This window comes from Colletotrichum tamarilloi (genome assembly GCF_030869305.1).
Source record: "Colletotrichum tamarilloi strain Tom-12 chromosome Unknown Scaffold_50.1, whole genome shotgun sequence".
In the NCBI taxonomy this organism is placed as follows: Eukaryota; Fungi; Ascomycota; class Sordariomycetes; order Glomerellales; family Glomerellaceae; genus Colletotrichum; species Colletotrichum tamarilloi.
The window spans coordinates 949-103,725 of record NW_026849433.1 but is presented as its reverse complement, the minus strand read 5'-3'; the positions used below and the strand labels follow the sequence as shown (position 1 = coordinate 103,725).

Below are 102,777 nucleotides of genomic sequence, written 5' to 3'. Positions count from 1 at the left end.
TTCAAATTATCTCCGGATGCTCCGAGGAGAACCGTACGGCAAGCGTTCGGCCTTTGCGTTCCCCAGAGACCCAGCTCACCACTGGCTTCGTTGATCCGAATCGTTCTTCCTTTTGGGGTCCTCCTGTCCCCCTTTTCCATGAAAGACAGACCCACACCGGACCTGCGCTGCTTCATCACCTCTAATCGCATCCCCCTTTTTCCGTCTCTCTCCTCTTCGCCGCCCAACGAGTCCCCAAAGCCTCAGCTCTGAACACATCGAAGAAATAATATGTATGCCCCCCCCCCCCCCCCCCCCCCCCCCCCCCCCCCCCCCCCCCCCCCGGGAGTGGGTGTGGCGCGCACCGGACACAAGCGTCAGACGCGGACCCGCGCCCTCTCTGTTCTCGTCCAAAAAGAAAAACCCCACCCACCCCCCCCCCCCCCCCCCCTCCCCCCCCCCCCCCGCCAACGTCATCTTCCAGGCGAGCGAGGGTTTTGACGTCGGAACTTCCGAGAAACTGGTTCGGAACCGTCCCATGTTCTTTATGGTCATGGAAAAAAGTTAACATCTCCCACCAACGTCCTTCACCCGTCATTCATCATTCGTTTGCCTAATTGACCGTGACCAAAGCCAAGGCTTCTACTCCGTGCGCCGTGCCACTATCGATGTGATGTCGTAGTGTCCCTTGGGATGAAGCTGAACATTTCGAAATCCTCGTCCTTTCCTGTAGTCAATAACTAGTACAGAGTCGGACGCGCTGAACTTGCAACTGCGCTTTGGCCATCTCGCTGTCGTCTGTGAACCTCGTCTAATGCTGTGCAAGGGAGCCACTTGCCTACTGACATCGTATGAAGCAGCAGCTCCTGGTTAGCATCGTCAAGACATGCATATTACTCACTTGCCAAGGCAATCGGCACTTGAACAGAGGATGAACGAGCATTGAGCGCGAGCTATAGTACAGGCAACAAGTAGGTATAGGAGGAAAGGAAGGCTTCAGGCAGGCGGCCACGCAAGGAAGAAAAAACAAATCTTCATCACTTCCACCCACGCCCATGCACACATGTCTTCGTTCTGTAGACGGCTTCTGTCGCACCCTGATTTCCCGTTGGGCTTCAACCCAAACCCTCCCCCGTGTCATCCAAATAAACACAACCCTCCCGGGAAAACTAGGGTTCGACCATTGTTGCCGTATGCCATCAACTCGCCGCCCCCTTTGTATACGGAAATGACAACTCGCCGCCTACAACAAACCGACCTCCCGATCGACTAGCCCTGTTTCTTTCCGCCTTCCTACGAGGCAATCCGTTTTTGTCTCTACTATACTTCGGCTTCGCATCGCCTCGGACGACATGGCGGGGCGACATGCGGTGCTTTCGTCTACCGAACCAACCCCCACGGGTGGAATCGAGGAAATAAGGAAATGCGGGATCGAACGATGCGGCGCGTTTTTTTTTTCAACGGACAACTAAGCGACAAGGGGATTATCGGACGACGACGGAAAAACTCTTTTCGATGGTATAGAAAACTCCTTGTTGAGAATTGCAGCACTTTCCCCTCCCGAGCCGCGAGAGTTTGGTCGATGTCGGAATCGCGTGCTTTGCTTGTCTATGCGTTTGTAGGGTTGGATTTCGTTGGGGTATCAAAATGCCTCGATTCCGTTCCCTCCTTGGCGGTCCTGTCGTATCCGGATCCGGTGGCAGACGTTGCAGGAGATGTGAAGCAGACATGACTCGGGAAAGGCCACATGTGGAAAACCCACTCATGTGTTACAAACCGCCTAATCTAACAACCAGGTGCTAGAATGAGGCCCAAAAACAAAAAAAAAGAGTACTATGGTGCAAAAGAATCGTTTTGACGATGAGGATGATTGGTGGTGGCTGGCGTAACAAGAGAGAAAAGGGGACCCTGTTTAGTTCCTACAGCCGCCCGTGCCGGCGAAAGGGCGGCTCCAGCTGGAGTGGTAGACGATGAGAAAAGTGAGCTTTGGTATGAGCAGGTATGTCGTGACTTCGTCCTGTGTGTGCCAGTACTCGCGGATTAGAAAAGGGCAGCACCAGGGTTTCGAAAATTAAGTTGGCCAAATAACCACTCGACAGAAGATTAAAATGGTTTCGCGCGTACTGGAACCAGTATATCCAGACAGGACTTCGTCGTTATCGGGGTCGGGGTGGTGGTTTAGTATGCCCAGATTTTCAGCTGTTACCATCGGTCAGTATGGGGAATTCCAGGAATATTGGGTGGAGGCATTTGCGTACAAGTGAATCCCATGATCCTGTGCACAAGCTGATGCCGTCGTTGCTAACGCCCAAGCAGCTAACTCTGTTCTCGTGGCCTACGAGAGAGCCGACCTTTTCTCCGCGAGTCACATCCCAGACCTGAAAGAAGGGTTAGTAATCAGTTCACCCACCCCCATTAGGCCATCGAGATTCCCAACATACCTTGCATTCAAAGTCGTCATAGCCAGCAAACAATAAGCGTCCAGAGACTGAGGTCGCTACGGAGGTGATGCCGCAGAGAATAGATTCGGACTGGATCAGAGAGCAAGTTAGCAATCAGGGGTCCAATGATTTCCCTCAAAGGTCGCGCCAGCCGACTTACGCCGTAAAGGTTCAATTCGCGGTCAGCACGAATATCAAAGAGGCGGCAGGTAGCGTCATCGGAGCCGGTGACGAAGGAGTGGCCGTCGGGGAAGAATTGGATGGCGTTGATGTCGGACTCGTGGCCGGCAAACGTCTGAACGGCCTTTCCGGCACGGATATCCCACAGCTTGGCGAAAGCGTCGCAGGCACCCGAGATGAATGTGTTGGAGTTGGTGGGGTTGAGACTGATGCTCATCACATCGCCCAAGTGGTCGGCGAACTCGATAACCTTTTGGCCTGTCTCGATATCCCACTTCATACATGTCATGTCACCAGAAGAGGTGAGGATGCTGCGGTCGTTGATGAAGCGACAGCATGAGAGATAACCGGCATGGCCAGACAACTCCCTTGCGACGCGGGTGGGACCCTCTCTCTGCTGGTTGAGGTTGTAAATGGAGCAAATATTGTCGAGACCACCGCAAGCGACGTAGTTACCGCTTGGAGCGTAGGCACAGGTCATGACCCAGGATGATCTGAGGGGAATGGCGTGGACCTTGTTCGTCGTGTAGGCATCCCAAATGATGAGCTTGCCATCCTGCGAGGCGGAGACAAGATGTCTTCTATCGGTAGACCAATGCATGGCGTAAATCTTGGCCAAGTGACCCTTGAGCGTGCGCTTAGCCTTCATCAGCTGGTTCTTTGGGATCGGCTCGTGGGCCTGCTGGGCGACGGTGCGGACTATTGATCGAACATGTGTGGTTAGCGTGACGAGGAGAGATGGGGGAATTCAATTGAGAGAGAGGCGGTGGCAATCGACGATGAATTGACGATGGAAAAACTCACGAGTAGTATCGGCGAGCTCATCCTTCTTCCGCTTGATCCTGTCCTTGAGTGTCTCAGCCTCGCGTCGCGCCTGCTGGATGCGCGCCTGCATCGCCTCGGGCGACACATCGTTCTGGCCTTGAGAGTTCATCGTCGTGGACTGTCGTTTCGGCCTCGATCAATGGGGTGGCGGAGCGAAAGAGGCGGCAGCTGATGAAAAGAGGCGGCAGCGATAGAAACGGCGATGATGGGGTGGGTGGTGGTGGTGGAAGCGGGCGAGGAGGTCGGATCGGGAGGAGGTGGTCGTCGGTCGTTGGATAAGGGTTGAGGGTTGGAATTGAAATTGAGCGGGAGTCGGTGGAGAGGGAGGAAAGAGAGGTGTGGTGGTTGTCCAGTTCCAGATGGAAGGGGAATGCAAGCTCCAGGGGGGGGTTGCTTTGCGCGGACCAGTAAAACAGCAGGGTGGAAAGGAAATGATGGTCGGCCTGGGGGGGTGGTTGAATTACTAGAGAGGAAGCGCAGGTACCTGCCTTGACTGCGATTCGTCGGTCTGTTTAGCGGTACCTGCCGGGGGGGAGGGGGCCACTGCCAACTGGGGGGAAGTCTTATGCAGAAAACCCAGTAGTCGGGTGGACAGGAGCCGGAGCAGGAGCAGCAAGAGCAAGAGCAGGAACAAGCAGGAACAGGGCAGGAGCAGGAACAGGAGAGGGAGAGAGAGTGAGAGATGAGCGGGTGCGGGAGAGGAGAGGCAAGGTATGGAGCACAATGCCACAAAATGCTAAGTGGATTGGGATGGCTGGCTGGCAGTGGACGGAGGAAGAGATGGGAGAAAAAAAAAGAGGAGAGGACTGGACGGGGAACAGGACGAGAAGGGACTGGTGACTGGACGGAGGGGGGCAAACACTGAGATGGTGAGTGAGGTGAAGGGGAGCGAGAGGAGGATCAAGGGCCGGGGCCGTCGCCGTGTAAGGTACCTACTGCGTAAGGTAGGTACGGAGTAGAGGTACCTTGGATTCTGCGCAGTACATAGAGCGAGGTGAAGTGGGTCCTCCTCTTTCGCCTCTCTTTTTTTCTTCTCTTCCTCTTCCGATGCTCTCTCTGTCTCTCTCCAGACTTCAGCTGTTTGTTTCTTTCTTTCTCACTCACACTCTCTCTTTCTGTTTTCTCCAGCCTGCTTGTTGAATTCCCTATCCGTACAGAGTACCCACGCACCTACGCTATGCATACAGCTCCCGCAATTGTCGCTGATGGCCCGTACGGATACCGCTGCACGTCTTCTCTGCTGCGCTGCGCTGCTGCCGCCGCGGAACCTAGGGCCTGAACCTGGACCAAGCTAGGATTCGGGGCTGGCAGTGGCCAGGGGTATTTCGTATGTGCAGGTTACTAGGGACAATGAAAAGTGGTCGACCGTCCGTCTGGTGGGGGCCTGGGACAGTGAATCGGTCGACCCTCTCAACCTTGAAGCAGGTACAAAGCAAGAGAGAGGGTACCTACCACTACCAAGTGCTGGCCGTCTAGGAGGCCTACTGCGTACTAGTTGGAAGTACCGGAAGCTAAGTCCTTGCGTCAAGGTCAGATGAAGTTGCCGCAGCCTGCATATTAGCAGAGTAGATGGAAATCATGTGTGCAACTACTACTGCTACTACCAAATTCAAGACCAGAGAAGCCATGTAAGATACAGCGGGAAAAGATGGAATTGGTCAAAGGAAAGAAGAGGTAGACACATCAGCCAACGATGGCTGGTGAACATTTACACACCGCGCTCGGCCACAAAAAAACGCCGACGGTAATTACTTCCCGGGCAGAAAAGTGTACAGAGTACGAAATGAGGGCGCGACGGGAGCATGATGCGAGGGAGCGAATGTCAAGTTGGCGCCAGACTGCACCACCTCTAGAACCATGGACAGTAGGCCAAATCTTCCATAGGAGCAGCAGAGCTGCCCAAGACAGCGACACTGACAGTGACACTGATAGCGGCACCTCAATGAGGCCCTAGGAAGGCTGGTGTTATGGACTGGGGTTTTCCAATCGAAATTGAGACTGTACACATACACTGACCTGGACAAGAACGCGCCACGGCAGATGACAGCAAGGGCTAAGTCCTTTGTCCCTACTACGTGACAAGAACATGGCCAAGGTACGGCAAGAAGACCGGGGAAACAACGCGAAAGGAGACGGAAAGGCCGCTGGATGACTTACGCAGTACTACTACTCTGGAGTGAGAGAGAGAGAGGGAGAGGGTGAAGAGCAGTTGTCCAAATTCTGAAAGACACGAGAATCTGGGCCAGTCTCGCCAGTCTCCAGTCTCGAGAAGCTGTCTTCGTCCTTTATTCGTTTCTCGCCTTCTTGGGTCGAACCCTCTCTGACAGGGTCGGGATTGTCGAGCTTATCGCAATGGTGTAGGTATTCGTGCAGACACTGCAGAGAGACTGGGAAACTAGCCACCAGGCAGACTGGGCCGAATTGGGCTGGGCTAGACTGGTATGGAGGCGGCGGTGGTATTGCATCGACTTCTGAAAGAAGAAGAAGAAGAAGGTGAGCCGAATCGGACTTTTATCGGCCGGGTGACACTCGTGGTCCGTTACAATGGCAGGAGGGGGCCAGCAACACCGTCCACAGGGTCGGCAGAGAAGAACAGACAACCTAAGCAAGCAGGCAACCAGGGTTCCCCGTAACGCAAGGCAGTGTGGTAGGCCCGACTGGAGCAGGAATAGAGTGGAAGTCACAGCCGCAGACAGTTAGATCGGGTCGTTTACGGTACACTGTAGCCGTAGGGGACCAAGGAAGGTACTCCGTACTCTGAACTTGAAAAAGTTGTGAGCCAAGGTGGCTGAGATGCTAGGTACTGAAAGGCGATACTCCGACAGCCAAGTCGAGTTAGAGAGAAGCGCGTGGCTGAAGAGCTGGCAGAGAGAATACAGAGTGTGCGTGAGGTATCCGGGAAATGGTCGGAAAACAGGTTGTCAGTGGAATCGGCTGGTGAGCAGATACTCGGTCGATACTAATTCGTAGTGGATTCGGCTTAGGCCACCGAGGTCACCTCTGCTGTGTACCGGTATCCGTGTGTGGGTGTGTGTCAGGTACCGGGAATGCAGCGATGAAGGGCGTAGCGGGAAGACAGGATGGATCGGTGGGGACGGCTCGCGGGTAGAGAAGAAGTCCAGACCCAGTGTTGATCTGTGTGGTGTCCGTAAGAGGCAGTCTCAGGTCTGGGAGAGGTGCGGGAAACTGGGAATACCAGTGATCGATTGGATGGGGACGTGGCAGTCGTTCGTCTTCTCCATCCGTCACTGGTGCAAGTGTCTCTCGGTGTGTTCAACAAGCCCCTCTGCCCCTGCCCTGCGTCCAGAAGGACAATCCGAGAGGGTCGAGACACGGGGGAGTCGTTGATCGGATGCGTCGAAGCTAGGTCCAGTGACTCTCTGGTGCACCAATCACAATGTTGCTAGTCGGGCTGATCCGATGTGTCGAAGGTGGTGCGATGAGAACAATGGCCAGGTGCAGGTGCAGGCGCAATCGAGTGACCATACATAGATGGCTGGCTGTTGACTGTCCGGAGACAGCAAATTGTGAGAGGCCCGAGAATTAATAGTTGATGGTTGACGATTGATGGTTCATGGTTGTTGACGCATCCAACAGAGGTGGGGTACGAACTTGTGTTATTTTATTTCTTCCCCCTTGGGGCCCTAGACAGGTGGGACGTACTCCGTAAGGTTCCTTGCTCCGTCCGCTAAGGTACGGATACCTAGGTAGGTACGTAGACTCTGATCCCGCAGACGAATGGAAATGGCCCAAGGACAAGTGGGATTCTGGAACCAGACGAGCGTGCAGATGTGGGTTGGGGAAGGAAGGGCCCAAGGGAAAGCAAGCACGACAAGCGGAAGGCAAGAAACACCCCGGTGCAGGTGCCAACCAAACAGGCCCTTTCCTCCAAAGCCCACCTCAACCTGAGCTCTTGCCGTCAATCTCGAAATCGTGTACCATTGCAGCAGGCACGCTCGTGATCAACCAACGGTCCAGTCCCTTTCCTCCATGTCCGCACATCTGATCGGGTACCTATTGCAGGTACCTACCTTACCTTATGACTGACTTCCTCCGTTTAAGGATAAATTGATTCTTGACTCTTCAACTCTAGAGTTTAAGAGTTTGACAACCGAAGACAGACGGTTGAAGACTTTGCCCTCCACGATATACTCTCTTCGGGGTTTGCCAATCCTGCCCGCTCAGGACCGAATCCGAACAGCAGCGTTGACGAAATAGTTTAATGACTTAGACTCCCGTCGTCCGTCTCATCCCGTCTCGTCCTGTGGTCCTCAACCACACCATTTAGCCGTGCATCCCTGACCGCCACTCGACTTCTGTGTAAAGGAGGGATTTGGGAAGCAAAAATGGCTTGACTTTGAGATATGCGCAACAACATTTGTCCAGTCGAAGGTAGGGTGTAGTCTCTACCTACCGTTTTCAGGGCATTTCAGAATAAATCTACCTGGCCGGAAAGAAGCGTGAGAAGTGTTGCACCCGGTGCGAAGGGAGAAGTATGAATATACTGTGTCCGTAGTCCGAGAAAAAACCTCTTGTCCGCTTTTCCTCCGCCGGCTCCATACAATGCGGATGCGCGATGCGATCGATGCCATACATACCGTACTTGCTGGTTAAGCCTCATATGGCATGCCGGCCTGTTGTTGGATATGCCCTAGTAGTTACGTGTGCTGCCGCCTGCGGCTTGCGTGCATGGGCGACCCAAGACTAAGACACCCAGGTCCCGATCGAGCAAGCAGAAGAAGCAGGGTTCAGTGCGGTAGCTTAAGGCATCTAGAGTTGTAGATTTGGGGTCCCTACCTGAACTCATGACACCTGCGTTACAGGACCCGTCAACCTTTTCGCCATCGCCATCATCTACTTACACACAACAATAACAGCCTGAAGGGACGGATCACGGATCTACGTTCAGTTGTTGTGCTCTCTTGGAATCCCAATCCCCCACACCGAATAGTCAGACCGGCACAGCGTAAGGTAGGTAGACTGATACTTCCCGCCTCACTTTTCGCTTTGACTTTTCTTGGGCAAATAATTATGCCTGGATTTCAGGTATTCACTCACGCAGTCGACAGGCAACGCAAAAGGCCAAACAAAGGTGCGGATAATACTATTGGACGTTTTCTTCCCGCCTTGAATGGCGCACGGGCACCTCGGTCAAGATTTTGACTTTTGCAGTGTTCCCTATCGCGCCATTCAATCCTTTACCTCGTCTTTTGATGCAACATCATACCTCTGGCAAGTATCCGTACCGCCTTACCATTGATGTTATTACCTGAGAATACCTATGCAACCGTATGAATACATACATGGGTTATTCCCAAAAAAGCATCTCTCCTGATGAAAGTATATCCTGTTCAGACAGAAGTAAGTAAGAAAAGGCAACAATTGATTCCCGGGCAAAAGATTGGCTGCGGAAACAGGAAAAGGCGTATCGGCTCCTGCCATCTGAGTGACATTGAAAAGAAGAAAAGCACAGTGCACCTTCATTTACTCATTTAACCCCTGTCGGGAGTGTTTCCAGATGGGAGGCTGCGGCAGACTGGGGTTGTCATTGGTCAGTCATCCCACGGTACGTACCGCCCCTCCCGCGTCAGAAAGTGGAGAAGGAGCCGCCGCACCGGCTGCGCACCCTCCCTCCCAAGGCTTCTCCTCCTCCAACCTTTCTTGGCGACATGCAACCACGACGCTTGACGCCTGGATGCTCGACGCCTTTGGTCTACTTTTGTTTCTCTCCTGCCCTGAGCAGCCAACCTTGCATCTGAACGGCAGAGCAAAACGGGATTTGCCCAAATCACCCTCATATCATTCTTTCGCAGCCGCAGAATGCACAGAGGCGGTGATTGCCTACGCCATCTCGATTACGCACAAGGGTAGGTCGGTCGGTCTCTATACTTTTGCTTGGTGCTGTATCAACGCTGATATGCTACAGAATTCATACTCGTCTTGCCTTTCTGACAACGTTGTGCTCGATCAATGGAGACAATCATGAACTACGACCAGATATTCGGCAGTCTTATCTCCTTTGGGGAACACTGCGGCTCGATACACCCATGTATTATTTGACAGAAGAATTTGATCCTCCGGTATTACGCATTCGCACAAACATCCCCCCCCCCCTTTCGCTTTCCAAGTGCAAGCTGCGGACATTGCGCTTGCGCTTCTCGGCTACCTTAACCGCACGGTATCCAGTTCGGACACAAAGAATCAAGACGACCAGCCAACCCGAAAGCCAGCGATCCCATCAGTAAGCGAAGTCGTACTATCTATCGCAAGAGACACAGACCACTCAGATGACCCGTTGTTTCTCTCACAGTGAGCTGCACTTTACCTGTAGGGTGCCTTGCAATGTGGGTCGCTCTAGCTAAGATGCATTGCATAAAAAGTAGATTGGATACAGACACTAGGCCGTATCTAGAGTCTCAGGTACCGGCTTCCCATCTAATTCTGTGCAGCACTGCAGCATGCAGTCGGGTCCAGTTATGTTGGCACATCCCTGATAGGCTGCTAATCGAGCAACTAACTATCCGTACGAAGCAGACGTACGAATATCTACCTACACTACCACCACTCTTTGCACCGGCTGTTCCGCGACCTGTGCACCACGTTTCCCAATCCACGTCCACATCACCTCACCAAGCAGACGAATATGCGTAAATCGCCGCTACCCTACGGAGTCCTGCAGTTCTGATCTGAACTCAGTCGCTGTGGTTAGGGCATTTTGGACGCTGACATATTTATTGCTCCCGAGAGCGTCTTCTCTTGACGCACTCTTTATCCTTTTCTTTCAGCGGACCACATACGACCAGGACACAGCCAATGCCAGAATACAGCCTCTGGGAGGCGGGGATACGCAAGCCGCACCGGCAGCGCTTGCCAAATAGAACCATTCCGACTACGAACATCTACCCCTCGCCTCTCGTCGCTAGTAGCTGAACCGTATTGCTCTTTCGTTTGAACCTGACAGATACCATCCACGATGCTTGCTCGAAAGGCTTAGGCCTCGCTCTGGAAGCGATCAGCGGTTGCCAGCTCAACGTAGCCAGAAATGCCCAGCAGCATTAGGGTTCAGCAAGGAAATCGATGGCAGAACTCGAAACCTAAATAGGACGGGCAACATGCGACTTGAGCACACCGAGTCTGCTGGACGTTGGCAAAGTTTTCGGCGAACCATCCGAAAACCTTATCCTCCAGAAAGGTAGCTACAGCCATCAACACAGTCTTCAACTCTTTACCGGTATACCTTTCCAGTTGGAGGGACTACCTAGGGCTGGAACGAGGATCAGGGCCAGAACAACGATGATGACGAGCCCTTGGTCCAAGTGCAGATCTAACTCAAACGTTTGTTCGAGAAATCCCCAGATGTCAGGTGGCGACAATCACGAATTGGGCAAAAGGCATACCTAGACAAGAAGACCAATCACTTCCTTGCCGGGTCGCTGCGCGGGTGGGAGCCGTCATCGTCAGTCAACCGGGGCCCTCGGATGATTGGGCGAACCACCCATCTATTCCACTTGTTACACAGCAGCCCAGCAAGCTAAGCTCGCTCCCTTCTGGCTGTTTTGCTTTTCCGGCATCACCAGTTTTGCCGTCGTCCCAATCGCTCGATCTCATCTCAAGTCAGACCTTGTCGTAACCATTACAGATCACGGCCTGACGCTTCGGTAGATCTGTCGCCGCATCGCCGACCCCAGTGCCGCCTTGTATTGACAACGGCCCTTTCCTCTCGTTGTCGAAGCTTTGAGGATGTATCCGGAACGAAGCTTTCCCATCACCCGTCAGGGTCATCTTCCGGTGGTTCCAGTAGGGTGGGCGGCCCAAGCTCTCGCTCTCAAGCCAGCCGGTGCCATCACTAGCCCCAAGCTTCCGGCGTTGCTTCTTTTTGAGGTCAGAGGAAGAGAATGCCTCGCCTTTACTCACTGTATTGGTCCATGTCGATGATCGTATATGAGCGAAGCAAGCATGCCGATATCAAAACCATCAAAAACGATGTCAGCATACACACTTCAAGCATGCCGCCCCCACTGCCATTTTTTTACTTTGCAGACGGAACACATGATTAGTAGATGATGCCGTTTGCACTTTAGTCGCGGCGACGGTATACGTACGATTCCAGACGGACACCCAACTCTGACTTCTTTTACCCTTGCGTCGTCTAACATCATTGCCGAATCCTGCGCCCCCATATCAGGCGCGGAATAGCCAACTGTCGGTACTTTTCGGGAAAGTACAGGCAGTGCCAAATCGCGTCTCATGTCTCCTCTGAAGAGCAAAAAGGCATCAAACCAAATCGATGAGCCTACATATATACTCGACACTCATACATCGTCGCTTGAGATGTAGAGAGCACGAAACCACGCATCTCCTTCTTTTTTTTTTTCTTTTTTTGGTGTTCAACAGCTATCCCTTGAGACTTCTGTAAGTCGACGCTCCTATCCTTGTGTTTGGTATGGGCGCCCATCGCTGTTGGTACCCGTGTTCTGCTTCAACCCTGCGCCACCTCTCACTAGCCTAAGAGTAACCTTGTGGAATGTCGTGTTGTTTTTGTGCCACCTTAGGCGGTTTAGGCTTCAGCTATATATTTCCTTCATGTTGAGAGACTGGAGCCCGTCAGCCCCAGCATCTAAAGAGCCTCTTATAGTGCCACCGACAAATCGTCTGACTAGGCGAATTACGGCAGTGTCATATCCGCCGGCGATGTCATTTTGCCGCCCGGATACGCTCTCCTGGTGAACAGGACTGGCCAGGCGCATAACAGGTATGGCGTACCTAGCTTACACGCTAAATACAACTACATACCTCTGCTGACGCCAGACGATGTCGAATATCAGAAAGCAACCCTCAATCTCGCTCGCACTGTGCGGTACATCGGCAGTCCAAGTTCGACCCCATACCGAATTTGGGTTGGTAAGGCCTCCATCGAAGCACAATGGCGCATGATGGCAGCTCATCTGATTCGCGAAGCATGTTACAAGATGGATCGAAAGAGACTGAATCTGACAGCCAATTGTTCGATTTTGCCCAGGTCGAAGCTTTGACAGATGTGTCGCAGTCAACGTCACCGACAAGCAGATTCACTGCCTCGCTCCCGTTCCAGCTCGGCGAGGGCTCAATATAGATTCCGCAGGAATTCGTGTATCTCCGCAAACCTACTTGATGACGGACCAGTTGGTCATTGGGTATTGATAGACACACGAGATTATAGAACGGGGTACATTGCCCAGAGTCAGGACATGTCGTCGTAAGTATCCTTATCGGCACCTTTGATATCTTCGACGGCCGCCGATCAGTCTTCTCCGCTGGGCGGGAGACGCACGGGCTCCTATTCCACCCGGGATCACGGATAGAATCCGCTTGCTACACGCTTCTAGTCACTGCCATTCCCCCTTTGTCTCTTTCACACTTGCATTGAACGTTGGTACGGATCCTCGCCCCGTGATAACCCCAATGCTCTGAGCTACCTATCCGAAGGTCGCTGCCTTTTGAAAGATGCTTTCTTGTACTTCTGGCTCCATGTTTTGCCGTTTCACATTTCGACGCCGGGATCACTTTTCCTACGGGTGGCATGACGGATCTCGTCTGGCTCCCGTCGATGATCCAGGAAATCGACGAGGTCTGTGTGTCGTCTCAACGAAATGTTAAGACGAATGAAGATCGTGCCATGGTTTATTACTCACAATTCGCAAATCTGCCTCCGGAGTATACTCCTGTAAGGCAGTCCGCGGAGTGCGCGGGCCTAGTACGACGATGTTGGACAACAAAATGCCAACCCATACTTCTGCCACTCTCCATAGGGCCGAGGCAGTGAGGGCCAAAGTGTGGCACACTTGACAAGCAGGACCACCACCAAGCCTCGAGGCTGCAGCAGACGAGACATTTTGCCGTTTCTTAGCCCTACGACTTGGGCGGTATGCTTGCCTCCCTCTCCTCAACAGCACAGGGCGAGGAGGAGGACCCTACTGGCAGCTTGACACGTCCTTGCTGCTGGCAAACGCTCGTTCGGTCTAGCGGGAACCATCTAACAGATCTTGCTTCCCAAAGACAGCCTCCCACGCCTCCATGTTCAAGGGATGCCAACGTAGCTTGCACGCTTGGACAATTATGTAAGACGCCGTCTCGACTTGGGCATTACATGCGTCTGCCTACTTGTAGCACCTACTTGCTGCACAGACCTGGTTATCAGTAATACAGTATCAACGATTCCGGATTCTGCCTTTAACACGATGGCGAACTACTGCATCGTGCTTCGAAAGCATTGACTCGGTAGAGTTGGTAGACTTAACGGAAGCCACTGTTAGAGTTTCGTAAGGCTATTTGTAGAGTCATTCCTCAATTCAGCATAGCGTATCTCCTACCATCAAAAGCTTGTTGGGATAGCCAGCCGCATTCCTAGTACTGGTGAAGTGCAGTACGTTTCTAAAGGCGTTGAACGTCTGTTACGAAGCAGCAGACAATAGCACAATCGAAATCTCTCGCTAGAATCTTTCTTCTGGTCACAATGGGAGAATTAAAAATCTGAATGAACGGAAGCTGGACCAACCCAGATTCAGGCTAGCCCAGGCCCGGTCCGGCCAGATTTCACCGAGTATCAAAACGGGACCCCGCGAACAGTGTTACTCGGTAAGTTGCAAGGTGCCGAAAGCAAAGCTAATCAAGGCGGGTCTCCGTAGATTGCTGCTTTTGATGCGAATCGGCCATATCGATTCTAAGTCATGGTGGGCAGTCGATTGGCCTGCCTACCCGGCCGCCCGCCCGTATGGCAGACAAAGTACTCGAGAGGGGGGTTGAGCCGAGGGAAATTTCATTAAACACAAGATCTACCTCTCTGCTATCGAGAAGCAACCAAGTCAACGCTTTGCCGAACTGCCCAATCATTCTCCGTCTCACGGGGGAGCCTACGGAAAACTTCGTGCTCGTACACGGCAAGACGTTCAGGCAGGCATAGCGGGCAGCATCACGAAGACTCTCGCTCGACCCCGATCCGGAAATTCGGAAGCGAACGTCCGGCCCTCGGGGTCTTGTACCGGTCCGGTGCAAGGACCGGTATAAGAACAAGTTGAATATGGGTATCCTAATAGACGCCGGGTTGGACCGAAATTTCCATCCCAGGAAATTGTTTGTTGATGAAGTTGTCGACAATCGCTATCTCGATATGGCCCTTTAGCACGTCTGCAGGTCCCTTTGCTAGATCGTTTCTCGGTCTACTCGGTTCATCGATGCGATACGGCACTTGTTTATTGTTGAGCAGCAGCTACAGTAGTGGTGACGGCAGGTTTCCACATTACTTGCCGGAGACGTTCTTTCTCGGTCTCGTCGGCAAAGATGGTCTCTATGCCCCGTCGGGCGAGGGCGCAGATTTCGTCGCGGGAGAGCTTGAAGTGCTCCGCTACCAGCCTGTACTCGTTGGACAACGGGCTGCCGAAGACGCCAACGTCGTCGGTCTGGTTTGATTTTGAGAGTTAGCTAACATGCCTTGCCCTTTGAACAACAGATGAGCGTCGCGAAAAGGTTCTCAAAAACGGAGTTGGAGGCCTCAGAGGGAAGAAGAACCATGAGAAAAAGGAACGTACGCCCAGAGATATCAAGCTCCCCTCCACACCCCACCACTCCCCGAAGTGATGGCCCTCGAACCCGCCCGTCACCATACCCGCGTGAACGTTGCAGCTGAGACACAGCTCGAGCCCGATGCCACGCTTGGCGATTTCCCGCTTCACGTCCTCGCCGAGATGGATCACGTGGCCCAGCCGGCGCGGCGACCACGACAGGATCTCGGCAAGCTCCGCCGGGTGGCCGGAGCACTCTGCCTCGCCAAAGTGGATCGTGATGCCGAGGTTGAGGGTCCGGGCTTCGGCGAAGGCGTGGCGGAAGATGGAGATGTTTTCAGAGTCATCGTCCTGGCCAGTGTGAACGCGGGCCGCCGGGTCGCCGCAGAGGTCCACGCCGACGACGCCCTTGTCGCGGAAGGAGGCTGCGAGGCGGACTGTTTCGTGGGCTTGGGATGGGGTATGGCGGCGGTCGACGGAGAGGATGAGGCGGGTGCGCATGGCGTTTGGGTTATCCCTAGAAGATGCCTCGAAAGCGTCTATCGCGGAGAGAATGGTGGCGACGTAGACGGACGGCGGCTGGGGGGTCGGCGAGGGGAGGGAGCGCGGGGTGGTGCGGAGTTCGAGGTAGGTTACGCCGTCTGCTTGGAAGTCTTGCAGGACGGAGAGGGTTGCTTTGCGGAGGGTGTCGACGTCGGTGATGAGATTGTAGATGTAGGATGAGAAGAGGGGGAAGAAGCTGTGTGCCGAGTGTGTTTGTTAGTCATCCAAGCCAGGGAGCAGAGGTTCTTGAGGGGGAAAGGCGAGGTCAGGTTTTACGTGGTGAGGTCGTAGTCGTGTTTGCCGTCCGGCATCACGACGAGGGGATCCTCGAGGTCCGTTTCTCCCGCCTCGTGCTTAACGACCCAGATGTCGTGGAGGGTGCGACGGCTTATGCTGCCCGTCAAGTGGGCGTGGAGCTGTGATGGTGTCAGATGAGGGTGTTCATAGCTATAGGTCTCATATCCGTAAGGGTTCTCTTGAAAATATACCTCGATTTTAGGAAGAGCTACAAAATCCATATCTATTGTTGGTTGGGAACCCATCTTGTTACAATTGTTGCGTTTTGTCTTGTTGAGGATATCCCGTGCTTGTAAGAAAGTTGTGAGTAGATGTTGGTTTGGTTTTCCCTCCTTATCAGCTGTCAAATGGGAATCGTCGATATCTCACCCCTCTTATTCCTGCCGTCTGTGCGGGTGGGCGAAATTGAACCGTCGGACCGGAAAAGAGGTGGTTGGGAAGAAGATCGCGGGGAAGTCTTCTGGGCGACGTTGAACTCAACTGATGTAGTTTCTAGAGAGGGGCGTGTGAGACAAGGCGACAACACTGCTGTGTCTGGGACAAAAAAAAGTGTGAGGTGTTTCGCGATTGGCAGTATGCAGTGCAGGTTTCCCGACACGGTTCCGAGTCGGAGCGGGCCGACGGTGCCGATCCCGGAGTGCAGGAGCCCCGAATTTTCTGGGATGCGTTTGCTTCCGGTGGAGTGAGACATTCCCGGCGCTGGCCGGCCTATTTGCTTTGTTCGGGTCCGGGTCACTTATGAAACTTTCCGTATGCCAGCTTTTCAATGCTGCGATTTTCTTTTCCTTCCCTTTGTTCCTATGTCTCTGCCGCTACTTTTTACACTTCAATTGACCTTAAGTTCTTATGATACCACCCCACTTGAATCGTTTATACTGCATTGCCAATATTCCTTTCAAGGTGAATCATGCATCCTGGCCAACTGACAATTCTGAAATGTTTCTTTTGGCTGGACATGGATCCGTGGTGACATTGCACATCCAGAATCAAGCAGGCTTCAGTCAGCGCACGCAAATCCCAAGAAGATGAACTTTTGTTGTAGTGAACCGAATCAGGCAAACCACTCACATAAACCTCCTGTCTTGCAGTGCATTTTGATTAGTAGTTAAGTGTTTCTTACGATCCATTTGTAAAAACGCAGGCTGCTTTTCTAGTTCACCGTGTGATTCGTACTTGTTTATCGCGAAGTCAACCTGTCCAGCTCTGGTTTGCCATACTGCCCATGTTATAACCACCTCTTCTTCTTGTTACGCCAATAAAGTCTCAAGTAATACCACTCAAGCAGATTTAAATTCTATTCGATTTTTTGTTTTCCGTGGGATGAAGACCTTCAATCTCCAAATATGATGCAAAGTACATCTGGGCATCCTCATTCCGAGGTAGACTCGAGTTGCAATGTTTCTTTCAGAAGGCCACACTTTGCGTATATACATACGATATACCTGGTATCCTTTTCCACCTGATCTCTTCCCACTCCCCTTACTCCTGCTTATGTCCAATCCTCGGCAGACACAGCCACAACACGAGCATGATCCCCAAGAAGGCGAGAATGATCGGCTGCAAAACCTGCACACCCTTCGCCTGCGCCAGTGCGCCGACAGCAAATGGCAAAATCGCCGCTCCGCTACCGCCAAACGCCGCCGCAAAACCAATGGTGCTGACATGAAGATGCCTCGGCAGCAGCTTCGTCGCGGCGACGACAACGGCCGGGAAAAACGGACCCAAGAAGAACCCCTGAAGCGCGACCGCCACGGCAGAAACGTAAAAGTGCGGCACGAGCCAGAACACCAGCTCGAGCGCCATGGCGATGGGGATGTAGACCGACACGGCGAGCTTGACGCCCAGCCTGGGGGTCACGAAGCCGAGGACCGCGCGGCCGAGGGTGATGCCCAGCCAGAAGCCGACCGAGGTCATGCCCGAGTCGAAGTTGTTGGCTTTGCGGACTTGGATCATGAACTGCACGATCCAGCCGCCGAGGGAGACTTCGGTGCCGACGTAGGCGAGGAGGAAGAGGGCGCAGAGCCAGGTGACGCGGGCGTAGGGGCGTTTGAGGAGAGCGGTGCGGAGGCCGCCTCCGGCGTTGTCGCTGCGGGAGTGGCTTACCAGCTCGCGGTAGACTGCGCCGGTTTGCGTCCAGAAGGCCGCCGTGCACCAGACGAGCTCGATGGAGGCCAGGCCGAGCTGGGGACGTTGTCGTAGAGTTAGAAAATGTGAAACGCTCAGATACTCTCTTCGTTACAGAGAATGGGTAGAGGGTGAGAGGTGTCTGGTACTCACCATGAAGTAGTAAAAGTTCCACCAACCCAAGTTCGCCTTGTTAATCATAGTCGTAGCAATCAAAGGGGCAATCACGCCGCCGACACCATAAAACGCGTGCAAGAAGCCGAGGACCTCGTTGGCCCTCGCCATGTTGCCAATGTACGCGTTCCACCCGGCGTCGCTCAGGCCGTTACCGAAGCCGGCGACGACGAAGGCGGCCACCAGCGCCGGGTAGGGCGGGTGCTGGGAGATGATGATGTAGGCGACGATGTGGCACGTGGAGGCGATGACGGCGATGCCGCGCTGGCCGAGCTTCAGGTGGACGTAGTTGTTAAGGGCGGCCGAGAGGACGTAGCCGACGAAGGGAGAGAGGAAGACGAGGGAGACGACGACGTAGGAGAGGCCGTAGTAGGTTTCGAGCTGGTCAGGGGTGTCAGTCAGCGTGAAACTGGGGATATCACAGTTAGCTTGGATGGGAGGAAACGCACGTAGGGAATCAGAGCCTGTTTCTGAGGTCAGTCGCTATACGAATTTTGGAGTTTCTGATGGGAGTGGTGAGAGAGACTTACACCGTAGGCGGCATCGTTCGCACCGGAGACGAGGAGACTGAAGAAGCAAGATAGGACTCTGAAGAGGTTCGACCTCGGGTGATTCCATCTCTGCACAACTTCGGCTGTTGTCGTCGGAGCCGGAAGACCCCCCGTCGCATCTGTATTCGATCCTAGAACATGACCTTCGGTATTTAGGAGGCTGCCTTCCTTCGAGGTCAATTCCTGGAGCGGAATCTCCTGGCCGACCGTCAATGTGGTTGACTCAGCAGACATGTCGTATCTGATGGTGACAACTCAATGTCCTGTCCCAGACCCTTGAGCAGTTTGTCGACTCGAAGTTGATCAAAGCTTTCAATTAGAATTCTTCAATTGTATTTCAGCCGTAGTCCAGGTAGGCAAAATGTTAGGTGGGCTCGGGGTTTTATGGGAAGCAACTTCAAAGGAGTTTAAATTTGTTTGAAAGCTGAGAATGACGAATGGGGATCCTAGTCTACCTTGGACGGAATATGTAATACGCCATTCCTTGCATGGGCGATGTGGGACGATCTCAAGCTCGAAGCGGGTTACACCAGACTCACGGATACCTACCTTGCGTCACTAAGCTCTGTATCCTAACCAGGGCTGGCTCGGGCAGCTACCGAGTACCTTTACTGGTAGTGGAATGGTAGGTCTTCCCGGAGAACATTTCGCAGCCAGAGTCAAGACTCAGTCAGTACGACTTTATGTGACTTTAGCAATGCTACGAAGCAAACACCAGCGCTGCCATGGTGAACAATCGCCAACCCCGGAAACTCGGACACTGCGAAACGGCGGGCGGCCCGAAGACCCGGAAACTCGATGGGCCTGCGAGCAACGCACATCGGAGAGCTGATTGGCTAGCTGGGTAATATTCGGTGAATCTGAAGGTGAAGGTGCCTAGAAGACCGGTAGCCGGCTAAATATTCTGTCCCCCGCGAGACTCGTTCACCATCGTTAGACCCTAGGAGACGGCGGAGAGGAGCGGACATCAGGCCCCGGTTTATTGTCAGAAGTGGATTCAAGGATTTGAAGTGTTTCCTCATTGGGAAGGATTGTCAACCTGTAGCGGCGACACTCCGCGACGCCTATTTAGACTGCGTTGGAGGAATAAGTGCGTCACGGTGTGATGAGTAGCAGGATTCCATTGACTAATCTCATATGTGCCAGAGAGGTCTGAATATAAATTCCGCAATGTCATTAGCTTGGATGAGTCATCTTGCCGTGCTGACTCCTCCTCGTTCGGGTCAGCATGTTTCTTGTGTGACTTTCCCTGTCACTTTTTGAGGGGGTTACCAGAGAATTATGGAATTCCCAAAATCAGTTCAGCGACGAAAAGGATATCCAGCATCCTGTTGTCTATGGCCACACCAAACGAGACAATTTCACCGCGGGAACTCGGGATATAGATGAAACATCTCACTCGTTATCGTTCTTTATTACACGTCCGCCATTTTCGTTGCTTTGAGCGGGCCTCCAACAACAGCAACGTAAACCCTGACTGAGAAGTCAATCCTATCGATCTTGCGATGAAGAAGTTCCAGCTCAACAGTCTTCTTCCTCGGTAAAAAAGACGAATGACAACACAATTCATCCAAGAGCAGATGAAAGGGTCGACATAGGAGAAGAAAGAACTCAACCGTCACAAGCCCTTCTCCATGCCCGCCGCAATCCCACATGCCAACCGATCTTCTTCTATCTGATCTCAAGTCGCTCACCTACCTAGTCCCGCAGCCTCGCGAACACCAGCTAACAAGGGATGTTCAAGCTTGCCAGGTGACACCGCATCTCAACCTTCGTATACGCCCAGCCAAGCCCTCATCCTCAATCAACGAGGTCCCTCCAAAACGTCACGACTATATGTTCAGAAGCAGAATTTCATTAAGCCTCGGCATCTCCCATCTAACAAAAAGGCCATACGTAGACGGTAGATGCCATCAGGGTGAAGCACGAACAAGCTCGGTCATGCAGGTGAGATATGGAGTCTTGTGCTCCGTCTTCCGAGATCACCCGCAGGGCGATGCATTCGTTCCCAGCAATTCGGAAACTTTTTGCGCAGCTTCGGCTCGTCCCGCTGCCAGCCGCTTAGTCCAGCAAAACATTACCCTATCTCACGAGTATCCGTACAGATATCCATCTGCCTACATCACATCACATGTCGCAAGCTAGGTGAACCATGCGTCCGTCATGTCATGTTGTATGTGTCTTAATCGTAACATTTCCTCATTATTCAACTCTCACGCGTTCGAGCGCAGGATAAGCCGAGGACCCTCGGTAGTTGTTTTTTGAACATTGTACAGGTGTTATTGGCAAAGAAAAGCAGCATCGGACAAATTCCTACAGGTGTAATGGTAGGTAGCCGTGTATGCGTTTGTTGGTTTTTCATTCCCCCCCTTTTCGAAGGAGGGACTTGAATCGGGTGTCCCAGTTTCTACCCAGTCTATCGTTTCCCCGCCCAGCCATTAAAAGCCGATCGATTCTATCGTTTCGCTCAAGACACCAATAAAACAAACAGAGGTCTGACGCAAGAAAAGGTTACAGGACACAAAAGAGAAACAGAAACACAAAGAAGTAGAATTATCCCAGCGCCAAAGGCAAGGAAAATGATTCATAAACGCCAAGAATAAAGCCACCCAAGCTTATTCTCTTGAGATGTCGCGACCAAAGACCTTGGACTTGAGCCAGTCATTGACGACGAGGAGACGGTTGCGAGCTAAAAAGGTCAAGAGCGTTAGCATGTGACTACAATAGGCAAAATTACATCAGGGGGATATAGAACTCACTGCTGAAGCACATGGAAAGGTAAGCACTGCGCCAGAAGAAGTAGGTCATAGTACCACCACTGGCAATGTTTCCGTTCCACCAGGCAACATCGGCGACAGCCTTCTCGCTGCCAATGTAGGCCAAGCTGCCCTGGTGAGAGTAGTGGAAAGGCTTGATGTCTTTAATGCGGCGGAGCTGGCGCTCGTGAGCCTCGATCTCCTTGGCGACCTCGGCAGCGTTGCCGGGCTTGAGGTTCAGGTTGGCGCTGAGCTCCTGGACGCGTTCCTCGAGGGTCTCGGTTCTGGCCATGTTGTTGAAGAGTTTGGCAAGGAAGTTACCCTCCTGTGCGGCGACCTGAGCAGTCGGGGCGTATCCAGCGACAGCGCAGTCGCCAATGGCCCAGATGTCACGGGTGCCCTGAACAACGAGGTACTCGTTGACGGCCAGACCGCGGCGAGAGTCCTTCTGGGCGGGGATCTTGGTGATGAGGTCGCGGATGATGGGGCGGACAGCGTTACCGGTAGCCCAGACGAGAAGACCGTAGGGAATGGTGAGGGTCTGCTTCTTTCCGTCGGGGCCGGTACCCTCGGCCTGGACGTAGGTGTCGGTGACCTTCTTGACCATGGTCTTGGTCAAGATGTCAATCTTCTCCTCCTCAAAGGTCTTCTCGGTGTACTCAATCAGCTGCTTGGAGAAGGAGGGCAAGACGTTGGGGAGAGCCTCGATCAGGGTAACCTTGAAGCGGTCGGCAATCTCGGGGACCAGACGCTTGATGTCCTGCTCGAAGAAGTCCTGAAGCTCACCGGCGAACTCGACACCAGTGGGGCCACCACCGACGACAACCATGTGCATGAGACGGCTGACATCCTCGGCAGACTGATCCTTGAAGGCGGCGGTCTCGACGCAGTCCATGATCTTCTTGCGAATCGCCTGGGCGTCGTTAATCTCCTTCAAGAAGCACGAGTTCTCGCGCACGCCGGGAATGCCAAAGGTGGCATTCTCAGCTCCGACACCGACGACCAGCAGGTCGTAGGCGACCTCAGTCTCGGATGTGGTGCCCTTAATCTCCGACGTATCCAGGATCTTGACAACCTTTCTCTCGGGGTCGACGGAGCTGGCCTCGGCTTCGTAGAACTTGACGGCGGCCTTCTTGTGACGGAGGATGGTTCGGATGGGCTCCATGATGGAGCGGTGCTCAATGGTACCGGTGGTGCAGGAAGGCAGAAGAGGGGTGAAGAGGAAGTAGTTTCTGGGCGAGATGACGACGACGTTGTAGTTCTCCGTGTCAAGCTTCTTCAAGAGAGAGACGGATCCCCAGCCAGTGCCTGTTACAAGTTGTCAGTATGCGCGATATGTGCAGTGGGTGTATGAATGGCGCGCAGGCCGTCGAGTGAGGAACTCACCGAGAATGACCAGCGTCTTCTTGGTAGGGTCCAGCTCTACCTGATCCTCGGGGTGCCTGTCATCGTAGACAACATATCCAATGTAGCCGAAGAGACCCAGGGCAGAGAGGTAGGTCAAGCGCCAGGCCCATCTGAAGGTCTTGCGGACCTTGCCAGCCTTCTTGGGAGCGACATCGGCGTAGTTTCTGGTAAGCTGGCGCGCAACGGTTCCGACCTGGGGAAGGGCGGCGACTCTCGGCCTCGCGGTGAGGGTTCTGAGAGATTGTCTGGAGGTGGTTGTGAGGGTTCTGCGACCGGCATTGGCAGCACGCGGAGCTTTCGGGAGCAGCTGCTGGGCTGCGCGAATGGAGCTCATGGCTCTGACGGAGGAAGCCATTGCTTCAATTGGTGATGGAGAGGAAGGTCCCCGGTAACCAAAGATGGTTCTTGATGGCGAGGCAAGAGGATGCGACACTTGGTTGAAGGGAGGGGAAGAGGGAAAAAGGGAAAAAAAAGTCACGAAGGAGTTCGGAGGAGGGAGGAAATTCGGAGACGATAAGGATGCGCGGGCAGCACAAGCTGGTAGGACAGGACAGGACAGGACAGGACAGAGGAACTGGGGGTGGGAATCGCAAAAGTGTGACGCAGCCAACGAAGAGAGATTTGCAGGCTGGCGGCTGGACCCTCCCGACCTGGCGGTATTTTTTGGCAGCTTGCAGAAAATTTCAGGTGCTACGGGGGTGAGGACGTGAGGTCAGAGATAGCGCGCTCCGCCCGCGGCGCCGCCAGCCCAAAAGATGAGGTGGAAGAATGGGAAGCTTGGACGGGAGAGACAGTGTGTGATTGGGTGGGCTGTTTGCGGCAATACAGTAAACCGACCGCGAGACTCCGACTCCAACTCCCAAGAGCAAGCAATGTGTTTGCTGCCGACATTGGATCCAAAAAATGTCTTGGCCGTCCCGGGACCCAGCTGCCTTAGGTCCCTTGCTGCGCTTGCTGTGCAGTGTTAGCTGCTTACCTGCTTACATGCTTACCTGGTGCTAGGCATACAGGGGATTCAACTAAACTCCGTATCGTGGTCCGCGCAGCCGCAGTCTGCTCCCAATGGAGCGCTTGTTTTTGCCCTATCAGTGGCAAGTCCACCGTCATATTCCACCTCAGCTTTGGGGGTCACGAACATACGCAGTATGGGCCATTTCGAGGTGGGTGTAAGTGGGCCTCGGGGTGTCTCTTGCCCTTTTCCCCTGGTTGTCTCTGTATTTTTTATTTTATTTTATTCCCTTGCCAATCTTGGTTGGCCTTGCTGTTTTTTTTTTTTTTTGTTTTTTTTTTACCCTTGCGCGGCGCCTTGTCCGCCGGCGGCCTTGGTCCAAAGAAGAAGCCCCGGCCACGCCCCGGCCGAATCCCGGCGTTTTGTCATTGAATTCTCCTTCCGCACCTGGGCACTTTCGGTCCGTCGCACCTTTACCAACTGCGCCTGGCTGATGTCGCGATAGCAACCCAGACCAGGATGACTCAGGAAATGTCTCCATCGCGCGCTTTTTTTTTCGTGACTTTTTTACCCGCCGTCAAGCATCGTGCCCAATCATGCCTTTATCTTACACACATCCCTCACTAATATCTCGCAAAATCCAACTGGGCTTGACTCCCCAAACTCCACTTCCCCGTCCACCCTTACCAGCCTCCAGCCACCTCCAGGCTCCGCTGCGCCAGATCTCATCCACTACATAGTATGTAAATCTCCAACTTGTTTATAGCGGTAGTACCATATTGTGAAGCCTCTCGCGCACATGCTTTTCAATGGCATACCATCCTTTCACCCGAGAAATCCAAAGCTCGTGAGTGAGCTATCATGTTCCGTAAACTTACCTCAATCCCTCGGGATACCTCGACCCAAGGTAGTCGTACGCCCATGTCATCACCCCCGAAAAAATGACCATCGCACTAGTACCCGCAAGCTCCAAATGCCGTTTCTCCGAAGGGCCCCGAGCTAGAGCACGTCTTATCTCGGACTTGAGGAGTTCCTAGGTCTGATTTTTAGCGTTGCTATGTGGCATGGAGTCGTTCTGCCCAAACTTGTTCCCCATACCCGACCACTTCCCGAGCCCCGAATCTGCACTCCATCCGGCCGAACGTCCCGGTCAATTCCTCCCCCTTTGCCCCCAATCCGGCAGTCCGGGCCCTCGTCTCGAGGTCAACGCCCACCGTCCCCCGGAACCATCAAGGTGCCCGTGCGGCCCGGTGTCTCCACTATTCTCCTTCTCTCCGAGGCCATCGCCGAAACCGTCGGACTTAGGAATTCTGGAGAATGGGACGGGACTGGCAGGGAGGCACGCGACGAAGCCCATCCAGTCTCCTTTCTTAAAAGCATCAATCCCCGAACATCTTCACGTGGGCGTATGCTCTCCGATGTTTTTCTTTCTTCCTCGTCATCCCGTGAAGGCTGCCGGGAATTACCGCCATCAACCTTCCTACATCAAAACATGTGGTGGCTGTTAACAAGTTGGATGCCACAAACGCCTCGGCCAATTACGGCCTTCTAGTCACCATCGCCTCGGCTCCTGTCAACCACTCCCCTTACTTCGTCCTGTCGCTCATCTGCTCTCCTGACCTTCCAACCTGGCACCTCCATACCGCACATGGCCCAAGACACACTCGTGCGTTGTTCCTCAAAGCACGTTGTGAGACTGAAAGTTCCCTCACACTACACAGCTAGCGTCGTCTCCACAGCTATCATCCAGAGATGGGACTGCACTCTCAGCACATGCTCGAAGCTGATGGCCGAGGAGAAGAAGGGTCCCCAAGCGGCTCATCGGCAACATGTGCAGATTAGGAAAAGTTTCCTTTGCTGCCTCTGAGCCAAGCACACTCTGTACGAACCGCAGCCTTGGGGGAAGGGGAGGGGACGGGGAGGAAATAGGATCGAGCGGGTAGGAAGCTAGTGTGTCGGCAGTTTTGTGATTGCGCGCGCGCGGAAACGAAACGGGGTGTCCATTTCGGCACAGCACATCTTCTCTCACTCCCTCTCGATGCCCGGGCCCGAGATGCTGAAACGCCGCAAACCCAACCCGCCAACAGCAGGTGAAGAGGGAAGATAAAAAGAGGAGGCGCCGATGGGATGGTATGGGATGGGATGGGGTTGGCCACTGTGCCTTGTGGTGGATACTGAAGCCGACGGCCAAGATGAAACAGGGTTCGTGTCTGACTTAGAAGCTCACACAGGAGAATGTGGGCCAAGACCTCCAGAGAGCCGAGACTGAGAGGAACTCGAATCCAGAGGCCTCGCAGACGGAGCACCACCATTGCACCAGCAACCGCCTGGTTTGACACAAAAACCGTGATCGGATTTTGATACGGGCGGCAAGGCTGTGGATGCAGTCGTGGTGCGGCTGCCAAAACCCCACGGTTTCCAACATCATGCAATTCCTCACACCGCGAGTGTTCGCTTGCGTGCCGTCTCATCCTCGCGAGCTTACGCAAACCGCGGGCCCCCTCATCGTTTGATCACGAACAATGTCCGTCGGACAGCGTCATGACGCGAAAGCTCCCTCACACTCCAGCTTGCTTCCATGAATCCAATCTGATAGGCGCTTAAGCGCATGACATGAACCCAGTGCGGCGGCAGCGAGCTGAACCCGCTGCGTTATGCCGGCAGATGTGGGAAAAAAGAGGGCGCCCATTGAGGATGGACCACAAGAAACTCGCACCATCGAAAGGTCTCGACTGAGTCGACCGAGGACTCTCGACTCATATCTTGCAGTCCACTTTCGTTCCGTCGATGGTGTAGCGAAGCTAGCTCGTCAAGTTGAAAGGTCAATGGGCCCCATCATCATCATCATCGACCTCCAAACGAATAGGGTCGAAACGGCCCGTAGGTTGAGCAGTACGTAGCCTCGCAACATACATGCCACACTTCCCTCGCCAATCTAGCATTGTGCCAGTGTGATAAGAGACAGAGGGTAGAGAGGGGAAGAGAGAAGGAAGCCAAGCTGAGAGCCTTGGGTGGGTGCCATCCATGCATCCATCGCAAGGCGCGGCGGCTGCACACCCGAGCTCTTGGTAAGAAGATCGTGAAGCTTGGCAGGCGAGACATCGGGGTAGCCAAGCCGCGGAGGATTTGTCAAGCGAACGTTGATCCCAGTAACTATGGCATGCCTTCTCACTACCCAGGAACGAGATCTATTTGGATTCTTCAACAGATTCTCTGGGCAAAGAGTCCGCGTATATTAATTTCAATTTATTGTGAGGGAAGCCTTGAGAGCCTTGGTAGCCTTGGTTGAAGAAGGTTTCCCGCAGCTTTGGACTTGTGAGGCAGAGCACGGTTGTTAGATAATATGATTAGATCTCTGCCAAGCCTCCGCCTTGGGCTTCTCGTATGCATGCGGCGTAGGCCTTTCTGGCGAGTGGTGCCATCTTTTTCAGGTATACAAATTATGAGGCTCAAGCGCCTCGGGAACATCGTACAACCTCTTTGTAGTAGAGTCACGCGAGCTAGCTTTTTGGATTATTGGAATACGTAGTTTATGGGTGAGGAGAAAAGAAGCCTCTTTTGATACGAGGCGAGAAGCTCGCGTAGAGCGGAACCTTCATCCTCGAAAATGACCAGCGGCTAATGAAGGCCAAGAAACCAGCACGATCAAGCTTCTTTTTGTTACCCTTCCTCCCTCCTCGTCAAGATCCAATCAGCAGGCTTAGCAAGGTAAAAGGCAGACGGAGGAGGTGTGGTTTTTTGGCTCAGATCCGGCCCCCCCCCCCCCCCCCCCCCCCCCACCCCCCCGCCCCAGCCGGGGGCAGAACGTCTGTTTGTTGTGTATGTGGTGTGTCGGTTGGGAGGGGGGGTTGGTTTTTTTGTTTCAATCCCGCCCCCCCCCCCCCCCCGGTCGACAAGTTTCCAGATGCCAAGATGGGAGCTTAATTGCCCTGTTGGATTTTTCTGTGACAAGTCTTGCGAAGGTTGTTGCAGGTTTTGGGCGCGTTGGCAAGGTACGAAGTAACGAAAGAAAGAGACAGAGGCAAAAAGGTTGAGATGAAAAGACTTTTGAGGCGAAAAAGCAGCCAAACACGGGGCAACGAGGGGTCCTGGAGACAGGTGGGAACCGGCTCGTCACGGCAAAAAAAGGCGCAGCACGACGGGATGTAAAGAGGTGTGTGATGGTGTGTAGGTGTGTAGGTGTGCGTGTGTGACGAGGGGAAGGGAAGTTCAGGTTTCGAGGGTTCGGCCGTGCGGCCGTGAGATGAGGCTATAGCATGGCTCCGGGGCCAATAGCAAAGTGCCCGGCTTGGAGCAAATATTGAATTGGGCAGAAAAAGAGCGACGAGTCACTAACAGAGTTGCACGCTAGTTGATTACCTTACTCTTGTTGCCCAGGGGCAGCACGAACGAACGGAACGAGGCGAGCGGGCAACCTTACGCAGGTAGTTAATTGACTCGTAGAGAATTAGCCTCACGGAGGAATGTTGAAAGCAACAAATTGAAGCGGGGTTGGGAAATTATCAATAGAATAGTTTTATGAGGCTCTTTGGTTCCTGGAAAAGAGTTAGCTTTTGTTCAATAGCTTTCTCGTTTATTCCACCCCCTTACAGATTTTCATTGGCAAAGAAGCCGAGACTAGTTCGCTGGGCGTTTTGCCCAGAGAAATGCGTTTCCGTTAGCCAGATCTGGCAGGTGAGGGAACGACAAGGGGAGGGGGGGGGGCCCAAGCTGATATAGCAGTAAGACCCCACCCCACACGACGGATCACCCCCTACGACGGATCACCCAATTCGGCCACATTCAGCCAAAACCGCTATTCCATATATATATAAATAATTAAAGAATAAATATTTCAAAAATTACACAAGCTATAAAAAATATAATTAGTATAGAAAAATATTTTAAAAAATTATTTTCATATTATATTATATAATAATATTAGATTTAGAATATGCTTTTAAATGTTAGTGTTTACTAGTAATTTCTATATAGATACTAACATTATACTATGTTATATAACTCTTTTATTTATTAAAAAAAATTAAATTTTAAAGTTGATTATTTTAATAGATTTATATTAAACTTTTATAAATAGTTTTTTATTACTAATATAAGTATTATTATATAGAAATATTAAGTTATATTATAATAAGTAGTATTTATAAAAACTTAAATTTCCTAAGCTTATGTAATTAGTATAACGCTAAAAATAGTATATTTAAGTTTAGAAAAATATTCTAAAAATTCTGGTATTTCAAAATACTTAACTTTATTTATTTTTTATAACGTTAGAAATCGTATTTTTATATAGTAAAAAACATTATATTTAACTTAGTAATATCTTAGTAACTATAGTAGATTATAATTTATAAAAATTATTTTAGTAAGAAAACTATATATTTTATATCTAAAAGTATTTTTTATATATTTTTTATATTATAAAATGAAGTAGGTAGAATTAGTGGTTTTTGACTGAATTGTACCGCATTGGGTGATCCGTCGTAGGGGGTGATCCGTCGTGTGGGGTGGGGTCTTAGTAGAGTTAACTATTGGGGGCATTTTCGCGTCCCTTTCTTCCATGCAGCTAGGTCAGGTAGGCAGAGCATGAACCAACGGCACGAAGTAGGTAGGTAGAGCCTCATCGATGATCCTGGGCGAAGCTTGTGCGAGGTGAACGCCACTTCCGGATGATGATCGCGCGGTTCAACGGCCGAGTCTCAGGGTTTTCCAGAGGACAGGGTTCTTGGTCAGTAGACTCCCGTCACTCTTCTCTGAAAGGGCGCTCTTCTCTGAAAGGGGAGGGGAGGGGGGATAGGTTCAAGAAGGGGCTGAGGGAATTAGGTAAAGTATTTCAAACGTGACTTTTTGACGATGATGCAAACTGTCGAACCCAGCTTCCGGCAAGGCGGCAAATTCGGCAACAACGGCCATTTCAGACTTTCAGTTCGAGCTCCTGAACTCCTTTCCTGGGCGAGGAACGGGTGTTGATGATGATGATGCTGGAACGACAACAACAAGGTGGTGTTTGTCCGTACTCCGTTCTGCCTCTGCCTCTTCCTATACATCCTCATCGCCGGCCGGCCTCACCAGTGATCCTCCCCGAGAGCCCTGGTCAGCTCGAGTGTAAGTGGGCTTTCCTGGGACGTTGGTGTGTGGAATGTGGATACAAGATTGCATGGTCGTACAGTACTTCTAGGCTCGGAGCCCGGAGGACGCCAAAACAGCGGCGTATAGATCAACCAGCGCAGTGCGAGGAATCCGGGCTCGAAGAATCAAAGCCCGTCGCCCGTTGGCTTTGGTTCGAAATCCCCGCTCTAGAGGCTGTCATTCGTCGACCGGCGCGGTGGGCTAAGCAAATTCTGGCATCCGTCATTGAATGAAAATGATCCATCCCGCTTCAGCGCCGTTTGGATGTTACACATCAGTGCGTCGGGCACTCTCCCGCGAGCCAGTGCCAGCCACCATCTTGATTGAGTGACCCAGTGAGAGGGGCTAGGCCTGAAAGGTTCGACTAGCCTAGCTCATACCCAAGGTAGGTAGTCTTGCCCAGCCTTGGATCAAAAACGGGGAAGAAGGGAAGGGGAAGAGTCTAGAGAAGGGGGGGGAAACTCGGGAGAAAGACTCCCTGAAGGCTTTCCCGGTCCGCACCGGGCCCTCCCTTGTCCTGAAACCCGCTCTTTCCCACGCTGAGACGCATGGTCCCCTGCAAGTGTCGTCGCAGATTTTCGTAGAACTTGCAGACCTTCAGCGCGCTCTGTTGTCCCCCTCCTCCTTGAGTCCTCCCCCCATTGCTCCCCAAGGGCCCCCCCAAAGGTCCCAATAGACCCCTCAAATGCCGGGTCCCGACCGGAGGATACGTCTCGCGCTAACAGATCCCCCGCATGTGTCTCGCCGTGAGATGGTAGCGACTCGACATTCCAGTACCGTCCCACTTCGGCTCTTCGAAACTACAGCTTCGACAGCGGGCTGGTTGACCTTTCTACAGCTGTCTCACGTCTACAACACCTCACACGCACCTCACAGGCTCACAGTACATGCGCCGTATCGTACATTACCAACTTGGATGCCGTTCACTAGACCCCGGCTACGATCTTCACCACGGTCATGCTGCAGACACTACTGTAGGTGTGTGTCATCCCTGTTCTTCTCTCCCCTTGATGCCCACACCTTGACCAACTTCTCTCGACTCTCGTTCGCCGACGGCCAGTTTATTACCCACAGCTCTTGAGGATGAAGCAGAGACGACGAGACGTACCGATGAAGAAGCTGGTCCCTCTCCCCCCATCTCAAGTCTCGTCTCTAGACTTCTCCTACCGTCCCCTGGAAGAGCGTCCGTGTTCTCCTTCAGGCTTCAACCCCCTCCGACCCAACTTCTCCTACCGCCGGAGCATCAATGGCCTGCTCTGGCAATGATTGACACCTAACAAGCTTCGGCGCATCTCGTCTGCTCTCTCTGCCCACTGGATCGACTCGATGGGCGAACAGTCCATTCCAGACACCTTCCACCATCCATGCCTTGCGTGCCTGTGCCGGCCAGGGTCCCTGTTGTCTACGTAGTATAGAGGCACACGAATGGATACTGGACTGGCCACCGCGTCTGTGTCTGAGTCTGGTCTACAGTACGGGGCATTCGTACGGACCAGACGCCAGGGGAATGGATACGGGAAGAAGAGACCAGACCATGCTCCGTTCTGCGTAGCCGTACGCTGGGAGCCTACGAGTAGGAGAGGGGTGGACCTTCCTCGACCTCGTTCGCCCTCGCCGGGTTGCCGCACCTGTCTTTGGACAGACTCTCGATGCGAATCTTCTGCTCTGTACGGGTACTTGCCCAAGGTGGTCTGTACTCGGAAAGTCGGCGGTGGCTGGAACCTGTTGCTGATGCCACTGATGCTGCTGATGCGACGCAATCGTGTTCGGCCCTGCACGTCAGTCCAAGCAGAACGCCTGTGCTTGACGTTCGGATATTCAGAGAAAGGGACGAAGAAGATGGCATCACAAATATACGCAGCCAACGTACGCAATAAGACCTGCGGCCATGACCAATTCTGCCGGCCTGACGTTCTACTACCACCTTGTAGTGCTAGCCTAACAAGAGTCTGAAGTCGTTTTGTCTGTCCCTGTGGCACTGGCATGACAAAAAAGTCAAACCCGCGCGACTGACCGCTGACATACTCGACGACAGCTCGATCCACGGACCACCCACTAGTGCGCCGCACCCATCGGCTTTCGCGTGCCAGTTCCTGCGCCAGTCCTAGTCAGTGCTGGTGCCCGCATGGGGTGTCGTGGGTGTCTGGATCTATCCCTGAAGCATCTCGGGGGGGGCATCTGTCATGTAGCATGGGTCTCCCCGCGAATGATGGATAGATGATCGACCCAATCTGATACATACTGTCGCCTCTCGCTCGGCTGGCTTCTCTTCTTCCCTCCCTTCTCCCTCTTCTCCCTCTAGTGCTTGACATCTCCGCCAGTTGTTTGGTGTTCACCACTTTTTTCCATTCTTCCATACCAAGGCCGGCCTTATTTTTCATTTCAATTCTTTTCTTTAGACCCCTTTGCTGGCACTGACGTCTATTCATTCGTGTGTTTGTATTCTTCTGCCTTCTCTCATCCGCTCTTCGCAAACCGATCGAGTATCCTTCCAACACCGATTCTGCCGGTTACAACTCGATCTCGAATAGTATCAACCAAGGGCCATGGTCGGAAGTGATTGACAAGAGGAAAACCTTGGCGACTATCATCGGTCCGGAACGGATAGGATAGGATAGGATGACAGGAGAGGAGGGAATGGCTCCTCACGCAGTGCCACGGGCCCAGAAGCCCTCCAAGAGACGTGCACCACCCGCCAACATCGCCGTACCGCCTTTGCTTTGGGATCGCGATGCCGAGTCTGACGATGAGTACGCCAACCAAGTGAGAAACGCCGCAGGAGGCGTATGGAAACGGGCCATCAATGCTGGACGCAGGTATGCGGATTCGGCAGTAGACCGTCGCTCAGACAGCGACAGCGACGATAAGGCGCGGAAAAATCAGCTCAAGAACCCTCCTCCCCAACAACAACAACAACAGCCTCCTTCAAGCCCGGACACCCCAAAAGCTGTGAGGCCGTCCAACAATGTGGCATCAGGAAAGTTGCCTTTGGCAACCCTCCGTCCGCCGCCCGCATCGATTCGTCCTCCTCCGGCGGTCGTTGCCGCGCCGGCTGTGCAACCGACCCCCGTGAGAACGACACCCGCTGCTACATCGAAACCCCCAGCTGTACAGGTTCCAGTCTATGTTGAACAACCTCAAGAGACTTACGCACAACCTCGAGAGACTTTCATCGCTCACCCCGAGATTCCCGTCGAGGCACCGGAGCGTCCTCCCACCCCGCCGCCACCACCACCTGAAGAGCCCGCACCACCACCAGTTCTCGCTCCGGCTGAGCCTGACCCACCACCACCACCTCCGCCTGAACCCGAACCCCCAGCAGCGCCGCCAGCTACCATGACTGTTACGGCGCCTCCTCGAACCGTCACCCTCATCTCAACCATGAAGCAACCGGATTCGGTGAGTTATATGAGTTCAGGAAGTATCGTTGAACATGACTGATATAGTACAGCCCAAGAAGCCCAAGTTCACTCCGTCACCACCGCCTCCTCCAGTAATTACTCCCACTCCTACAGTCCCGCCTGCAGTCATCGCGCCCAGTGGGCCCCTTGCCCTGCCCCCTTTGCCATCGGTTGATCCCTCAGCCCCGAGGAAGGGTATCGATGGAGAGAAGCACTCAACGCCTACCATCACAGCCACTCTCGCCTCAGCGGTACTTCCAGCCGAGACCATTTCAGCGTTGCCAGGCTTGGCCAGTGGTGGTTCCAGCAAGGATGATGGCAGACCGCCAAGAATGAACCCCGAGACAGAGCATGCCCTCATTGCTGTTGGCTCAATAGGTAAGCACCAGAGACTGGAATATACCCTCACAGACACTGACATGATGCAGGATCATTCATCTTCGCGTCATTCCTTGTGTGGATTGTGTGGAGGACAATGAAGAGGGCGGGGCGTATGAGAAGGGAAAGGGAGTCTGGCTACCAAGGCGACAGGCCAGGTGGCATTGGCTCAAAGATTCCCTTCTTCAAGGGATCTAGCGGATGGGAAAACCTCGATGGACGACGAAGCGAACCACCTCAGTACGAGAAGGGACAGCGAGGAACACTACGCCTGGACACGGGGTTCTATGGCCCCGACGGCAAACCCGCTCCCTACGTTACCAACGGCACATATCCTGCCAACTACACAATGTCGCCAGCTGATAATCACGGCAGCCCCATTCACCAGAGTCCTACAGGCACCATCCCCATGAGGATGAACAATGTCAGTGGGCAAGGCACATACAACAGTCAACAAAACCCGTTCAGCAATCAACAGAGCGCTTACACGAGCCAAGTCGGCACGTATGACAGCCAAACCGGGACATACATCAGCCACGCGCCTAGTGGGTCCCTTACTCACATTATCGGACAGTACGGCAGCCCGACAGATCCCAACCTGACATTAAGGTCAGGCGTGGGCGCCGGTGCGTACTTTAACCAGTCTGAGCTCGCCCGCCAGCCCTCGGATGCCTATGACCCTGCTAGGCGTCAAGTCAATCGGGCCAGCGAGCTTTCGTCCATCTCTTCTGGCTTCGGTGATGGTGACATTATTGTACCCGGAATGCCTGGCATGGTGCTCCAGCCGCCTCCCCCAGTGTCACAGTCACTGAGAGCCAGTCAGAACGGCGTCGGTCGCTTCTCATGGATGAGCAAGACGAACCGTGAAACAGTATACACAGAGGCCAGCGAGGACCTTCCAGCGAGGTTCAGGACGGTCGACAGCTGGGTCAACCAACAGACCGGCCGCGTCAAAAGAGCACAAGCCAGGCCGGAGACGGACGAAGACATCCCGCCCGTGCCGGGTCTACCGGCCGGGACAGGCCAAAACGGCATGCCGCCTGAACCCCAGTTTACCATGATGATGCCGGACGGGGAGGTACCCCGGCGGCCTGATTTGGGGCCGAATGCGTAGTAGCTTCGCCCAACAGACGTGACCCGGACACAACACACACAAGAGGCAACTTTTCTTTGTTTACATACCCAAGCATGGCGCGGATTAACAGGATTCGAACGAGGTGGAAGGGAGGAAGGGCAGTGGGAGGCTGGGAGCGGGTTGTAATACCAAAGGTCATATCACATACACACGCTTTGACACAAAGAGAGAGAGCGAGAAAGAGACGGGAGCCGAGAGGCGATCGCTTTGTACAAACAATACTTTTTCACACACACAAACACAACCGAACAATATGTACCCATACGACTTCTGCAAATGCTTCCTTCTTCAAGCCTGGCGCTTGGGTGGCTCTGCGGAGTTAGACATCTTTCACATAGCGCGTGTTCTTTCTTTCCCCCATTGTACAGATATGTTTTGAAGGAGAGATGTGGGTGGCTGTTGGGGGAGTGTTGAGGCCGGAGTGCCAAGACATGTGGAAGGTGATGATGGTGTATGTTGTAGTAAAGTGAGTGGTGGGTAGTGGGAGGTAGGATGTAATCCAAAAGTAAAACAATGCATACGACTTGTTAATATTGTTGACCTGTTTATTGATACGTGAGGAGCACCCATAGAAGTGAGGACGTCAAGAGGTCGATTCTCTGGGAAATCGTTTGGATGGGGCGGAGACACTCTTTTCGCCAGACTTTGAGATCGTCAGGCACCCCGTCCCCGTTACATAGGCGGGTGAACGCGTTCGCCAAACCTAGCCGCAAGCCTTTTGGTGGAGGATAAGTGTGCGACTTTGATATATCCCTGCGAGTAACACGGTCGCGTACTTGGTAAGTCGATGGGGAAGAGATCTCTCTAGTGGCTTGGGGGGTTTTCTCACAGCGTTGCAGTGAATGCGTGAGTTACTGGGGAAGAAAAAAGCCAAGAGGTGGCCGGCATGGTGATGATGAGGCCTTTTCGCCATCGTGTGTGGCTGCGTTCCTAATCATGTGCAGGTACGCAGGCCTCCCGGGTGTTTTTTTCTCTCGAGCTGTACATGCACTCTCGCCTTGTCGACAATCGTGCGAAGTCTGAGACGTATTTAATCGCCATGCGCTCAAGAAGAGCACAGTCAACAAAGGTCGCAGTTCCGTGGGACGCCGAGGCACACTTCACCAGACTTACACTCTCGAATTGAGACAGCAAGTCCCAAGTGGGAAGCAAAGCTGACGAAGCACATTTGGGCCGCAGCCCGACTCTGGCATACCTTATACCGTGTAAGCGAGAGCCGGCGTTGCTTTAGCTGCAAGGAAAATGGGAGAAAATTAGAGCCCGTCGATCAAATAAGCGAACAGGCGAATCACTCGCGTCTCCGTCAAGTTTGCACTGCAAAAAGTTGCCAAAATAAGAAGCCCAAAGAGAGAACCCTTTTGACAGGTTCCCACCATTGGCCGCGCGTTTCGGAAGGGAAACGGCACGGTTTCCAATGGCAAAGAAAGCCGTTACACCGTCCCTCGGAACGGAAAGCACCTGCACAGCCGCACGCTACGTACCTGTCTCCTGGCGAGCTGACGAATCGGCGGGCTGACTTTGCACACTTTCTTGTCAACGTCCTTGGGCGTTTTAGAGACCGGGAAATAATGTGGTGTGGCGGAGCGGGAGTGATGTGGGAACTGAGCCCGTGGCTCATGACCAATCAGATGAGCTAGCGGGGCAGCTAGCGGGGCGGCTTTCGACGTACCTACGTTACTGGGGGAAGAGTACGGAGTACGTTCTTTCCCCGCTGCTTTGACCTGCATCTGCCACCATGCAATGCGTTAGACTACTATTTCGTGTAAGTAAATCTAATTCTCGCTATCTATTTTTCTCTAGCTATTTTATAAATATTTATCTTTCTAAAAAAAAAACCTTAATTATTCTTATATAAAATAATTAATAAACATTTTTTTAGAATATAGTTTAAATTTATTAAATTTTAAAAATAAATATTTTTTTAAATAGAGATTTTTTTGTTTTTTCTTTATTTAAAAATTTAAGATAAATACTATTAAAGAAATTATTAAGTTTATTTTTTAAAAAATTATTTAAAGTAAAAATCTACTGAAGTTGCCATTTGATAGGTCTTGGATATTATACTTAGACTTCTTGTATTAAGAAGACTGAGTGAAATTCACGGCCTTGTCGCTAGACCCCCCCTTGCTAGTACAGTAGATACACTCGTGGCGATATACATGTCTACGATGTATTGCCGTGTCCTCAACCTTTAAGTCGACTTGCGACTTATCTACCTACGCTGTACAGAACTAACTTGAAAATCTCAATGCCGCTCTCTCGACTGACGCTAGCCGCAGTGGCTAAGGATACCCGCTCCTTCCTGACTATTACCTAGGCCTTGGTCGACGACTGCATCGTATCCGCTATGCTACTTCCCAGGTTGCGAGTAACATATCATTCTTGGTAAGATATTCGATCCAGCATACCCTTACGCAAGAAATCGAAGAGAGTCAAGTTGAACTGGCAAGATTCCTGCTGCAACGGCGCCCAAATAGCACAGACGAGATCAGGATAGTCATCTAAGTCATGGGTCTGACTTCCAGTGTCTTGGAGCACTCTGCAGATAAAATTCTGCGACACATGGCGGAGCGTGAGGAGCGGTTGCTGAAGTGGGTTCGGCTGGCCTGAGTATCATTGACTTATACCCACACCTCGCAATTACCGTTCATTGGCTTTAACACAGCTCATGGTTGAATAGACTACAACAATGCATTCAGTCCTAAATAAAATTTGTCAGCAGCTTTCAATCATCAGGAAATCTACCTAAATGGCTCTCATGTCGAGTCTGGTAGCATTGCTATAAAAGACCGTTGCTATATCCATGCCACAACGGAACGTGCTCTATGGTAGACTTCGCCTGACCAAGGAAGACAACTTTGGCTACATTCCGGACGAAAGAATGTCTTCTACCCAAACTGAATTCTCCTCGCTGCTTGAGGCCCGGTACCAAGATGGCAAATCTTTCGGGCTTGACGGGCCCCTGAACCCGACAATCGAGCTTGTACTGCGTCGCAAATCACATCGCAAATTCCTCCCGACCCCTCTCGCTCCGGGTACGCTCGAAAGTCTAATCGCTGTTGGCTCCAGCGCTTCTACATCATCCCTCCTCCAGACCTGGGGCGTCGTGGCCGTTCAAGACTCGGAGCGCAAGAGCAAGTTGGCTACGCTGGCCGGCGATCAAGACTTCATCCGCCAAGCACCTCTGTTCTTAGTCTTCGTCGCCGACTTGCATCGTATCAGCAAAGTCTGCGAAAAAGCCGGGACGAAGGACGCCGGGTTAGAGAAGCTGGATATGTTCATCATGCCGACAATCGATTGCGCCCTCGTAGCGCAAAACATCAGCATCGCGGCGGAATCTCTCAATCTAGGAATCTGCTACGTCGGCGCTGTGAGAAATAACTGTGCCGAAATCTGTGATTTGCTCAGGCTTCCGCATCGCACGGTTGCGTTGTTTGGCATGGCCGTTGGCCACCCCGATCCTACTGAGCACGCCTCTATCAAGCCTCGCCTAGGGCTGGATGCCGTTTTGCACCACGAGGTATGGAATGACGAGGATGAGCAGGAGCGTTTGAAGTCGTACAATAAGGCTTTGGGTACTTTTTATGAGTCGGAGGGCAAGTCAGGACGAAGAACGTGGACCGAATTCACTTCACGATACTTTGAGTCCGGCAATCTCGATGGCCGCGAGAAAATGCGCGAAGTCATCATGCAACGTGGTTTCCACATTCAGTAAAGCAGCATCATTATGTACTTGACTATACTTAGATTAAACCAAAAGCCTTTGCTTGTTGAACAAATTCTCTATATTGAGTTCTTTTTTATACTTATTTTTGAGTAATAATCTTATCTGAATTAATATTTATAATATTAAAATAAAATTACATATTTCTATTAAATTATAAGTAATATTTATTAACAATTGACTTTTTACATTAATGAAGACTAAAAACATATACTTAAATATTCGTATCGACTAACTATCTAGGTATGCTCACCCTGACCCCCCGCGGATACGGTGTCCTTAAAGCGGCGGGTAATCTGGGCACCCTTAACACCGCGGTAGTACACCTCTAGGTGGCTTGTACATTCAGCTAATGGGACTTCTAAGTGGGTGCATGTGCCAGGCTTCCTTCCATCTTTCTCCCAAGTCCCTCCTGCTGCAAGTTCGGTGCGGTACCACAGCTTCTTTCCCACCCCACGCTTCCATTCTTCACGACACGAACCGGTCACTTTTGCCAAAGCAGGCTTCAACCTTTTCGCATAGCGGGGTGCCCTGTTCTTGTACATACTTGGCTTCTAATCATTTTGCCTTTCCTGTACCTCATCTGATCAAGCTTACGATAGCTTCTATTGTCACTTCATCTCCCTTCTATGACAGTGTACTTTCGGGTCTTTTGCTTACCTACGTAGTGGGGCTCTATACCGCATACCTTAGAGTCCGCGGATAGATTCGAACGTCTGCGTACAGGACTGGGTATATTATGGAGCAGTGACCTATCCCTTGTCTTTGGGTTCCAGAACACGCAAAATAAAAAAGAGCCAAGGCGGATGGGTGACGGACGGATTCAAGACTCAGCCCACTTGACCGCGCACACCCTTGAGGCCCAGCACACTTGCCTTGCCAGCCTGACCCTTCTTATGAACGCTGTGTCCCCCTCCCCCTCCTCCGAAATACCTCCAAGCGGCGCAGGAAACGTCACTTCACTACCTCAACACCAAGACCTTCAATAAACTCACCTCAACTTCTTTCTTCGAGCGAGCACGTCGATCGCTAATACAGCCGTCGAACGCCGCCCAACATGCTCGACGAAAACCTACCCACCTTCCACTTCCGCCCCTCCTCCGATAACCCTCAGAACACCATTCTCTACTTCACTCACCAAGGCTCCGACCCAGTGCCAAATTACGTTCTCAAGCGTGCTGACCCCGCCAACCCGGTCGCCCGCAACAAGTACGCCGCTGCTCTCACCGACATCGCTTCCCAGCAAATCGTCTACGCCGAGGTCCTCGTCGAGCCGGAATGGACGCAGCCGACACTCTCAGCCGCCGAGGTCCGCGTCCAAAATGGCACCCCGGCCCCGCCACAACCCATCTTGCCCGACCAAGTCACGCTCCAGCTCTACAATCCGGACTCGCAGGTCGTCATCAAGATGAAATCCGGAAGCTGGGGCAAGTCCGACAGCTGGGAGTTTGAGATGCCCGAGCAGAGCTTCCGCGCACCGAGCGCCAGCCTGCTCGATCGATCCTCTGATGATCCACCTATTAGCGATACCGTCCCCAAGGTCGTGTTCCGCTGGAAACGAGACGGCAGATTAAGCAAGGATATGACGTGCTACATGGTCGGCAAGAGCGTCGCTGGCAAGAAGAGCAAAGAGCCTGATATCACGGTCGCCATGTTCAAGGACACAAAGCACGAGAGCGCCGTAACCATCTACGAGCCCAACCTGCAGCGTGTGGACGTGGAAGACCGCAAGGGACTGGACATTGTCCTGCTACTCGGCGCCGAGGTTCTCCGCGACCTGTTCCTGAACCCCAGACAGAACGTCTTCAACCTGACGGCGACGCCGCCCCCCACGACCGGTCGGCGCAAGAACTCCAAGCCACCTACGGTGTCCATGGCGCCGACACCACCCGCAGCTGCCATGTCCGGCGCCATCGGCAACAAGCCCGCCTCGCCCCCTGCACAATCCATGAACAATGGTCCTCCCAGGCCCAATGCTCGCCAACAGTGGGAGATTGACAACGAGACCAAGCGTTTACAGGCCATGGTAGCACAGGAAGAGCGGCAGGCGCGTGAGCGCGAGCGACGGGACGCTGAGGAAGCGAAGCGCATCAAGAAGATGCTCGATAAGGAGGAAGCCGACCGCCGACGCAAAGAGGCCGAGATCGAGGCCGAGACGGAGCGACTTCGCAGACTCTATGGCGTCCCGCCTAGTCAGTCGAACCCGAATTTACCACCGCGCCATCAGCCGCCGCCCGGAACCACGCCGGGCTCGTGGCACGTGGCGCCGGCGCAGCCACCGCGGCCCAACAGCGCGGGACCGTATAACGGGCCCCCGGGGACCAGCGCGTATCGTCCGCAGGTGCGATTTGCGCAGCCGCCGCCGACGATGAGTGGTGGTGCGTCGTCTCAGCCGCAGCAACAGCAACAGTCGCAGTCGCAGCAGGCCGGCCGTGGGAAGCTTCCGAACCTCATGTCGGGACTGCTTCAGGGACCTTACGCGAACCCGGCTGCCAGCGTCAGCAACTTCTTCCATCGGGACCGGTCTGAGGAAGAGGAGAAGAAGCGAAAGGTCGCTAAGAAGAGGAGTGTGCATTTCTGAAGGAGTACTGTAGTCTCATAGGATGTGCGGAGGGGTATCAACTCCCCTTCTTCACTCTGCCGATGTCGGTGGCATCTTCTTTTGGCGTTTGGAGGGATTGTTCGAGCATTCGTTAGCATCCGCCATGCACCGGTGGCCTACAGGGCTAGCATGGCATGTCTTTTCACATTTATCGGCGTCAGGAGGGGATTTCTCTGGACGGATATACCATGTATCAGTGTTTGGGCATATAGAATCACGAATTTTATGATCAAGGCATTTCAACTTTCTTTTTGAAAATCGTGTGTCGTATGGGTAGCTAGTGAGATGTACTCTATTGTTCTAAAGCTGCGAAGATGATCATCTTTGAGGCTGTGGAGATTGACGTGAAGGGTTCGCGGCTTCTCCATGAAATCATCATGTATCTATACCTTGAAATTCCGGACATCGCTGCCCAGAAGACCATCACCGAGTCACTCAGAGCATCAAGCAGGGCATGTAGAAACTCCTCTAGTCCTCAACCTGTTCAAGATTCTTTGGCTTCCCACCTGCATGGCCATTTCTTCAACTTGAGAGAAGGAGGAATGCGTGCACATGTTCCTCAAAAGAAGTTTGATTCATCATCCCGTTCTCTCTTTGTGTACTTACACCTTTTACTTTCCTGAAAAGGGTGCCAATAAGAGAAAGGGTTTCCAATGTAGTGGAACGTCAATCAGCTTGCCTGCTTGCGTCCCATTCCAGACAGACGGCCATGAAGGTTGCAATTAGATGGTCAATTCTTATACATCATTATTATGCCGCCTCCTTATTCGGGTACAAAGAAAGCCTTCAAACATGACTGAACGTGTACGAACGTGGCCGTTCGCGACTGTTCATGGTCAGGGTGCTGGGGATGTTTCTGGGGCATAATGGGCCTTCCTACTTCCCAGTCTTCTTACGATGATCCAAGATTCAAGAGAGTTTACAATTTCATCTACTCGAACGGCTACTATATTCCTCTCCTATCACGTTTGCACGTATTCGTTCCTGACATGGCGAAAGCCATGATGGCAGACAGAAATGGAAGGGAAGGGGTGATGCAGTAGCTGTGTGGTCTGTGCACTCCGTCACCCTTCAAAAGCCAACGTCATTCTTCGGCAGAACCCTTTTCCGAGCTTCCAACGCTCGGGCCAGGACCAATCACGCTAGCCACCAAAAATTCTCATGATGGGTCCAGCAACTGCTATCTCTGGCCCAGCTGTTGCTGAACCTCCCCTAGCTTAACACCAAGTTCGACTCCATCCCAACAACGACTTCTCCTCCTCCCTTTTCGACGACCAAGGTCACTTCCTCGCCAACGAACTCGCCTGCAAGCTCCAGCATCATCTCTTCATCTTTGGTTGGAAAATAGCATTCCGTTTCGGCCATCAACTGCTCGCGAACCTCCAACAGCTCCAGAAGCTCGGATTCTACGTCGATTACCCGGTCGCCTTCAATCTTCGACTTCACACGCCCCCGGGCTACCTACGCAACCGTCTCATCGAGATCATTGCGAACGCGCACCACGTAGCCGATACACAGCCGAAAAGAAAGGAGCGCCGCTCTTAAACTACAGCCACAATGGTTCAACTTACCGAGGTCGAGGACGAGCACTTCCAGTCCGGCCAGGCCGGCCCCATCGACGACGACGCCGATTACTCCGACACTGGTATGTATCACTTGTTACCCTTTGAGGCATCAAGCACGTGGATGAGCGTTCGATGATTACTACTATCGCAAAGCCCCCCCCCCCCCCTTCTGTCGCATCCGTCACAGGAAACCCCCAAGCTGATCAAAACCCACCCAAGACTCCGAGATCTCTGAGGACAGCGACTACAACCCCCGCGACGAGTCCTTCGCCGAGCGCCTATACGCCCTCAAGGACATTGTGCCCCCGACCACCCGCGGCTGGATCAGCAACAAGGTCGACTTTGGCGTCAGCGCCGTCCAGAACACGTGGTACTACGGCTCCCGCACCGTCTGGGTCGTCTGCGCCACCGCCCTCATGATTGGTGTCCCCCTGGCCACCTGCTGGGCCGAGGACCAGCAGATCGAGGGCATGGAGCGCGAGTACCGCATGCGCGAGATGGGCGGCGACGCGCTCTTGGCCGCTGGCGAGGGCAAGGAGGGCAGCACGGCTGAGCAGGTCGGCATCGCTCTCGATCGCTCCGAGGCCAAGCCCGCTCTGTAAAATCACCAAACTTTCTCGAACACAACACAGAATCAAGAAAGGCAAAGAAAAGACAATGCAAAAGCGAAGCCGGAAAGGAAAAACCGAGGCTAGCTTATCGAAAGAAATCCGGATCTACGCGCACCAAAAAAAGCTGAACGACTGTACCACACACCAACCAACCCCTACTTCTTCCCCCTTTCTCCTCGGGCAGATCTTATTTTTGCGTTTTGCGCTTCGGAAACTGTATATCAAGACAACTCTCTCACACACACCACGACAACGGAACTTTGCATGCATTGCGGTCATGGATGGCTTTGGCGGGATGGGGGTTTTCCCTGCCAAGTTTTGCTTGTACTATAGGAAGATTTTCATGAGGGCCGCGATAGGAATGGCCGTTTGCAATCATGACAAATTCTAATACCCATTCCGTTCCCTGGCATGTTTCGAGTGATTGTTCAATGGGTTCTATTGCCATGTGCACTAACTCTTTGTTTGAATTATATCGGCTAAAGTTGGTTCGCATATTGCAGCATCACGTCTCTACGCAACCTGGGTAAAAGATATTCCCCCGTCTTCAACAGTCGAATGCAGAACGTTGGCCTTTAGCTTAGGTTGTTTCAATCCCGAATCCGCTCTAAGAACGGGCTTTGCTTTGGCTTATCCGCTCACTAGTTGAATCATTGCGGTTCCCAGGTCTGAAAGCGCTCGCCCTTTGGAGTCAAACACTTCGCAACCCCCGCGGTAGAGGCGAGTCCTTTAGTAGGGTAATGGAGAGAGGGTGATCTGCCCCATTGTATCGGCAAAGCGTATCCCCTTTTCATCTTTTCCCATTTGATTATCCTGATGGCTATTAGGTCTGTTACATTGAGGCATTCTGTCACATAATCTTGAATGCCGGCGAGACACCAAGTTGGGGGGAGGCGGGGGGGACTTGGTCTCAAGGCTCGGTTGGGTCCAAGAGGCCTTGCCGTGCGTTCGACTCGCGCATGATCGATGGGCGGCCTCTGAGAAGTATTGACTCTTCTCTGAGGCTATTTCAGCCAAGCTCGCAAACGTTTCCCATGGTCTCATATGCCAGGCTGCCTTGAAGATGCCATGGAAATACTGTAGCTTGGAAGATTTAGGTCGGGTCATCCTGTGAGGCAGTTGAGGCGTGTCATTTGTCTCAAGGAAAGGGTTTTTTCGAATGATTGATGTGGTAAAAGAGTGAGACTGATGCTGTAAACTAGAGTACAGGTTGGTGCTCAGCAAAATATTTCTCCATCGTGACCTTGCCGGTGCAAGCAGCTTCACACATAGCTGCATGCCATCGCCCCACAGTGTTTACTCACCAACTCCGCCTTTGCTTGATGATGAAGATTTTCTAGCATGATGACCACTTCTCCACGACATTCTCCTACAGTTCCTTCGTCTCTTAGAAGATGAAGTCGCGCCAAGATATGGACAAGGCTCTCCTCATTATAGTATTTGAAAATACGATGCGTATCTGTGCCCGACCCTGACCTCGGTCCATCCATCTGTGAACTACGAGCCCCCAGAAGTATAAATACATTTTGTCTAAGAAGCCCAAACCCTCTGGAGGCCTTCATATTGCTCTGTTCGATTCCAATTTCGAGTGAATATCGCTATAGTTCGATGACTTCGGGTTGTCCCTGCTTCTTCAAAGCATCCTGAAGCCGTGATACCTTGGTCTGCAGAGTAACATTCTCACTGATGCACTTCATGTTGGTTTCTCGAAGTCCTTTGATTGTCTGAGCATTAAGGTCGTGACAAGCCTTCAGTTCCCTCTCGCGCATCTTCAATGAGTCTGAGGCAGTCCTCAAGATCCTTTTCGAGAGTGCTGAGCTGCTCCTTATGGCCGCCCCTTAGATATCTGATGGTCCTCATCAAAGGAGACAATTCGGTACTCAAGTCAAAGGAAGCGTTGGACGACCGTTCAAGTTCTACCTCCGCATTCTCCAGTTCCTGTTTGGCATTTTCAAGATATTTTTTGGTCTCTTTTAATTCTTGCTGAAGTCCATTCACCTCAGCTCTCAGGGCAGAAGTAGTCCTGTCGTAAGTCGTCGCGGCTTCACGATGACCACGTATAGACTCGTCTCTCTCAGATTTGACTTTGGAAAGAATCTTCTCGTGGTCCTTCTCAGTCTCATCAAGCCGCCGTAAAAGATGATCTCGCTCAGCTTCGACATCCGAAAGCTGTTTCTTTGCTTCTCTTTGCTTTGATGTGAAGTCGAATGTCATGTCCTCGCCCAGACGGATCCTGGCGACTCCATGCGCTTCAACGTTGACCTGGACCTCATTGAGTCTTTGACGCTTTTCAAGGGGAAAGTCTGCATGATTCAGCTGATTCTGGGATCCAGAGAAGGCCGGAGGGCACCATGTGAGCGAATGACCAGCGTCACTGGTTCCGAAGGAATATTGTAGGCCGCCTGGCCGACCTAGTGGGGTGACCTGATCTTGCTGGCTCATGCTAGGTAAGGCTTCGCTTCGGTTTATCGTGTGAAGATTCTATCCTTCGATGTGGCTCTGCCTGATTGTGACTTGTGAGAAGGCTAGTCGATATGGCAGCGAGACATCTAATGTTCAAATTGTCAGCATGGATCGAGAGGAAATTCCAGAGGAATTCCAGGGAAACGAAATAGAAGGAGAGCTTACAAAATGTCAATACAAGTTCGTCAAGAATAGGCAATGTGTCAGAGTAGGTCCTCTTGCATTCAAGAGGGGTCAATATTTGGAAGTTCGGTCAGTGTTCGTCGAGAGAGGTTCGGGACAAGTATCTCGCGTACAACGCTTCGAACAACTCGATCGACGGGAGACGCCACGGACCTGAGTAGATAGAATTGCACAACTAAAAGAGATAGAGACGGAGACTGGTGGTGTTGTTTTGTAGAAACAAAAGGCGGACAACTGGTGTGGGCGAAGGTGAGAGGCAGCGTCAGGGTCAAGTTGAGAGGGAGCAAGTGGCAACTCTCGACGCTGGTTAACTTCAGGTAAATACCAAAAAGGAAGGGAGGAGAATCACCTCGATGAATCCTCCTTCCAACATTCAATACGTGTGTTGCCACCTTCTTCAACTCAGCTCCTTCGTAGTTTGAGTGAGGTGCTCTTTCTTTCTCAGTGACGGCCTCTTGATCATGTGGATCGTGCATGCCTCCTTCAGCACCAGTACCTCATGCACCGCTAGTCTAAATAGTATTTTGGTCTTTCTCTTCGCGTGTCAATTGTTAATGCGGAACTCACCCCTCGAGCATTTGTCCAGGTAAGCTGATGTCAGTGCAAGTACTCTTTCCTTCTCGTAATCTTCCCGGTGACCACATGAAGAATGAAACTTCCCTTTTTGCGCGTAGTCTGTGGCCAAAAAATTGCTGCAGATTGCAGACTTCTCATGGCAGTAGAGGAGCCCTTACAGGCAGGAAGCTGCCTCCCATAGTGGAACTGATCTCACTGGTCCCGGATGCTAGTGAGTCGGTCAAATTGCAATGCCTCTCTCAAAACAGGATGAGCACACTTTTTCTTCGCGCTGGTGAACAGACCAAGACAGTGATGATAAGGATGACGACGGATAGCTTGAATGCTTTCGGTTCCTATTAGAGTGCATGTAGCTGGTATTACGGGTTATCCCGAACAAGGGACGCAACCACAATCGTCCAATTTGAGCTGAAAGGTGTCTACATGTATATCTATACCTCCCATCCAGCAACGTACGACAACTACTATGAAGCAAAAGATACAGACATAGCAAAAGAAGAACAGATTGCCCAAAGGCGGAATCGAACCGCCGATCTTCTCATCGCGTTCACATATCAACCCTGGATCGCGAAATCTGGAGGAAGAACAAGGTACTAGTGAGACGCTTTACCACTGAGCCATTCGGGCATTTTGTATCTGTTGATGGAGTCGTCGATCGGTGAATGGATTTATATTGCTGTGGACCTCTCTCGCGGAAGAGGAGCCCTAATGGCGTCGAAGAATCCGAGAAAAACCGTGGAGTTTCGACGACGTAGGTGGGGACCTAGCCGACCATATATGGAGTGGACGAACTCGCCCAAACAGGAAAGTCGGTGATGGAAATGCAAGGGGGTGTTTCGCTGGGTGACAAGGAGTTTGGAATGGAGGCATACTTTAACGGCGAGCCGGGCAGAAAATTTTCATGGGTGACAGGTGAGAGAAATCTCTCACGCAGACTTCGACATGAAGATTCGGCCCTGTCGGCGATCCCTACATCGCAAGGCGCCCGCCGGTCTCCCAGTTACGAGACGGCACCTATCCGACATATAGACACAGGAAACAACAAATACCAAGCTGAACGACTCATCAATGTTCAAAACCAGGCCCTCCAAGACTGTGAGCCAGTACGTCGGCAACTAAACCATCCCATCCGTAAACCCGGCTTCATCAGACGAGTCACATCGGGGACGCACACCTCATGCTGATCTTATAGACTAGTAACGTCCACTTCTCAACCAACTTCATGCGCGCGATTCAGCTCATCATTCGAGTTTTTGACAGATTCGCGAGCTGATATGGACATCTCAGTCTCAACTTACCTCACCTTACTCGCGAGCAGCAAAAGCATAAACTTTCCACCTTGGTAGCAAGTTTTGGTGAGAAAGAAGTACCTGCCCATCCCAGAAACCACTCAACCTGCGACTTGACGTCTCATTCCCCAGACCCGATTCTACCAAGAAAATCACATTTCAAAACACCAAACGCCCGTCAAAAAGCGAAGATCAATCGAACATGTGGGGTGGGGAGTTGACCAGAGAAAAGTATCGGCGTCCAAAAAGAAAAAGTCTTTGTGCGCGAGAGATAGTCACCCGGAAGCCGAACCCAAAAAATCGTCGTGGTCGGAACTATGAGGTAGCTTGAACCAAGCTTCTTAAAAAAAACCTGTCCGCTTACCATGATGAGAATCAACGTCCCGTCTATCCGCGACAGCCCAGCCTAAGCGGACGGCACCGTACCGACCTACATACGGACCTGCGGCTCGTTGTGACGACCGTGCCGGCCTCAGTAAGACCCCCCGGCCTAGCCAACCCACCCTCTGGTCAAGCTTGGTTCTCAAGCAAGAAAGAAAAAAATGTCAAAGTATTCAGACGCTATGTGAACTTTCCTCGGACTACCGTCAATCCGGTTCATTCTCTGCCCAAAGCTACCTTTTTGTCACGAGAGATAGGGATAGAGAGGAAAAAGCTGGTAGGTCAAACTAGGGCAAGCTTGTCTGTTGTTCACGTATACGATACCGTACCCCCTTCACCCTTCGACTCACCTGTAACCTCTTCACCCTCCAAAACCTCGTATCCAGATAAGATGGTAAGGTCTCCTCCCGCACCATTGCCCGCAAACAAGCCACACCACACACACATGTCACCTATACATCCCAGGGTAAACAAACCGTTCCAACCCCCCTTCTTTCCCCTCCGAGCTTCGGGGCTGACTTGCGCAAGGGATAACCGCCAGTGACATCAGTATAAACGAATAAATCGTCGCCGGGGGGGAGAACGTCAACCGACCCCCGCTCCGTCCCGGCGTCACACCGGAACCTCCTCGCCGAAACCGCCCCCAACATCCCGTCGTCCCAAAATGGGCAATATAAGGAATTGGAAACAGGGTCCCTTTCTTCCCCCTCTTCTACGCCAGTACGGATGCATTGTCCGAGAAAGCTCCAGGGTCCAAATCAATGGAAACCTGCTCATCACTCCGTACCATTCTGCCCTCTACCGAATTGATTTTCAATGTGTTCTTGCTCATCCTATCCTTCCATTTCATCCGCACGAACTTCTCTCTTCCCCCCGGCGTCTCGCCTCATCAAGACGCGACACAAAAATCCAACTCCCCTGCTTCTGACCGACCCAAACATCACACATAGGTGCCGAATTCTCCATCATCACTGGCCCCGAAAACTGATGACTCCAAATGACACAAAAACACGAGCAAAAGAGCCGTGTAAGAAAGTGTGTAAACGAACACCAAAAACCCACCACAGGCCAAAAGAACACTCACCCCACCAGACTGAGACATCTAGAACCCGGCCCTCCGCCTCACCCGAATACCACCCACATACACAACATCCCGGTTCTCCCATCCAACCCCCAAACCTCGCCCGTCCGTCCCACCACAAGGGAAAAAAACCAGTGCCGGTAAACCAGCTTGCGTTGCCAGATCCAAGGAGGAACGAGCCAACGAACGGGGTGGAAGTGAGCTTTGTAGAGTACGGAGTACGGATACTCCATCCCCTTCCCATTCTCCAAAGGGAAAAAAAAAACCCCCACGAACAGCCTCACCCACATCTACTGCGTATCCATCTTCATCCGGCATCCAGCCTCGTCATCCGTCCCACCTCGATTCCTTCCAAAAATCACTCCCTCTCATTCAGAAGTTACGACACAGCGTGGCACCGAACCAGACTTCGGCTGACCTTGGAAACCGCGGAAATCGTCCCATCCTCACAAATCCTGGACCCGAGGGGTAGGCGAGATGGATCCTCCGTGCTTCTAGAAGGGCGCGGCCGCGCGAGTGCGTGTAATTCCCGTACACTAGCAACATACCCTACTCCGTAGCTTTGATCCTTGATGAGATCGTCCATGTGCGTCACTTCTCTTGGCAAAAAGGACAACGCCCAGCAAAACATGCAAAGACCTTTTCATCGTGCGGTCCTCATCAGTGTATCAGGTCAACACACACTGCCTCACCTACCAAGTCCAAGGCCCGGGTAGACAGACAGTGGCCACTGAACGGTTTCTGCGCTGGGAGGGCAAACAAAGAAGAGTGAATCACGGTGGCCACGTGCAACAATATGATCTGAATCAAGTGGTGAATAAATTGATGTCAAGAATAAAAAAGAGCTCCTTTTTTTGATAGCTTCCGCGACCTCTCGCGTCGCACAGAGCAGATGCCACCCTCCCAAACCCAAGAAATATCCTGCCACCCACTCCCTGAGGTGTTGGTTACACGTTCGCTCCAAGTCTCATCAGACCACACCCTGTCCTAATACAACATGACGAACAAGCGCCTTGCTCTACTCCCCGCTTACACCCAGCGTAAGCCCCAGTTGGATAGACCCTAGATCTTCAAGAGCACAAGACTCCAGATGGCTTCGAGAAGAAAACAAAAAAAGTGCTCCATGACGGCATTTGATGGCCCGATGTCTCGTCCGGTCAAGGCTTGAGAGCTCTTACACAAAAAAAAAACAATATTTGCTCAGATCCACGTTTCGAGTTTGGACAGCCCAGGAACAGTTGCGAGACGAAACACCGTGGAGAAAACCCCCGCCCAATCGAACCCACACATTGTTTCCGTGACAGTATTCCAAAGCAGTCAGTCGTCTCTCTTCCGCGCAGCGCTATGCAGGTGAACCCCAACTCCGGTATGCTCTGGTCCTGTCGAGCTCCCAGCCCCGCATCCTACACGCGGCTGGTGTCCACTCAAATAATCGGACGGGAAAGAAGTCAAATCGAGGAAGGATAAGCTTCGAGTATGATCAGTAGTGGTATCACCCCCTAAATGATACCACCAGGCGGATCATAGCCCGTTGTCGCGCCTCTGGCTCCCAGCCCGGCACTCCCTGGTTGTTCTGACGACGCATCGACTTGTGCGTTGTTCGTCTTTCGTAACATGAACATTGGTTTCTTGCCCTCCTTATCCAGCTGCTTGAATAGGATCAGAGGTTTCTCCTCCAGCCCCAAGCACCGCTCCTGATCGCCGTAGACAATATACAGGGCGTACTGATCCCAGGGTGCATTGATTTGGTATTTTTTGAGGGCGGCGGGCAGCACCTTGTAGCACGGATCGTCCATACTGACTCGGAATGACTTGAAGATCTCGACAGATGCGTTACTCGTGCTTGGTGTATCGGGGGCTGGGGTTGGTCCGCGTTTCGGCGCCGTTTGCTGTTCCCGGCCTTTGTAACTATGGTCGTTTTCGGCAAAGGTGGATCGTGTAGAAGGCGTCGGGGCTTCGGAGCGGTCGGAGCGATAGGATCGAGAGCCCAAGGTCGCGCCGCCAAGTGTCGGAGGGGAGGTCGGCGAGGGCATGTTCGGGGAAGGATAGCCGGGAGATGTAGCCGTAGCTGAGCCATTCATAGCTGCCAGATGCGATGAAGATAACACGGCTCGTTCCGCAGCATTTGAGGGATCCAGCGTTTGCTCCATCGACCTTTCGTGCGTTGTTTGCAGGTGTGACGGCGAGTTGTTCTTTGGCGTCGTTCCTAGCATGATTCTCTTGGTAGAGTACTGCCGTTGCAGGCTCATCGACTGAGTGGAAGAGGGTGTTGGAGCGGGTGGCGATACGGTCTCGTAGCCGTAGCCCTGGTTGCTGTTGTTGGAGACGTTGGGCAGTGGTTGTGATGAATCCTTTGCCAAGCGCAACGCAGGCAGCATATCCTCCCTCAGCCGTCTGAAGTCTTCGGAGAGTCGACGCAGGTCCTTCTCTACCATGCTCATTCTCTCGTCTCGTAGACGGAGCTGCTCAACCAAGTGCTTAATATCCTTGAGGGTTGCTGTCGCGTACTGGGCCTCCGCATCGGCAGCTGGGAGAGCACATGTCAGTGGATAGTCTCTGCAAAAGAAATGCGGCGTCACCTACATAACGGCACATAATGGTCGCTCTCTATTGGTATGTCCTGGGCCTTCTTTACATCATAAACGCTCTTCAGGATAGTGAGGCGATGGCCAACACTGGCAATACCCATAGACTTCAGGTCATCGTGTTGTAGGGCAACCAAGGCTTCGCCGACAATCTCGTTTTCTAATTGAAGACGCAATCAGTCAGGTGTCACAATGCATAGAACAACAAGAAGACCAATGGGGATACGCACCAACAAAGCTGTCGGCATATTGCGCCAAACCGATTGTGCTGATGAAATCGGCGCACTCGTCGGCGGTCCACTCGGAAATGATGGTCTCGGGTAGGCGGTCGGCGCTGCTACGGTGACCGTAGGTCGTGGGCGTATGCTCGTTGGAAGAGGGGAGTTCGGAGTCGATTGGCGAGCCTTCATCGTCGGCGACAGGCGAGTTGGGCCCCAGACTGCGCTCGTATTCGTCGTCGGCATCCGACTCTGCGTAGGCAGTGCCCGAATCGAAGTTCATGACTGGCAGCGTTTGATCGGCGGCTCAGTGACAGAGGAGAGGAGAAAGGGTGGAGGTAGAGGTGCGATAGCACGTTGGAGAGGCGTGGCGAGGCGACGATAGTAAAAGTCGGAACGGCAGGCGGCAATCAGAGAGAGAGAAAGCAAGGCGCGGCAAGTCGAGTCGAATCGAGAATAGGAGAGGGCGGGCTGGAAGGCGAATCGGGGTCTTGGTGTCAAGAAGCGCCGGCGGTGCCCTCAGCGTGAGGAGGTCGTGGCGGCGGCTGCGGGGGCCCGTTGCAGAAGAGATTGGAAGTGTGGAAGCAGAAGCAGCACACAGGACTGGGCTGACAGGGTCGGGATCGCGAGCATCGGTTCCTGGGGCAGCAGGTCGGCGTTTCTGTCCGACGAGTTGAGGTGAGGATGGCGATGTCAAAGGAGAGAGAAGGTGGGAGTTGAGATGCGCAACAGCGAAAGAGGCTCAATGGGGAGACACGCTACTTGGGCAGGCTAAGGTCGTAGACTGCAGGAGTAAGAGGGACGAGTCGGTTCCAAGATGGGATCGTCGTTCGGGTTCGGGCTCAGGCGAAAAGGTGGAGGAAAGCGTCTGGCAGGCCAAAGAGCCAACAGCAGAAGACTGCAGTTAGGTAAGGTAGGTAACGGCAGGGCAGTGAGGGCAGCGGGTGCGTGTTCCACTGCTTGAGGGGGAGGGGGGATTACCTACCTTAGGTACCTTAGGCAAGGTACCTAAGGACCAAACATGAGGAGTACAAGGGATTTGGTGCGGGAATCCGCTGGAGCAAAAGTAGTTCTTGTGATGTGCTCCTAAGCCTGGTCTGGTGCCTTCCATGGTAAGGTACCTTTGGGAGGCTGCGTCCGCCGTTGGTAATGGAAGGTGCCTCGAGAAAATGCTGGGTCGTTTCCCCGTGCGGCGTTCAGTGGCCTGGTCCACGTCCCAGTTGGGTACCTTACCTTACGGTAGTGGAGCCGCAGGTGTGGGCGCGATCCAGGACAGCCCCCAGCAGTACTTCTGCCCGCCATCCATTGAGAGGTGCGCCCTGTTGCCTGTGCCAGCCCGGCCCTTACCTTAGCACCTTACACAGTACATGGCAAAGATACTGGGCCTTGCCTGTAATGGTACTTACATACGTAGTAGTACTGCGTGTGTCCCGGACAGAGAAGCGCGGCCAGGACAAGGAGACAAGAAGGCGGGCGGGAAACCCATGAAAAGCAAGCAGCTTCCTCTTTTCGGATTGTAATCTGCTTGGTACCTAAAGCCGTACGTCTCAGTCTAGGCGACCTAGTTGAGGCAATGGACGATTGGTACAATTGAGGCCTAGAGAAAGAGCAAGGTAAGAGACATACATCCATGGTTGGATCCACGGCCCATGGCACCGATGGCAGATGGTGTTTTCGTTTCTTTTTCCCCCTTGACATTGCATATGCAAAGCGACAAAATGATGGGCGCAAGTGACCTGGCACGCTCACGGGTCACCAGGGCCAGTGGGCGGTAGTGACATGCAGATGCCGACGTCAAAAATGGTCTCCCGGCTGGTTGCGAGATGATGATGCATCAACACCACCACCATCACCACCGCCGCCATCATCATACTGAGTACTGAGATACCCCATATGCGCCGTGCCGCCTTGTTCGGCCCATTGCCGCGGCCACAAGAGTCTGTTAGCGCCCAAGGGGGTCATCCCTGCGCCATCCACGACACCCACAACATCCACAACATCCAATTGCTTCTATTGCTTGAAGATGACTCTTTGCCGTCTGCCCGCCTCCCCGCCAAGTTTCTTAGGTGATTAGGTACGATTGATTCTTTCTTACATCCAAGTATCAGCCATTACTTCGATGTTGGCATCTGAATCCCTGACACCTTCAACAAAGCATGCCCTGGCTTGCCTGACATATACCACACACAGTCGCCCATAGCAATTAATATGCAAGCCCCGGCTATGAAGCTGAAGCTGAAGCTCAACCTACCTTACCAACAGCACATGTCTCTCCCAGCTTCCACCAGTTCCTTGCTTCTCTCTCAGAAACAGTCTCCGCACACTGCATATTGTGTGCATGGTACCTAGTAGTGCCCAAAAGAGGCTGACGAGTTTTTCCCTCCCGCTGCATCAAACATCAGTGGCATGTTCCAGAAGCCGCGCCATCTGCGTTCCTCATCTCCCCCATGAACTTGTGCTACCCAACGATGACCAGGTTAATCAAAGTAAACAACGGAATAACTTGACAAAGGGGGAAAACAACCCCAGGTAAACAAGAGATTTTTCCAATTTTTGACGGCATGCAAAATGAAAAACGGTCCCGATATCTGCTAACCGGTGCAACATTGGCACGCTGCCCCTCTCTGTCGGTAATTGGGACCGAGCAGCCCAGCCGTTACCAATCGCTAAGTGATAAGTGGATTATCCTCCTCGACTCTCCCGTTTCCCGTTTCCCGTTCAGTCCAAGGTCCACCGTCCACCCCTCCAGAACGCCGTGATGCCCTGCCACCGTAACTTCCGGAATATGAGAGATATCAGAGAGGGAAGTCACCTCTCAGGCTGGTCTCCCAGACTCTCATAGCAGCAAGGAAGAAATATGACCATTCGATACCCCGTAGTATCTTGCCTTATCGCGCCTTTCCCCTTTGAAATGACGACCTTCATGTCAAATACAATCTGATTTCTCGCCAGGGTAAGCGACGCGGCTATGTACCTACATCCTATCTCAATCTTGAGGTACCTTACCTTGAGGTAGCTCAAGTATCCCGTACGAATACCCGACGGCAACGGGGTGAGTACCTCCTTACTTTGACTTTAACCTCGACAGACAAACACAAACACCGGGGCCGAGCACTGAGCACGAGGAGGGGGAGTCAGGAACCCGCAGCGAGAGCCATGCGGTGAAGTCATTATCAGATGCTTTTGCCGTTTCTTCTTTGCTTTACCGTCCAAGCACCGTCAAGTCCTCCACCAACCACATTGCTCAATCCCAACCACTGCCCGCTCTTGTCTTCCAGTCTGTATGGAATGACCTGGATCACCTTCCCCTCCGTCGAGACACACGAGTGACGAACCGCCGTCCTGGCTTGCCTGACCTTAACATCTCTGCTAACCTCAAACATCCCAGGAACCTCGGCCAACCGCGTGCCACACATCGTGGGAAGGGGTTCCCGACCTAAACCTGCTTCACGGCAGAGTGTCCCGACCGTCCAACCCCCCGCACCTTTGATTCGCCCAAACCGCCTCTTCAGGGTTGATACCGGCAAGCGTCAATATGCAAACTCTCTTCCAGAAACACGCCAGCTACCTCATCTACACGACCTCACCTTGTAAAACGTTGCTTAATCGACCCAGTATTCTCCTTAGCTGCTCCATCCATAGCTCTACGTTCGGCTACCCCCAAATCCAACTGGCAAAGAAAATTGCCCGACTGGACGCTGAACCTAGCAAGCCGCCTATGCTATCGCCCTACTACAACTCTACCTTATACTGTACGAATGCAGCACTCAGCTTGCCGTGTCCAATGAACCCGAATTGACTGGACAAGTGACATCAAAAGCGTCCGGTTACCGGCTTTCTTACTGTCCAAACGGAACAAATGGCGCTCTACGAATACCTTACGTTTCCATTGTGCATACCGGATGGGGTTCCGTCAGTCTAGGCCTCCATCGCCCACAGTCTACGCGTTCAACGCCTTGCAATCAGTTCCCACACTTCCCCAGCTGCTCCATTTGACTCATGACGATGGGTACGGGTAGCCTTGTACCAGCACGCAAATGAGGCATTTTAGACAACAGAGACGTCGTCGCCGTCATATCGAAAGGCCCAGCCAGCGATATCAATATGCGCGACTAATCATCTTGGGGGCCTTCCATCATTTAACATTATGGATAAGCACCCACCCGCCGCCGCCGAAGCTTCCAAGCTTGTCAACTTAGGTCCAAGGCCGCCGTCTTGGCACTCTATAGCAAACCTGCTGTCATCACGTCCAAGCTACCATTTGCAGTCCCTTGGACCCCCAATTTTAAAAACAGAATTCCCTACAGGGCTACGCAGATTAGCCTCAGCGAGGCTGCCAGCAAGGGAAGGCGAATCGACCAAGGCCCCGATAAGAGCACCCGTCAGATTGAGCCCTGCGTCGATCATCCTCGGCTCCCTCTGGGCTCTCGACTCGTCCTCTCCTCGTCCTTTGACCTCTCTGGCCGTCTGGCCGTCGTCCTTACTCTCTGTGTACAGAGTACGGCTACCCATCCAACATTGTTCATCGCAACTCTGTACCGCGGCACAGCCACCCCGTTGTTTCCTCAACATCGTCCAAATTTCCTCCTTACTTGGCCACTTATCCTCTGCTGAAACATCCAGCTTTGATGGATAACATTCAAGAATGTGACTTAACTGCATCCCACTTCCCAGGAATATAGGTCCAGTCACGCCACAATGGAGAGAGGAATATCAAACGGCCCCCAATGACACTCCGCTTGATGTGTGAGTTTCAGGCTCTCTGCCGATCCATCCGGGCAGGACGCTAGAGAACATCCACATTCGTCTATCGCGAACCTGTGTCGCGTCGAGGCTAGCTCTTGCGGTGCGGTGCGGTGTCGCCAATCCGCGCATGGCAAACGTTTCGCGCCAGTAGACGCGCTACCGAGAGGATAAACACCAAATTGGGCCGCGAAGATAGACCTAGGACCCAGCCTTCCGGTTGTCACATTTGGCATTCTCTCAGAAAGTCCGCGGAAGTTTCTCTCTGTCGTTTGATTCTTGAGAGCGCCCACATCGAACCTCTCGGACCATCTCGTATAAACAGCGCTATCCCAAACCGACAACGCCTCTATCCTGGCGTTCATGTCACCATCGACCCTAGTGTATGCTACATTATCCCGGAGCATTGCACGACCTCTTGACACCTCGCCCACTATTGTCTGGTATTAGATATGAGACGCAACCTTTTCCGTCTCACATTACTTTTGAGACAGAGTGAGGAAGACCGACACGCCAGATCTTATCGTTCATCTCAAAAAACTCACTGACACCGTCCCCGTCCGTCCATTCATGGCTCATAATGTGATGCCTCTCAGCATTGGAGAACTCACTATTCATACACGAAGCATCCGGAACTTTCTCCGGGACCCAATCGCAGTGCCCTCCTGAGGAAACAAGTCCCATCATCATTTCCCAAGAGTCCGAGACCCCGTTAGCAAACATCCATCAACCGGTCACCCGTCGCACTGAACCACGGCCGAACGCACATCCAAACCTAATATGGAAGAACTGGCTCGTTGCTGACTCCGGAAGAGGCAAGGACAACTGCCCATCTCTTCCATAGGTTCCCTCTCTTGTCGAAAATCCCACCCCAGATAGACTTCGACGCTAGAGCCTCTCCGATCTGACGCCCGCCGCTCCCCTACGCCAGGCTTACACTACATTAATAGGATCCGAACGACGGCTCGCTCGGCCGAGTCCCTCCTCCAGTGCCCCTTTTCTTTTTCTGTTTGCCGCCTCTTTGTGTTTAAGCTCGCAGCTCGCAGCTCAACCGCAAATCATCCGCCATCATTCCGAGCGACCCCTCTTGACCACGGACTTGAGTTGCTTCCCGAAGCTAGAGCGTCCGTGCCGACATCGCCCACAGAATCCGAACCTACCAAACAAGTATCTACCACTTCCCGGGTTTCCCAGGTGCTCAAAGTAAACCTTGACATCTCATGTGCGTGTGCGCTCTGTCATCTCAAGATCTTGATGCCTCTTGTTTCTTTTCAGGAGCTGGCTTGATCTCGTCTGGGGGGAAAACATCTCTAGAGAACCGTACGGACACTCTCCAGATTGGGAGAACCTTGCGTACCATCCAGATTACCCGCCCATCCGAGCTCCGAACCGACCTCATCTCACCTTGGGTTCTGCGTTATCCCCGGCCGTCCTCGTCGTTGCACCAGAGCTGCGTGTCGGGCTTCATCGCTGCACATCGGGCTTCTCTGCTCTGTTAAACCCCCCACGTCTCTGTAGAGCGAATGCGAACAAACTGGACTAGTTCGCGCACCGGTTGCTACCGAGCTTTGTCTAAACTCTAACTGAGACCATTGCCTTGAGAGCCAAGAGGCTATTTCAGCCTTAATTCGCAGCAGGCGTGCCATGTAAGCAGAAGGACAGCCGGCAGTTCATTCTTGCAGATCGTGTTTGGGTAGCCCGCCTGCTTGCCCATTACCGAGCAAGTCTTGATATCGTTTTGGCACTTGGCCGGTCGCTTTCCGCAGTGACAACATTTCCTCTCTAACTTGAAGTTGCTACTTGAGAATCCGTATAAGCTCCTTGTTTGTGAGTATACCGTACCTTTTCGTTGGACCGAGCATACGTGTTTGCTTCGGTTATTGCGATGACATGCTTGGCCAAAGTTGCAAATTGTGGGCTTTGAAAAAAGTCTGAAAAGTGTAAGAATAGAAGCCAACTGTAGAGACGGATTTGTATGCCTTGCCCTGTGTAGTCGAGAAATTGCATTGTCGCAGCACCCTGCCGACGGGAGACTTCATTCAAGAATATGGAATCTTGACATAGAAATAGGGGTACTAAGGGCAACGTGACATGCTCCAACTCAGCTGTCTCTTTAAATCACTTCACGTAGTCTTATTCCCATGTTGGCAGATTGGATACTGGGTCACACTCACATCTGGTTCTCGTTATGGGATACTAAACCTGTTTTCTCAACCTGGAAATAGTGACATGCACTCATAGCCTATTGCCAACACACCCACAGAGCCCATACTGATACACTTCTTCCCTATTCCAACAGCCCAACCCATAGGCAATCCCACAGCGTGTGGTGTAATTCATGCAATCTGTCCACGACCGTCATCCAACAACACCATCACAGGGCTTGATCTCCGCTCTGATCCCCCCAGCCTATCAATTGCAGAGCTTCAGACATCCCGTGGAAGCAAGTTTGAGGCTGCAATACATCATAGAGACCCATTAGAGACACATCGTTCGTGAATCACAACTTTGGAAGAAAGCTTGCTCGCTTGCTCGGGGCTGTGGCGCCCGAAAGAGCAGAAGAATCGTCGTGATGCTCTTTCTTCATCTTCCTCTGTGTGCCCAATTTGGCCAATCCTTTCATTCTCTGCTTCTTCATAGGTCCCATTTCTCGGTGTAGAATCTTGACGTGATCCTCCACGCTTTCGGCATATGCCTCAGGGGTTTGCCTCTCATCTGCAACTCGCGTTTTTGCGTCGCTAGTGTTAGCCACAGACATGTCGCCCGATCTGTTCGCGATGGTGATGATATGTTCGAGCACTGCCGACCGAGGCCGAACGTGGTTTCCGTGAGACGACATCACCCGTTCAGAACCCCGAGTCACTTCATGCTTGTTCACTTCAGTGCGAGGCGGCGCCGTTTGGTCTCGTCTGCGCTTCTTCTCTGTCTCCTGATCCTCAATTGACTTCGGGCTGAGAATAGACGAGGCGCTTCTCTTGGAGACAGGCGTATGCCAACCACCAGCAGATCGAAGTCCCTCGACAAGCTGTCTTTCGGATGTGTGGGGATTGTTTCCCAGTTGCACTTGTGCTCGTCCTATACGACTATGCGTGTGGGAGCTACATGTCTGCCGGTCCTTCTGGCGATGGCGATCCATTCCTTCACCCTTTGATATGGGACAATTGCGATTAGTAATCGAGTGATCGTTTCTACTACGTTCAGTGGTAGGTTGGGCTGGGGCAGGATCACGGGCACTAGAGTCGCTTCCTGTGAGAAGGTCAGCTTGTGTAAACTCATGATCGAGCAATCATGAAAACTGTGCAGTACTCACTTCTAGAACGGAGCAAGTTTAACGTCGGTGATTTACCATAATTGGGTGTACGTCCTGTCTTGGAGTTGGGGAGTGTATGGCTTCTAGGCCTACCCGTTGTTAAGCCAGTTGGAGCATTCTTGCTAAGAGAAGCAAAAGAGTCGTCACTGTCGTATCCACCTTCGTACTTGCTATTGGCGAACCCAGAAAGGGGTTGTTCGGGTTCGTACAAAGGGCCTGGCAAAGTCTTGATGGCTACCAAGCCCAACGTGTCGGGGTCCATTCTACGCTGATTCAACACTTTCGGCTTCTGGCTTGGTGTTGTGCGGAGAGACCGACCCCGTGTAGCAAAAGACGCCTTTGCGGTTGATGAGGTCTTCGCAGGGGTTTCCACTCTCTGCTTCTTGGTGGCTGGAGCCGGAAACGACTGGTCGGGTGCAAGATCATCCCGGATTCGCTTCGACCCCTTCGTTGTCGTCGACTGAGTGTTTTCTTTCAAATCATTCTAGGTCTTTGAAGAGGTATCATCCTGACGTTGGGCTCGACGGATAGGCTTGACTTCATGCTTCGGAACGGTAACAATTCTGATGGAAGGCTTGGGCGCCTTGGCCATCATGTTGGATAGCAGACTGAAGCTTTTTGGTACAGTCGGTTTTTTTGCGGTAGCCACATCTTCCTTTTTACCGGTGTTGTGGGTGGTGTCCAAATTCAGGCGTGTTGCATCAGTATTCTTCAATTGTTTCTTGGGAAGGCCTTGAGATTCGATATCATGACCGACTAAAGTCGAGGATAACGATGATGTGCGAGGCCGGGAAGTAGTCGTGGCCTTGCTAGCTGCTATTTGTGTATTTTTCTGTCTACCTGTGCTGGAAGAAGTTTGGAATTCTTCGTCTTCATCTTCAAGAATGAAGCCAGAAACTTTGATTGCTGCAGTTCCCTCCTGGAGGCCGTCGGCTGAGGCAGCTGTAGTTGTAGGCTTTTTGGAGGTACTTCCACGACTCTCGCGTTCTTCGGTGTCAGGGAAGAAGCCACTTTTGAAAGCCCGACTCTGCAGCTTATCTAGAAATCTCAGGTGTCCAATATGGTCGCCGTTGGCAGGCGACGGAATTCTCAAAGGTGAAGAAGGTGCGTGAAGGTGTGCAGTCGGGTTATCAAGCAGTGGGTTACCGCGATGCAAACCACCTTGATCGACGAACAGGCTGTCGGCAGCCTGGGATGTTGCCCTGGGTTTGGCTGTAGCGTGTAGACTCAACACGGTAGAAGCCTTCTGGAAACGATATTCCGAAGGATTCTCTCGATAGCTTCTAGAGAACTCGGTTGATGATAGAGAAGATGCGTTCCGGCCAGCTGTGCATTGAGCATTGGGAGGAGGGTGTGGTCCCAGAATGCTATGCCTATCGTGATCGATAGCTGACGGAAAGTGCGATTGCGACTGAATCGGACCGAGTGAAGAAGCCATGGCTGGAGGTTCAGGGAACGGAGTTCTTGGAATTTGCTGATAAGCTGCCGAAGAGCTATTGAACCCCTCAGAGGCTGACTGAGAAGCTGGCGATGGCTGGATGTAGTTGGTGCGATGTAGAGGATACTCGGCCTCTGTACCGCGCTCACGCGATGAACTACCCTGTGAGATAGAATAGTGACGCGGTGTGAAATTTCTAGGTCGAAGGGGTGGAAGAGACGTGTATCTTGGCTCGGCAGGATGTCGAAGAGGCTTCTGCTGTTGGCCTGATGACCGACGAGACACCACAGGAGCGTGGTGAGTGAAGTTGTCTTCCATACTGAACAACCACTCAGCGAGCAGATTTCCGATGATGGTATCTCTCGTGTGCTCTGGAAGTAAGCTCGTTGTTTGGGGATTCGGCGCGGAAAGTTGGTGCCCAAGATAGACGCGATCGCGCAGGCGCGACAATGTGCCAAACTTGGGATCAGGAAGAATGGCAAGAAAAGACCAAAAAGGCGACACTCCAAAACACCAAAAATACAAGATCAGACTCGGGGAATGATTCTCTGAGCACTGCGCAAGTAAGAATGGTAAGAGAATATGCTGCGTGGAAGTTGGAGGTTGGTGATATTTGCGCGGGTCTCTGAGCAATGTGATGTGGTGATGGAAGGATGGAAAGGTAAACAAATTCCGCGGTGAGGAAGGTGTAGAGATGAAGAGCGGACGAAATGAGAAGGATCGGTCCGCCCTGAGGTATTAAACATCCCTCCAACCTCCTTCTGACCGCCCTCCTGAGCCGTTTCTGAGGTAACCACCGCCTCATCAACGACCTCACGTCCACGTGAGGCGGTCACGCGTACGCGTTTCTCGTCAAAAGTTCAGGTGGAAGGAGCAGAGTGCCTCAGGTACCCAAAGGTGAGATGGTCAAGAAGGAGCAAATGGGTAAAGGGGCAAGAGGTGGCTCTCAGAAGGAACGTGAATAGTGTCAAAGGGAGAAGAGCAGGTGGATTCCTTGGATCAGAGGGGTCTGTGGGGTTGTTCTCTGCTTATCTTATTGACGACCCCGAGAAGGAGTAGGCCGTTCACGAAGATATCTGAGTATCTTCTTCTTCTTTTTCTTTTTTCTTTTTTGATTAAGTATGTAGCTGAACCTCAAGATGGGAGTTATTCTTCCCCAGAATGGCCCCCGATATCGTCTTCTCTCGAGTAAGGCATTCCTGGAATGGTGTCTACTGTTTCAAGCCTCAATTCCTGGCGTCTAAGGCCATATACAGAAGTAGAAGCTCTCACCTACTTGGCAAAATAGGAGCGTAGTCAGTCAATTTATGAAGAGAAAGAAACAGCGGACGAAGCATTGAGCGAGTGCTTCTTCACTCTAGTGCTCGAGAGCAGCGCTCTAATAATTATGATAATACATCCCTCAAGACTCGTGACATATCAACAGCAATAATGACTAATCGTTCATGAGTTCAAAAAACCAAAAGAGTTCACCCCCCCGGTGCTGAACTGGGGGCTACATCTCTGGTGCTCATGCTGGGACTCGAACTCGCTAAGCCTGTCGTCGAGTAGGCTGGTTGGCGTTTTGATTGTTGACCATGAACCGTTCCACCACCACACCACAGTTTGACCTGACCCCCGGCCTAAGGGGCGCCTGCTGCGCTGGTGACAGGAATTGGGTTGAGGGGGTAAATGAAGGCTTGTTGTTGTGTATTCAGGGCGGTATAGGCAGAAGAGGTATCGGATGAGAAGGTTTGTGATGTGGCTTGGAAAGGCAAGGCGCGGGTCAGGGTGGCTGACCTGGTAACCGTCGAGGTATGATCTTCGAACAATTTGACTCTGTCGAGTCTTTCCTATATTCTCTGTGGAAAGTCTGATGTTGGACATCTTTGACACGAGTCTAACCACTACGCTGTCTTGCTGGCCCTTTGCAAAGCCTTGCCAAAGTGCTCAACAAAATCAACACAGTCCACAAACGTATTATACAACGGCGCCGGCGCAACTCTGATGACATTGGGCTTCCTCTCGTCAATGACCACCCCAACCTCCTCAAAGTACTCCATCACACCATCCAACAGCCCATCCGCGAGCTTCAAACTCAACTGCGCTCCGCGCTCCTCGCTTACCGACGGCGTAATGATGCTGAACATATCGGAACCGAGCCAGTTCTGGAGCAGCACCTCCAGGAACGCCGTCAGCCGCTTCGACTTCTCACGCAGCGGCGCCATCCCGCCCGCGAGCTCAAACACCTCGAGCGAAGCGCACAGCGACGTGATGTCGAGCACGCTCGGGTTACTCAGCTGGAACCCGGCCGCCCCGGCCGCCGGGTGAAACTTTGTCGCCATCACGAAGCGCGAGCTCTTGTCATTGCCCCACCAGCCTCCGAAACGGTTCACGTAGCCCTTCTCGGAGTCGGCGTCCTCGACCGAGGTCGTGACGGCCGTGTGCCGCGCGTTGACGAACGCGCCGCCGATGCAGCCCGGCCCGCCGTTGAGGTACTTGTAGGTACACCAGGCCGCGGCGTCGACGTCCCAGTCGTGGAGGTGCAGCGGGACGTTGCCGACGGCGTGGGCGAGGTCCCAGATGATGGGGATGGCATGCTTGTGCGCGAAGGCGGTGATGGTGGGGATGTCGAGGAGCTGGCCGGTGTAGTACTGGATACCGGGCAAGAGGATGAGAGCCGTGTCTGCGGCGTGGGCCTCGATGATGGAGAGGATGTGTTGGGTTGCGAGGGTTGGTTCTACGGCGGTTGAGGGGGGCTCAATGCAGACCATTGACGTTGACGGGGAGAGGTCATGGTGTCTGATTTGGGTCTCCACGACGAACTGTATGAGCTGTTAGTGCCATTCCCTTGTCTAAGTTTGCGGAAAAGAGCTGACTTACATGGTCACTCGGAAAGGCCTTGCTCTCCAGGATTATCTTATGCCTGCCGTCCTTCTTGGGCTTGTAGAAGGCCGACATGAGAAGATGGAGGTTTGCCGTCAGAGTCTGCATCACGACAACCTCGGATTCCTCAGCGCCAACAATGGGGGCCATCATCTTAGCCGCCCTGGCGTCTACGTCGAGCCATGTCGGCAACGGGGAGTCTTCCAAAGGCTTGAAATGTCCCTGGACACCCTGCATCGCCCAGGTGGACAGATACTGCTGTATCCTCTCGGCGGTGCGCTTAGGCTGCAGACCGAGAGAGTTGCCGCAGAGGTAGGTGCATTTCTGCTGACCGGCCTCTGATGTGGCAGAGCCGTCCTCTTTTCCTTGGGGAAGGATGTTAGCTCCAAAATCTAGAGTCTAGAGGCATTGAGGGTGAGGAGTAGCATATGAAGGAGTTAGGGAGAGTGAGAATGAAGGGAGCTAGGTGTCTCCTGATGAAGTAGAATGATGCCTCCAATTGCTGACCTTTCTTGGCAAGGGTCTTGCTGGTGATGTCTTGTTTCGTGGGGATGACGAACTCGTCCCGCGTGTGCCTCAGCGCATCTTCCTGATCCAGGGCCTCGGCGCGTTGCCTGATGGAAGCGTCGAGGAGAGGGTCCATATCGGGTGAGATAGTGTGGATGACCTTTGACTAAGATGAGGTAGGATAACCTCCTGCTCCGACCTTGGCTTGAGGTTCGAGAGAGGGATTGAAGCGGGGGGTGGGGAAATCGAAATGGCCGTCAATGTGTCTTGGGATCTACTCTCTCTCGGGTTCACCTTGAATAGCAGTGTCGCAGTAACCCTTGATCGTGTGTATCAAGATCCTTGAATTCAATGAGCTGGCCTCAATATCCTGCGTTTACGGCTTACAAGATGATGCACGTTGGGTCAGAGGTAGTGAGGTCAGCAGTGTTTTCCAACCAAAAACACGAGTGAAGTCATGATGCTCCATTGAATAATTCCCGCGCGTGCGCCCATCCTCCAATGAGGGGTTCGGATGGAGCTCCGGCTGGCGGGGCCACGCCGTGCAGCTGGCAACGTTCACCACCACCTTCCATCTTTTGTGACCACCGAGTGACCATCACCACGACCACAATCACTTGAAGTTGGATGACTGTGTGGATAGGTACCTGAACTTGGGATGGAGCTGCCCACTCAGAGACCAAGGGAGCATCAGGTGTTCCCACCATGTAAAACAGTTGGAGAGAGGGAGGTAGAGGTGAGACGATGGAGAAATCACTATTTCAGCATCAGAGGGGGAGAGGATCCTCTTTTTCTCCAAAAACTTATGGTTGGGTGGACCTTGAAAAACTTGGTGATGTATCGTGATGCCGAAATCAAAGATGTGAATTCGATTAAATCAAGGTACTTTCCTTCGATCCTTGACATGTACCTTGCCCAAGTACCCTATACTTCGTCTAACTGTGTCAATGTACACTTACTTGTACCGGCATATATCTCACAAGTTTCAAAATATCAAAAACCTGCATCGTGACAATCAAAGAAAGAAAAAAAACTTCTGTTCCATTCCATCATCATCAAAAACAACAATAACGTGCTCGAGCTAAACGCCTCGGATTACGAAATATGGGAGTTTTCATTACCCCCTCAAAACCCCGGTATTACCCCCTCATTACCCCATAGACTGGCCACATGCGGGGTTTTGCTGACTCGTCCCTTGGCGACGACCCTCCGCAATCCGCGAGTCTGGGGGGGCACACGAGATCGTTTGGGTCCAGACAGGGCCTGGTCGGTACCTTGAGCCTCGAGGCGCAAGGTAAATCAGGTACGGACGGCGGCGGCGGGCTTGCGTCTTTGTCTCGCCCCTCCAAGTTTTGCCTGTTTCTCGTGGATGGCGGTACCTGATGGACTAGTCTTACACTCCATCCAGATGGAGTCCTTTTTGGGGAAAGGAGGACCACATGAATAGACCCAACAGAATACATACGAGTCTATACTATGTACGACTAGATGGAGAGGGTGGGAGGTGGAAGGTCAGGTAGGTAGCACGGGGTCGGACGGAGCCAGAAGACGAGTCCGTCACCCCCTCCTCCCCGTGCGCGTCCGGGGATCCACGGCGGGTGATGCGGAGGACGAGGTGACTCTGCGACGGAAAATGGATGGTGGGAAGTATGCTGCCACACTCACCCTCCTCCGACGGAGTTCAGTGTTCCACGGAAGGAATCACGGCACGGGGTTTTTCGGCAGCTGCGGGCGCTAGGCGGGATATCAATGTACGAAGTATTCATACACAGCAGCAGCAGACTGACCGGGCTTACTTTCCTTGCAGATCCTGAAGCAAGTCTGGCCAGCCTAGGCCCGAGGAGGCCCGTTTCGAATTCAAGCCACGCTTTTCTTTCTTTCTCTCTTCGTTATCATCTGTTGTGACACGGAACTACTCTCTGTGGTTTCCCAGAATTAAGCAAGTCTTCCCAGAGCCATGGAAAGATAAGCACCGGGTGCCCAACCCGAACATCTTGGAAAGTTTCCCCTTGCTCGCCCGGGTGGTCGGATGATCCTCGCACTTTCGGGTTCTCCCCTTAGCCTCATGCAAGTTTTCTCTGCGGAGTGGTCGAAAGGGGGTGGGGGCGGGGGGGAGGACGACGGGCTGGTATGGGCTGGCTATGGAGGACTGAAGCCATACCTACGTAGAGTTATGGAAGTAGACGCCGCTTTGGTGACTTTTCTCACAATCGACCGATTACCTTACCCCGATGAAATAATGCTCTGCAAAAGGTAGGAGGGAAAGAGGGGACTGACAATGGAAGGAAGATGACGCTTTTCCCCGGCGGGTGTTCTGCATTGTACCTCTTTTTCCATCGAAACTCTGTAACCAATTACTAAAGATGGAATTTGGGAACGGAATGTCGCAGATTCAAGGACACGACATGACTAGGGTTGATTGGCGCTCTCCTACGAGGACAGGAAAGCCGCTGCACCTAACAATACACTCCGCGGGTTCTCTTGGCCGGAGTTTGACTTGACGTTGGGACAGTTTCGGGTGGAGACCCCGACCCTCCGACGTGATCGCCCAAAGTCGTGTGTATGGAGTAGGGGGAGGCTCTGCTTGGCTACCAACTTGTTCTATTTCATGTTCTTTCTGTGACGGGTCACCAGTACTACGATGGCTGGTCTTCCCTAGCCAATGCTATTCCGAGTTCTAGATAACAATCCAAGAGGCCTCCCCTCACGACGGGCGGAAACGGCGTGAAGATCCCGTCCAATAATGCCTCTGGGTTACTCAATTGGGAAGAGCCATTTTCTCTCCAGCGGCTCAACTCAAACTTTTTTTTCTGCCAGAGCAACACGCTCGAAAACTCGAAAAACAGAGCTATCTGATCGTGGTACCTTGCCGGATCGGAATGAATATACGCGGCTCGATGCGCCCGTCGATATGCACAATAGAGGAGGCCTCTCGTTTTTCTTCCCGTTGTGTATATCCAATCAACTAACAAGCGAAGAAAGAAAGAAAGGGCAAGAGAAGGGGGGGACTGGACGCATAGGTCAGGAACCCGGTCGGAAATATTTCTTACGTACTCGTACATGTTCGTGGCGGCCGGCAGTGAGTTTTGCACGATGCCGCAATTATTGCAACAGCTTTTGTAAACATTACGACAAGAAGCAAGGGGTCAGTGAAAAAGTCAAGCAGCAAACACAACAACACCCCCAGTATCGAAAAAAAAGACTTTATTGTATTGTGATTTTGTGGTTTGAATGTCTGGAAATAAACCAGAACCACTAATTAATCCTCGTTTCTATGTGTCATTAACTGCCTCTCTACACACCCCCGGACCCAAAACAGAGGTGAGGTCTTTCTCTCTCCATCGTGACCTGGGGCTGGAATGGTGCCATTGACCTAGAACCCCCGAACCGGGCTTGACGGGCCACCTGGCGCGGCGAAGGAAATTAAATAACGAAAAGTCGCATCGTGACCTTTCTCGGTTTTTTTTTTTTTTTTTCCTTTCCTTGGTCCGTGGTCGAGCTAGAGACTCGTGACGGCTGACTTGCCCCGAGCTTTCCCTGGGGAATGGGGAATGCAGAAAGGAGAACGGGACCTGGCAAAAATCTGGGGAAAGGCACCTTGGCAAGTGACGATCCGAGTTTTCCATCCCCTTGTGGCTGTGCTATTGGAGTCACGATCTCTTCACTCCTGTCAATAGCGACTAGAGGCGTTGTTGGGGTAAAGCGGTCTCCGGGACTCAACCCCCCTCTTTTTGGCAGCGGGAATGTGGACGTGTGCGTGCGTGCGTGTATGTGTTCCACACCTTGAGGTGTGAAGTCTAGAAGTCGGTGGACTGAAAAGGTGAATCGGGGTAAGGGACGGTGAGAGAAAGATCGTGACACATCGTGTCTCTTGACCCTTCCAATGGGGACATGGTTCACATCTCAACCTTTACAACTACGTGACTGAGCATCGAATCCACAGAGTCAGTCCTGAAAGTGCAGACTTGGACAATCCGTCCATTCCAGGCTTCCTGTCAAGTTTCCCCAAACTCTTACCCCATAACATCCACATGGTATATTAGTATGCAGGAAGGGGGAACAGCGCAGTGCTTGTTACTTTCCCGGAAGGAGGAGAGAAGAATCGAATTTGGACGAAACAAAAGGCCTTGTCAGACCGCGTGACGAAAGGAGTCTTGGGTTCAGGACCTCTGGAGACCGGCAGTGTTTTACAACGGCTTTTCCATTTGGTAATGGCGATGCGGGATCGCGGGGCATCAATTTGGATCGTCGGGGCCCCGGCCTGGGGTGGCTAGATTCTGTGGAATAGACTGTGTTGTTACGCAAGTCGAGACTCGAAAAGGGAGTGAGAGTATCGTGAGTTGTGAACACCATCCAAGGTACGGTACCAAAAAGCTGGGGTAAAGCAGAAGCAGAGGAAGCGCAAGCTGCAAGAGTCAGAGGGAACGGGGCATTGTCCAAACGAACTAGGTTTCCCATCATCCAGAGTCCTTCCCAACTTCCCCAATGGGGCCAGGTCGGACTGTCCCGTGGCCATCTCGGGGTCGCAACTGGCGCTGGCGCGGGCTGCACGATCAAGTAATCTGGGGGTAATGGAAACTCGACGATTCGGGGGCCCGGTCCCGTCGGTTGGCAGATGGAACAAACAACAGCCATGCTAGAGCGGCTGTGGGGAAAGGGAGACATCAGCCGCCGCGCTCCCGGGCCACTCGGGGCTGAAAGGGTCAAGGGCCATCCCCAACATTGTTGCCGTCCCGTGATCTTTTTACAGGCTTGACTGATTCTCCCTCGGATCTTGGACCCAGGGGTTCTACTTCTTGTCCTGGTCTAGACTGTTGTTGGGGGGCCTTCCTGGGCGTGCGTGTGTAAAAGGAGGGCTGAGCTGGTTGATCTATGTAGTTGTGCAGAAGATCTGGGGTAAGAGAAATGTGGAAAGCAGAGAGTCTCGGTTCCTAACGAGGTCGATGGAAGACAAGAGCGGGAGACTGGTGTTGTTTTTTCTGGGGGGGTTAGACAACTCGGTTCCTGTGTCCGTATCCAGTTGCGATTGATAGTCTTTGGACGAACATGGCTGTTGCTATTAGTGTCCATATTTTTGTTATGAGGTCTGAGCTGTTGCCGGCCGGGGGACTTGTTGTTATCATGCCGTGATTCACAAGGGGAGGTACGACGACTACGTACACAACAAAGAGGTAAATGTCGTATGTGTACTTGAGAAGATACATGAAGCCTCTTTGGATTAGGTACATTAGTATTGCGAAAGTAGGTATCGTGGGTATCTAGCATGGTACATGATCGGAAACCACTTACAATGGAACAAGGTACGACGAAGTTGGTTCTTTTTTCTGGGGCTTTAGAGGGGCAATGGCTGGGAAGTCGTCTCGAAGCAAGGCCGGCGCCTGACAAGCGGGCGTTTTGAGCTGCAACGCGAATAAGCGGTAAAACAGAGGAGGTACAGAGTACTCACGATTTGTTCAAATTTTCAAACGGGTTTCTTTACCCGCAGCGTGATAGACAGTATTCTTCAGAGTAATCTGCTTTCTTGTCCAAAGTACAGAGGTACCTTCGCTTACCGTCACCGGTCTTTTCGTAACGAGTCCTGTGCTTTGTTGGGAAAGAAACGCAAAAAGACATCATCTCGAGGGTACATGTCGTTTCGTCTGTACATAGAACGGCGGCTACCAGTGCCGAACTCTCGGGGCGTCTTGATAATGGGAAGGTGACTGACGAGATTAGAGAGTGCAATGCAACAGCAGAAGCAAGTTGACAACACAGCAAGCAGCAGGTCGGCGGGTAAACCGGGTACGCACAGGACGGCCCATGGAATGCTGTTTTGCGAGAGCTCACGGGATCCAAGGCCGCGCGCTGAGAGACCGGCCGCCCGGACGTGTGGCTCTGCTGGGCAATACCGATTTTGACACATTTGCCTGCGGTGAGTAAGACCTTATGCCTTGTTGAAGGCTATCGCCATCGGGTTTGGCTGCTTTGACTTGTCATTTTGGACCTGGCATCCGAGATGGCTCATCTTAGATCGGTTCTGTTATGCGCTCTTCTCTGCTTCATCCTTTCGTGCCCTCTCCCAAGTCCCAATCCAACCGGGCCGGTCATGTTGGGTAACACAGAAAAGTATGATATGAGGTTTGAAGAGACGTCGGGTGCCCGCTCCGACACTTGGACCTCGAATGAAAAGAGGTACCTGGCAAGGTATCCTTACGAATAGAGGATGCGAGAGAAAAAAATGCAAGAAAAAACTGGAAAGTGTACCGCTGCTGTGTGGATTGAAGAGCCTCGAATAGCCGTGACATGTAAGGAGAATTGCAGATACGTACACTGGCAAGTCTCTTGTACCTGCTTTCGGTCTTTCCCACGATGCCTTTTTGCAGAGAGAATAACCGAGAAAGAACGGCACAGGGAAGTACGGATACATCTGATGGGAAGAAGTATCTACGTACCGTTGGATACGTACCGTTGGAGGGCATCGTGGTCTTCCCAGTGGATGTTTGAGGCCTTGGTGGTTCCTTGGTGCCCCAAGTGCCCCTCCATTGGCGCATGTGATGTGCCCCATGTGGCAGCTCCCAGGCCTCACTGCTTCAGCTTCCGCCCCAGCTTCCCAGCCAAAAATGTCGCCTTACGCCGTCAGGTACGATGGGGCATACGGCAGCGATGAGGGTGAGCAAGTACCCTTTCCTCCTGTACCTCTACTCCAGGCGGACAGGCGGACCCAGGCCCGGGACGGTCGCACTCGCCAACACCACCACCGCCGCGCCGCCTTCGCCGCCAGGTACCGCAATACTTACGCAGTAGTACCTACCTTACTCCGTACCTACATACTTGGAGAAACTTGAGAAGGAATAGGTACCTTCCCGCCTCTCTCTTCCCTCGAGCTGTAAGCCTGTGATCCAATCAGCAAGGCTAATTGGAGTCTGCTGCCTACCCGAAACGGCTTAGCCCGGTTTCTGTTTGGTAATAGTTCGCCATTTGTGCTGCGGGTGAAGTCATCATCGTGATCCAACTCGTAGTAGACACTGGACGAGAAGCCACGGGAGCTTCGTTCGAAAGGGCGAGAGCTGCAAGGATGCATGTCGACGTGCTTCCCCTGGAGGCCCTGGAGGGTGGAAAATATGCAAAATTTCCTTCACAACGTCTCCCGTCTTTTGCGAGTCACCTGCCCGGTCAAGGGGGGTGTGTGTGTACATGGAAGAAGGGACTTGGAGAGACGTACTCTTGTAGGAGGGAATTAGAAGAGAGAAAAAAGTTCGACTGGGAAAAGAATGGCCGGCATTGATTTCTTGCAGTCAGAAAAGCATTCGTCGCCGTCGTCGTTGTTGTTGTCAAGTCATCAAGTACCTGTGAGTATAAAGCCTTGAGCCGGGCCTCTTGGATCGTGAGTTTCTCAGTTCCTGATCGACTTTGCTTTTTCCTCATCCTCATCTTCATCCTCGTCTCCTCCTCCCCCTTTCAAGAGCCTCAACTAAAGCTCGAGGTTAGACAACTTCACCCAACAAGCAGCATTTACCCGCTTGCTGTTACTCTTTGCCTACATCCCTCCCTCACGCTCTGGCTTCGTTCCTACTGGCCAAATAAGACCTGCCTTATCTCTCAATCTCTGAGCCACCACAAAGGTAAACAACATACACACGCAGCTCTCCCGTCTTTCTCTTCACCAATCCCAAATTGCGTCCCTCACCGTGTCCGCCTATGGGCTCCCTATCTCGCGTCAGCCACACACCTGTAGTACACAGCCCAGCCAACAGCCGTCAGCCAGCTCTCTCAGCAACCGGCCCGGCGGCGTGGTGTTCTGTTGTGTCGCCCCCAATTGCTGCTCTCTTGCTTGTGCCTTTCAAGTTTCCACCACCCCAGGCCCGTTCACAGCCCTGTGGCCACGGCTGCTACGACCTTGTCCGCCCGCCTTGCTGCTATTTTCAGCTGAAGGCAGCAAAAAACGAGTCGATACGGGAGCGCTAACTCTCACTCAGTTCAGGGTCCCTTATCTCTCAGAAACCCGCCCCTCGGTGTTGCCACATCCACATCTCACCAAGTCACAGACTGAATTTCTGGTATCTTTGCTGAACCAGGATCTGGATCTGACGAAACAACTTCTCTCACTCTGAATTGCCATCACTTCCTTCTCGAATCCAGCGAGAAAGATTCCAGGCCCCTCTTGGCCGCAGGTCGCAACCCCACCGGCATTCCAACCAAGGCCAGAACCTCTGACCCAGACGTAACCGATCGACCCAAACCCGGTCCTCGATTTCAGTTCTTCACCCCCTGGGGCTTGAGCAAAACTCACCAAAAAGGTACCAGCTACCAGCGAATTGACCCCAAGCCGGTCGGATGGCTGTGTTGCCCGGGATTCCCATCATCCACCTTTACGTCAATTGACGCATTCTCGATCACCCTCTTCTTGTTCTCTCTGACTCTCGGGGTTGTAACAAACACAAGAGAAGAAAAAAAGGTACATTGCTCCCCCCGTACCTGAAAAGCTGAATAAGATTTGCCCTGGCCTTCCATATTACAACAAGTCATGGGCAATAGCTTCCACAATTCCAATACGGGACGTCCTGCTGACCACTAGTCGCGCTTACAAGGAAACTCCCTCTCGCTCTGCCCGCGGTTGCTTTCCTCTTTACACAGGAAAACACGTATATATCGGCCTCTTCTAGGTTTTGAGATACTTCGTCCTCGAACCTTTCCTGCCACGCCCACGCCCCCCTTCTTATCATCCGCTGCCTCCTTTCATCCCGTCTTCATCTGTCAAAAACAGCCTGTTCTTGCCATTGGCTTGTGAGACAACCCACGGCTCCTCTGTCATTCACCACCACCACCACCACCACCACCACCACAACCGTCAACAACAAAGCTCAGGCCAAGCACCTTACCGTCAAAGTGCCCCGCCGGATCACCTCTCCGAGACTTTGACATCAGTCACTCACCTCGGCTTCACCTACACTAGATTCCACGTCCTACTTAACAAACACCACGCCCCGCGATATCTGCACTCCTCCCCGGAACCAGACATCGTGTCTCTCATCCTCTATCTTTTCCCTATACCCCTATACCGATCAACCGACCAACAGTCGGCAAGAAGCAGCTATCCGAGCCCATTGTTAGCTCTGCATCTGCTTTCCTACCTGATCCCGTATATCTGAATCGGATCAGCATCGCGCTAGTCTACCGAAGACGCAAGGTACGCCCGCCCGAGTTCACCTCCCCCAACTCCAAATTCCCATGCCCTCTCACCTCTCGTTGGCTCCCCCTGCCCATCCCTTATCAGTCCACCCATTGCACGAGCCTACGGCGGTGAAGCTTCAATGCTCCCGTTGCTCTCTCGATTCCTACCTTTGCGCGCGATTCCATTTCCACAACACAGCACTTCTGTTCTACCTTGCGGGCCCTGTCCAATTCCCAGACCGCATTGTCCAGAGCAAGAAAGCCTGCTCTAGATCCCCACGATCCATTGACGGTCCCGGTCGTCGCAATCAAACGTAACGGGCGCTCGACAAAGCTGTCCTGCCAGCAGTCTGACACTGACTCACAAACATCATGTAACTTTTCCTGGTTGCTGCGATGCCTCGTTGTCCCCGTCAACATACTTAGACCCTGGGGACGCCCATCCTGACACTCGTCTTCCTCTCCCTCTTCACCACAAACCGTCTCCCGCCATAATCACGCTACTTCTTCCTGCCATCTTGTTGATTCGCTACTCGCCACAATGTTGGCCTTGTCAATCAATACTGACCTTCCTACCATGGATAGGTATTCTTCAGAGCCAGACCCCCTCGAAGAAATCAGCGACATCATGGCGACCGCCGCCCCTCCTCGTAACAAGATGCTGGGCCAGGTTCAGGCCGACTCAGCAGAGAGCAGCCGTGGCCCCTCTCCCCAGCCAACACATTTCAGCTTGCCCATGGCTTCTCGCTCAAATGGCAACGGCCACAGGGTTTTGAGGTCAGCAACAGTTGGCTACATTGCGCCGACTTTTGTTGGCAAGCAAGAGCAGATGGAGCAGGGTGAGTTTGTTGTTGTCCAGGAACCAAGTCGAGGGCGTCACTAACACGCGCAAAACTAGTCAAGGAGCTCATCAAGAGCAACGGATGGATCCCAGAAGCTCTGATTGAGGAGCAAGTCACATGGTTCTACGACGAGCTCGGCATCGACGATGTCTACTTCAAGATTGAAGTTCCCGAGGTCATTGCCAGCCAAATCACATCTCTGTACGCCGCCAAGGTGGCCGCTTTCGCCCGCGAGGACAAGCGCGAGGAGATCAGACTTGACATGGAGGCGCATGATCATGCCATTTACATCGACACGAGCGAGCCCGGCAGGACGTCCATTGCTGGACCCCGCTACGAACAGCGCCTCGAGGCCAAGTATCTTGACCATGTTGGCAAGACCAAGTTCCGTGTAGAGACCTTCCGCTCTCCTGGAGTTCTGGGCGCATCACCAACCTCTAAGGCCACCCTGCGCTGCTACTTCGTCTACCAATGTCTCTTCAAGCAGAGCCCTGAGACAACGGACCCTCACGAGACCCGTTTGGAGGTCATTGCCGACAACGGTTTCTTGCAGAAGGCCACCAACAACACCAAGCAGATCTACCAGGAGATCATTGATCTCGCGGTCAATAGAACTGGCCCCGTCATTGAGGTCTTCGACATTGAGGGCTCTCCTGAGAAGCGCTTGGTCATTGCCTTCCGCTCTCGTACTGCCCGTGGCCTGTTCTCGGCTCTCAGTGACCTGTACCACTACTACGGCGTCACCAGCTCCAGAAAGTACGTGGAGCAATTTGCCAACGGTATCACGGTCATGAGTATCTACCTTCGTCCCGCTATGAACATCGAGGGTAACTTCCCATCGTTGGACCAGTCGATCCACCAGATTACCAAGGAGATCTCCCTGCTGTACTGTATTCCCCAGAACAAGCTGCACTCTCTCTTCACTGCCGGTGAGCTGAGTCTGCAAGAGACCGTTTACGGCCACTGCGTCTGGGTTTTCATTCAGCACTTCCTGAACCGTTTGGGTTCTGAGTACATCTCCCTGTCAGAGATCCTGGACCCTAAGAACCAGGCTCACACAGCACTTCTGTCCAAGCTGAAGCGCCGTCTGAGGACGGAGACTTTCACTCCCGACTACATTCTGGAGATCATCCAATCGTACCCGGGCCTTGTTCGCGCCCTCTACGCTTCTTTTGCCTCGGTGCATCTTGCCGTCGGACCCGACTTTGACCGTCACTTCATCGCCCCTACCCCGGCCATTGAGGTCTTGTCCGATGCCAAGCTCAAGGAGCGCATCACTCGCGATGTTTCCAACGAGCACGAGGAGATGGTCATGACCGCCTTCCGGGTCTTCAACAACGCCATTCTCAAGACCAACTACTTCACTCCCACCAAGGTTGCCCTGAGTTTCCGCCTGGACCCCTCTTTCTTGCCTGAGATCGAATACCCCAAGCGCCTCTACGGCATGTTCCTCGTCATCGGCGCCGAGTCGCGCGGTTTTCACCTGCGCTTCAAGGATATTGCCCGCGGTGGTATTCGCATCGTCAAGTCTCGCAGCAAGGAGGCTTACGGCATCAACGCCCGCAACCTGTTTGACGAGAACTACGGCCTGGCCAGCACCCAGCAGCGCAAGAACAAGGACATTCCCGAAGGCGGTTCCAAGGGTGTCATCCTTCTTGACCCCAAGATGCAAGACCGCGCCGAGGAGGCCTTTGAGAAGTACATTGACAGTATCCTCGACCTTCTGCTCCCTGCCCAGACTCCCGGCATCAAGAACCCGCTTGTGGACCTGTACGGCAAGGAGGAGATCATCTTCATGGGACCCGATGAGAACACGGCAGAGCTCGTCGACTGGGCTACTGAGCATGCTCGCGCCCGCGGCGCACCCTGGTGGAAGTCATTCTTCACTGGCAAGTCGCCCAAGTTGGGCGGTATTCCCCACGACACTTACGGCATGACGACCCTGTCTGTCCGTGAATACGTCAACGGTATCTACCGCAAGCTCAACCTCGATCCCTCGACTGTGAAGAAGATGCAGACCGGCGGTCCCGATGGTGACTTGGGCAGCAACGAGATCCTTCTCAGCACCGAGAAGTACACTTCCATCGTTGACGGATCTGGTGTTCTCGTTGACCCCAACGGACTTGACAAGCAAGAGCTTCTCCGTCTTGCCAAGTCAAGATCCATGATTGTCAACTTCGACATGTCCAAATTGTCCAAGGATGGATACCGCGTGCTGGTTGATGACAACAACATCAACCTGCCCACTGGAGAGTTTGTCTCCAACGGCACATCTTTCCGCAACACCTATCACTTGCGCGATACTGGTCTCACCGACTCCTTCGTTCCCTGCGGTGGTCGTCCCGAGTCCATTGACTTGATTTCGGTTAACAAGATCATCAAGGACGGCAAGTCGACCATTCCCTACCTGGTTGAGGGCGCCAATCTCTTCATCACTCAGGATGCCAAACTCCGCTTGGAAGAGGCCGGCTGTATCCTGTACAAGGATGCCAGTGCCAACAAGGGCGGTGTCACGTCTTCCTCCTTGGAGGTTCTTGCTTCGCTCTCGTTCGACGACGAGAACTTTGTCAAGCATATGTGCCACGACGCCAAGGGCCAGGCTCCTCAATTCTACAAGGACTACGTCAAGTCTGTCCAGGCAAAGATTCAGGAGAACGCCCGCCTTGAGTTCGAGGCCATCTGGCGCGAACACGAGCAGACCGGTGTTGCCCGCAGCACCCTCTCCGACAACCTGTCCAACGCCATCACCACCTTGGACGAGGAGCTCCAGCACTCCGATCTCTGGAAGAACGAAGCCATCCGTCGCTCGGTCCTCCAGGACGCCCTCCCCAACCTTCTTCTGGAGAAGATTGGCCTCGACACTATCATCGAGCGCGTCCCCGACTCCTACTTGCGCGCCATCTTCGGCAGCTACCTCGCCTCGAGGTTCGTCTACCAGTTTGGCAGCCAGCCTAGCCAGTTTGCTTTCTACGACTTGTAAGTTTTCCAGCGCCCTTCAATCCATTGAACATGATTCTAACCTTCTACTTAGCATGGCCAAGCGTATGGCGAGCGTCAAGCAGTAATCTTTTTTTCGAGTGTTTTTCAATCAGGCGTGTTTCTGTTTTCCCTGCATGATAATGGGTATTGGAGAATTGGATAAGTGATTTCGTGCTTCCTGGCATATACACGCATGGGTGGTGCGAAAGAAAAGACAGAGAGAAAAAGGAACATCATGACACGGCAGTAAAAAATTGAGCAAAGGACCATAGTCCACGCTTAGATGGTGGATGAATTGCATACTAATAGGAGTTATCGGGCATGGTTATCAGATGGTTTGAACCTGATGGTCGAGAAGATCACAGCAGTTATTCAATGAGACTTTTAAACCTCAGTTTGGCGTTTTCTCCTTATCTTGATCCTCATGAATTTACTTCTCAGGCTCAGCTTGCATATGTTTGAGCTTTCCATCCTGCATCCATGGCACTACTGCTTGTAGGGGCGCGAGTTGATATCGTGAAGCCGCCTTTCGGTAGACGTGATGTGGGTTCGATCGGCCTCACAAATTTGCCGATGATTGATGGCATGTTTTCCCGTACGGGATGGTAGTCTACGGAAGACCTTGGAAACCTTGTAACCTACAGAGGGCCAGGATTGAGTTCTATCCTACCACAAGAATCAATACCTGGCCATAACGGATCCGGAACGAAGAGAGCAGAGGACAGATATAACCTCTGACGTCCACAGCTGAAGAGATGAACGTAGAAACACGGAAGCAAAGCAGGGCATGTTGTTGATTAAAGGATTGGAAGGACATGCGGATCTACTTCCACGCCCTCTCTCTCACGCCTACCTTGTAGCATAACCTTGCCCCCCCCCCTTCCCCTCCCCTTCCCCCAGTCAGTCTTCCATACCACACTACCGAACTCAGTGTGGTGTATCCAAACTGTCGGGACGGCCCCTGTGACCACTCGGTCCGCTCCGAAGGGGGGAGAGGGGAGGAGCTTCTTGGGATGGGTAGGATAGGCGGGCTGTAAGTGCTGGGGGCTGAAAAACTGAGATAGGGCGAGACTGGAAGGCGTGGGGGTTCATTTCCATATAAGTACACACCCTTTTACCTTTGTCCCCCCCCCCCCCCCCCCCCCCCCCCCCGCGCCCCCCCGGGCGCCTCCCCTGAGCAGAGAGGGAGGTGGGGCAGGGGGGGGGGGTTGTTTTCAGAAGACCTCAAGGTTCCCCCCCTTTTTCTCTTCCCCCCCCCCCCCCCCCCACGGCCTGCGCGGATCCCCGGAGATCTTTCAATGAGAGAGAGAGAGGTTTTCGGCGCTTTGCTCCGATGCGGGCGGAGCCGATCCGGCTTGAGATCCGAGAACTCGGCAACATGTTTTTTTTTTTTTCTTTTCCTTTCTCTCCTATCAGATGAATATCTGGTCATGAACGCGGTTGAACTGGGTGACGATGGTACAGGTACAGAGGGAGAAGCCTGGTCAATCCAAACTGTTTTCAATTTCTATGCCACTTGATATAAGTTTTCTAGCTTAGCTTCAGATCCCTGGATCAACATATGCCCAAACATTGCAATTTTCTTTTTCCCCTTCATGAAGTCTAGATCCCTCCCATGACGACCTTGTACCTGATTAATATAGTTCCCACTTCTAAACAACCCTCAAACAAGATATACCGCGGGGGAGACGGGTAGCACGCAAGAAACGAGCGGGTGAGTCAAATATGTGGACGCAAGACTCTAGTGCGTCTCGGCCCACGCGCGGAACCATTCCAGGGCCTCGGGGTTAGCGACGCTGGCGTTGGTCTTGACGTCCATGCCGGAAAGGATCTGCTTGACGGCAACTTCGATCTTCTTCCCGTTCCCCGTCTTGGGGATCCCGCCGCCAGCCTCTTCAATAACACCAGGAACATGCCTGGGGCTCAACTCCCTCCGAATCACACTCTTAATCTTGCCCCTCAGCTCGTCGTCAAACGCGCGGCCCGCGACGGGAACGACGAACAGACACACCGTCTCGTCGGCGTCCGTGGCGCGCCGGCGCCCGACGCAGACGGCATCCTCCACCTCGGCGGCGAAGAAGCGCGTCAGGATGTTGTAAATCTCCGCGGACCCGAACCGCACGCCCGCGGGCTTGAGGACGCCGTCGGAGCGACTGAGCATGACGAGCGAGCCCGTGGCCGGGTTGGGGATCTTGATGAAGTCGCCGTGGTGCCACACCGCGCCCTTTACGCCGCAGACGTCGGCGAAGCGCTCGAAATAGGCGGCTTTGTATTTGTTGTCGCCTCCGGTGCCGAAGAAGGTGAGGGGCTGGCAGGGGAAGGGGCGGATGCAGATGAGGTCGCCTGGGTGGGTTGGGTCCGGGAGGGGGTCGCCCGAGAGGGAGTCGACGGCGCGGATGGCCATGCCGAGGCCCGCGCACTGGATCTCGCCGACGCGGACGGGGAGGAGGGGGCAGGGGGCGCCGAAGAGGGAGATGATGTCTGTGCCGCCTGTGATGGAGGCGAGGTTGACTTTGGCGGGGAAGGCCTTGTAGACGAAGGAGAAGGTGGAGGGCGGAAGGGGGCTGGCGGTGGAGTAGATTGCCTCGAGGGCGGAGAGGTCGATGCCGGGCTCGTTTACGGGGTAGACTGCGTTGGCCTCGAGGGCGGTGAGGTAGGCGGCCGAGGTGCCGAAGTGGGTGACGCGAAGGTCGGAGAGGAGGCGGGGGAGGGAGAGGTGGCCGTGGGGTTTAAAGGGGGAGCCCGAGTAGAGGACGAGAGTGGCGCCGACGGCGAGGGCGGAGACGGACCAGTGCCACATCATCCACGAGGTTGTGGTGTAGTAGAGCATGCGGGACTTTGCGGTGAGGGAGCCGTGGAGGGCGTGTTCCTTCTTGTGCTGGATGAGGGTGCCGAGGGCGGTGTGGACGATGGCCTTTGGCAGGCCGGTGGTGCCGCTGGAGTAGAGGATGTAGAGAGGATGTGAAGGCGGAAGCTGCTCAAACTTGAGAGGCTCATCGGGAGAGCTTGGGTGAAGATGTTAGCAGGATGCAGTAAAGAGGCTTCTGGTGAGTTTTTCCAGGCGTTGATGATGACTGACCTTTGGAGGAACGACTCGTACTCATCAACTGCGACGCCTGTTGCTCTCAGGCCGTCAATGGCAAGGTCGCATGCAACATTGTTGATGACAATCACGAGCTCGAGGCCCTCAGGCATCAGGGCCTTGACGATCTCCTCCGTCTTGTCGGTACTGCTCCACTCCTTGCCGTTGTACACGGTGCCGTTGTCGGCGAAGAGGACCTTGGGCCCGATTTGCGCAAGACGGTCCAACACTGCGCTGACACCATTGTCGGGGCTAATACCAGTCCAGATGGCGCCTACAGAGGCAGCAGCGAGAGCGGCAATGATGGCCTGGACGTGGTTGGACACGAAGCCGGCAACAATGTCGTTGGGCTTAACGCCGTGAGCCCGGAGGCCGGCGGCGCATCGGCGGACGGCGTCTCGGAGCTCGGCCCATGTTGTGGAGACGGAGGGGCCGAGTTCGGTGGTGGTGATGGCTGCGACGGATGTGGGGTCGACAGCGACGTTGGCGGGGAAGAGCAGGTTCTCGGCAAAGTTGAGACGGGCTCCTGAGAAGAAGCCTGGACGCGGGTACATGGGCGCGTTGAGCGGCAGGACCTAAGGGCGTTGGCCCATCGGGCCGGATCAGCTATTGGTCTGGGAAAAGTGAGATTGAGGTGATCTTTGGAGGGGCAGCACGGGCGCCGGTATAGGAGGGGGAAGGCGTTGAGATGGGCAAATCGGCATTCCCATGGGCTAGACAATGGCTCATGGCATGACTCAATTGCTCGGGGATGATGGTCATGCAAAAGCTGTATGCCATGACCACATAGCTGTCCGCCTCACTCGAGGCAGTATCAAGGTTCTTGATGGGCGTCCTGACGAGGGTTCAAGACACTGGTGAGGACCATGGATGGCATTGGCGACTTTGATGGTGTCTCCCTCTGGCTGTTGCTCGCTGTCTCTGGCACTCGCGTAGAGTTTGAGCCCTTCCTCTCAGACTGATGTCACACAACCTCCTTCTCTTTTACCTTCTGCCTGCTATCTTTCAAGATTGGCAGTCAAGGCGCGCCAAGCATAAGTAGGGCAAATAGAGGATGAGGTTGAGTTGAGTTTGGGGTGAGTTGACGACTAGCATTGGCCCAGCGTACCTTGTCGAAGGGCTTAGAGGCGGTGATGCCCACAGAATGCCAGACCTCCTCCCAGAACTCTGCCACGTTTTCGACGGACCACTTGTAGAGACCGGGGTAGTCTGCCAGTTCGAGTCCATACTTTTGATTCACCCGGAGAAGAAACGCCCACATGGGAGTCGAGGTGGGGTCCGGGTGCCGCCAGAGCTCGTTGCGCGTGACACTGGTGATGGTCATGCTGGGCGGATTGATGAATTGGAGGGAATTGAGACGATGAGAGACGGAAGAGGCAGTCGGTGCTCTCAAAATGGGACCTAGATGTTGGGTATCACGGCGACGATGGTGGTCAAGTTAAAAAGGGGGAAGAAAATGTTTTCGAAAATTGTGTGCAGCACCGCGCCAAAGTGAGAGTCGAGAGATTCCGGCCAGAGTGGAGGGAGAAGAGTTGGGCCGTCGCAATCCGAGGATGCAGTTCCGCAGGAAGATTCCGAAAAAGGGTTGAGGACGCAGTACCAGAACAATCTGCTGGACCGGAGTCCGGGGGTGGGGGTGGAATCTGCTGCACCGCACATCGGCGAGGGAGGGCAAGCAGCTCATCGTCAGCTTAGTCTGCTTGGTCCAATTTCCACATCAACTCTTCTTTTCTCAGATACTGTGTGTGGCCAGCTGACTGTGCTTCCGTTTCGCATTGGAGCTCGGTCATGGCTCGTTGCTCGCCTGTTCTTGTCTTCGGAGAACCTTTGACGAACCTCGACATCTCAAACACCGCAGTTCATGGACGCTCTGCTGAGAACGAGGACCGTGGTGAACTGTGCTCTGCCTTAGCTAAGGTACCCGTGGATCATGGACAGTAGTCGTGCTGTTTGACGCTGTACCTGCATCTGGTAAAAAAAGACTGGTACGACAGGCGAGCCTGTAGTGTACGGAGTAAGCTCTAGAACTAACAACAGAGCACTTGCAGACGCTCCCCACAGTCCAGCTCATCGAGGCACATGAGGCTATGCAGGGCACACCTTGGCAAGGACCTTCACGGCTTCAGGCACTTGAGCGAGGCGTTCATGGCATTGGGAACCCAGAGACTCGCCCATTCCGCTCTGTGGCTGGTGCACCAATGCGCCCCCCTCCTCTACCCTCCCCTTCGATGCGTCTCGTTGGACTCGATCAGTGTTGCGCTATCGCTGTCGCTTCATATCGATAACGTTGTCCAAGCGGACTGGGAAGACGTCTCAGAACGGGACCCAATGCTGGGGAGAAGCCTGCAAGTCGACGGGCCTCAATCAAAGATGGTGCAGTGACAGCTCACACAATCCCACAGTCGAGGACCTTGTTACACGGGTAAACAAGCACTGCAGACGGGAGATTGTGTGAAATGTCATTGGCCGCACCCAAGATTCCTAGTATCATAATCTGGCGAAACCGCAACACGCGATTCGGTCATCGAAGAGATCGAGATGGCCAACAAATGTCACCAAGGCCTCGGGAGACTAGCCGATATGCCGTACGTTGCAGGTGGGTCGATGACTGCTATTGAAGATTGAAGGGTCGCGGAGAATACAAACGTGTAACAAAGAAGCAACGGCATATCGTCAAGCCGTTGATGGAAATTCGAGTCTCGAATTAAATGACCATTCGTGCTGTCCCATTTCGAGCTCGTGTTACCCAACGTTGTGTCCCAAGTCAACGGTCAAAAAAGCGAGACATGCGCTGCGCCTCTGGTTCGTTCGACCCATTGCCAACTGGCCATCCGAGCGCCTTGGTTGCTTTTCTCTCTCTTTGCCTTCTGCAACGTCTTGCTTCCATCGCCAAAGTCGAGGGCGCCCTGTGCACGCAGAATATGGTTATGCGATGGGACCTCACGTAGAAACTGTTCAGCCAAGTGAGTGCCTTGAGTGCCTTGATTTGCTGGGGTCAAGTCACTTGTTGAACCGTCGGTGAAGCCGACTGGCAGGGCAAACGATGCTCCATTATGTCCAAGGCACTAGTGGACGAGGGTATTGACAACAGCATTGAGTTGGGCAGAGATGGGCCAAATAGCTGTATGCATTGTGTCGAATGCATTGCCGGAAAGACACGTCCAACGCAACTATTTTGGTGATAACGTCACTTTGACCCTTCCAGACAATTCATCGGACGGCGTAAGGTGAGGAGGAGGGCTGTCGACAAGTATGGGAACAAGGGGGTTCCATGGTGAAGTGCTTCGCTGGCTTAGCAAGGCTGGCAGGCGACTCAACTTGGAACCATGGATAGGGCGGCGGGAGGTGAAGGTGAATTCTGACTGTTTGGCCAAAGGCGGGCCGTTGGACGATGAATTGTGCGACGACAGGGTCCTGTAGTGGTAGCAATAGCCGGGGGAGAACAGGTTAACGGCACTGGCGGGAACTTGGAAGCTCTTTAGCTCAGCTCTTCCCGTCATGCACAGCAGAGCTTGGGACGTGGAGCAGTGAAAGCCTCGCGGGATCTGCGTAGGCTGGACTAGTACAGGATACCGAGGGTCGCATTTTGATGACATGGTCGGGTAGACGAAGAAGCGGATGACTATGCCTCGAAGCAATGCCAATGCTCAATGGCGGCATGGCTTGATGCTAGAGCGGTTGCGAACTCCAGAGCATCCGAGAGCGAAGGCGGGTGAGGGAATCTTGGTCCTTGGAAGAGGGACGGCGACTGCAAAGAAAGAATTGTCCGATCATCAGTCATCGAGAGTCCGGTGCGTCCGTCTCGGCCGTGTCGTCCGGGCAGCCTGTCAGGCTTCGATTCGCCCCTCCCCCTTTTCCCGCGCGTGATCTGATGGTTGCTTCCTGCTTGCTGCTTGGTGCCAATGGTTGACTGGATGGGTGCCGAGTTGAGTAACGCGCCGGGGCCAGGCGGGATTTGCCCAACAGCCGAGATCACATTGGGTGGGTGGATATGGTAGTGGATCAAAGATGCAGCAAACGTGGTTCGGCCAGAGCAAGGCAAGCCGCAAGCCGCAAACCGTAAAATGAGGTGAGTTGTTAGTCGCGAAGACTGGCCGGAGCATAGCAGACAAGGTTGTGGATATCAGGTAGGGTACGGAGTATTCGTTGTGTCGTTGCTTGTGGAAGGGCCCGCACAGGGGGTCTGACACTTGGACATTGAGTGAAAATCCAAGAATAAGGATGATCAGGAGCCAAAAGTTGTAAGCCTCGCTTGAATGTCAGAGGCAAGCAGCATAGTAGGCATTAGCGGTTGGGCTAGGGGGCCAAATGCTGGTGTGTGATATCTATGTGCGTGTTCAAGAGAGCGATCATCGTGAGTCTAACAGTAGGAATTCTAGGCGAGGTACGGATAGAGAGACAGGCCAATTGGAGGCAAGACAAGAAAGAAAGAAAGAAAAAAAGGACCGTGCAATAGAAAGACGAACAGCGGGCAACCCGGACGTGTCGGGAGGCCAGGGGTCAGAAGCGGGAAGAAAGACAAGAAAAAAAAGACTCGTCGAGGTGTGCGAGAATGAGACCTGGGAGTCGATCCTCGAAATTGAAATGATACGCGCTAACGGGGAAGAGAGGAAGAAAAGTCACTCGCATCGCGGCTTCCACATGAGTTGCGCGGTGGGCAGAGAGCCCCATTAATCATCACAACGGGATGGGGGGGAAGATACTTTGAGGCTGCACCTTATTATGTGCATTCCAAAAGTACCTTTTTGATAACATGCTGTCGTACTAGGGTCATACAACCTGGAAGGCACGGATGCTACACAGTAAGGTACAGCCCGTCCACGCGGTAATTTTCCTCACCGTCGTGGATCTCCTCTGCATTATCCGTATTGTGTTTTTTTCTTCTTCCTTCCTCGTCAGGGTCATTGCCTTTATTTCCCAACTTGTGCCCTCTTTCCTTTTCAGACTTCTTCTTCTCCTTCTTCCTCTTCCCCTTCCTTCCTCTCCAAGCTCACATTATCCTGTGGTTCCTTCCTTTCATTCCCCGTCCTAACCTTCCCTTGGACTCTGGAGCTGCCTTCCCGAACAGCCCGACAGCAGACCAATCGCAGGCCTGCATCGATCGAGAAGAGAGGTCCAGACACCACTTCGACGCCATAGGTACCTCGTCACCTGCTTTTCGCCGTTGGGATACTTAGGCCACCAAGTAAGGTACCTTTCCAGGTTGCCTGTCTCGACTCTCAACACACTCGAAAAAAGTCACCTCACTTTCAAGGTCCTTACCTCATCACTGCGTCTACGTACTCCGTACCTTACGAAGTACCTTAGCTCATCGCTCATCAACGCGCCTCACCTCAGTGCAACAGCTGCAGCACCCACCCGCACCAATTTTACCTAAAATCACGGTCCAATCCCATCGCGCGACAAGCCGAAATCGACAATTTGCCTTTTCCTCTTTCGCTCCCGCCATCTCCAACAAATCTCCCTCCCGAGTTTCCATCCTCCTCAGCACTCACTCCTTGCAGTTGCAGCCCCTTGCAGCTGTTACAAATTCTGCGAGACTTGCTCGGTTCACCACCTTTTGCCGTCTGCATCTTCTGTTTCTCAACGGGAAACCCCATTCTTCATATTTGCACCAAACCTGGAACTCTCGCCCTGAGCCACTACAGAGCCACGACCTCTTAATTGCATCCTCGTTGCTCTCTCGCGCCCCCCTAACCCCCTTTTCGCTTTCGCCTCCTCAACTTCTTGCTTTCTCACAACTTGATCAATCGCAAAAGCAAAAGAAGTCGCCAAAGAGAAAAAAAAAAAGATTTCCTCGGACCTACACGACTGTATATCCAACCTCCAACTTTCGGCCACTTGAGCACCAGCTGCTTAAAGCCTTTCTTGGTGAGTGCTTGACCGTTAATTCATCATCATCATCATCATCGTCACCTTTCCTCCAAAAACAACCCAATCCGAGGACTCCGGCGCCTCGATAGCCTCTGTGGCTCCCCCAAGCGTCTTGTTAGCGCTTCATCTGTGTCTTGTTTCGTGCTTCCATCAAACCGCCGCAAGAAGTCGGAGGTGAGCCCTTGGCTATTCGCACTTCTAGCGCGCTCATCTTAGTGGTCGCCTACTCTGTGCCTGCGACCGCGGGTGCGCCACTGACACTCTGACCGACAATTTCCCTAATTCTCAAACCACCAACCATTTTTGTTATCTCTTCCACAACATCCGGGCCTCCCGTCAGACTTGCATTTCGTGCTGACCGATCGTCTTTCTTCTTCACAGCGCATCAATTCTCGGTTTCGTCAAGGAAAACAGCTTCGTCCTCGTTCTCTCCCTCAATTCGGTCTTTTCCTGCTCCATTGCAGACTTCGAATACCCCTATTCCAATCGCCACTGAGTCGGCCATAGACAGCCACGCGCTTCTCAGCAATGCCCCGTAGAATTGCGAATCCCTTCTCCAACGCTCATTCACCCGCCATGCCGCTCTCCGAGAAGGAAAGGAGACCTTCTCGTTCCGGCAATCGCATCACCAACTTCTTTACCTCCCCCAAGGGCGCTAAGGATAAGGACCACCAGACTGCCCAGCAAGCTCTCCTCGCCATGCAGCAGCAAAACATCTCGTCCACCCAAATCACCCCTTCCACCATCTCCCTGCCTACAATTTCGCTCTCAACTGCCACCGCTGGCGAGCCCGACACCACTGACCCCCCTACAACCCTCTTTTCGCCTCCCTCAGCCGTCGAGACGGAGAAGAAGAGGCGCTTCGATGCTCAATTCGGTCCTCTCCTTCACCCTACCCACCGATACGTGAGCAAGTCCAACGATGGCAAGCCCTTGGACCCGCCCATCATCGATGAGCCGCCCTACTACTACATCCTCACTACCTACATCAGCTACCTGCTTCTCATTCTCTTCGGCCACGCCCGCGATTTTTTTGGCAAGCGCTTCGGCGACAAGAAGCATTACCAGGCTCTCAAGCCCCAAAATGGATACGCTCCCTTGAACGAGGACTTTGACAACTTTTACGTTCGTCGTCTGAAGATGCGCATTGACGACTGCTTCGCACGACCCATCACCGGCGTTCCCGGCCGCTACATTACCCTCATGGATCGCGAGTCTAGAGACTACAACAGAACCTACAACTACACTGGCACACACACCGAGACATTGAACATGAGCTCCTACAACTACCTTGGTTTCGCGCAGTCGGAGGGCCCTTGTGCCGATGCTGTTGAGGAATGCGTCAAGAGATACTCTCTCAGCACTTGCAGCCCCCGCGCTGATGTCGGTACTTCGGACTTGGCTCTGGAGGTCGAGAAGGAAATCGCCAGCTTCGTCGGCAAGCCCGCTTCCATGGTCTTCTCCATGGGTTTCGTCACCAACGCTAGCTCGTTCCCCGCCCTCGTCTCCAAGGGTTGCCTCATTCTCTCTGACGAGCTCAACCACGCTTCCATCAGAGTCGGTGCTCGTCTCTCCGGTGCAGTCATCTCATCCTTCAAGCACAACGATGTCGTCGATCTCGAGCGCAAGCTTCGGGAGGCCATTTCTCAGGGTCAGCCCCGCACCCACCGCCCTTGGAAGAAGATCCTGGTTGCCGTCGAAGGTCTGTACTCTATGGAGGGCACCATGTGCGATCTCCCCGGTGTCATGGCATTGAAGGACAAGTACAAGTTCTACCTCTTCATCGATGAGGCCCACAGCATTGGCGCCGTCGGGCCTCGTGGCCGTGGTGTCTGCGACTACTACGGTATCGACCCCGCCCGTGTCGATATTCTCATGGGCACTCTTACCAAGTCTTTCGGTGCCAATGGTGGCTACGTCGCCGCTGACAAGAGCATCATCGACAAGCTCCGTAGCTCCAACGCCGCGACCACTCTTGGCGAGTCGCCTGCTCCTTCCGTCCTCATGCAAATTCTGGCCTCTCTCCGTTTGATCACCGGCGAGCTCTGCCCCGGCCAGGGGGCTGAGCGCCTGGAACGTATTGCCTTCAACTCTCGCTACCTACGTCTCGGTCTTAAGCGCCTCGGTCTCATCGTCTACGGTCACGATGATTCCCCCATTATCCCCGTCATGCTCTACAACCCCGGAAAGATGCCCGCCTTCAGTCACGCCATGCTCAAGCGCAAGATTTCCGTCGTTATTGTCGGCTACCCCGCAACGCCTCTTATTAGCTCGCGTGTCCGATTCTGCGTCTCTTCAGCCCACAACAAGGAGGATCTTGACAGACTCCTGGCTGCCGTTGACGAGGTTGCCGATCAACTTCAGATCAGATTCTCTACTGGTATTGCTGGCGGACAGGAGCCTCTTCCCGAAGGCATCACTCCCGAGACGGAAGCTGAGTGGCGCAAGGCGAACGGCACGGAGGGCATGTACAAGGCTCCCCGCTGGAAGCTCGAGGATGTCATCGCTCGTGGAGTTCAGGATGCCAAGATGCGCCTTCGGTAAAGCAAGAGTCATTCCAAATTTGGAGTTAGCAAAGAAAAGATTCACGACTGTTCGGACCTTTGGGTCTGGCCATTGACGAGACGCGGACTGGACGGAACGATGAGGCAACGTCTAGGGTGGAAGAGGGAGTTTGGTGCCCTGTGTTCAATTCTGCCGGCTTCGACCTGTTTGCATGATACCTGTGTAATCAACTGTCGAGTATCTATTATACCTTGATTGGGGAGCCTGCATGGCCTTGGCGTTTTTGGGAGTAATGATCGGAACAGCGAACGAATTCATGTGCCACGGCACCGTACCAACATAACTAGTAGTATTAGGCTCTCAAGAGCTGAACAATATAGACGACAACTAAGGTACCTTAGAGTAATGCACATATCCTTCATTGGAGATTATATACAAACTTTGCAGTGCATGTGTACCCTTGCTGGTGATGTCGAGGGGATGCCTATCAGCCCCGTGGTTATATCCATATATTGGATGTCCAAGTGCTGAGTGCCCAAACACTGATAAGAGGACTCGGGTTAATGTTGAAGTCGTGGCAGCTGAAAACTCTCAACCCCACAGCCGTCGGCAGACCACACAATGGCCCGCTTGAAGAACAGTATGTATGATTGTACAGGTGAGACGGGAAGTAGGGAATGCGAATATACATAGAGAAAGGGCGGCGTATATTCCGGAAGACAGGCTCCACTATTGGAACGTAGGTAGGCATATGAGAAAACTGTTTTCGTCCTCCTAGGACCATCGGATGAGGAGACTTCTGGTGCAGTAGTTGCGACTGATCACTTTCAACCACACACAAAGGGACTCGACCCCCGGTGGCTTATTTTGTTTTGTTGAGCTCTGGGTTCGAGTCATCATACAAGTGTTTATAGTCTTTTTTTCCCAGTGTAAACAAGACCTATGGGTTATGCTTGATCTGAGGCTTCGAGATGGAGGTCCGCGATGGAATGTCTGCAAGCAACCGAAAATTAGACACTATCCATATTGCCATGTATGTAAATAGTTGGGTCTAGAAGAACAGCAAGAAGAAAGATCTACTCGAGTCAAGCCAGAAAGCCCCATATTGGGATTATATCCAGGGCAAGTGGCTTGGTGGGAATACAGCTTCAATCTCTGCATCTTCAAGAAGCGAGTGGGAGAATCCGTCTTTACGTATAGGATCAGGAATTATTCCAGGGGTTTCAGAAGGTTCGTTGGAGTGGGCAAGTTATATACACCTACGTCTACGCAATCGTAGTCCAGGTCTCATCAAACGGGCTTCAGTCTCCCGAAAGCTGGCGCCCCGCAACATGATCTTGCAACACCGATGAAGCTCTCTACTTCTTGCGCAGTACAGTCGCTCTCTGACTGGTGGCAACGAGGATGAACAGCTCACGAGGACAACGGCCACTCATATAGCCGTCCGCCTCCAATACGGGAAGCGAGGACAACGTCAATTGACACCTTGAAAATCCGACAACTCCCTTCTTATGTCTCCGTACTCGGAACACCTGGTTCGATTTGTGCTCTGTATTTTACAGGTCGGCAACCGTTTGCCGTGCGTATACCTGGCAAACTGATCTACTTGTACCCCTCCCCTGAGAAATCTAGATGAAGCGTATTCCTCCCCTAATTTGCAAATCAGCCAAAAACCCCCTCCCAACTATCTTTCTCATCCAAGACAGAGAGCGAAGCCCCCTTCCCCCCAATGTCGGGTCCAATCGCCCTCCCGAGCAGAAAACCCCAATGGCCTTGAGAACAGCGCCGTAGCTCTCTACTTCACGAAGCCGAGAAGCCACTGCGAACTTCCGCCATGAACACGCAGTTTTAGCAATTTATTTGCCGCACCTACACGTCTCATGTTAGCCTCTTTACCCTCTTCAGTCGGGGGTGTGTTCTTTTTTCTCTCAAAACCTACTCAGTACGGGAGTTGCCGGTGGTCTGGCTGACGCACTCCGCGGGCCACTTGGAGCCGCCGTCGCACTTGGAAGGGCATCCGCCGGCGCCGAGGCTGCTGTCGATCACCTAATTATCGAACCCCAAGTCAGTACGAGAGCCGAAGGTCACTACCCAAGACCATCGAGAGTAGGGGGCCAGGGGTTTGTGAACGTACGCAGCAGTGGCTTCCATCCTTGTACTTGCACTGGTACCAACCGGCGCAGGCCTCGGTGGTGGCGAAGAAGGCCAGGAAGGCGACGGCGGCGGAGATGATGCGGACCATTTTGAAGAGGATTGGCTTGGGTCTTTGGGATGGTGACGAAGATGGATGCGGAAGTGAAGCTGGTGTTGTCTCTGTGCTGATGATTGTCTGAGGAAAGGGGAAGAGGCAGCTGTATTTATATTCGATCGAGACTCGCAGAAGATGGTTATATCCCGCAAAGATGCCTTACTGTTCTCCTCAAAGTCGCCGGTTTGTTCGTCCACCGAGATCCTCAAATGGATGCATTCGCCTGCCCATTTCTGCATTGGGATACCCTCAAACTTTGGGGTATGCGTGTTAGAGTGACCGGTAATGAAGAGATACGGAAGTCAATCCTCCTGACTTGTGTCAGTGATGGAGTAAATCCCGGTGTCTTTTCGAGTCTATACTCCACATGACCTTTTTCAGCAAAAGCTCTACTCTCGTTGAAGGGTCCTAGTACATACAGTATACAGTCAAAGAGATATGTATATACTAGTATACACTATTACAGGGCAATCACGTACAGAGACATTTGCAAAAGGTGAGATTTCTTACGCACATAGTGCCTAAAATGAAAAAAAAAACAAAAAAAAAACAAATACTTCACATGACTCCTTATGCAGTTATCGTGAAGAGGTTCTAGCGTCTAGGACGTCAGCTTGTCGGAGTCTCCGCGACCTGTGAATGAGGCTTAAGTCCGCGTCCGGGTCGGTTTAAGGAAAACCTAGCACATTACCCGAAGGCCTGTCACATTACTTGGAAAGACGGTGAGTATTGATGCTGAGTCAATGTAAATAGGCCTCCGTAGTGACTCCATCGTGAAGTCTTGGCGGATTACCAGGAGACGGGGCGGGTCGGTCGTAGGCGGCGAGGCTCCGGTGAATCTATGAGTAGTTGGGTCTGAAAGCGGTCCGCGGGGGCCCCGATAGCACGGGGTAACATAGTACAGAAGAGATCTACAATTTAGAGAGTGGAGTTTCCCTTGAGTCTGGAAGAAGTCTAAATTAGGTTGACTCGAGTGGGTTCACGATACTATCAAAGTACCCGGGGGCCTTGGTACTGCTTAACTCTCCGGTCAAGCTTTCCTCCTACAACGCCAATTTACAGTCAATATAATTAATCACTTCCTGATTGACGATCGTGGGGACTATTGCCACATTTGGATTGGCATGTTGTTCGGGGCAGGCAACGGGATTGATCATTCACCCTTCACAAACCTTCCTCGACAAGTCGAACAGAAATGGCCACCCCATCAACACCATCTCCCCCTTCAACCTCAACCCAAACCTTTTCCCCCTCAAACCTCGCCCCAACCCCGTCACGCCCACGATACACAACCCTCCCGCCAACATCAACAACCACATCCCTCACCCTCACAGGAACACCAACAACGCCCCTGGTGCCCCTCGCAGCCCACACAACAATCCTAAACTGCACTCCCTCACCCGTCCCAAAGTCCTCCCACTCAACCCGGATCCCCTCCCCCTCGGGCGTCGGCACAACACCCCTCGCCCACTTCAACCCGCTCACCTCAGGAATAACACTCCACGTCCGGAACCCAGGCCCCGTAGGCCTCACCCCGAGAACATACCCACTCATCAGCGGCACAACACCCGTAGACCACCCGTGCGCCATACTCGTGAACCCGTCCTCGTAAGGCCGTCCATCCGGCCCCCCGATCCCCTCCCAAAACGTCACGCCCGAATCCTGCCCCGCCATCCACCCGTACAACCTCCGCATCTCCTCCACGGCCGTCTCCCCGACCCCGGACGCGAACCGCGCCGCCATCTCAAAGTAGGAGATGAAGGCGTACACCCGCTGACTGAACCCCTGGCCCACAGCATCCGAGTCGTAAAACGCGTTCCCGTAGGTCCGTGACGCGGCGCCGGCGTAGTACGCCAGGATGCCCCTCGCCGTACTCGTGTCCACCACGCCGCCAGCGAGAATGGCGAGACTGTTCCCGTCCTGCGCGTGTGCCGCCACAAACTCCCCGGCTCCGTCCGTCCCGTCCCAGAACGCGCCCCTCGCCGTGTCAAAGTTGCGTCTGGCCAGCGTGGAGGCGACGTCGTCGGCCCTCGCTACCCACCGCTCTGCGTCCCCTTCCTTTTCTATCTCTGCCGCCATTTCCGCGGCCCGGCGTAGCGCGAAGACGTAGAGCGCGTTGTAGTACGTCACTGGCCCCTGTCTCGGCAGGAAAGCGTAGTCGCCGTAGCCCGAGGTACCATTCAGGCCCTTGGTCACGAGCCCGGTCTCCGGGTCCGTGACGGAGACGTACCATCCGTCTAGAACGGCGACGAGGTTGGCGTAGTAGGTTGAGATGTACTCCACGTCGCCCGTGTACCAGACGTAGTCGTGGCTGCAGACGACCCACCAGAGGGGGTAGTCGAACAAGGGAAGCGTGTAGTTCATACTTCACATCCCGTCCCAAGCATTAGTTTCCCAGGTGAAATGGCTTAAGCAGCGTCTAGTACAAAGAAGAAAAATGAAGGAGAGAAGATGGGGAAAAAAAAACTCACATGCTCGCCGGCGGAATCCACCCATCACCCCTCTGATGAACCGCCAAATCCACCAATACATTCCTACTCGCCTCGCTCAACATCCCATTCCCATGCGAAACATACCCCGTCAGCGCCGCGACCGCCAGGTCCCCGACGTACGGATCGCGATCGCGCTTCGGCGCGTCGTGCAGCACAATCTTCCCCTCGAGCGTCTCGCTCGCCGCGCCCCGGGGCTCCGCGTCCTCGGCGCCGCGGAACTCGTCGACGCAGAGGTCGTTGGTGTACACCCCGTCGAACCACCACCGCGTCAGCTCCTCGTCGCTGCACTCGAACCAGCCCCGAAAGGTACCGGGCGTGCCGTGGTAGGCCGAGAGCGCTAGGGACAGCGACGAGATATTGACCTGGCCTTGTGGGGTTGTGTGCGGCGCGTCGGAGGGGAGGGCGTCGAGGTAGATGCGGAGGTAGCGGAAGCCGTGGAGGCCGTCTGCGCAGACTTGGCCTTTGCCTTGTTCGTTGGTATACTGGCATCCGTGTTTCGCGGTCCAGGTGTAGTTGTCCTTGGCGACTGCGATTTGGTCGCTGCCGGGTGTGATTGTGTCGCCGTTGTAGGAGCGGGAGAAGTCGCTGACGTTGCTCAGGAACTGTAGTGTCTCGGAGAAGGCTAGTCTGATGCCGGGTCTGCTGCTGCTGTCCTCTTGGTCTTTTCTCTCATCGTTTTCGTGACCCACGGTTCCGGAAGTAGACGAGGACGACGACCCGGCAAAGGAAATTGAAATAATACCCACAGTATTCTGTCCAAAGTCGACCGTCACGGAGGGTGCCTCATCTCCCGCCGAGTCACGAGTAAAGACCGTGGGCCCGCCTTCGCCGTTGATTAATCCCGACGGATTAGCGACGTCGCCGCGCGTGAGGTCGGGAATCACCCGCGCCGGGTAAATCGTCCTGGACTCGCTCGCCCGGACATGTCGGTGCCAGCTGGGCACCTCCTCGCGGCGAATAGACTCATCACGAGGCGTGCTGCTGCCTCTCCAATGTGGGTTTATGACATCCCATTGGCCGGTTACGAATGCAAAGAGGATTGTCCATAAATTCGGCATTACGGCTTCGTCATGAGTGGAGGAGCGAGTGTCAATGACGTAGGCTGCTTGATAATCTGTCTAATCGAATAGTGAATGGGCTTTCGAAACAGAAAAGAGAAATGAGAAAATGAATGAGCAACGTGCTTTGATGAATTTGATGGATGAGCAATAAGTTGAGTGAACATACGAGTCGAGGAGGACTAAGGTCGGCGCGGGTAGGAATGCGGAATGCGGGGTCCCGCCCGGCGCTTCCCCAGATCGGATGATCTACGAACGGCAGTTGGCTGTAGGTAGGCTGAATCCACAACCCCAGCCCATTGCGGACCGCGGCCAACGATAGGGACTCGCATCTTTACACTGAGCCAGTCTCAATTCCACCAAATCCATACTACGTACAGCACGGAATTATAGGTTCCTAATACGTGCTTCCGCAGCGTTAGATGGGAGTATTTGATCACATTCATCTTTGCACATGCCACATTGTCGTTTTCTTCAGTTGCAACAAGAATCCCTGGTAACTTCAAGACAGACAATCAAATGGTATTAGACAGCACTGCGTCTCAACTGTCTCTATCGCCTCAATGCCACACCAGCGGCGCGATGGATGACCCCAATGCAAAGTGTCCATGTCCATGCCACGACGCTCCGAGTGGGCATCGTGTCTCTAAACAAAAGGAAGAGAAGAAAAAACAAGGGTTTCGAGGTAGCTCAAGACACCCCTCTGTGAAGACCTTGGTATGTCCACGCATCTCAAGAAGAAGTAACAACTGCGAAATGCATACGCGCGCGCAAAGTATCCATGGCGCTAAGGTTCATATCAGCGACCATGTTTCAATGTGTCGTCCATCAATCCATAAACCTTCTCAATCCCACCGCCTGTACCAGGACGCCGTCAAAAAGCCAAGAAAGGTATTTTACACTTTCGCTGTCTGTTAAACATGATGATCGTAAAGAGGCCTTATACAGTGCCTCGAAGTCTTTGCTTGCGTGCCAGCCAGTCGCCAAGCATGTTGTCAAGTTGCTATACAAATGTCAGTTCGAAAGCTCACGGAACTCCTTGTGTATCTCGACTTACTGTTGTAATTTCCGCCAACTTGGCATTCTGTTCGCGGAACAAAGAGCCTGCGACGGGGTGTTCCGGTCCAGCAGGCGCCACCTCGCTCTTGTCGTAAACAACGACCAGCATATCTCGGATATCCGAGCTCGAATCGAAAAATGCCCGAAGCTTCGCATCATTCCAGCTGCTACCGGTAGTGCTGCCACCCGTGGATGTTGAGCTGGCAGTCATCGAATCTTGAGCGCGATGTCTGCCTGCCTCCTCAGCGTCAATGAGCTCTGGCGATGGTGACGTCGAGTGGCCTTCTTGACTGGAAGTATCCACCATGAGCGCAGGAGGGTTATGCGAAGTGACCGGCGACACTTGCACGGGAGATTCGGAAAGTCTATCCTTTTCGCGTTCAACAGCGGTAGGCTGAGGCTGAGGCTGAGGCTGTTGAGATTGCGTAGGAGTAATTGTCTTATCCGTCTGAGCGCTGGCAGCACTCAAATTGCTCATGTAGCTGTCAGGGAAGGCGCCAGGCAAAGGCCGTTCCAATTTCTCTTCCTTGACAATCTGATGTGCCTGCTGCTGCACAGGTGGCTCGGCAGACTCAACCTCCTCCCCGGAAGAGTCAAAGTCATCAAGTTCAACTCGAGACTTCGCCTTGGTGACCTTTTGCGGCTTCGGTTCACTATTGCCACTCCTCGACGGGATGATCTTGGATAGGGTCGACTTTTCTTGGGGCGGTGATCGAGTCGTCTCTGGAGACTTGATCCGCTGCTGTTGAACAGAGAGTTCTGGATCCGAAGAATCATCCTCCACAATGCGCATAGAAGCGGGAGGTACGTTCGAGACGTTGTTAGGGCGGCCCTCGGAGGAAATGAATTCGGAAAGCTCCCTGGTAGCAGACTTTTGCGGCGTTGCCGCCCCATTGAGTCTCGCAGGAGACGGCTCGACTCTCGGCTGTTGCTTCTGGAGCTTGCTTGTGCTCCGTTGGGGGCCATCGCCTCTCGGGGACAACGGTTCCTTCGGCTCCTCTTCCCGACTCTCACGGCTTTCGCGACTCTCTCGGTCCTGAGATTCTGTAACGATATCCATCGATCTCTTGCCAAAAGACTCATCGTCGTCGTCCGTGGTCTTCTTCTTGTCCTTACGCGAGAAAAAACTCCGAATGGTGCTCGTCTTCTTCTCCTTCTCCTTCTTGTCCTTCTTCTTCTTGTCCTCCTTCTTATCCGGCTGCAGCTCCTTGTCCATCTTGTCCAAACTTGGCCGTTGCTTGACCTGGACGCTTTCCGTTGTCGAGGGTCGCGACCCGCTGTCGTCACGAAGCAAGTTAGGCGTAAGCGTGATCTTCTTGGTCTCGACCGTTTCGTCCTTAAAGAAAGAGTCGGTGTTCCTGACGGTGCCGTTCCTCGACCTACTGGGACCTTCTGGTTTTTCGAAGATTTCGCCGCTGTCACGTTTCGAGTCATCCTCGGGTGCCTCCTCCTTCTTCGTCGGTTCCGCAACGTTGACCTCCTTCGTTGTCGCCCTTGGCTTGAGGGGCTCCACCTTGGCCGTATCGTCATCCATCGTTTCCTCTGTTGCCTGTTGCGACGTTTGTTGTTGTTGCTGCTGCTGCTGCTGTTGCTGCTGCTGTTGAGCACCCTGTTGTTGAGAGAACAGCTCGTCGACCTCGTCCTCGTCCGAGGAGTAATCATAGTCAGAGTAATCGACGAAAGTCGGGGCAGCGAACGCGACCGTCTTCTTCTTCTTCCTCAGAGCAGTCTTGAAGGTGCTCTTGGACTTTTCCCCAGACTGATCTCCGAGCATTGTAGCGGAAAGCTGATCTAAGTCAGAAAGGTTCATCTCTTCCATGGAGGGAGCGACTACGTCTATATTCCTGTGCTTGTTCAAGCGCGCCAATCTCTCGGTCGGCGTTTCAATGTGCTCTGCCGGCAGATAGCCTATTGTTCATGTAAGGAGCTGCTCTTTGAACAACGCTCAAAGGGTCCTTACCAATGCTGCTGTCCTTCACCACACGGACCAGCCACCAGTAGCTGTTGCTGTCATCCAGCAACACCATGGTGTCGCCCTTGGTGGCATTTGCTTGGCCCTCGACGGTTGCGACAAAGGTGTGCAACGCGTAGACGAATTCGAAATCGATGTCCTCTGGTTCGTGTAAGCACTCGTTGCCCCAGCCACAGGCAATAAACCTAGAATCATCAACAAGAGAAACATCGCCGTCATCATCATCTTCATCATCAATAGAGGGTTCGTATGGGATCGTAAGCGGGATGCCGTCATCGTCAAGTCCACCAACTGCCTCGTCTCTTTCTGCCCTCTCCATCTCGGCACGCCGCTGCGCAAAGTCGTCGTACACCGGTTCTCCAGTTTTCCGCACGCGAAGCGGACGAACCACAATGGGTCCATGCTGTGCAACACTCTGCAAGTCAAACTTGGCTGCATAATTGCTGCTGTTTTCCTCCTGCCAGTCAAGCCCGTCGTTGCATTCATCGCCGTTTTGTTCGTCGTCATAATATTCGTCGGTATACTGTTCCCCGTCGAATCGGTCGTCGTCGTCGTCGGTCGTATTGCGATCCTATTCGGGATACTCACCGCGAAGATGATGATGATGGGTTGATGTCTTGACAGATGCCTTGCTATGCTGCCAAGAGAGGTGCGCTGGGAGGTATTCAAGGGATTCGGTATAAGGAGAAGAGGACCTTGCCTCGCTGAAGGAAGGGGAAACGGGGGAGGCGTGATCTCGCATGGCGGGTAGAGAGTCGACTCTACGCGGCCATGATTGCGGAGGCATAATCGAAGTGTACCCACCATCTTCAATCGAGGGCGAACTCGAAATCTTGTCCATCATGTCGTCGTCGTCCATGCTCTCGTCGGTGTCGTCCATGTTCCCGTCGTCCGAGACACCTCCATTTTGTGCGACAGCCAGCGCATCTTGCTGTTGTTTTTTGCTCGCGTCGTCCATTGTGCTCCCAGTCAGCTTCCTCGAGACCTCTCCCGCGAGATCGTCTTCGTCGGAGATGTCGTCGTCGTCGGCGTTGGTCCAAGATAGCCTCGGGCTGCGCGCTTGATCTTCGGCGGATTCCTGGGCGACCTCTCGAAGAGTCTCGGCCTGGTGCGGACCGAACGAGCCGTTGGGCGCCCTGCTGTGGTCTTTCGCTGAGGGTGCTTCCGGGTTTTGCAGATCGATGGTGTCTGTGAATGCGACAGAGGAGGCCAATGGTCAGCGTGACATGTCAAGCAAAGAAACAAAGCTGCCGAGTTTATTTTTTTTTTCCTTCCTTCTTCCTCTTGCTCTGGCCAAAGGGGGGTGGGAGGAATTCTGTGAAATTGATCGTCCGCGGTTCCAGCCGTTAGACCAAGACGGGTTCAGGCTAGAGCTCAGACACAGAAAACCCAGAGCCGAGTAGGAAAGGGGGAGTTTTGTGTTTGGGGGGAGAAATTATGTGGTGCGACAGGAGGAATGGGCAGCAGGCGCAGGCGCGGTTGTTTGGGGGTCGCATAAACTTACCAGCGCGAATAATGTGAGGTCTCGTCATGTTGGATCAGGTCGTGGGCCAGCACAGCCAGCCGAGACGGTTGTGGGAAGGTTGTGGGAATTGTGATTTTGTGACGGGATTACTCGAGTCGTGAAGTGGTATGTTGTGGTGCGGCGTATGGATACACAGTTGAGTGTGCAGTGCAGACAAGAGGTCGTTCCGTTCACAGTTCCGTCTGGATTATTTTTCCTTTGCGCTTGACGAGCCAACCCCCTTTGGACCCGTCAGTTGGTACGTTGGAGAGACCCTGGTCGGCAGACGACGTATGGAGGACGGTTCGGAAGTGTATCATGGAGCGAGGGTGCCAAAAAAAAGCTGGGGCGGTTGGCAATTGCCAAGAGAATGGGATGGGCGAAGCGTACGGAGTATGCGTAGCGTGGTCTGGCCTGGTGTGGTCTGGTCTGGAGAAGGGAGGTGGGAATTACTGACTGTGTGTGACAGTAGTAGAGGTACGGAGTAGAGTAAGGCGTGCCGGTGCTGGGCGTTGAACGGGGGTCGAAATTGCGACTCCGCTGTTTCGTCGGCTGAACAGGGACGCCAGGCTGGGTTCTAGCGGCGCGAGAGATTGCCGTCGGGGCTGCCAGGGTGCGGCGTCACTGCGGGAAGAGGGACGATGATGAAATGGTTGGACGAGGTTATGCGAGGGATTTCGGAAGTCTGTTGGAATTCGGAGCGGATGAAAAGCTCGGCGGTCGTCGCCAGTACCACACGATTATTGGGAGGCAATCAAGCGATGTAGTGAATTCGGATAGACAGCCGGCGGAAGGTCGTGTGCTCAGTCAGACAGAGTGCTGTCGGGGGCCAAGTTGAAAGTAAGCGATCAAGGAGTGCGCTGCTTGGTGAATGGTGGTGGTGGTCGACCAAGGAGGGGCGGTTGGTTTGGATGGCTTGCTGGGCTGGGCTGGCAAGGAGCCGGCTATGAATAGAACAGGGAACGGCGCAGTTGGTGAAGGAGGCGCTGACGAGTTGAGGCGAGTGCCAGGTAACCGAAGTTCCGTGCTGTGGTTGTTGTATCCTGTATCATGTATGTGTACCTAATAAGGCGAGTTGTAAGGTGAGGGGATGCTCGAGAAGAATAATTAAAAGGAGCGACAAGGGCTGAAGAGGATGTCAATGGAATGGATGGTAAGGTTAGGTAGGAAAACGGTGCGGACTGCAAAATCAATTCTGGGCCCCAAAAAAGTGCCCAAGATGCTGGATTCGGTAAACGTCAAGCCGACAAGAAAAAGAGAGAAGACGGGAAGACAAGGAAGTGGGAAAGATGTGTTCAAAAGTGTGTTTAGCTTATTGTGTGCTGTGTGTGTCGTGTGTGTGTTCTGTGTGTGCGTGTGAACCCAGCGAATATGACGGAGCAACAGCCCGGGCGGGATAGCTCTAAGATGGGAGGAGGTATCCGCAGGTACGGAAGGAACTTGGAGGAACCTGACGGGAACTAAGGGTGCGAATCCAGCACGGGGAACACGGGGGACGGGAGAACTTGACGAGACTCAGAGAGACAGAGAGAAAGAAAAAAAAAACAAATAATCCGAAGCTTGCCAGGTCCGGAACCCCTTTGCTGTGCTGCCGCCGCTAAAACAGCCCAAAATTCAATTTCATGCGAGAGACGCTGCTGCAGGAGGGAAGGCCAGAGATTGGGTAGACGAGAATCAACTTGTTCCTCCCGCGCGCTGCCGTGATAGGTGATGGGTACAGATGCAACCTCGACATGTTGTGCACACCCATACACACCAAGTAGTCAGGCACAATGTACTCGGTACCAATCTTGCTGTACGGAATTCTGTGTATCCGTACGTTCAGGGGAAATAGCATGTCTGCCCGATGCTGTCATGTCTTGCTCTCTCACAAGCCTCTCACGCCTCTTTCCCGCCTCGGCCTGTCGACAACACATCTTGAAAAGTTCAGATTATTCAGAATCAAATAACAAAAAAAAAAAAAAAAAAAAAAAAAAAAAAAAAAAAAAAAAAAAAAAAAAAAAAAAAAAAAAAAGAAAAAAAAAAAAAAAAAAAAAAAAAAAAAAAAAAAAAAAAAAAAAAAAAAAAAAAAAAAAAAAAAAAAAAAAATGCGGCAGTGAAATGAACTTTGGAGACTCGACACCCTGCGAAATGTTTGGCTGGGGTTTGTGGACTTGAAACAACTGGGAGTCGACCAGGGCCATGCCGCTTTCCACCTCAGGAACCAAGTATTCAAGTACATCTTGGTCACTGGTGTATGTACTCCAAAAAAGTACTTAATACATGTCTACCTAAGATAGCTCACTCTGAGGTGTAGCCAGTCATTATCGAGAAAACCAGACCTCCTTGCCAGCTACGAGTTCCATCTTCTTTCACCCGCTGTCAGAAATCTCTGAGGCTGCCTCCGTCTTCCCGACTCTCGTCACAGATTTTCTTCTTCTTCTATCCCCTCTCCTGCTCCTGAAGCTGTTGTTCTGGTGGCCCCTCTCTCTCCTCGACATTGCATCACGGTCCGTTCGCCGTTTACATCTGGGCCAACTGTCTAACAATGTACCGTTATCGGAGACGAGGTCTCTTAGTCATATTCCCTGCACCGGAAGTATACCCGCCAGTGTTAGTCGAATTTTGAAAAAGGAGGTCTGGCCCTGGCCCCTGGCTGGGAGAGTATTAAGCTCTCGGGCCTGGCCTCTGGGTCTTGGGCTCCTCAGTCCTGGACTCCTGGGATCATTGGGAAAACGTCCATTCGCATTGGACCAACTTTCAGACTTGTCACCTAGTCCACATCCAGCGCAGCTAGAGGAATACCTCCAACTCCAACCGAAACTGCCACCTCTCGCGCACATCGTTTGTATCTTCCTATTCCGGCTCTACGAGTTTACCCACCTTGAACGCTACTTCCGACCTCCCACTTCCACTTACGCATAGTTCCACCTCATCACAATCCGGATTCAGGTAAACAGCTGCCTCTTGCCTGGGCCAAGACGTCGTACAAACATACGCCTTCGTCATGCTTCTCATGACCAGCTCGTCACGGGAATTAAAGCCCGACCCGCTGAAACTCTCAATACTGGAGACGGGAGACCTCT

At 53.0% G+C, this 102,777-nt stretch overlaps 29 protein-coding genes across 29 annotated transcripts in view; 12 read left to right on the top strand and 17 right to left on the bottom strand.

The window, feature by feature from the left end:
- Positions 1–2,157: 2,157 nt before the first annotated feature.
- On the bottom strand, positions 2,158–3,534 carry CTAM01_10610 (guanine nucleotide-binding protein subunit beta; the record flags this gene model as incomplete). The annotated part of the gene is made up of 5 exons (XM_060526625.1): positions 2,158–2,178; positions 2,238–2,357; positions 2,421–2,510; positions 2,581–3,299; positions 3,405–3,534. The coding sequence occupies 5 exons, from the start codon at positions 3,532–3,534 to the stop codon at positions 2,158–2,160; spliced, it is 1,080 nt and encodes a 359-aa protein (XP_060378720.1).
- A 5,976-nt stretch (positions 3,535–9,510) lies between these two features.
- Positions 9,511–10,303, top strand: CTAM01_10609 (uncharacterized protein; the record flags this gene model as incomplete). The annotated part of the gene is made up of 2 exons (XM_060526624.1): positions 9,511–9,666; positions 9,923–10,303. Coding segments are annotated over 2 exons (537 nt in total), but the record flags the coding sequence as incomplete, so codon positions are not given.
- A 2,349-nt stretch (positions 10,304–12,652) lies between these two features.
- Positions 12,653–13,390, top strand: CTAM01_10608 (uncharacterized protein; the record flags this gene model as incomplete). Its single annotated transcript, XM_060526623.1, has 3 exons — positions 12,653–12,660; positions 12,891–13,128; positions 13,214–13,390. 3 exons carry the CDS (start codon positions 12,653–12,655, stop codon positions 13,388–13,390), a joined length of 423 nt encoding a protein of 140 aa, XP_060378718.1.
- A 1,263-nt stretch (positions 13,391–14,653) lies between these two features.
- CTAM01_10607 (adenosine deaminase) lies at positions 14,654–16,047 on the bottom strand (the record flags this gene model as incomplete). Its single annotated transcript, XM_060526622.1, has 4 exons — positions 14,654–14,860; positions 14,990–15,701; positions 15,782–15,921; positions 15,994–16,047. 4 exons carry the CDS (start codon positions 16,045–16,047, stop codon positions 14,654–14,656), a joined length of 1,113 nt encoding a protein of 370 aa, XP_060378717.1.
- Positions 16,048–17,281: 1,234 nt separating this feature from the next.
- CTAM01_10606 (MFS transporter) lies at positions 17,282–18,885 on the bottom strand (the record flags this gene model as incomplete). The annotated part of the gene is made up of 4 exons (XM_060526621.1): positions 17,282–17,983; positions 18,080–18,481; positions 18,550–18,564; positions 18,631–18,885. The coding sequence occupies 4 exons, from the start codon at positions 18,883–18,885 to the stop codon at positions 17,282–17,284; spliced, it is 1,374 nt and encodes a 457-aa protein (XP_060378716.1).
- Positions 18,886–21,266: 2,381 nt separating this feature from the next.
- CTAM01_10605 (uncharacterized protein) lies at positions 21,267–23,169 on the bottom strand (the record flags this gene model as incomplete). The annotated part of the gene is made up of 3 exons (XM_060526620.1): positions 21,267–21,340; positions 21,411–22,715; positions 22,794–23,169. The coding sequence occupies 3 exons, from the start codon at positions 23,167–23,169 to the stop codon at positions 21,267–21,269; spliced, it is 1,755 nt and encodes a 584-aa protein (XP_060378715.1).
- Positions 23,170–24,820: 1,651 nt separating this feature from the next.
- On the top strand, positions 24,821–25,315 carry CTAM01_10604 (uncharacterized protein; the record flags this gene model as incomplete). The annotated part of the gene is made up of 1 exon (XM_060526619.1): positions 24,821–25,315. The coding sequence occupies one exon, from the start codon at positions 24,821–24,823 to the stop codon at positions 25,313–25,315; it is 495 nt and encodes a 164-aa protein (XP_060378714.1).
- A 5,493-nt stretch (positions 25,316–30,808) lies between these two features.
- Positions 30,809–30,973, top strand: CTAM01_10603 (uncharacterized protein; the record flags this gene model as incomplete). Its single annotated transcript, XM_060526618.1, has 1 exon — positions 30,809–30,973. One exon carries the CDS (start codon positions 30,809–30,811, stop codon positions 30,971–30,973), a length of 165 nt encoding a protein of 54 aa, XP_060378713.1.
- Positions 30,974–31,459: 486 nt separating this feature from the next.
- CTAM01_10602 (uncharacterized protein) lies at positions 31,460–31,782 on the bottom strand (the record flags this gene model as incomplete). The annotated part of the gene is made up of 2 exons (XM_060526617.1): positions 31,460–31,664; positions 31,763–31,782. The coding sequence occupies 2 exons, from the start codon at positions 31,780–31,782 to the stop codon at positions 31,460–31,462; spliced, it is 225 nt and encodes a 74-aa protein (XP_060378712.1).
- A 729-nt stretch (positions 31,783–32,511) lies between these two features.
- Positions 32,512–34,785, top strand: CTAM01_10601 (uncharacterized protein; the record flags this gene model as incomplete). The annotated part of the gene is made up of 3 exons (XM_060526616.1): positions 32,512–33,291; positions 33,344–33,671; positions 33,722–34,785. The coding sequence occupies 3 exons, from the start codon at positions 32,512–32,514 to the stop codon at positions 34,783–34,785; spliced, it is 2,172 nt and encodes a 723-aa protein (XP_060378711.1).
- Positions 34,786–37,609: 2,824 nt separating this feature from the next.
- On the top strand, positions 37,610–38,521 carry CTAM01_10600 (uncharacterized protein; the record flags this gene model as incomplete). Its single annotated transcript, XM_060526615.1, has 1 exon — positions 37,610–38,521. The coding sequence occupies one exon, from the start codon at positions 37,610–37,612 to the stop codon at positions 38,519–38,521; it is 912 nt and encodes a 303-aa protein (XP_060378710.1).
- Positions 38,522–39,587: 1,066 nt separating this feature from the next.
- CTAM01_10599 (uncharacterized protein) lies at positions 39,588–41,111 on the top strand (the record flags this gene model as incomplete). The annotated part of the gene is made up of 1 exon (XM_060526614.1): positions 39,588–41,111. The coding sequence occupies one exon, from the start codon at positions 39,588–39,590 to the stop codon at positions 41,109–41,111; it is 1,524 nt and encodes a 507-aa protein (XP_060378709.1).
- Positions 41,112–42,689: 1,578 nt separating this feature from the next.
- CTAM01_10598 (uncharacterized protein) lies at positions 42,690–43,299 on the top strand (the record flags this gene model as incomplete). The annotated part of the gene is made up of 2 exons (XM_060526613.1): positions 42,690–42,777; positions 42,917–43,299. 2 exons carry the CDS (start codon positions 42,690–42,692, stop codon positions 43,297–43,299), a joined length of 471 nt encoding a protein of 156 aa, XP_060378708.1.
- Positions 43,300–45,039: 1,740 nt separating this feature from the next.
- On the bottom strand, positions 45,040–45,750 carry CTAM01_10597 (uncharacterized protein; the record flags this gene model as incomplete). The annotated part of the gene is made up of 1 exon (XM_060526612.1): positions 45,040–45,750. One exon carries the CDS (start codon positions 45,748–45,750, stop codon positions 45,040–45,042), a length of 711 nt encoding a protein of 236 aa, XP_060378707.1.
- Positions 45,751–50,780: 5,030 nt separating this feature from the next.
- On the bottom strand, positions 50,781–52,367 carry CTAM01_10596 (SAM domain-containing protein; the record flags this gene model as incomplete). Its single annotated transcript, XM_060526611.1, has 3 exons — positions 50,781–51,808; positions 51,865–52,026; positions 52,097–52,367. 3 exons carry the CDS (start codon positions 52,365–52,367, stop codon positions 50,781–50,783), a joined length of 1,461 nt encoding a protein of 486 aa, XP_060378706.1.
- Positions 52,368–59,327: 6,960 nt separating this feature from the next.
- On the bottom strand, positions 59,328–60,399 carry CTAM01_10595 (uncharacterized protein; the record flags this gene model as incomplete). The annotated part of the gene is made up of 2 exons (XM_060526610.1): positions 59,328–60,091; positions 60,138–60,399. 2 exons carry the CDS (start codon positions 60,397–60,399, stop codon positions 59,328–59,330), a joined length of 1,026 nt encoding a protein of 341 aa, XP_060378705.1.
- A 222-nt stretch (positions 60,400–60,621) lies between these two features.
- On the bottom strand, positions 60,622–61,893 carry CTAM01_10594 (uncharacterized protein; the record flags this gene model as incomplete). The annotated part of the gene is made up of 1 exon (XM_060526609.1): positions 60,622–61,893. The coding sequence occupies one exon, from the start codon at positions 61,891–61,893 to the stop codon at positions 60,622–60,624; it is 1,272 nt and encodes a 423-aa protein (XP_060378704.1).
- Positions 61,894–63,461: 1,568 nt separating this feature from the next.
- On the bottom strand, positions 63,462–65,083 carry CTAM01_10593 (kynureninase; the record flags this gene model as incomplete). The annotated part of the gene is made up of 3 exons (XM_060526608.1): positions 63,462–64,379; positions 64,438–64,805; positions 64,948–65,083. The coding sequence occupies 3 exons, from the start codon at positions 65,081–65,083 to the stop codon at positions 63,462–63,464; spliced, it is 1,422 nt and encodes a 473-aa protein (XP_060378703.1).
- A 1,799-nt stretch (positions 65,084–66,882) lies between these two features.
- On the bottom strand, positions 66,883–67,014 carry CTAM01_10592 (uncharacterized protein; the record flags this gene model as incomplete). The annotated part of the gene is made up of 1 exon (XM_060526607.1): positions 66,883–67,014. One exon carries the CDS (start codon positions 67,012–67,014, stop codon positions 66,883–66,885), a length of 132 nt encoding a protein of 43 aa, XP_060378702.1.
- A 569-nt stretch (positions 67,015–67,583) lies between these two features.
- Positions 67,584–68,009, bottom strand: CTAM01_10591 (uncharacterized protein; the record flags this gene model as incomplete). The annotated part of the gene is made up of 1 exon (XM_060526606.1): positions 67,584–68,009. The coding sequence occupies one exon, from the start codon at positions 68,007–68,009 to the stop codon at positions 67,584–67,586; it is 426 nt and encodes a 141-aa protein (XP_060378701.1).
- A 1,012-nt stretch (positions 68,010–69,021) lies between these two features.
- CTAM01_10590 (uncharacterized protein) lies at positions 69,022–69,582 on the bottom strand (the record flags this gene model as incomplete). The annotated part of the gene is made up of 1 exon (XM_060526605.1): positions 69,022–69,582. One exon carries the CDS (start codon positions 69,580–69,582, stop codon positions 69,022–69,024), a length of 561 nt encoding a protein of 186 aa, XP_060378700.1.
- Positions 69,583–74,638: 5,056 nt separating this feature from the next.
- Positions 74,639–78,004, top strand: CTAM01_10589 (NAD-specific glutamate dehydrogenase; the record flags this gene model as incomplete). Its single annotated transcript, XM_060526604.1, has 3 exons — positions 74,639–74,936; positions 74,996–77,915; positions 77,971–78,004. The coding sequence occupies 3 exons, from the start codon at positions 74,639–74,641 to the stop codon at positions 78,002–78,004; spliced, it is 3,252 nt and encodes a 1,083-aa protein (XP_060378699.1).
- Positions 78,005–79,659: 1,655 nt separating this feature from the next.
- Positions 79,660–82,324, bottom strand: CTAM01_10588 (acetoacetate-CoA ligase; the record flags this gene model as incomplete). The annotated part of the gene is made up of 3 exons (XM_060526603.1): positions 79,660–80,923; positions 80,998–81,575; positions 82,109–82,324. The coding sequence occupies 3 exons, from the start codon at positions 82,322–82,324 to the stop codon at positions 79,660–79,662; spliced, it is 2,058 nt and encodes a 685-aa protein (XP_060378698.1).
- Positions 82,325–83,079: 755 nt separating this feature from the next.
- CTAM01_10587 (uncharacterized protein) lies at positions 83,080–83,382 on the top strand (the record flags this gene model as incomplete). Its single annotated transcript, XM_060526602.1, has 1 exon — positions 83,080–83,382. One exon carries the CDS (start codon positions 83,080–83,082, stop codon positions 83,380–83,382), a length of 303 nt encoding a protein of 100 aa, XP_060378697.1.
- Positions 83,383–87,450: 4,068 nt separating this feature from the next.
- Positions 87,451–89,418, top strand: CTAM01_10586 (aminotransferase class I and II; the record flags this gene model as incomplete). Its single annotated transcript, XM_060526601.1, has 1 exon — positions 87,451–89,418. One exon carries the CDS (start codon positions 87,451–87,453, stop codon positions 89,416–89,418), a length of 1,968 nt encoding a protein of 655 aa, XP_060378696.1.
- Positions 89,419–91,314: 1,896 nt separating this feature from the next.
- CTAM01_10585 (uncharacterized protein) lies at positions 91,315–91,621 on the bottom strand (the record flags this gene model as incomplete). The annotated part of the gene is made up of 2 exons (XM_060526600.1): positions 91,315–91,425; positions 91,514–91,621. 2 exons carry the CDS (start codon positions 91,619–91,621, stop codon positions 91,315–91,317), a joined length of 219 nt encoding a protein of 72 aa, XP_060378695.1.
- Positions 91,622–92,791: 1,170 nt separating this feature from the next.
- Positions 92,792–95,177, bottom strand: CTAM01_10584 (alpha-L-rhamnosidase A; the record flags this gene model as incomplete). The annotated part of the gene is made up of 2 exons (XM_060526599.1): positions 92,792–93,992; positions 94,204–95,177. 2 exons carry the CDS (start codon positions 95,175–95,177, stop codon positions 92,792–92,794), a joined length of 2,175 nt encoding a protein of 724 aa, XP_060378694.1.
- A 940-nt stretch (positions 95,178–96,117) lies between these two features.
- Positions 96,118–99,740, bottom strand: CTAM01_10583 (SH3 domain-containing protein; the record flags this gene model as incomplete). The annotated part of the gene is made up of 5 exons (XM_060526598.1): positions 96,118–96,180; positions 96,235–98,144; positions 98,197–98,779; positions 98,831–99,396; positions 99,713–99,740. 5 exons carry the CDS (start codon positions 99,738–99,740, stop codon positions 96,118–96,120), a joined length of 3,150 nt encoding a protein of 1,049 aa, XP_060378693.1.
- Positions 99,741–102,698: 2,958 nt separating this feature from the next.
- The window catches only part of CTAM01_10582 (uncharacterized protein), a gene marked incomplete at both ends in the record, with an annotated part of 750 nt that continues 671 nt past the window's right edge, over positions 102,699–102,777 (top strand). The window contains one exon of the mRNA XM_060526597.1: positions 102,699–102,777. This exon is cut by the window's right edge and continues 39 nt beyond it. Coding sequence (XP_060378692.1) covers positions 102,699–102,777 — 79 coding nt within the window.